The sequence below is a fragment of the Lepisosteus oculatus genome, chromosome 4 (genome assembly GCF_040954835.1).
Source record: "Lepisosteus oculatus isolate fLepOcu1 chromosome 4, fLepOcu1.hap2, whole genome shotgun sequence".
Classification (NCBI taxonomy): Eukaryota; Metazoa; Chordata; class Actinopteri; order Semionotiformes; family Lepisosteidae; genus Lepisosteus; species Lepisosteus oculatus.
In genome coordinates, this window is record NC_090699.1 from 14,310,233 (window position 1) to 14,424,734 (window position 114,502).

At 53.3% G+C, this 114,502-nt stretch overlaps 8 protein-coding genes across 30 annotated transcripts; 4 read left to right on the forward strand and 4 right to left on the reverse strand.

Annotated features, from left to right (window-relative positions):
* Nucleotides 1-3,156: 3,156 nt before the first annotated feature.
* cebp1 (CCAAT/enhancer binding protein (C/EBP) 1) lies at nt 3,157-16,108 on the reverse strand. Its single transcript, XM_069188154.1, has 3 exons — nt 16,076-16,108; nt 7,426-7,954; nt 3,157-3,661 (listed from the first exon to the last, which is right to left on the reverse strand). The coding sequence occupies exons 2-3, from the start codon at nt 7,849-7,851 to the stop codon at nt 3,299-3,301; spliced, it is 789 nt and encodes a 262-aa protein (XP_069044255.1). The 5' UTR covers nt 7,852-7,954; nt 16,076-16,108; the 3' UTR covers nt 3,157-3,298.
* Nucleotides 16,109-19,056: 2,948 nt separating this feature from the next.
* zfhx2 (zinc finger homeobox 2) lies at nt 19,057-38,102 on the reverse strand. 8 transcript variants are annotated; one of them, XM_069188013.1, is made up of 5 exons: nt 38,066-38,102; nt 32,490-32,648; nt 31,431-31,488; nt 25,925-29,841; nt 19,057-22,564 (listed from the first exon to the last, which is right to left on the reverse strand). In XM_069188013.1, exons 1-5 carry the CDS (start codon nt 38,078-38,080, stop codon nt 22,193-22,195), a joined length of 4,521 nt encoding a protein of 1,506 aa, XP_069044114.1. In that variant the 5' UTR covers nt 38,081-38,102; the 3' UTR covers nt 19,057-22,192. The 8 variants fall into 8 exon arrangements, with proteins under 8 accessions (XP_069044114.1, XP_069044112.1, XP_069044110.1 ...); XM_069188011.1 differs by lacking the exon at nt 38,066-38,102 and adding an exon at nt 37,205-37,476; XM_069188009.1 differs by lacking the exon at nt 38,066-38,102 and adding an exon at nt 37,193-37,474.
* thtpa (thiamine triphosphatase) lies at nt 35,971-42,330 on the forward strand. Of its 9 annotated transcripts, none has more exons than XM_069188115.1 (4): nt 36,174-36,249; nt 40,116-40,204; nt 40,811-41,548; nt 42,065-42,330. In XM_069188115.1, exons 2-4 carry the CDS (start codon nt 40,135-40,137, stop codon nt 42,163-42,165), a joined length of 909 nt encoding a protein of 302 aa, XP_069044216.1. In that variant the 5' UTR covers nt 36,174-36,249; nt 40,116-40,134; the 3' UTR covers nt 42,166-42,330. The 9 variants fall into 9 exon arrangements, with proteins under 9 accessions (XP_069044209.1, XP_069044216.1, XP_069044214.1 ...); XM_069188113.1 differs by lacking the exon at nt 36,174-36,249 and adding an exon at nt 37,609-37,662; XM_069188111.1 differs by lacking the exon at nt 36,174-36,249 and adding an exon at nt 37,681-37,887 and having other exon boundaries at nt 40,096-40,204.
* A 176-nt stretch (nt 42,331-42,506) lies between these two features.
* Nucleotides 42,507-45,819, reverse strand: LOC138238140 (probable N-acetyltransferase CML1). Its single transcript, XM_069188161.1, has 2 exons — nt 45,559-45,819; nt 42,507-44,764 (listed from the first exon to the last, which is right to left on the reverse strand). Exons 1-2 carry the CDS (start codon nt 45,602-45,604, stop codon nt 44,097-44,099), a joined length of 714 nt encoding a protein of 237 aa, XP_069044262.1. The 5' UTR covers nt 45,605-45,819; the 3' UTR covers nt 42,507-44,096.
* A 7,536-nt stretch (nt 45,820-53,355) lies between these two features.
* On the forward strand, nt 53,356-78,078 carry dcaf11 (ddb1 and cul4 associated factor 11). Of its 6 annotated transcripts, none has more exons than XR_011189282.1 (16): nt 53,356-53,591; nt 55,498-55,718; nt 60,774-60,901; nt 62,132-62,250; nt 62,430-62,494; nt 63,520-63,620; nt 64,892-65,038; nt 66,761-66,815; nt 70,615-70,683; nt 72,463-72,550; nt 72,622-72,807; nt 73,080-73,233; nt 73,489-73,641; nt 74,956-75,062; nt 75,960-77,577; nt 77,616-78,078. XR_011189282.1 is itself a non-coding variant. In XM_069188075.1 (15 exons), exons 2-15 carry the CDS (start codon nt 55,507-55,509, stop codon nt 76,071-76,073), a joined length of 1,698 nt encoding a protein of 565 aa, XP_069044176.1. In that variant the 5' UTR covers nt 53,356-53,591; nt 55,498-55,506; the 3' UTR covers nt 76,074-78,078. The 6 variants fall into 6 exon arrangements, 2 of the variants coding, with proteins under 2 accessions (XP_069044176.1, XP_069044177.1); XR_011189281.1 differs by having other exon boundaries at nt 75,960-77,311; nt 77,388-78,078; XR_011189283.1 differs by having other exon boundaries at nt 75,960-76,741; nt 76,818-78,078.
* Nucleotides 78,079-78,508: 430 nt separating this feature from the next.
* Nucleotides 78,509-81,748, forward strand: LOC138238219 (collagen alpha-1(I) chain-like). Its single transcript, XM_069188276.1, has 2 exons — nt 78,509-80,801; nt 81,510-81,748. Exons 1-2 carry the CDS (start codon nt 78,509-78,511, stop codon nt 81,746-81,748), a joined length of 2,532 nt encoding a protein of 843 aa, XP_069044377.1.
* Nucleotides 81,749-85,983: 4,235 nt separating this feature from the next.
* On the forward strand, nt 85,984-89,971 carry fitm1 (fat storage inducing transmembrane protein 1). Its single transcript, XM_069188151.1, has 2 exons — nt 85,984-87,590; nt 88,373-89,971. Exons 1-2 carry the CDS (start codon nt 87,412-87,414, stop codon nt 89,025-89,027), a joined length of 834 nt encoding a protein of 277 aa, XP_069044252.1. The 5' UTR covers nt 85,984-87,411; the 3' UTR covers nt 89,028-89,971.
* A 1,013-nt stretch (nt 89,972-90,984) lies between these two features.
* Nucleotides 90,985-99,613, reverse strand: psme1 (proteasome activator subunit 1). 3 transcript variants are annotated; one of them, XM_069188157.1, is made up of 12 exons: nt 99,486-99,613; nt 99,319-99,396; nt 98,537-98,569; nt 96,630-96,692; nt 95,438-95,542; nt 95,209-95,281; nt 93,862-93,962; nt 93,232-93,300; nt 92,593-92,660; nt 92,135-92,189; nt 91,708-91,794; nt 90,985-91,172 (listed from the first exon to the last, which is right to left on the reverse strand). In XM_069188157.1, the coding sequence occupies exons 2-12, from the start codon at nt 99,355-99,357 to the stop codon at nt 91,092-91,094; spliced, it is 774 nt and encodes a 257-aa protein (XP_069044258.1). In that variant the 5' UTR covers nt 99,358-99,396; nt 99,486-99,613; the 3' UTR covers nt 90,985-91,091. The 3 variants fall into 3 exon arrangements, with proteins under 3 accessions (XP_069044258.1, XP_069044260.1, XP_069044259.1); XM_069188159.1 differs by having other exon boundaries at nt 99,319-99,399; nt 99,486-99,602; XM_069188158.1 differs by having other exon boundaries at nt 93,862-93,959; nt 99,319-99,612.
* Nucleotides 99,614-114,502: the final 14,889 nt, after the last annotated feature.

Below are 114,502 nucleotides of genomic sequence, written 5' to 3' on the forward strand. Positions count from 1 at the left end.
GATTCCCTGTACAGCACAGTGACCCACAGATGCACTGACAAAGCACTGTGACACACTGATGCACTGACACACTGACTCAACACAGTGACCCACTGACACACTGACCCAGAATGGTGACACACTGACACACTAACACACTGACCCAGCACACTGACGCACTGATACATTGACCCAACACAGTTACACACCCATGCACTGACACACTGACCCAGCACAGGACCCACTGACACACTGACGCACTGATACATTGACCCAGCACAGTTACACACCCATGCACTGACACACTGACCCAGCACAGGACCCACTGACACACTGACCCAGCACAGTGACACACTGATACACTGTCCCACTGACACACTCATCCAGAACTGTGGCACACTGATGCACTGATTCAATACAGTGACCTACTGATGCACTGACACTGCATTGTGACACTGACCCACTGATGCAGAATAGTAACACAGTGATACACGGACACTCATTAACACACTGATTCATACACTTCGGCACTGACACTCACAATACACGATTCTCACACGTCTGTGCTGACACGATTCTCACACGTCTGTGCTGACACTCACAATACACGATTCTCACACGTCTGTGCTGACACTCACTAATACACTGATTCTCACACTTCTGCGCTGACACTCACTAATACACGATTCTCACACGTCTGTGCTGACATTCACTAATACACTGATTCTCACACTTCTGTGCTGACATTCACTAATACACTGATTCTCACACTTCTGTGCTGACATTCACTAATACACTGATTTTCACACGTCTGTGCTGACACTCACTAATACACGATTCTCACACGTCTGTGCTGACACTCACTAATACACTGATTCTCACACATCAGCACTAACTCAAATACTTCTACACTAAACAGAGTCTCACGAAATTTTTAATACAGAAATTTTAATAAAACGATTTAAAACAAACTTCATATGACTGCATGTGTGACACCAACGAAATATTAACAAGTCAAACTTTACAAAATCAATTAATATTTTTACTTCCCATTCCTCAAAGAATGAGCCTTATTTCATCAGGTTGCCAGCATACATATTATACTGCAACTCACACCTCTCAGCACCTGAAGCTCAGCAGGTGTGAGTCTGGTCAGTACCTGGAGGGGAGAAACCTGGGAAAATCTGAGGTTGCTCCTGGAAGAGGTGTTAGTGGGGCCAGTAGGGGGCGCTCACCCTGCAGTCTGTGGGGGTCCTAATGCCCCAGTATACTGATTGGACACTCTACTGTAAAAAGGCATCTTCCTTTGACTGAGACATAAAACCGTGGTCCTGACTCATTAAAAACCCCAGGGTGTTTCTCGAAGAGAGTAGGGGTATTACCCCTGTGTCCTGGCCAAATTTCCTCCTTGCCTTTACCAGTCATGGCCTCCTGATAACCCCCCTCTCTGAACTGGCTTCATCACTCTGTTCTCCTCCCCACTGAGTTACAATAGGAGCTACAGTCCCAGTACAGGAGAACTGTCCCATTACAATAGGGGCTACAGTCCATGTACAGTAGAACAGTCTTGTTACAATAGGAGCTACAGTCCAGTCCAGTAGAACAGTCCTGTTACAATAGGAGCTACAGTCCCAGTACAGTAGAACAGTCTGTTACAATAGGAGCTACAGTCCAGTACAGTAGAACAGTCTGTTACAATAGGAGCTACAGTCCCAGTACAGGAGAATAGTCTGTAACAATAGGAGCTACAGTCCAGTACAGGAGAACAGTCCCGTTACAATAGGAGCTACAGTCCAGTACAGTAGAACAGTCCTGTTACAATAGGAGCTACAGTCCAGTACAGGAGAACAGTCTGTTACAATAGGAGCTACAGTCCAGTACAGTAGAACAGTCCTGTTACAATAGGAGCTACAGTCCAGTACAGTAGACCAGTCCTTTTACAATAGGGGCTACAGTCCAGTACAGTAGAACAGTCTGTTACAATAGGAGCTACAGTCCCAGTACAGGAGAACAGTCCTTTTACAATAGGGGCTACAGTCCAGTACAGTAGAACAGTCTGTTACAATAGGAGCTACAGTCCCAGTACAGGAGAACAGTCCAGTTACAATAGGGGCTACAGTCCAGTACAGGAGAACAGTCTGTTACAATAGGGGCTACAGTCCCAGTACAGGAGAACAGTCTGTTACAATAGGAGCTACAGTCCAGTACAGGAGAACAGTCTGTTACAATAGGGGCTACAGTCCCAGTACAGGAGAACAGTCTGTTACAATAGGAGCTACAGTCCAGTACAGGAGAACAGTCCTGTTACAATAGGAGCCACAGTCCAGTACAGTAGAACAGTCTGTTACAATAGGAGCTACAGTCCAGTACAGGAGAACAGTCCTGTTACAATAGGAGCTACAGTCCAGTACAGGAGAACAGTCCTGTTACAATAGGAGCTACAGTCCAGTACAGGAGAACAGTCCTGTTACAATAGGAGCTACAGTCCAGTACAGGAGAACAGTCCTGTTACAATAGGAGCTACAGTCCAGTACAGGAGAACAGTCCTGTTACAATAGGAGCTACAGTCCAGTACAGGAGAACAGTCCTGTTACAATAGGAGCTACAGTCCAGTACAGGAGAACAGTCTGTTACAATAGGAGCTACAGTCCAGTACAGGAGAACAGTCTGTTACAATAGGAGCTACAGTCCAGTACAGGAGAACAGTCTGTTACAATAGGAGCCACAGTCCAGTACAGGAGAACAGTCCTGTTACAATAGGAGCTACAGTCCAGTACAGGAGAACAGTCCTGTTACAATAGGAGCTACAGTCCAGTACAGGAGAACAGTCTGTTACAATAGGAGCTACAGTCCAGTACAGGAGAACAGTCCTGTTACAATAGGAGCTACAGTCCAGTACAGGAGAACAGTCCTGTTACAATAGGAGCTACAGTCCAGTACAGGAGAACAGTCTGTTACAATAGGAGCTACAGTCCAGTACAGGAGAACAGTCCTGTTACAATAGGAGCTACAGTCCAGTACAGGAGAACAGTCCTGTTACAATAGGAGCTACAGTCCAGTACAGGAGAACAGTCCTGTTACAATAGGAGCTACAGTCCAGTACAGGAGAACAGTCTGTTACAATAGGAGCTACAGTCCAGTACAGGAGAACAGTCTGTTACAATAGGAGCCACAGTCCAGTACAGGAGAACAGTCCTGTTACAATAGGAGCTACAGTCCAGTACAGGAGAACAGTCCTGTTACAATAGGAGCTACAGTCCAGTACAGGAGAACACTCTGTTACAATAGGAGCTACAGTCCAGTTTCAATAGGAGCCTCTCTAGCTATGGTCCTCAGAGTCCAGCTTGTGCGCAGTTCTGTCTCCATGCTGCGGGGGGCGCTGCAGGAGCAGCTGCCTCAAAGTTTCCAGCTCGCGGGACAGCCTCTCGATCAGGTCCTGCAGCCGCTGGTTGTCCACCTGCAACTCCAGCGCCCTCTGCTGGGTGAGCAGAATCCTGCGCTTGGCCTTGTCTCGGCTCTTCCTGACGGCTGCATTGTTCCGCTCGCGGCGCAGGCGGTACTCGGGGCTGTCCTTCGCCACGCCCCTCCGCGACCGCAGGACAGAGGGGTGAGCAGGAGGAGCAGGTGGAGGAGGAGGGAGGAGGGAGGTGTAAGGGCTGGAGAAGTCAACTCTGATGGAACTCTGAGAAGACAGAGAGATAATACAGAGAGAGAGGGGTCAATACAGACACACTGACTGGACACTCCAGTACATTAACACTGCACTGAGAGAGAGGGGTTCATACAGACACACTGACTGACTGGACACTCCAGTACATTAACACTGCACTGAGAGAGAGGGGTTCATACAGACACACTGACTGACTGGACACTCCAGTACATTAACACTGCACTGAGAGAGAGGGGTTCATACAGACACACTGACTAACTGGACACTACAGTACATTAACACTGCACTGAGAGAGAGGGGTTCATACAGACACACTGACTGGACACTCCAGTACATTAACACTGCACTGAGAGAGAGGGGTTCATACAGACACACTGACTGACTGGACACTCCAGTACATTAACACTGCACTGAGAGAGAGGGGTTCATATAGACACACTGACTGACTGGACACTCCAGTACATTAACACTGCACTGAGAGAGAGGGGTTCATACAGACACACTGACTGACTGGACACTACAGTACATTAACACTGCACTGAGAGAGAGGGGTTAATAAAGACACACTGACTGGACACTCCAGTACATTAACACTGCACTGAGAGAGAGGGGTTCATACAGACACACTGACTGGACACTCCAGTACATTAACACTGCACTGAGAGAGAGGGGTTCATACAGACACACTGACTGACTGGACACTCCAGTACATTAACACTGCACTGAGAGAGAGGGGTTAATACAGACACACTGACTGGACACTCCAGTACATTAACACTGCACTGCGAGAGAGGGGTCAATACAGACACACTGACTGGACACTCCAGTACATTAACACTGCACTGAGAGAGAGGGGTTAATACAGACACACTGACTGGACACTCCAGTACATTAACACTGCACTGAGAGAGAGGGGTTCATACAGACACACTGACTGGACACTCCAGTACATTAACACTGCACTGAGAGAGAGGGGTTCATACAGACACACTGACTGACTGGACACTCCAGTACATTAACACTGCACTGAGAGAGAGGGGTTCATACAGACACACTGACTGACTGGACACTCCAGTACATTAACACTGCACTGAGAGAGAGGGGTTCATACAGACACACCGACTGGACACTCCAGTACATTAACACTGCACTGAGAGAGAGGGGTTCATACAGACACACTGACTGACTGGACACTCCAGTCCATTAACACTGCACTGAGAGAGAGGGGTTCATACAGACACACTGACTGGACACTCCAGTCCATTAACACTGCACTGAGAGAGAGGGGTTCATACAGACACACTGACTGACTGGACACTCCAGTCCATTAACACTGCACTGAGAGAGAGGGGTTCATACAGACACACTGACTGGACACTCCAGTCCATTAACACTGCACTGAGAGAGAGGGGTTCATACAGACACACTGACTGACTGGACACTCCAGTACATTTACACTGCACTGAGAGAGAGGGGTTCATACAGACACACAGACTGACTGGACACTCCAGTACATTAACACTGCACTGAGAGAGGGGTTCATACAGACACACTGACTGGACACTCCAGTACATTAACACTGCACGGAGAGAGAGGGGTTCATACAGACACACTGACTGGACACTCCAGTACATTAACACTGCACTGAGAGAGAGGGGTTAATACAGACACACTGACTGACTGGACACTCCAGTACATTAACACTGCACTGAGAGAGAGGGGTTAATACAGACACACTGACTGACTGGACACTCCAGTACATTAACACTGCACTGAGAGAGAGGGGTTCACACAGACACACTGACTGGACACTACAGTCCATTAACACTGCACTGAGAGAGAGGGGTTCATACAGACACACTGACTGACTGGACACTCCAGTACATTAACACTGCACTGAGAGAGAGGGGTTCATACAGACACACTGACTGACTGGACACTACAGTCCATTACCACTGCACTGAGAGAGAGGGATTCATACAGACACACTGACTGACTGGACACTCCAGTACATTAACACTGCACTGAGAGAGAGGGGTTCATACAGACACACTGACTGACTGGACACTCCAGTACATTAACACTGCACTGAGAGAGAGGGGTTCATACAGACACACTGACTGGACACTCCAGTACATTAACACTGCACTGAGAGAGAGGGGTTAATACAGACACACTGACTGACTGGACACTCCAGTACATTAACACTGCACTGAGAGAGAGGGGTTCATACAGACACACTGACTGGACACTCCAGTACATTAACACTGCACTGAGAGAGAGGGGTTCATACAGACACACTGACTGACTGGACACTCCAGTACATTAACACTGCACTGAGAGAGAGGGGTTCATACAGACACACTGACTGGACACTCCAGTACATTAACACTGCACTGAGAGAGAGGGGTTCATACAGACACACTGACTGACTGGACACTCCAGTACATTAACACTGCACTGAGAGAGAGGGGTTCATACAGACACACTGACTGGACACTCCAGTACATTAACACTGCACTGAGAGAGAGGGGTTCATACAGACACACTGACTGGACACTCCAGTACATTAACACTGCACTGAGAGAGAGGGGTTCATACAGACACACTGACTGGACACTCCAGTACATTAACACTGCACTGAGAGAGAGGGGTTCATACAGACACACTGACTGGACACTCCAGTACATTAACACTGCACTGAGAGAGAGGGGTTCATACAGACACACTGACTGGACACTCCAGTACATTAACACTGCACTGAGAGAGAGGGGTTAATACAGACACACTGACTGACTGGACACTCCAGTACATTAACACTGCACTGAGAGAGAGGGGTTCATACAGACACACTGACTGGACACTCCAGTACATTAACACTGCACTGAGAGAGAGGGGTTCATACAGACACACTGACTGGACACTCCAGTACATTAACACTGCACTGAGAGAGAGGGGTTAATACAGACACACTGACTGACTGGACACTCCAGTACATTAACACTGCACTGAGAGAGAGGGGTTCATACAGACACACTGACTGGACACTCCAGTACATTAACACTGCACTGAGAGAGAGGGGTTCATACAGACACACTGACTGACTGGACAGTCCAGTACATTAACACTGCACTGAGAGAGAGGGGTTCATACAGACACACTGACTGGACACTCCAGTACATTAACACTGCACTGAGAGAGAGGGGTTCATACAGACACACTGACTGACTGGACACTCCAGTACATTAACACTGCACTGAGAGAGAGGGGTTCATACAGACACACTGACTGACTGGACACTCCAGTACATTAACACTGCACTGAGAGAGAGGGGTTCATACAGACACACTGACTGGACACTCCAGTACATTAACACTGCACTGAGAGAGAGGGGTTCATACAGACACACTGACTGGACACTCCAGTACATTAACACTGCACTGAGAGAGAGGGGTTCATACAGACACACTGACTGACTGGACACTCCAGTACATTAACACTGCACTGAGAGAGAGGGGTTCATACAGACACACTGACTGGACACTCCAGTACATTAACACTGCACTGAGAGAGAGGGGTTCATACAGACACACTGACTGACTGGACACTCCAGTACATTAACACTGCACTGAGAGAGAGGTTCATACAGACACACTGACTGACTGGACACTCCAGTACATTAACACTGCACTGAGAGAGAGGGGTTCATACAGACACACTGACTGGACACTCCAGTACATTAACACTGCACTGAGGGTGTAGTAAGTTAGACTGACCTGCTGCAACACTTGTCTTAGCTGCCCAGCTCTGTCTTTAGTGTTGGGAGTGATAAAGGGTGGGGAGCCCAGTGAGTAGGGCAGGGAGGTGTACCCCAGAACCCTGCCCCCCATCACGGCCCCTTCAGATACCCTCTCCCTCTCCCACCCACAGTTCCCACTGGAGACAGCAGGGGGAGACAGAGTCACGCCGCTTGCTGAGACCTGGGTGCGAGGCATCCTGTCCATCCGGAAGGGCTGAGCGGCTGCGGAGGAGAAGGGGGGCTCGGCGAGGGTGCAGGGTTCGAGGGCCGGAGCCATGTGGTCCCCGAAAGCGGAGGCGTCCGGCGCCAGGGGCCGCGCCGGCATCCTGGAGGCGCTGAAGGCGGGCAGAGGCCCGGAGGAGACAAACATGGCGGCAGGGGAGGAGCTCGGCCCGCTGGACATGCGGAGTGAGGGGCGTAGAGAGTCCGAGCACGACGAGCGCCCGGCCGTGTCGTCCTTGTGAAATGGGTTGTGAAAAGCGATCCTTCTCCAGAGAGTCCTGGTCCTGCAAAACAAAAAAAAGTTCAGGGCAGCGCTGAGCTATACTGCAAGTCTGAGCACAGAGACTGCAGGAGCAGCACAGGGCAGCGGTGAGCTATACTGCAAGTCTGAGCACAGAGACTGCAGGAGCAGCGCAGGACAGCGGTGAGCTATACTGCAAGTCTGAGCACAGAGACTGCAGGAGCAGCGCAGGGCAGCGGTGAGCTATACTGCAAGTCTGAGCACAGAGACTGCAGGAGCAGCACAGGACAGCGGTGAGCTATACTGCAAGTCTGAGCACAGAGACTGCAGGAGCAGCGCAGGGCAGCGGTGAGCTATACTGCAAGTCTGAGCACAGAGACTCTGCAGGAGCAGCGCAGGACAGCGGTGAGCTATACTGCAAGTCTGAGCACAGAGACTCTGACTACAGCAGCGCAGGGCAGCGGTGAGCTATACTGCAAGTCTGAGCACAGAGACTCTGACTACAGCAGCGCAGGGCAGCGGTGAGCTATACTGCAAGTCTGAGCACAGAGACTCTGACTACAGCAGCGCAGGGCAGCGGTGAGCTATACTGCAAGTCTGAGCACAGAGACTCTGCAGGAGCAGCGCAGGACAGCGGTGAGCTATACTGCAAGTCTGAGCACAGAGACTCTGACTACAGCAGCGCAGGGCAGCGGTGAGCTATACTGCAAGTCTGAGCACAGAGACTGCAGGAGCAGCGCAGGGCAGCGGTGAGCTATACTGCAAGTCTGAGCACAGAGACTCTGACTACAGCAGCGCAGGACAGCGGTGAGCTATACTGCAAGTCTGAGCACAGAGACTCTGACTACAGCACCGCAGGGCAGCGGTGAGCTATACTGCAAGTCTGAGCACAGAGACTCTGCAGGAGCAGCGCAGGGCAGCGGTGAGCTATACTGCAAGTCTGAGCACAGAGACTCTGCAGGAGCAGCGCAGGGCAGCGGTGAGCTATACTGCAAGTCTGAGCACAGAGACTCTGACTACATTACCGCAGGGCAGCGGTGAGCTATACTGCAAGTCTGAGCACAGAGACTCTGCAGGAGCAGCGCAGGGCAGCGGTGAGCTATACTGCAAGTCTGAGCACAAAGACTCTGACTACAGCAGCGCAGGACAGCGGTGAGCTATACTGCAAGTCTGAGCACAGAGACTCTGACTACAGCACCGCAGGGCAGCGGTGAGCTATACTGCAAGTCTGAGCACAGAGACTGCAGGAGCAGCGCAGGGCAGCGGTGAGCTATACTGCAAGTCTGAGCACAGAGACTGCAGGAGCAGCGCAGGGCAGCGGTGAGCTATACTGCAAGTCTGAGCACAGAGACTCTGACTACAGCAGCGCAGGGCAGCGGTGAGCTATACTGCAAGTCTGAGCACAGAGACTGCAGGAGCAGCGCAGGGCAGCGGTGAGCTATACTGCAAGTCTGAGCACAGAGACTCTGACTACAGCAGCGCAGGGCAGCGCTGAGCTATACTGCAAGTCTGAGCACAGAGACTCTGCAGGAGCAGCGCAGGACAGCGGTGAGCTATACTGCAAGTCTGAGCACAGAGACTCTGACTACAGCAGCGCAGGGCAGCGCTGAGCTATACTGCAAGTCTGAGCACAGAGACTGCAGGAGCAGCGCAGGGCAGCGGTGAGCTATACTGCAAGTCTGAGCACAGAGACTCTGCAGGAGCAGCGCAGGACAGCGGTGAGCTATACTGCAAGTCTGAGCACAGAGACTGCAGGAGCAGCGCAGGGCAGCCGTGAGCTATACTGCAAGTCTGAGCACAGAGACTCTGACTATAGCAGCGCAGGGCAGCGGTGAGCTATACTGCAAGTCTGAGCACAGAGACTCTGCAGGAGCAGCGCAGGGCAGCGGTGAGCTATACTGCAAGTCTGAGCACAGAGACTCTGCAGGAGCACCGCAGGACAGCGGTGAGCTATACTGCAAGTCTGAGCACAGAGACTCTGACTACAGCAGCGCAGGGCAGCGGTGAGCTATACTGCAAGTCTGAGCACAGAGACTGCAGGAGCAGCGCAGGGCAGCGGTGAGCTATACTGCAAGTCTGAGCACAGAGACTCTGCAGGAGCAGCGCAGGACAGCGGTGAGCTATACTGCAAGTCTGAGCACAGAGACTGCAGGAGCAGCGCAGGGCAGCGGTGAGCTATACTGCAAGTCTGAGCACAGAGACTCTGACTACAGCAGCGCAGGACAGCGGTGAGCTATACTGCAAGTCTGAGCACAGAGACTCTGACTACAGCAGCGCAGGACAGCGGTGAGCTATACTGCAAGTCTGAACACAGAGACTGCAGCAGCAGCGCAGGGCGGCGGTGAGCTATACTGCAAGTCTGAGCACAGAGACTCTGACTACAGCAGCGCAGGGCAGCGGTGAGCTATACTGCAAGTCTGAGCACAGAGACTCTGACTACAGCAGCGCAGGACAGCGGTGAGCTATACTGCAAGTCTGAGCACAGAGACTCTGCAGGAGCAGCGCAGGGCAGCGGTGAGCTATACTGCAAGTCTGAGCACAGAGACTCTGACTACAGCAGCGCAGGGCAGCGGTGAGCTATACTGCAAGTCTGAGCACAGAGACTCTGACTATAGCAGCGCAGGGCAGCGGTGAGCTATACTGCAAGTCTGAGCACAGAGACTGCAGGAGCAGCGCAGGGCAGCGGTGAGCTATACTGCAAGTCTGAGCACAGAGACTGCAGGAGCAGCGCAGGGCAGCGGTGAGCTATACTGCAAGTCTGAGCACAGAGACTGCAGGAGCAGCGCAGGGCAGCGGTGAGCTATACTGCAAGTCTGAGCACAGAGACTCTGCAGGAGCAGCGCAGGGCAGCGGTGAGCTATACTGCAAGTCTGAGCACAGAGACTCTGCAGGAGCAGCGCAGGGCAGCGGTGAGCTATACTGCAAGTCTGAGCACAGAGACTCTGCAGGAGCAGCGCAGGGCAGCGGTGAGCTATACTGCAAGTCTGAGCACAGAGACTCTGACTACAGCAGCGCAGGGCAGCGGTGAGCTATACTGCAAGTCTGAGCACAGAGACTCTGCAGGAGCAGCGCAGGGCAGTGGTGAGCTATACTGCAAGTCTGAGCACAGAGACTCTGACTACAGCAGCGCAGGGCAGCGGTGAGCTATACTGCAAGTCTGAGCACAGAGACTCTGCAGGAGCAGCGCAGGGCAGCAGTGAGCTATACTGCAAGTCTGAACACAGAGACTGCAGCAGCAGCGCAGGGCAGCGGTGAGCTATACTGCAAGTCTGAGCACAGAGACTCTGACTACAGCAGCGCAGGGCAGCAGTGAGCTATACTGCAAGTCTGAACACAGAGACTGCAGCAGCAGCGCAGGGCAGCGGTGAGCTATACTGCAAGTCTGAGCACAGAGACTCTGCAGGAGCAGCGCAGGGCAGCGGTGAGCTATACTGCAAGTCTGAGCACAGAGACTCTGACTACAGCAGCGCAGGGCAGCGGTGAGCTATACTGCAAGTCTGAGCACAGAGACTCTGCAGGAGCAGCGCAGGGCAGTGGTGAGCTATACTGCAAGTCTGAGCACAGAGACTCTGACTACAGCAGCGCAGGGCAGCGGTGAGCTATACTGCAAGTCTGAGCACAGAGACTCTGCAGGAGCAGCGCAGGGCAGCGGTGAGCTATACTGCAAGTCTGAGCACAGAGACTCTGACTACAGCAGCGCAGGGCAGCGGTGAGCTATACTGCAAGTCTGAGCACAGAGACTCTGACTACAGCAGCGCAGGGCAGCGGTGAGCTATACTGCAAGTCTGAGCACAGAGACTCTGACTACAGCAGCGCAGGGCAGCGGTGAGCTATACTGCAAGTCTGAGCACAGAGACTCTGCAGGAGCAGCGCAGGACAGCGGTGAGCTATACTGCAAGTCTGAGCACAGAGACTCTGACTACAGCAGCGCAGGGCAGCGGTGAGCTATACTGCAAGTCTGAGCACAGAGACTGCAGGAGCAGCGCAGGGCAGCGGTGAGCTATACTGCAAGTCTGAGCACAGAGACTCTGACTACAGCAGCGCAGGACAGCGGTGAGCTATACTGCAAGTCTGAGCACAGAGACTCTGACTACAGCACCGCAGGGCAGCGGTGAGCTATACTGCAAGTCTGAGCACAGAGACTCTGCAGGAGCAGCGCAGGGCAGCGGTGAGCTATACTGCAAGTCTGAGCACAGAGACTCTGCAGGAGCAGCGCAGGGCAGCGGTGAGCTATACTGCAAGTCTGAGCACAGAGACTCTGACTACATTACCGCAGGGCAGCGGTGAGCTATACTGCAAGTCTGAGCACAGAGACTCTGCAGGAGCAGCGCAGGGCAGCGGTGAGCTATACTGCAAGTCTGAGCACAAAGACTCTGACTACAGCAGCGCAGGACAGCGGTGAGCTATACTGCAAGTCTGAGCACAGAGACTCTGACTACAGCACCGCAGGGCAGCGGTGAGCTATACTGCAAGTCTGAGCACAGAGACTGCAGGAGCAGCGCAGGGCAGCGGTGAGCTATACTGCAAGTCTGAGCACAGAGACTTCAGGAGCAGCGCAGGGCAGCGGTGAGCTATACTGCAAGTCTGAGCACAGAGACTCTGACTACAGCAGCGCAGGGCAGCGGTGAGCTATACTGCAAGTCTGAGCACAGAGACTGCAGGAGCAGCGCAGGGCAGCGGTGAGCTATACTGCAAGTCTGAGCACAGAGACTCTGACTACAGCAGCGCAGGGCAGCGCTGAGCTATACTGCAAGTCTGAGCACAGAGACTCTGCAGGAGCAGCGCAGGACAGCGGTGAGCTATACTGCAAGTCTGAGCACAGAGACTCTGACTACAGCAGCGCAGGGCAGCGCTGAGCTATACTGCAAGTCTGAGCACAGAGACTGCAGGAGCAGCGCAGGGCAGCGGTGAGCTATACTGCAAGTCTGAGCACAGAGACTCTGCAGGAGCAGCGCAGGACAGCGGTGAGCTATACTGCAAGTCTGAGCACAGAGACTGCAGGAGCAGCGCAGGGCAGCCGTGAGCTATACTGCAAGTCTGAGCACAGAGACTCTGACTATAGCAGCGCAGGGCAGCGGTGAGCTATACTGCAAGTCTGAGCACAGAGACTCTGCAGGAGCAGCGCAGGGCAGCGGTGAGCTATACTGCAAGTCTGAGCACAGAGACTCTGCAGGAGCACCGCAGGACAGCGGTGAGCTATACTGCAAGTCTGAGCACAGAGACTCTGACTACAGCAGCGCAGGGCAGCGGTGAGCTATACTGCAAGTCTGAGCACAGAGACTGCAGGAGCAGCGCAGGGCAGCGGTGAGCTATACTGCAAGTCTGAGCACAGAGACTCTGCAGGAGCAGCGCAGGACAGCGGTGAGCTATACTGCAAGTCTGAGCACAGAGACTGCAGGAGCAGCGCAGGGCAGCGGTGAGCTATACTGCAAGTCTGAGCACAGAGACTCTGACTACAGCAGCGCAGGACAGCGGTGAGCTATACTGCAAGTCTGAGCACAGAGACTCTGACTACAGCAGCGCAGGACAGCGGTGAGCTATACTGCAAGTCTGAACACAGAGACTGCAGCAGCAGCGCAGGGCAGCGGTGAGCTATACTGCAAGTCTGAGCACAGAGACTCTGACTACAGCAGCGCAGGGCAGCGGTGAGCTATACTGCAAGTCTGAGCACAGAGACTCTGACTACAGCAGCGCAGGACAGCGGTGAGCTATACTGCAAGTCTGAGCACAGAGACTCTGCAGGAGCAGCGCAGGGCAGCGGTGAGCTATACTGCAAGTCTGAGCACAGAGACTCTGACTACAGCAGCGCAGGGCAGCGGTGAGCTATACTGCAAGTCTGAGCACAGAGACTCTGCAGGAGCAGCGCAGGGCAGTGGTGAGCTATACTGCAAGTCTGAGCACAGAGACTCTGACTACAGCAGCGCAGGGCAGCGGTGAGCTATACTGCAAGTCTGAGCACAGAGACTCTGACTATAGCAGCGCAGGGCAGCGGTGAGCTATACTGCAAGTCTGAGCACAGAGACTGCAGGAGCAGCGCAGGGCAGCGGTGAGCTATACTGCAAGTCTGAGCACAGAGACTGCAGGAGCAGCGCAGGGCAGCGGTGAGCTATACTGCAAGTCTGAGCACAGAGACTGCAGGAGCAGCGCAGGGCAGCGGTGAGCTATACTGCAAGTCTGAGCACAGAGACTCTGCAGGAGCAGCGCAGGGCAGCGGTGAGCTATACTGCAAGTCTGAGCACAGAGACTCTGCAGGAGCAGCGCAGGGCAGCGGTGAGCTATACTGCAAGTCTGAGCACAGAGACTCTGCAGGAGCAGCGCAGGGCAGCGGTGAGCTATACTGCAAGTCTGAGCACAGAGACTCTGACTACAGCAGCGCAGGGCAGCGGTGAGCTATACTGCAAGTCTGAGCACAGAGACTCTGCAGGAGCAGCGCAGGGCAGTGGTGAGCTATACTGCAAGTCTGAGCACAGAGACTCTGACTACAGCAGCGCAGGGCAGCGGTGAGCTATACTGCAAGTCTGAGCACAGAGACTCTGCAGGAGCAGCGCAGGGCAGCAGTGAGCTATACTGCAAGTCTGAACACAGAGACTGCAGCAGCAGCGCAGGGCAGCGGTGAGCTATACTGCAAGTCTGAGCACAGAGACTCTGACTACAGCAGCGCAGGGCAGCAGTGAGCTATACTGCAAGTCTGAACACAGAGACTGCAGCAGCAGCGCAGGGCAGCGGTGAGCTATACTGCAAGTCTGAGCACAGAGACTCTGCAGGAGCAGCGCAGGGCAGCGGTGAGCTATACTGCAAGTCTGAGCACAGAGACTCTGACTACAGCAGCGCAGGGCAGCGGTGAGCTATACTGCAAGTCTGAGCACAGAGACTCTGCAGGAGCAGCGCAGGGCAGTGGTGAGCTATACTGCAAGTCTGAGCACAGAGACTCTGACTACAGCAGCGCAGGGCAGCGGTGAGCTATACTGCAAGTCTGAGCACAGAGACTCTGCAGGAGCAGCGCAGGGCAGCAGTGAGCTATACTGCAAGTCTGAGCACAGAGACTCTGACTACAGCAGCGCAGGGCAGCGGTGAGCTATACTGCAAGTCTGAGCACAGAGACTCTGACTACAGCAGCGCAGGGCAGCGGTGAGCTATACTGCAAGTCTGAGCACAGAGACTCTGCAGGAGCAGCGCAGGACAGCGGTGAGTTATACTGCAAGTCTGAGCACAGAGACTCTGACTACAGCAGCGCAGGGCAGCGCTGAGCTATACTGCAAGTCTGAGCACAGAGACTCTGACTACAGCAGCGCAGGGCAGCGCTGAGCTATACTGCAAGTCTGAGCACAGAGACTGCAGGAGCAGCGCAGGGCAGCGGTGAGCTATACTGCAAGTCTGAGCACAGAGACTCTGCAGGAGCAGCGCAGGGCAGCGGTGAGCTATACTGCAAGTCTGAGCACAGAGACTGCAGGAGCAGCGCAGGACAGCGGTGAGCTATACTGCAAGTCTGAGCACAGAGACTCTGCAGGAGCAGCGCAGGGCAGCGGTGAGCTATACTGCAAGTCTGAGCACAGAGACTCTGACTACAGCAGCGCAGGAGAGCGGTGAGCTATACTGCAAGTCTGAGCACAGAGACTCTGACTACAGCAGCGCAGGACAGCGGTGAGCTATACTGCAAGTCTGAGCACAGAGACTCTGACTACAGCAGCGCAGGGCAGCGGTGAGCTATACTGCAAGTCTGAGCACAGAGACTGCAGGAGCAGCGCAGGGCAGCGGTGAGCTATACTGCAAGTCTGAGCACAGAGACTCTGACTACAGCAGCGCAGGACAGCGGTGAGCTATACTGCAAGTCTGAGCACAGAGACTCTGACTACAGCAGCGCAGGGCAGCGGTGAGCTATACTGCAAGTCTGAGCACAGAGACTGCAGGAGCAGCGCAGGGCAGCGGTGAGCTATACTGCAAGTCTGAGCACAGAGACTCTGCAGCAGAAGCACTCTGAGCTCTTTGACTATTTGTTACTGTTACTGTTACTAAGGACTTTCTCCCGCTGCTGGAAGTGAAGACAGCAGCAGTCCTGCTGTTGTGCCCCCCGTACCCCCGAGGGACCCTGAATCACCTGGTGGTGTGGGAGCAGTGGGGGGGTGTCACCCCTCCGTGTGAGGCGGCGGCGGCGGCGGTGGCTCACCTAGTGCGTCTGCTCCCAGCGTCTCTGCGCCCGTCCCAGCGTCTCTCTGTGTCCCGCAGGGGCGGCACACCGCTCTATAAGAGCAGCAGTGCTCGATCAGGCCAGCCCCCCCTTACCCAACCTCCCCACGGGACTTCCTCAAACGCCCCCGGCTGTCCCCGGGCCTGCCTCCCTCCCACTTCCCTCTTTCAAACTGTCTCTCTCTCTCCATCGCCGCGCTGGTTCACAGCACAGGGGATGGGGGATCATCGGGATCGCCGGGACGAGCCGGAGGACTGGGTGGAGAGTAGGGCTCCCGTGAGGACGAGAGTGGCTGTGGGCTCTGGGAGCACGCCGTGATCTTGACCTGACGAGGGCCGCAGGGGGGTGACGATAATAATAAACTGTATTTTATATAGCGCCTTTAAAGGTGGCTTCTCAAAGCGCTTTACAGGATGACAACAACAATAAATAAAAATAATACACAAGATTAAACACAATTACAATATACAGAGGAGACCGTGGAAGGTGGTACTAAGAAGAGCAGAGGGGTGAAGAATGGAACCAGTTCAGTAAAGGCTCTTCTGAAGAAGAGGGTTTTGAGTCTGGATTTGAAGGAGTTTAGAGAAGGTGACTCTCTGATATCCTTGGGAGAGAGTTCCAGAGCTTGGGGGCATCACAGGAGAAGGCCCTGTCGCCCATACAATGGGACAATACGATGTAGGGTGACAGAGCCCCATGTTGCACCAGCCCGTCCGGAGATCAGCTTGCTCCTGGTCCTGCCCCAGAAGGCCACACTGACCCTGTCCAGTGTCGCTCTGAGGCGGGCAGGAGCAGGGCGGGGCTGCGCTTTCTGAGCGCTCCTCTGAGCGTCAAGCTGTCTTTGTAGCTTTTGGATTGTGGAGGTGCAAGAGGCCGGATTCTGTTTTGTGGGGCTCGTGTTTCCATACTGTTCAAGTTCTGATATGTCCTCATTTAGGACCTGGTCTCTTCAGGTGTTGAGACTGAGGGCTTGTGTTGCCGGACAGATGTCACCAGTGTATATCAGGTCAGAGCCAACTCTATTTTCTTAGGAGACTCAGGTCCTTTGGTGTGTGTGGAACACTGCTACACATTTTTTATGAATCAGTGGTGGCGCCGGCCATCTTCTATGCTGTTGTGTGCTGGGGCAGCAGCATCATGACAAGAGATGCAAATAGGCTCAATAAACTCATTAAGAAGGCTGGCTCTGTGTTGGGGATGAGCCTTGACCCCATGGAGGTGGTGACTGACAGGAGAATGCTGACCAAGCTCTCAGCCATCATGAACAACACCTCTCATCCGCTTCATGGGACTGTTACTGGGCAGCGGAGCACTTTTAGCAACAGACTGCTCCAGCTCCGGTGTTCAAGGGAACGTTTCCACAGGTCTTTCCTCCCGGCGGCTGTCAGGGTGTGTAACACTGCCCTTGGCTAGGAATGTTAGCCCTTCGTCTGCTCCTCTATGGACAGCATGTTCCTCCATTGTACTTTTTGGACAATCAGTCTGTATAAACCTATGCACACTTTGCACATATTTTATTGTTTTTACAGTGACTATGATCAGCACATTTCGCACACACCTATGTATTTATTTATTTGTATTTATTTTGTTGTCTTTTCTTTTTATAACTATTCTGATGTCTGTTTTGCTTGTCTTGGGCTGGACTGCTGTAACACATCGATTTCCCTACGGGATTAATAAAGTATTATCTATCTATATAAACTTACAGTCACAGACACCCAGGAGGACTCAAGCTGTGCTTTACTGCCACCTGCTGGCCACTCTGGAGGAGTGCAGTCATGAAAATAAATGACTGTTTCTTCAGGACCCCTGTGTCCTCCAGCTGAGCAAGCTTATTGATCTCCATAATTAAACTGCTTTCTTGATTAGGCCTTTTGCTAACTGCTTCCAATGCTCAGTCCCTGGTTACAGAAACACACTACTGTAAACATATAGTTATTAAACCTTACAAGGCTGCTGACTTACTGTAACAGGTCCTGATCCTGGGGAACCAACCAACCCCCAGTCTGACAGGTGCTGCAGACACACTGACCAGCCCTTCAGGACCAGGACTGGACAGCCCTGCTGCAGACACACTGACCCCAGAGTGAGCCCTGATTGGAGGAGCAGTGCGTCTCTCAATGACAGAGTGAGCCCTGATTGGAGGAGCAGTGTGTCTCTCACTAACAGAGTGAGCCCTGATTGGAGGAGCAGTGTCTCTCACTGACAGAGTGGGCTCTGATTGGAGGAGCAGTGTCTCTCACCGACAGAGTGAGCTCTGATTGGAGGAGCAGTGTGTCTCTCAGTAACAGTGAGCCCTGATTGGAGGAGCAGTGTCTCTCACTGACAGAGTGAGCCCCAGTTGGAGGAGCAGTGTGTCTCACTAACAGAGTGAGCCCTGATTGGAGGAGCAGTGTGTCTCACTGACAGAGTGAGCCCTGATTGGAGGAGCAGTGTGTCTCACTGACAGAGTGAGCCCTGATTGGAGGAGCAGGGTGTCACACTGATAGAGTGAGCCCTGATTGGAGGAGCAGGGTGTCACACTGACAGAGTAAGCCCTGATTGGAGGAGCAGTATGTCTCCCAGTAACAGTGAGCCCTGATTGGAGGAGCAGTGTGTCAAACTGATAGAGTGAGCCCTGATTGGAGGAGCAGGGTGTCTCACTGACAGAGTGAGCCCTGATTGGAGGAGCAGGGTGTCTCACTGACAGAGTGAGCCCTGATTGGAGGGGCAGTGTGTCTCTCACGGACAAAGTGAGATCTTAGTGGAGGGGCAGTGTCTCCGGGGGAACAAGCAGACAGACAATAGCCTTGTACAAACACAGCTGCAACAGCCAACACAAGGGTTTCAGACAAACAGGTGACCTACCCGAGGCCGGAGCAGGCCAGACAGACAGAGCACTGTCCCTGCAGAGAGCAGACCAGCTGCCACACAGACAAAACACGCTGCAGCACTACTGCTTTTCTCCAAAAAAAAAAGAGTCAGAACAGTTTTTTTATTTTTCATTTCTTCGAAAACCAAAAGCAAAACAGATCGAACACAAAAAAGTTACAAGTGGAGGAAAAGAAAGACGAATTATTCTGAGGTCCCAGGCTGCAATGCCAGTCCGATCGTCCACAGTCGCAGTCATTAGAATAGTGTGGCTAACGATGGAAAACAGTTCGATTAGAGTATAAAGTTGATGCACAGGCCGGGCGGACCACAGACCGCCATCACGGCGCATAAGACATCTTCCTCACCATCATCATCGATTGGTTTTTTTTGGTTTTCTCAACAACAGAAAACAGCAGAAGAACATAACAACTTTGGAATAACAGGCTTTTATAGTTTTAAAAAAATGAAAACATGGTTTGTCTGTTTTATTACTAACAGCAATATTATTAATAACAATAATATACAACTTAAAACCAAAAATTATCTTTAGTATTTTTTATTGATGTGTCCTTCAAAGAATCTCTCCTCCACCCGTGTCTCTCTCAGCCCAGCTGTGACATACTGTAGTGTGAGAATCAAGTGTTAAAGGATTTTCATTAGTGTCGATCTCCCTTACGGCCTGTCCTGTTGCATGTTTATTACTAAGGAATTCCCTGCGATCTCCTCTCTCACTGTCTCCTGTCCTGTTGTGTTTATTACTAAGGGATTCTCCTCTCTCTCTCACTGTGTCTCCTGTCCTGTTGCAGGTTTATTACAGAGGGCCCCTCTGTGATCTCCTCTCTCTCACTGTGTCTCCTGTCCTGTTGTGTGTGTCTATTACAGAGGGCCCCTCTGTGATCTCCTCTCTCTCACTGGGTCTCCTGTCCTGTTGTGTGTGTCTATTACTGAGGGCCTCTCGGTGATCTCTCTCTCACTGTGTCTCCTGTCCTGTTGTGTGTGTCTATTACAGAGGGCCCCTCTGTGATCTCCTCTCTCTCACTGTGTCTCCTGTCCTGTTGTGTGTGTCTATTACAGAGGGCCCCTCTGTGATCTCCTCTCTCACTGTGTCTCCTGTCCTGTTGTGTGTGTCTATTACTGAGGGCCTCTCGGTGATCTCTCTCTCACTGTGTCTCCTGTCCTGTAGTGCGTGGACTCTGCGGGGGACCACGCTGAGCAGATGGGGCTGTGTGCGTCAGTGAAGGGAGCCTTCCTGTAATGAAAGTGGTGAACGAGCAGCGGCGCGCTCGTGCTGCAGGAGCTGGGAAATGGTACAAGTGCACGTGGGGCACAGGCTCTGCTCCTGGGAGACAGGCCGTGTGCGCGGAGACGCGTTCCTAACGGGCAGCAGGCAAGATCTGGAGCCTCCCGCGCGAGCAGACCCAGGTTCGAGCCTGGCTCATGTGACCAGCCCCCACTGTTTAATTGACTTAATCGCATCGCACCGGGGGCAGGCCGGGCCTGTGTCATGTGACCAGCTAGGTCACAGGTGTCCCAAGAGTGGGTGACCCCCTTTTTTATGACAGGGCGGGTCATAAAAAAGGTCCCCTTCTGAATGCCGGACAGCAGAGAGGAGTCTTTTAAATAAACAGTGTGGACATGCCCGTGTGTGGACAGGCCAGCACGCGAGTGTGGACATGTCAGTCAGTGGACATGCCCGTGTGAGGACAGGCCTGCCAGACCAGGCATCTCCCTGCCCTGCAGATCCACAGGAGACACAAGACCCAGCTGATGGGGACACATGCGAAACCGCAGCCCGTGAGTGGCTGAGCTGTGTCACATGACCACGTGCCTATACTAGCCCGTGACACCACCTTGTCCTCCTGAGAGAACCACCCCAAAAAAAACGAGACACAGAGAGAGTGGGGGTGCCTGTGAACCCCATCATCCCGAGCCTGACGGAGACAGAGAGAGAGTAAGGGTGGATTTGTGAACCCCATTAATCTGAGCCAGATCGAGACAGAGTAGGGGTGCATCTGTGAACCCCATTATTTTGAGACAGACAGAGAGAGTAGGGGTGCATCTGTGAACCCCGTTAATCTTAGCCAGATGGAGACAGAGTGGGGGTGCATCTGTGAACCCCATTAATCTGAGGCAGACGGAGACAGAGTGGGGGTGTATCTGTGAACCCCATTAATCTGAGGCAGAAAAAGACAGAGTGGGGGTGCATCTGTGAACCCCATTAATCTGAGGCAGACGGAGACAGAGTGGGGGTGCATCTGTGAACCCCATTAATCTGAGGCAGACGGAGACAGAGTGGGGGTGCTTGCTCATTCGGTTACCTCACTTTCCTTCGTTCTCATCTGGGTTTGGTTTCGGAGCAGGTAGGTGCAGGTAGTTCTTTAGTTTGTTTTTGGGGTACAATGGGTCGACCCGTTTTTTTCTTTTAAAAAAAGAGTTCCCTCCAGCGCACCAGAGGGGGGCTCAGAGGGGTCAGAGGTCGGGCATAGAGGAGAGGGGGCGCAGGGGGTTGGGGGTGACAAGTTGACCCAGTTTTTTTTCAAAAAGTTCTGTCTGAACCCCCGTTTAGAATCAATATTTAAACATACATACACATTTTATATATATACTTTCTTATAAAAGACAAGATTGTCCACATCCAGTCCCATCTGGGTCAGTTCTGCACGGGGCGAGTCGTGGTGCCCGCTGGGGGCCCGGTCCAGTTCTGCTGGGGCCCGGTAGTGTGTACAGACGAGACCCATCTGAAGAACTGGTTTTAAAAACAAGAGAAAAGAATCGAGTCCAGGTCCAGGAAGCGGGCGTGGAAACGTGAAGGAAACTCGTAAAAATATTAATCCCGTTAGTCTTCGCTAAAACGCAGGGGGGTGGTGGTGGGGGGGAGGGCGTGAGGATGTCGGCTCAGGCGGTCTCGCGTTCCGGAAGGGGCTGCTCGAACCCATCACAGGCCGGTCCGGTAACACCAAGAGGGACCCCAGAACAAACCCAGGTGTCACGTGATCACCCCCACAGTCGGCCGATAGTTAATAAATACAAAAATCAAGGGGAGTCGGGGGGGTGGGGGTTTGGGGTGTTCAAAGGCAGGGGTCGAAGGTCAGCTGGAGCCAGTTCACGACGTGATTAAAAACAGATCCGCGCGGGTACCTCTTAAACCTCCGGGCGTCGCCACTGCCTGTGAGCCGCCGCGCGGCGCCGGGGCTCGGACCAGTACCAGAGTCAGTACCGCTTGTGAGGGCCGCGCCGCGGGCCCTAGCTGGCGCTGGTGGCCGGGGAGGAGGAGGCGGAGGACGAGAGGGCGCCAGCGCCGGCGCCGGCGGGCAGCAGGGCGGGCGGCTGGCCGAAGTTGGTCTTGCGCAGCGTGGCCAGGTGCTCGGGCGAGAAGACGTGGGCCCGGCCGGCCGCCCGCGACTCGAAGCTCACGCCGCAGGCCTCGCAGCGCCCCCGCAGCGTCTCGCGGCCCGGGGGCTGGCCCAGCGCCGGCGGCTGCGCCGGCTCCACCACCGTCAGCTGCACGGGCTTGGGCAGGATGGGCCGGTTGGCGCGCAGGGCGTTGTAGAGCAGGAAGCCGCCCGAGCTGGTGTCCACCTTGCGGCCCGCCTCGCCCGGGCTGGAGCCCGAGCCCTGCGCGAGGGAGAGATACAGGTCAGAGGTCACTTTCTACATCACAAGCACCGGCCAGCGTCTGAACTACGGCACTGTAAGACCCGGAGCGGATCAGAGCAGAGAGGAGCTGCACACTGGAGTCTGAGCTACAGCACTGTAAGACCCAGAGCAGAGAGGAGCTGCACACTGGAGTCTGAGCTACAGCACTGTAAGACCTGGAGCAGAGCTGCACACTGGAGTCTGAGCTACAGCACTGCAAGACCTGGAGCAGAGCTGCACACTGGAGTCTGAGCTACAGCACTGCAAGACCTGAAGCAGAGCTGCACACTGGAGTCTGAGCTACAGCACTGTAAGACCTGGAGCAGAGCTGCACACTGGAGTCTGAGCTACAGCACTGTAAGACCTGGAGCAGAGCTGCACACTGGAGTCTGAGCTACAGCACTGCAAGACCTGGAGCAGAGCTGCACACTGGAGTCTGAGCTACAGCACTGCAAGACCTGGAGCAGAGCTGCACACTGGAGTCTGACCTACAGCACTGTAAGACCTGGAGCAGAGCTGCACACTGGAGTCTGACCTACAGCACTGTAAGACCTGAAGCAGAGCTGCACACTGCAGTCTGAGCTACAGCACTGTAAGACCTGAAGCAGAGCTGCACACTGGAGTCTGACCTACAGCACTGTAAGACCTGAAGCAGAGCTGCACACTGCAGTCTGACCTACAGCACTGTAAGACCTGAAGCAGAGCTGCACACTGGAGTCTGAGCTACAGCACTACAAGACCTGGAGCAGAGCTGCACACTGGAGTCTGAGCTACAGCACTGTAAGACCTGGAGCAGAGCTGCACACTGGAGTCTGAGCTACAGCACTACAAGACCTGGAGCAGAGCTGCACACTGGAGTCTGAGCTACAGCACTGCAAGACCTGGAGCAGAGCTACACACTGGAGTCTGAGCTACAGCACTGCAAGACCTGGAGCAGAGCTGCACACTGGAGTCTGACCTACAGCACTGTAAGACCTGGAGCAGAGCTGCACACTGGAGTCTGACCTACAGCACTGTAAGACCTGGAGCAGAGCTGCACACTGGAGTCTGAGCTACAGCACTGCAAGACCTGCAGCGGATCAGAGCGGAGAGGAGCTGCACACTGCAGTCTGACCTACAGCACTGTAAGACCCAGAGCGGATCAGAGCAGAGAGGAGCTGCACACTGCAGTCTGAGCTACAGCACTGTAAGACCCGCAGCGGATCAGAGCGGAGAGGAGCTGCACACTGCAGTCTGAGCTACAGCACTGTAAGACCCGCAGCGGATCAGAGCGGAGAGGAGCTGCACACTGGAGTCTGAGCTACAGCACTGTAAGACCCGGAGCGGATCAGAGCGGAGAGGAGCTGCACACTGGAGTCTGAGCTACAGCACTGTAAGACCCGGAGCGGATCAGAGTGGAGAGGAGCTGCACACTGCAGTCTGAGCTACAGCACTGTAAGACCCGGAGCAGAGCTGCACACTGGAGTCTGAGCTACAGCACTGCAAGACCTGGAGCAGAACTGCACACTGGACTCTGAGCTACAGCACTGTAAGACCTGGAGCAGAGCTACACACTGGAGTCTGAGCTACAGCACTGCAAGACCTGGAGCAGAGCTGCACACTGGAGTCTGAGCTACAGCACTGTAAGACCCAGAGCAGAGAGGAGCCGCACACTGGAGTCTGAGCTACAGCACTGTAAGACCTGGAGCAGAGCTGCACACTGGAGTCTGAGCTACAGCACTGCAAGACCTGGAGCAGAGCTGCACACTGGAGTCTGAGCTACAGCACTGTAAGACCCAGAGCAGAGAGGAGCCACACACTGGAGTCTGAGCTACAGCACTGTAAGACCTGGAGCAGAGCTGCACACTGGAGTCTGAGCTACAGCACTGCAAGACCTGGAGCAGAGCTGCACACTGGAGTCTGAGCTACAGCACTGCAAAACCTGGAGCAGAGCTGCACACTGGAGTCTGAGCTACAGCACTGCAAGACCTGGAGCAGAGCTGCACACTGGAGTCTGAGCTACAGCACTGCAAGACCTGGAGCAGAGCTGCACACTGGAGTCTGAGCTACAGCACTGCAAGACCTGGAGCAGAGCTGCACACTGGAGTCTGAGCTACAGCACTGCAAGACCCAGAGCAGAGAGGAGCCGCACACTGGAGTCTGAGCTACAGCACTGTAAGACCCGGAGCAGAGAGGAGCTGCACACTGCAGTCTGAGCTACAGCACTGTAAGACCTGGAGCAGAGCTGCACACTGGAGTCTGAGCTACAGCACTGCAAGACCTGGAGCAGAGCTGCACACTGGAGTCTGAGCTACAGCACTGCAAGACCTGGAGCAGAGCTGCACACTGGAGTCTGAGCTACAGCACTGCAAGACCCAGAGCAGAGAGGAGCCGCACACTGGAGTCTGAGCTACAGCACTGTAAGACCCGGAGCAGAGAGGAGCCGCACACTGGAGTCTGAGCTACAGCACTGTAAGACCCGGAGCAGAGCTGCACACTGGAGTCTGAGCTACAGCACTGCAAGACCTGGAGCAGAGCTGCACACTGGAGTCTGAGCTACAGCACTGCAAGACCTGGAGCAGAGCTGCACACTGGAGTCTGAGCTACAGCACTGCAAGACCTGGAGCAGAGCTGCACACTGGAGTCTGAGCTACAGCACTGCAAGACCTGGAGCAGAGCTGCACACTGGAGTCTGAGCTACAGCACTGCAAGACCTGGAGCAGAGCTGCACACTGGAGTCTGACCTACAGCACTGTAAGACCTGGAGCAGAGCTGCACACTGGAGTCTGAGCTACAGCACTGCAAGACCTGGAGCAGAGCTGCACACTGGAGTCTGAGCTACAGCACTGCAAGACCTGGAGCAGAGCTGCACACTGGAGTCTGAGCTACAGCACTGTAAGACCTGAAGCAGAGCTGCACACTGGAGTCTGAGCTACAGCACTGCAAGACCTGGAGCAGAGCTGCACACTGGAGTCTGAGCTACAGCACTGCAAGACCTGGAGAAGAGCTGCACACTGGAGTCTGAGCTACAGCACTGTAAGACCTGGAGCAGAGCTGCACACTGGAGTCTGAGCTACAGCACTGCAAGACCTGGAGCAGAGCTGCACACTGGAGTCTGAGCTACAGCACTGCAAGACCTGGAGCAGAGCTGCACACTGGAGTCTGAGCTACAGCACTGTAAGACCTGAAGCAGAGCTGCACACTGGAGTCTGAGCTACAGCACTGCAAGACCTGGAGCAGAGCTGCACACTGGAGTCTGAGCTACAGCACTGTAAGACCCGGAGCAGAGCTGCACACTGGAGTCTGAGCTACAGCACTGTAAGACCCGGAGCGGGTCGCGGCGCGCCGGAGCGGACTCACCTGCTTCTGCTGCTGCAGCCGCCAGCGCTTCTCCTTGGCGCGCGTGTTCTGGAACCAGATCTGCACGACCTTCAGCGGCAGGCCCAGCTCGCCGCCCACCGTCTCGCACTCCAGCGCGTTGGGGTTGGGGCAGGTCTCGTAGCAGGACTGCAGGATGGAGAGCTGCAGCGAGGTGAGGTGGGTGCGGGGCCGGCGCGGCGCGGCCTGCTGCACGAGCAGCCCCCCCCCCTGCGGGCCGGCCGCGGCGCGGGCCGGCGGCTGGGGCTTGGCGGGGGCGGGGCTGGGCGCGGGGGCGGCGGCCCGGGCGGCCGACAGGCCCAGCTGCTCGCGGGACAGCGTGTTGATCTTGAAGCTGGAGGTCCGGCCCCAGTCGCCGCCGCCGCCGCCGCCTCCGCTCGCCGGCCAGCCGTTCCTCCTGGGCCACGCCGAGCGGTGCTCAGCGGCGGGGGGCACCCTCGCCGGCGCCCGGCCGCTCCCCCCTCCTCGTCTCTCGGTGGCGCCTTCCTCCTCCTCCTCCTCCTCCTCCTCGCTCTTCTCGTCGTCCTCCTCCTCCGCCCCCCCCCGCCCCCCGCCGGCGCCCCTCTTCCGCTTGGGCGCGGGGCAGGGGGGCGCGGCGGGGCGGGCCAGCGGCTTGGGCGCCACCACCAGCACGGAGGAGCCGTCCGGCAGGGGCTTGGGCGCCAGGGCGACGGGGCCGGGGCTGGCGCCCTCGGGCTTGGCGGCCCTGGCGCCGGCGCGCGCGCAGCTGCCCGAGGCCTCGTCCCCCTCGGCGCCCCCGGGCTCGGGCCGGCGGGCGGGCGGGCCCAGCGCGGCGGTGGCGCCGGGGCTGCTGGTGAAGATGGGCAGCGTGAGCGGCCAGGTGAACTTGATGAGCGGCTTGCCCACGGCCGCCAGCGTGCCGTCGCTGATGAAGCGGACCTCGCCCTTGCGCTCGCGGGCCCGCATGTTCTGGAACCAGATCTGGACCACCTTCTTGGGCAGCTGCACCCACTCGGAGATGCGCTCGAACTCGTGCTTGCCCGGGTTCGGGTCCTTGAAGTAGCAGCCGTACAGCACGTCCAGCTGCTCGCTCTGGATGATGGTCCGCGAGCGCCGCATGTCCCGGTACCGCCGGGCCCGCGGGTGCCTCTGGCTGGGCTCCCGCTCCCGCTCCTTGTCCCGCTCGTCCCGCAGCAGGAGCGCGCCGGCCCTCCCGCCGCCTCCCGCGCCGTTGCTGCTCCCGCCAACCGGCTCCGGCTTCAGCCGCGCGGCCGCGGTGCTCAGCGGCGGGCCGTCTGCCGCCCCCGTCCCCCTGCGGGGCGGAGCCGCTGTCGCCGTCGTCGTCGTCCTCGCCACCGCCGCCGTCGTCGTCGCGGCCGCCCGCTCGCCGGCAGAGCCCGAGGAGGAAGAGGAGGAAGAGGAGGAGGAAGAGGAAGAGGAGGAGCCGTGGCTCTTGCCCAGGCTGAGGTCCAGCGCCGTCTCGCAGGCCGCGCCGTTGGGCAGCGGCGGGAGCGGCGGCGGCGTGGCGGGGCCCGGCGGGGCGGGCGGGGGCGCGTTCAGGGGGTCGGGGAAGGGCGCCGAGCAGCGGGTGATGGCCGGGGGGGTGGGGAAGGCGGGGGGCCCCCCGGGCCTCCTGCGGCCGCGCCCCCCGTCCCGCTTGGCGTCGGCCAGCCCCCCCAGCGCCACGGCCCCCGGCGGCACGGAGATGATGTAGGGGCTGAGGAAGGGCAGCCGCAGGGGCAGGGGCTGCAGCACCCCGCGCTGCGGGACGAAGACCACGGCCCCCGGCGGGGGGGGCGGCGGCGGCGGCGGCGCGGGGGGGTCGGCCACGGCGTCCAGCTCCAGGTCCACGTCCGAGTCCATCCGCTCCCTCTTCAGGGCCGCCTCCTCCTCATCCTCCTCCTTCCTCTTCCTCCTCGCCCGCCGGGGGGCTGCCGCCCTCTCGCCCCCGCCCCCGCCCTCCCCCTCTTCCTCCTCCTCCTCCTCCTCGGCGTCCGAGAGGAAGACGGTGGAGGAGCGCAGCACCATGCCCCGGCCCCGCCCCTTGTCCTCCGCCTCGGCCCCGGGGCTGGGGGGCCCCTCCCTCAGCGAGCCGTCCGAGCTGCCCTCATCGTCCGTGACGATGACCGAGGTGTACACGCCGTCCAGCTCCGAGTCCGAGGTCAGGCAGGACTCTGGCGGGCTCTCCCGGCCCCGCTCCCGGCCGCGCGACAGGTCCATGGCCAGCTGGTCCCCCGTCCCCTCCTCCCTGGCCCCGCCCCCGCAGACGGGGCTCTCCTCCCTGGCCCCGCCCCCGCAGGCGGGGCTCTCCTCCCTGGCCCCGCCCCCGCAGGCGGGGCTCTCCTCCCTGGCCCCGCCCCAGCTCCGGGCGGCCTCCAGCCACTGCCTCACCTCGCCCTGCCTCATGCCGGCCACCCGGGCCAGTGCCTCGCAGTCCTCGTCGCGCAGGGGGCTGGCGGCCCCGCGCCGCGACTCCAGGAAGGCCCACAGCACCTGCGACTGGAACTCCGACAGCTCGGGCCGGGTCCCGGGACGGCCCTCTCCCGCCTCCCGGCACGCCGCCGCCGCCGCGCTCTTGCTCTCTCCCTCGCCGCTGGCGTCAGGATCGCGATCTTCCTCTCCCTCCAACCTCTCCTCTTCCTCCTGCTGCTGCTGCTGCTGCTCCTCTTCCTCCTCCTCCTGCTGCTGCTGCTGCTGCTGCTGCTCCTCTTCCTCCTCCCTCTCCTTCCCGCCGGGCTCCGGGCTCCTTTGCTCTCCCGCGGGGGTCGCCTCGCCCTCTTCTCTCTCCTCCTCGGCTCCCGCTCCTTCCTCTCCTCCCTCCCCTCCCTCCGCCTCGCCCCCGAGCTCGGGACTCCGCCCCTCCGGCGGCCCCTCCCCTTCAGGCTCTGTGGACCCTGCCCCTTCGGCCCCGCCCCTCTCCTCCGGCGTGTGGGGCGGTGCTGCGGTTCCCGCCGCCGCCGCCGCGCAGGCCTGCCTCTGGTTCAGCAGGGCTTGCTGGGCCGGGCCGAGCCCCAGCAGGGGCAGGGACTGGGCCAGGACCGCGGGGGAGTCCTGGCCGGCGCCGGCCGCCAGCCCGTTCAGGAAGAGGGGCAGCAGCAGCTGCTGCGGGGGGGCGGCGGCGGCGGGGGCGGAGGGGGAGGGCGAGGGCGAGGGCGAGGAGGAGGAGGAGGAGGTGAGGAGGGTGAGGAAGGCGGACACGGCCTGGGCGGAGGCCACGGGGGAGGAGAGGAGCGAGAGGGCCGGGGAGGAAGACAGCAGGGGCGCAGGGAGCGCAGCGGAGCGCCGCCTGTCCCCCTCTTTGGTCGTCACAGGCGCCGTCGCCGCCTGCTGCTGGTCCCCGGCGGCGCCCTTGGCGCTCCCAGAATTCCCGGCGTCGCGGCAGCGCGTCTGGTGCAGCACGGAGCGCAGGTGGCTCTCCAGCGTGAAGGCGTGGTTGTAGGAGACGCGGCAGAGCGCGCACTGGTAGGGCTTGCTGGACAGGAAGGGGCGGGGCGGCGCCGCGGCGCCCTCCTCGCCCGCGTGCATGCGCTGCAGGTGGCCGGGGGAGCTGTAGTGGACCCCCAGGGCGCTCTTGGAGGGGAAGGACTCCAGGCAGGCGTTGCACTTGAAGGGGCGCGCGGCGTCCGGCGGGGGCGCCCCGGTCCTCGCGGGGTTCGGGGGCTCGCCCTCGGGGGCGCCGGGGGACGCCGCGGGCTCGCTCTGGGACCCGTCCACTCCCGCGGGGGCCACGGCGCCGTCCTCCACCTTCTCCTCTTCCTCGGCGGGGCTGTCTGGGCGGGCGGCTACTGTGACCCGCGTTCCCTCCCCGTCCGGGCTGGTGGGACCCCCGTCCCCGGGGTCCGGGGACCTCTGCAGCGGCTCAGGGGGCGAGGGGGAGCAGGGCCGAGCCGCTGTGACTGAGGGCGGAGGATCGGAGACGGTCTGGGAAGGGGGAGCACCTGAGAGGCAGAGGGGGAGACGTCACAACACCGTGAGGGGTAACGCCTGGCCTGTGTCACCATCTCCAGCTTCACGCACGAGAGATGCTACCTGCCCCAGCCCCACCCAACACAGCACTCCTTGATTCACTCGCCTCCGGGTAACAAGAGACAGAGACAGAGACAGAGACAGAGACAGAGACAGAGACAGAGACAGAGACAGAGACAGAGACAGAGACAGAGACAGAGACAGAGACAGAGACAGAGACAGAGACAGAGACAGAGACAGAGACAGAGACAGAGACAGAGACAGAGACAGAGACAGAGACAGAGACAGAGACAGAGACAGAGACAGAGACAGAGACAGAGACAGAGACAGAGACAGAGACAGAGACAGAGACAGAGACAGAGACAGAGACAGAGACCACCTGGCAAGACCAGGCTGGAGCCAAGAACTTTGAACCCTGTGAACAGAGCTTGCTATTCTGGGGATTTTAGGAAAGTCTGATTTCCTGTATGAAGAATCCCTCAGTTAAAAATGGCCTCTCCCGGCCTGCGAGTGTATTTTTAGGAAAGGGAGATGGGTTCCATGTCACTGGGGGGCGTCTGGGTCGACAGAGAAAGATTTAACCACAGGTTTGGTTTAGAAGGCAGCTTATCTTGGCCTTTATTGGCATTCCTAAAAGGAGATGGATATTTGGTAGCAGACACACTGACTGGACACTCCAGTACATTAGCACTGCACTGGGAGAGAGGGGTTCATACAGACACACTGACTGACTGGACACTCCAGTACATTAACACTGCACTGAGAGAGAGGGGTTCATACAGACACACTGACTGACTGGACACTCCAGTACATTAACACTGCACTGAGAGAGAGGGGTTCATACAGACACACTGACTGACTGGACACTCCTGTACATTAACACTGCACTGAGAGAGAGGGGTTCATACAGACACACTGACTGACTGGACACTCCTGTACATTAACACTGCACTGAGAGAGAGGGGTTCATACAGACACACTGACTGACTGGACACTCCTGTACATTAACACTGCACTGAGAGAGAGGGGTTCATACAGACACACTGACTGACTGGACACTCCAGTACATTAACACTGCACTGAGAGAGAGGGGTTCATACAGACACACTGACTGACTGGACACTCCAGTACATTAACACTGCACTGAGAGAGAGGGGTTCATACAGACACACTGACTGGACACTCCAGTACATTAACACTGCACTGAGAGAGAGGGGTTCATACAGACACACTGACTGACTGGACACTCCAGTACATTAACACTGCACTGAGAGAGAGGGGTTCATACAGACACACTGACTGACTGGACACTCCAGTACATTAACACTGCACTGAGAGAGAGGGGTTCATACAGACACACTGACTGACTGGACACTCCAGTACATTAACACTGCACTGAGAGAGAGAGAGGGCAGACTGACCCACATACTGACCGAGATGAGAAGAGAATTGGACACGAACAGAGAAACAGCTGATGGACAGGGACAGTTGGAAGACATGCAGCAGAATCAAGCATAGGTAGCCGTCTCTTCATAACACCTGACCCCAAGAAGTCCCTCACCTCCGCTGCTGGCTGCCCCGGTCTCTTCCTCTCCAGTGGCCCGGGACACTGGGGCTGCCTGCAGAGGGAGAAAGACTGTAAGATCACCACACAACACTGACTGCCACTGAGACACGCTGCCCCACCACTGAGACACGCTGCCCCACCACTGAGACACGCTGCCCCACCACTGAGACAACACTGAGACACGCTGCCCCACCACTGAGACACCACTGAGACACCACTGAGACACCACTGAGACACCACTGACACACCACTGAGACACGCTGCCCCACCACTGAGACAACACTGAGACACGCTGCCCCACCACTGACACACCACTGAGACACCACTGACACACGCTGTCCCACCACTGACACACGCTGTCCCACCACTGAGACACCACTGACACACGCTGTCCCACCACTGAGACACCACTGACACGCTGTCCCACCACTGAGACACCACTGACACGCTGTCCCACCACTGAGACACCACTGACACGCTGTCCCACCACTGAGACACCACTGACTCGCTGTCCCGCCACTGACTCGCTGTCCCACCACTGACATACCACTGAGACACCCTGTCCCACCACTGAGACACCACTGACTCGCTGTCCCACCACTGACTCGCTGTCCCACCACTGACATACCACTGAGACACCCTGTCCCACCACTGAGACACCACTGACTCGCTGTCCCACCACTGACACCCTGTCCCACCACTGAGACACCCTGTCCCACCACTGAGACACCACTGACACGCTGTCCCACCACTGAGACATGTTGTCCCATCACTAAGACATGTTGTCCCATCACTAAGACACCACTGACACCCTGTCCCACCACTGAGACACCACTGACTCGCTGTCCCACCACTGAGATACCACTGAGACACCCTGTCCCACCACTGACACACCAGTGACTCACTGTCCCACCACTGAGATTAGACAGACAGACAGACAGACAGACAGACAGACAGACAGACAGACAGACAGACAGACAGACAGACAGACAGACAGACAGACAGACAGACAGACAGACAGACAGACAGACAGACAGACAGACAGAGCCTCACAGTTTCCAGCAGTCTGTTCAGACAGGAAGGCAGCACGCTGTGTCCCACAGTCAGGTGGTCAGAGAGGGCTTGCCTGTCCCCAAGGCTGCGCTGACACAGGGGGCAGATCCACACAGTCGCCCTATCGCCACGGCCGTCCACACTCGCACCCGAGACCTCCTGAGAGAGAGAGGGGACGTTAATACAGACACCCCGACTGACCACACTTTGCTGAAAGCGGATACTGGTTTCTTTCAGATCTAATCGCAGAATCTGTCCTCCAGACAGCTCTGTCTGTCCACCCCTCACAAAATCTCAAAACACCCCTACACTTACAGTGTCCTGGGATCTGTACTGACCAGTCAGGACACCCCTACTCTTACTGACAGTGTCCTGGGATCTGTACTGACCAGTCAGGACACCCCTACTCTTACTGACAGTGTCCTGGGATCTGGACTGACCAGCGGTCAGGACACCCCTACTCTTACTGACAGTGTCCTGGGATCTGGACTGACCAGCAGTCAGGACACCCCTACTCTTACTGATAGTGTCCTGGGATCTGGACTGACCAGCAGTCAGGACACCCCTACTCTTACTGACAGTGTCCTGGGATCTGGACTGACCAGTCAGGACACCCCTACTCTTACTGACAGTGTCCTGGGATCTGGACTGACCAGCAGTCAGGACACCCCTACTCTTACTGACAGTGTCCTGGGATCTGGACTGACCAGCCAGGACACCCCTACTCTTACTGACAGTGTCCTGGGATCTGGACTGACCAGCAGTCAGGACACCCCTACTCTTACTGACAGTGTACTGGGATCTGGACTGACCAGCAGTCAGGACACCCCTACTCTTACTGACAGTGTCCTGGGATCTGGACTGACCAGTCAGGACACCCCTACTCTTACTGACAGTGTCCTGGGATCTGGACTGACCAGCAGTCAGGACACCCCTACTCTTACTGACAGTGTACTGGTATCTGGACTGACCAGCAGTCAGGACACCCCTACTCTTACTGACAGTGTCCTGGGATCTGGACTGACCAGCAGTCAGGACACCCCTACTCTTACTGACAGTGTCCTGGGATCTGGACTGACCAGCAGTCAGGACACCCCTACTCTTACTGACAGTGTCCTGGGATCTGGACTGACCAGCAGTCAGGACACCCCTACTCTTACTGACAGTGTCCTGGCATCTGTACTGACCAGTCAGGACACCCCTACTCTTACTGACAGTGTCCTGGCATCTGGACTGACCAGCAGTCAGGACACCCCTACTCTTACTGACAGTGTCCTGGGATCTGGACTGACCAGCAGTCAGGACACCCCTACTCTTACTGACAGTGTCCTGGGATCTGGACTGACCAGCAGTCAGGACACCCCTACTCTTACTGACAGTGTCCTGGGATCTGGACTGACCAGCAGTCAGGACACCCCTACTCTTACTGACAGTGTCCTGGCATCTGTACTGACCAGTCAGGACACCCCTACTCTTACTGACAGTGTCCTGGGATCTGGACTGACCAGCAGTCAGGACACCCCTACTCTTACTGACAGTGTCCTGGGATCTGGACTGACCAGCAGTCAGGACACCCCTACTCTTACTGACAGTGTCCTGGGATCTGGACTGACCAGCAGTCAGGACACCCCTACTCTTACTGACAGTGTCCTGGCATCTGTACTGACCAGTCAGGACACCCCTACTCTTACTGACAGTGTCCTGGCATCTGTACTGACCAGTCAGGACACCCCTACTCTTACTGACAGTGTCCTGGGGTCTGTACTGACCAGTCAGGACACCCCTACTCTTACTGACAGTGTCCTGGGATCTGTACTGACCAGCAGTCAGGACACCCCTACTCTTACTGACAGTGTCCTGGCATCTGTACTGACCAGTCAGGACACAGAAGTCTAAATCTCTATTCTTGTCCTTAAAACTGCTGAAAAAACAGCACTGCTGTAATTCTTTATTTTACTGAATACTAAAAGAATAACGTTAGGGAATGCATTAAAACTTTTTTTTAAAAAAAAGCTCTCTTTCAGGGCTCAAATTCCGCGGAAAACGGTTATCAGATTATCCCTTTTAAAAAACACCAGAACCCGGCACAGAAGCCCACAGAGGAAGACGAGCTGAAAAGCCAAGAGTAGAGGAGAGATCCGGAGATCTCAGTTATACTTCATCACCGCGCCAGACCGGACAGGTGCGTCTCTCCCGCTTCTCCTGAACCGGCACATCTCTCTCCCTCTCACCCACACACACAGAGAGAGAGAGAAACACGGACACAGCCGAAACAGATCCAATTGCGCCCGTAATTGAACCCATTAAGTCATTAAGCCGGCGGGAGGGGCGGGCCCAGCCGACCCCCGCAACTCTGATCCCCAAAGCCGGACGCTCGAGTCGAACTCCCTCCCAGGCGACGTCGTCTTCCTCAAATCCCGAGTTTTCACACCGACACAAGAGTTGGGAAAGTTTGGGAATCGAGCCCCCCCCCCACCGCACCCACGGACTCTCCAGCAGCCTCCCCGGCGCGGCGCGTGCATTCATGACCTCTCTACACCCGCACCCTGCCCACCGCGCGCGCGCGACAGGCGGGGTGGGTGGGACAGGTGATGAGCGGCCCGTGACGGGAGCCCAGCCCCGGGGGAGGAAGGGTCTCCTTACAGTAACCGCGTCATCGGCCGCCCCCCCTCTCCAGCCCGGCCGGCCCGGGGAGATCAAAGCCCGGCGCGGGACCGGATCGGCTGGGAACGCGCCGGGCCGCGTGAACAGAACTGCCCTTCGCCTCCGATTTCAAACACCGCAACTGCAACCGCCGCCACCAACAACAAACACAAACACAAACAAACACAATCCGAGAGAGAGAGAGCGGCCCAGGAGCCCGCAGACACCACAGAGCGCCCCGACCGCACAGATCAACAACTAGAAAGAAGAAAAAGAAAATGTAAAAAAAAATAAAATAAACCGATCCCGAACTCGCATTTTCACCCCAGACGAAGTCGCGTCGGGGGCGACATTGAAGTGTCACGATTCCGGCGCGCACACACACACAAAAAAAGACAAATCTGTCCCTGATTATCCAACCCCCCCCAGTCTCTCGACTTTACAAGTTAAGAATTGGAGTGGGGCATTATAACTCAATGTGGGAAGTGTTACATAAAAACTCGCCGCCGGTGTGCTCCAGTAAATTAAAACAGGCTCATAAACGCGTGGCTGTCTCTCTCTCTCGCTGTTATTTTTTACTGAACAGCAGGGAAATTTCGCAATGTGATAACGTCCCGCTGAAAGAGAAATTATCATATAATCGCCATCGCACCGCAATCTGCCAGTTGAGGACACTTAACCCCTTCAAAATACGGCACCGACTCCCAAGCACAACAGCCTGCGAACGACAGGCGCCCCACTGCCAATTAAACCAGGGCTTAATTAATTCATCCCACCTTGCCTAATTGCCTAATGTTTCCTCGGCTTTATTTTCGTGCGAGGGCGCCTACGACCGTTTTCTTTTCTCACTACAAAAAAAAAAAGGTCACAAGAATGCTTTTTAAAAAGCTTGACGGGTGGTCTTGCCATCAAAGCGACAAGGATACCGGTTTTTCTCGCCCGTATCTTCAACCCAACCGGTTCACCGCGGTTTCCACATACCAGGTAGGGACCGAGGAGACGCGGGGACCCGGCCGGGTCAGAGTCTCTCCCGAGTCCCGCCCGGCAGCCGTCTCGGTCGGGGACGGAACACCCGGATTACCGTACCATCAGCGGGGAGACCGCAGCCTCGGTTTGCGTAAGGAATACCGATCTTTTTTTAACTTAACAGTGACCACATCGCGTTAATGAGAAATCGGGGGAAAATGTTTTTTTTTTTAAAAAACAACAACCCCAATTCACACTTACAACTCAACAACAACAACAACTCCGTCCAATGTCATCAAAACCAGCCCAGATTAAACACACATATTGAAAACATAACCACAGAAAAAGGCACCAAACCACAAGCAGGGTTATATAACACGGACGACTTCCAAAATTAAAAACAACACAACGTCCCCCCCCCGCCTCCTCCTTGACCAGCAAGGGGACCCTCTCCCATCCTGGGCCTCGAGTAGTGCCCTCACCCCGCGGCTGAGCGCTGTCAGCCGGCGAGCGGCGCCTCACCGACCGCCGGCCGGGCGCCGACACCAGCGGAGGCCTACCGTCGGCTCGCCTCCTGCTGTAATTAATAAATTTGGCTCCGTGCAGATGTGCCGCGAAAAAAACACTCTCGATCCCCCCTCACCGCTCCTCCACAAATACACACACATATATATCCACGCACCCCCACCCTACGACCACCTCCAAAAACATAAAAATATATTTTTATTAACACACCCCCCCCTCCTCAACTGTCTCCCTCCCCCCGAATACCCTCCGCTCCCGGTACTACCACCTCTCTCGGAGCGGAAAAAAAAGCGACCGTGCGGGTCTGTTCATTTACTTTTGACGGCTTCCCAACCCCACGGAGCCCCCCCCCCACCCCACGTCCCAGCAACCGTGTCGGGGAAGAGGGGAGAAACACGCACCGCCAGGTCGAGCCCGATCTCGCCCGGACACGGCGCGACCCGGGGGAGGGAAGAGAGAGGAGGAGGAGGAGGGGGGGAGCTCCGCTCGGAGAGACGGAAAAGAGGAGAAAAAGTTTGGGAATTTCTGGCAGGCAGGCACACGATTGCACAAAACGCACACACACGCACCGAAATACACACGTCCAAATTTACGTTTTCGGGTCCGGCGCTCATGGTCTCCCGGCGGCTGCACGGCGCAAGCAGGATCCGTCGGACTCCCCCGGTTTTAGGAGCGGCGCTATTCTGGTTTAATTAGCGGCAGCGCAACGGGAGCCCAGTTACCTGCATGGTCGGCGGTTCAGCCCGCACGCTTCCTCTTGCTCTTTAAAACCTACTGAAAACTTTTTTCTCTCTCTCTCTTTCTCCCGTCTTTCCCCTCTCTGTCGTAGTAAACAGACGACAGCTCCCCAGTGCGGCCGCCTCCCCACCTCACACCTCACGCCCCCCTCGCCCCCTCCCGACACCTCCCATTAAAGTGCCCCAGCTCCCGAGGCGCAGGCAAGAAAAAAAAAAACGCCGGAATAAAAAAAAAAAAGAAAAAGACCCCGCTTGGGCTCAAGTCTGGGCGACTCTGGAAAGCTGCCGCCGGAGAGACCGAGGTACGTCCCCCCAGCTCTGCGCGATACCGGCGGGGAGCTGTCGGAAAAGGCGAACGCGGATCTGCTCTGGCTATGGAGGGGAGGGGAAATTAAATCGTGGGCACAAGTGGTTGGTTTTTTTTTTTCCCCCAGCTTCTCTGTTTGGAGACGCACGAGAAAACGTTTTATTTAAACGAAGCCTGCGGTGGTAAAGCGAGTCTCCGTGTGCCGCTGGAGTCATACAGAGTATGTACGTTCCTATGATAACATCCCATGTATATATATAATATTTTTCCTTTCCATATCGGTGTTTCCGTTCTCCTTTCTCCCGACACCTTGCGCTTCACGTGTCAGGGGGATATGGACGGCACCGATAGCTCGAATAACTGGCCTCTATGCCTCAATGAACCCGTTCAGTTCGTACACATTTCCGTGCCATTCCTCTCCGCCGTAAAGCTCCATTAATCCCACCGGCGCAAACTACATTGACCAGAAGGCCCCGCGATGCGGAGGCTCCGTGAGACGGAAGTAGAAATGTTGGAGGCGCGATTCCTGTTGGGAACTGTAGTTTAAGGTCGGCATTAAAACGGTAAAGCCCAAATGTAATTTTTAAAAATGTTTTTTTTTCAAAGCATATTGCGAGAGCGAAACAACACGCCCCCGAGATTGTAGGCGCAACTGCGATCTGAATTCACAATTTATTTGTTTAGTCTACGATCTAAAATAAACTACAATCCCACAAGGCACATGGAAACGGCCAGTGAGGCCCCGAGCTGGGGTGCCCGATTATTGCCTGAATAGTTTCAAGGTGCACTGGTGTGTCGGTATTTGCCTGTGTATTTTGGTATGTACTGATATTACTTATGGTTTGTTAAAGAGACGAGTCCAAGTTACTGCGATGATAGACATGCAGTTATATTAAAAACAACGATTCTATTATGCAGCTACTTCAACAACAATAATAATAATAATAATAATAATCGTACTGCCGTAAAACAACAGATGAGTTCAATTTAAACTCTTCAGAAAGGTAGAAATACCTGTATACTCTTTTAATGCATTCATTCTTTTTATGAACTGATACTGATTTTACTGTGATCTTGATTAGTTAGTAGCTGAGATCATAATCACTGACACTGACAGCAATGTGAGACTCTCCAGACTGGACTGGACTGACTTTACTGTGATCTTGATTAGTTATTAACTGAGATTATAATCAGACTCCACTGACAGAGCAGTGTGAGACACTCCAGGCTGGACTGGACTGACTGGACTGTGATCTTGATCAGTTATTAACTGAGATTATAATCAGACTCCACTCACACTGACAGAGCAGTGTGAGACTCTCCAGACTGGACTGGACTGACTGTACTGTGATCTTGATTAGTTATTAACTGAGATTATAATCAGACTCCACTGACAGAGCAGTGTGAGACACTCCAGGCTGGACTGGACTGACTGGACTGTGATCTTGATTAGTGATTAACTGAGATTATAATCAGACTCCACTGACACTGACAGAGCAGTGTGAGACTCTCCAGACTGGACTGACTTTACTTTGATCTTGATTAGTTATTAATTGAGATTATAATCAGATTCCACTGACACTGACAGAGCAGTCTGAGACAATCCAGGCTGGACTGGACTGACTTTACTGTGATCTTGATTAGTTATTAACTGAGATTTATAATCATACTCCACTGACACTGACAGAGCAGTGTGAGACTCTCCAGGCTGGACTGGACTGACTGTACTGTGATCTCGATCAGTTATTAATTGAGATTAGAATCAGACTCCACTGACACTGACAGAGCAGTGTGAGACTCTCCAGGCCGGACTGGACGGATTGTACTGTGATCTTGATTAGTTATTAACTGAGATTATAATCAGACTCCACTGACACTGACAGAGCAGTGTGAGACACTCCAGGCTGGACTGACTTTACTTTGATCTTGATTAGTTATTACCTGAGATTATAATCAGACTCCACTGACACTGACAGAGCAGTGTGAGACTCTCCAGGCCTGACTGGACTGATTGTACTGTGATCTTGATTAGTTACTAACTGAGATTATAATCAGACTCCACTGACAATGACAGAGCAGTGTGAGACACTCCAGACTGGACTGGACTGACTGTACTGTGATCTTGATTAGTTACTGACTGAGATTATAATCAGACTCCATTGACACTGACAGAGCAGTGTGAGACACTCCAGGCCGGACTGGACTGACTGTACTGTGATCTCGATCAGTTATTAATTGAGATTTTAATCAGACTCCACTGACACTGACAGAGCAGTGTGAGACTCTCCAGGCTGGACTGGACTGACTGTACTGTGATCTTGATTAGTGATTCACTGAGATTATAATCAGACTCCACTGACACTGACAGAGCAGTGTGAGACTCTCCAGGCTGGACTGGACTGGTCCTTATCTTGTTCTGGGCTGTCAGATATCAATGTTGCTGTGCAGGAGAGAGCGCACTGAGAGGATGAGTGTGGAGGTGGAGAGGAAGTTTGTGTGCGGCCCGGATATCCAGACCAGACTGAACGATTTGGCAGGTGAGCTCCCGCGGGTCTAGCCAGGAAATGTAATCAAATGCGGATGAATCGGATTATCCGTGACCAGGTTAGCGCGGGCTCTCTCGGATCGTCGCGGCGGCTCTCCCTCCTCCCCGGCAGAGCCCCGAGAGTGTGGGAAGATGAGCTGGACGTCCGCTCTGCCCTATTCCCCGGTCCAAGTCAGCCCCGACACGGGGACAGGGGAGAGTGTTTCACAAAATGTAAAGGAGGAGGTTACTGCTTGCTGGCTGTCAGAGCCACAGTTAAAATGCTTGTTGTGTCCAGGCGTCATGCTCATGTAGTTAATACTCTCCCGCTCTCTCCTCTCCCTCCCTGTCACTGCTCTCGCTCTCTCCTTTCAAGTTCAAGTCTGTCACGTGTACCTGAGTACTATGAAGTGCTTACTTGCATGTTTTCCTCAGCTGACAATTGACCTAACAGGTGACATAACAGTGACATAGAAAATGACATCACAAATGACATCACAAATCCTGGAGACAGGAACAGGGTAGTAGCTGTAATTTAAATCTCTGCCCCCTCTCTGCCTTCTCTCTCCCCTCTCTCTTTCCTCGCGTTCCTATCTCGCCTCTCTCCCCTCTCTGTCAGTAGCAGTGTGTCTGGGATGTGCTCAGTTCCTGGACCAGTATTTTGACACTCCTGACTGTCGCCTCACGCTCCGGGACGTCTGGTTGCGCCGCCGCCAGGGCAGCTGGGAGCTGAAGTGTCGCGACGGAGCGACAAGGCGCCGGAGCGCCGCGGAGAGCCGCCAACAGGAGAGAGGAGGGGACGCGCTCTGCACCCGCTACCGGGAGATCACAGAGCTGGCAGAGGTCATCGCCAGGGTGAGAGAGGAGCTGCGAGAGGGAGACCATGAGCAAGCAGCGAGGGTTCGAGACGGACAGATGAGGGAAGATGGAGGGGGAGAAGGAAAAAGCCCAGCTTCAACAGAGACACAGGTGACTGGAACTGGAGCCCGCCTTGGGACAGGAAGTGACATCGGGCAAGGAAATGCAGAAATCCCACCCACGGGAAGTGACATCAAGACAAGTGATACAGAAGACCCTCCCACAGGAAGTCAGGTGTCAGGGGGAGAGGAAGAGAATAGTAGCCCCTCCTGGGTTCGGGAACTCGGCCTCTTCCCCTTTGCTCAGTTCACCACTGAGAGGTGCTCTTACATCCTGCCCATGGAGGGGGAGGAGGAAGAGGTGGAGGGAGGGGGGACGCGGATCGATCTGGACCGGACAGATTTTGGGTTCTGTGTTGGTGAGATCGAGGTGCTGGTCCAGAGCCCAGAGGAGATGGATTCTGCACTCAGGAAGATTGAGAGGACAGCCCAGAGACTGGGTAACTGACTGTCTGTGTGACTGTGAATGAGTCTGTGTGACTGGCTGTCTGGCTGACCGTGTGTCTGAGGGTCTGTATTAACTCTCTGTCTGGCTGACCGTGTGTCTGAGGGTCTGTATTAACTCTCTGTCTGGCTGACTGTGTGTCTGAGGGTCTGTATTAACTCTCTGTCTGGCTGACTGTGTCTCTGAGGGTCTGTATTAACTCTCTGTCTGGCTGACCGTGTGTCTGAGGGTCTGTATTAACTCTCTGTCTGGCTGACTGTGTGTCTGAGGGTCTGTATTAACTCTCTGTCTGGCTGACTGTGTCTCTGAGGGTCTGTATTAACTCTCTGTCTGGCTGACTGTGTCTCTGAGGGTCTGTATTAACTCTCTGTCTGGCTGACTGTGTGTCTGAGGGTCTGTATTAACTCTCTGTCTGGCTGACCGTGTGTCTGAGGGTCTGTATTAACTCTCTGTCTGGCTGACTGTGTGTCTCAGGTCTGTATTAACTCTCTGTCTGGCTGTGTGTCTGCAGGTCTGTCTGGGGATCAGAAGGTTCCAGGGAAGATGGACGCTTATTTACAGAAGTTCCGCCCAGAGCATTATGGGAAACTGCTTTCTGCCCACGTGCTCTGACAGCAGGAGTCAGAAGTAACATGGGCTCCATGCAGCGTAGATGTTAATCATTCTTATTCATAGGAAACTCCCTAGTTCTCCACTTGTCTGTTCAGACTGCTTTCCTTGGCCAAGGTCAAGCTCAGTGACATCAGAGGATGAAATAAAAGAGCATGTGGCCACGGAGTGGTGTGTCTCTCAGCCTGCGATTTCTGCTGTCGCTAGAACATGACAGATCGCGCGAACGCCAACACAGGCCCACAGGTCAGTGTCCCAGCATACACAGACTGAGAGTGTACTCCAGCACGGCGCGTCCATACTCCTGCGATGCTCCACTCTGATCACACGGCTGCAGCTCAGACTGCTCTTCAGTTGTTTTTTATTAGTGCTTTTAGACATCCAGACCCCCCAACACAGAGAGGTCTGCCTGTCATATAACAGCAGTGAGGAGTGATACAAGTATAGTTGATATAAAGGATACAGTCCAGTACAGGAGAACAGTCTGTTACAATAGGAGCTACAGTCCAGTACAGGAGAACAGTCTGTTACAATAGGAGCTACAGTCCAGTACAGGAGAACAGTCCTGTTACAATAGGAGCTACAGTCCAGTACAGTAGAACAGTCTGTTACAATAGGAGCTACAGTCCAGTACAGGAGAACAGTCTGTTACAATAGGAGCTACAGTCCAGTACAGGAGAACAGTCTGTTACAATAGGAGCTACAGTCCAGTACAGTAGAACAGCCCTGTTACAATAGGAGCTACAGTCCAGTACAGGAGAACAGTCTGTTACAATAGGAGCTACAGTCCCAGTGCAGTAGAACAGTCCTGTTACAATAGGAGCCACAGTCCAGTACAGGAGAACAGTCTGTTACAATAGGAGCTACAGTCCAGTACAGGAGAACAGACCTGTTACAATAGGAGCTACAGTCCAGTACAGTAGAACAGTCCTGTTACAATAGGAGCTACAGTCCAGTACAGTAGAACAGTCTGTTACAATAGGAGCTACAGTCCAGTACAGGAGAACAGTCCAGTTACAATAGGAGCTACAGTCCAGTACAGGAGAACAGTCCTGTTACAATAGGAGCTACAGTCCAGTACAGGAGAACAGTCCTGTTACAATAGGAGCTACAGTCCAGTACAGGAGAACAGTCCTGTTACAATAGGAGCTACAGTCCAGTACAGTAGAACAGTCTGTTACAATAGGAGCTACAGTCCAGTACAGGAGAACAGTCTGTTACAATAGGAGCTACAGTCCCAGTACAGGAGAACAGTCCCATTACAGTAGGAGCTACAGTCCCAGTGCAGTAGAACAGCCCTGTTACAATAGGAGCTACAGTCCAGTACAGTAGAACAGCCCTGTTACAATAGGAGCTACAGTCCAGTACAGGAGAACAGTCTGTTACAATAGGAGCTACAGTCCAGTACAGGAGAACAGTCTGTTACAATAGGAGCTGCAGTCCAGTACAGGAGAACAGTCTGTTACAATAGGAGCTACAGTCCCAGTACAGGAGAACAGTCCAGTTACAATAGGAGCTACAGTCCAGTACAGGAGAACAGTCCTGTTACAATAGGAGCTACAGTCCAGTACAGGAGAACAGTCTGTTACAATAGGAGCTACAGTCCAGTACAGGAGAACAGTCTGTTACAATAGGAGCTACAGTCCAGTACAGGAGAACAGTCTGTTACAATAGGAGCTGCAGTCCAGTACAGGAGAACAGTCTGTTACAATAGGAGCTACAGTCCCAGTACAGGAGAACAGTCCAGTTACAATAGGAGCTACAGTCCAGTACAGGAGAACAGTCTGTTACAATAGGAGCTACAGTCCAGTACAGGAGAACAGTCTGTTACAATAGGAGCTACAGTCCAGTACAGGAGAACAGTCTGTTACAATAGGAGCTACAGCCCAGTACAGCAGGACAGTCCTGTCCCAGGAGACGTGGCACAGGGAGTGTCACAGCAGCTTCTCCAGGCTCAGGACAGTGACACGGCTCAGTCTGGCCGCCCACTGGGGCAGGGTGGGGGTGAGCCGAGTGCGGACGTGCGTGAAGCCCAGCGCGCGGTACAGGCGGCAGGCGTCCGTCTGGATGCTGGAGGTCTCCAGGGCGACGCGCGAGAACCCCCGGGCCCGGCAGAACTCCAGGGCGACCTGGGTCAGGCGGGACCCCAGGCCTCGGTGGCGGAACGCGGGAGACACGTTCAGCCGGAACACCTCCCCGCAGTCTCCCCGCCTCGCCACGGCAACCGTCCCCGCGACCACCCTGGACCCCCCCGCCTCTTCGGCCTCCGCCACCCAGAAGCAGCGGTCGGGGCGGGACAGGAAGTGGGCCGGGATGTCGCTCATGTCCGTGCGCAGCTTCGCCCGGACGTAGCCGTGGAACGTCTCGTGGCACACGAGGAGCAGCAGGCCGGCCCACGCCGCCACGGCCGCCGCAGCCGGCCACAGGCTGCCGCGGGACACCACCACAGCCGCCACGGCCAGGCCCAGGGCCCAGCCCACGTTGTCGGGGTGGAACAGCGCCTGCCGGAACGCTGGGAGGACGTGCTCGGTGATCCCGGAGCGGAATAGAGTGACAACAGCATCGTGGTCTGAAGGCTGGTACTTCCTGATCACAAACTGCACTGAGAGAGAGAGGGGTCAATACAGACACACTGACTGACTGGACACTCCAGTACATTAACACTGCACTGAGAGAGAGGGGTTCATACAGACACACTGACTGACTGGACACTCCAGTACATTAACACTGCACTGAGAGAGAGGGGTTCATACAGACACACTGACTGACTGGACACTCCAGTACATTAACACTGCACTGAGAGAGAGGGGTTCATACAGACACACTGACTGACTGGACACTCCAGTACATTAACACTGCACTGAGAGAGAGGGGTTCATACAGACACACTGACTGACTGGACACTCCAGTACATTAACACTGCACTGAGAGAGAGGGGTTCATACAGACACACTGACTGACTGGACACTCCAGTACATTAACACTGCACTGAGAGAGAGGGGTTCATACAGACACACTGACTGACTGGACACTCCAGTACATTAACACTGCACTGAGAGAGAGGGGTTCATACAGACACACTGACTGGACACTCCAGTACATTAACACTGCACTGAGAGAGAGGGGTTCATACAGACACACTGACTGACTGGACACTCCAGTACATTAACACTGCACTGAGAGAGAGGGGTTCATACAGACACACTGACTGGACACTCCAGTACATTAACACTGCACTGGGAGAGAGGGGTTCATACAGACACACTGACTGGACACTCCAGTACATTAACACTGCACTGAGAGAGAGGGGTTCATACAGACACACTGATTGGATATTACAGTAAATTAGTGATGCGCTGAGAGATGCACAAGCAAAGAGATGTTAAAATCACTTACTGTTTTTGTGTTGTCTCTGCTTTCTGCTCTGTTTCTCTTCTTTCATGTTTCTCTCTGTCTCCTCTCGAATGTGACTTCTGCTCCCTGCCCTCCTGCACTTTGACCACTGCAGTCACTCTGCACTCGTGACACACACCTGCAACTTCACACACACCCACAGCCTCACACGCGACACTCCTACTCACAATCTCACTCGTGACACACACCTGCAACTTCACACACACCCACAGCCTCACACGCGACACTCCTACTCACAATCTCACTCGTGACACACACCTGCAACTTCACACACCCACAGCCTCACACGCGACACTCCTACTCACAATCTCACTCGTGACACACACCTGCAACTTCACACACACCCACAGCCTCACACGCGACACTCATACTCACAATCTCACTCGTGACGCACACCTGCAACTTCACACACACCCACAGCCTCACACGCGACACTCCTACTCACAATCTCACTCGTGACGCACACCTGCAACTTCACACACACCCACAGCCTCACACGCGACACTCCTACTCACAATCTCACTCGTGACGCACACCTGCAACTTCACACACACCCACAGCCTCACACGCGACACTCCTACTCACAATCTCACTCGTGACACACACCTGCAACTTCACACACACCCACAGCCTCACACGCGACACTCCTACTCACAATCTCACTCGTGACACACACCTGCAACTTCACACACACCCACAGCCTCACACGCGACACTCCTACTCACAATCTCACTCGTGACACACACCTGCAACTTCACACACACCCACAGCCTCACACGCGACACTCCTACTCACAATCTCACTCGTGACACACACCTGCAACTTCACACACACCCACAACCTCACACGCGACACTCATACTCACAATCTCACTCGTGACGCACACCTGCAACTTCACACACACCCACAACCTCACACGCGACACTCATACTCACAATCTCACTCGTGACGCACACCTGCAACTTCACACACACCCACAGCCTCACACGCGACACTCATACTCACAATCTCACTCGTGACGCACACCTGCAACTTCACACACACCCACAGCCTCACACGCGACACTCCTACTCACAATCTCACTCGTGACGCACACCTGCAACTTCACACACACCCACAGCCTCACACGCGACACTCATACTCACAATCTCACTCGTGACACACACCTGCAACTTCACACACACCCACAGCCTCACACGCGACACTCATACTCACAATCTCACTCGTGACACACACCTGCAACTTCACACACACCCACAGCCTCACACGCGACACTCATACTCACAATCTCACTCGTGACACACACCTGCAACTTCACACACACCCACAGCCTCACACGCGACACTCGTACTCACAATCTCACTCGTGACACACACCTGCAACTTCACACACACCCACAGCCTCACACGCGACACTCGTACTCACAATCTCACTCGTGACACACACCTGCAACTTCACACACACCCACAGCCTCACACGCGACACTCGTACTCACAATCTCACTCGTGACACACACCTGCAACTTCACACACACCCCCAACCTCACACGCGACACTCGTACTCACAATCTCACTCGTGACACACACCTGCAACTTCACACACACCCACAGCCTCACACGCGACACTCCTACTCACAATCTCACTCGTGACACACACCTGCAACTTCACACACACCCACAGCCTCACACGCGACACTCATACTCACAATCTCACTCGTGACACACACCTGCAACTTCACACACACCCACAGCCTCACACGCGACACTCATACTCACAATCTCACTCGTGACACACACCTGCAACTTCACACACACCCACAGCCTCACACGCGACACTCATACTCACAATCTCACTCGTGACACACACCTGCAACTTCACACACACCCACAACCTCACACGCGACACTCATACTCACAATCTCACTCGTGACACACACCTGCAACTTCACACACACCCACAGCCTCACACGCGACACTCATACTCACAATCTCACTCGTGACACACACCTGCAACTTCACACACACCCACAGCCTCACACGCGACACTCATACTCACAATCTCACTCCTGACACACACAATCACAACCTCACACATGACACACACACCTATAACCTCAAATTTACAGCCAAACAACACACACTCACAACTTCACGCACACTCATAACCTCACACACGACACACACACTCACAACCTCACCCACGACATACACAGACCCATAACCTCAAAGTCACACCCATTCAACACACACACTCACAACCTCACACCCCCCACAGCTGTGTGTGTCCGGGTGCGAGTGTCCTCCTGTGTGTGAACTGAACTCCCGTTACTGCGGCTGCCCGCTGTTACCAGTGGGAGTGGACATACCAGTTTTTACAGAGAGAAACGTGACCCGGGACAGTGGGCTGCGGTGCAAACGCCAGTAAGATGAGAGAGCACCTCAGGTGTCTTGTCTTGTGTTTCCACCGACATATCAGGTTTGAACCAAAACGGAGTGACTCAAAGGACCGGGGTGTACACATCCCCCCCAAAAAAAAAAACCAGGAGAGACAACAGCACGTGCGCGTGTGCCATGTGCCAGTATCTCGCATCTCCAGAGCACCTGCAGACAGAAAGCGAGCTAGTTAGAAGCGTAACGACTAGAAAGCCCTGTGACGGCAGATACGGCTGCGGATCTAAGACACGCCCCTTTGTCCCCGGGGCTGGCATGCCCCGCCCCCGTGTGCTCTCACCATCCAGTCAGATCGTGCCAACCGGCGTTAACCCCCGCCTCCTCGGCACACGGCCCCTCCCCCTCCACTTCACTTCATTTGTTTTTCAATTCAATTCAAACTACTTCAATCGTGCCTGGTGGCGGGGATGGGGTGACTTACACAGCAAGCAGTGCAACATGCTGTACTGTACAACACATTATAAATACAGCTGCTGAGGAACACAGTATCACAACACTTTGAAGAAAAAGAATACGTGAAAAAGACATGATACGTGAAAACACATAGTAGAAAAAATACACAGAGAGAGAAAAATAACACAAACAGCAAACAGACCATAAAATGATCAAGAAGGTAGCTGTTTGCATGGTGAGGACTCTGTCCTATACTACAAGTGAAATAATAATCAGATCATTTGATATTTAAGAAAGTATAAAAGTATGTGTACATTTGGTTGGGGGGCGCTCACCCTGCGGTCTGTGTGGGTCCTAATGCCCCAGGACAGTGACGGGGACACTAGACTGTAAACAGGCACCGTCCTTTGGATGAGACACAAAACGGAGGTCTTGACTGTCTGTGCTCATTAAAAACCCCAGGGTGTTTCTCGAAGAGAGTAGGGGTGTTACCCTAGTGTCCTGGCCAAATTTCCCCCCTGTCCTTTACCAATCATGGCCTCCTAATAACCCCCCTCTCTGAACTGGCTTCATCACTCTGCTCTCCTCCCCACTGAGAGCTGGTGTGTGAGCAGACTGGAGCATCATCCAGGTGGGGCTGCACACTGGTGGTGGAGGAGGGGATCCCCATTACCTGTGAAGAGCTTTGAGGGGAGTGTCCAGAAAAGCGCTATAGATTATTTAGGATTAAGGATTATGAAGAGTAAGGATTATTGTTAAACTTCTTTACTTACACCTGTTGATCGGTTGAGAGCCGGCTGGCCTCTGGAAACCAAGCTGAAGGTCCCGTTGCTCGTCCTGCCCTGCGGACAGAGGAAAGCTCTTCCCGAAGCCCGTTGCCCGGGAGCCTGCAGAGGGCTGTGGGATCGAGGTGGGCGCTCAGTGGTGGCGCCCTGCTGGGCTCCCAGCTGCCACAGGGGTCTGAAAGGCCCTCCAGGGCCTCGACAGCTGAGGGCCACAGCGTTCTAAGGCCGAGTTGGTCAATGGTGGCCGAGTGATGTGAACCAGCAGACGTTCGATCTGATGTGATCTGATGTGATCTAAAATACTTTTGGATGAAAGTGCTACAGAATGGTGAGAGAAGTCTTTTGCGGGCTCCGAAGGAGTTCGGGTGTCTCAGACCACACCAGCGCTGTATGCGATTACTCCACAAGAAACTTGAGTTCATCGTCCAACGCAGTGGACTACACCACCAGACCCCCCACCATGGATCGCTGTGGGAATGATGTTTTTCAAATCAACAGTCATTTCTTTTGTTTCTGACACCTTTATAAAATAAGATACGATCACTTTATTGGCCCTATACAATCGCTTGCATTAGGAATTTGTCTTTTCCCAGACCCCAGCTTGTTCTCCATGAGACACACAGACAGGGGAAGAAGCTGGGGGTCAGAGCGCAGGGTCAGCCATTTGTACAGCACCCTTAGAGGGGCTGGGGTGAAGGGCCTGGCAGTAGGATTCCTCTGCCAGCCGTGGGATTCGAACCGGCAGCCTTCCAGTCACAGGCGCAGATCCTGAGCCACAGAGCCACCACACCACCCTTCATCTCCTGGTAAGAAGTATCAGACCAGTTGCCGAATTCATCCGGACTGGGTCTGTGTGCTCATCCAGGCTCTGAGAGGAGGGACACTAGTACACTCTCACCAGCAGGCCTGGTGATGTAATGATTTTCAGAGTTGCTTCGATGGCTACCGCCATCGCTATATAAGAGGAAGAGAAGGGGGAAATAGCACCGCCTGGTGGTGATCCAGCAGAACTACAAATGGAGTCAGAGGCCAAACCATTAACAGATACATTTTGTGTTTTATTGGCCAGAAAACTAACGATGCACATGATCAGCTGATGATCCCATCTGAAACCTGTGATTAGGTTTTCAACCAAAATGTGTGGCTGCATTGTGTGAAAGGCTGATGAGGACACAGCAAACACAAGTCTGGCAGCTGATTTATTCTAAGTGCTTATACAGAATCAATCAAAGGTTCAATCAATCAGTCGGAGTTTATTTATCAAACGCACAACAATACCACGTGCAGCAGTAGTTGCTGGCAGTGAAATGTCTGTTCTACAAGCTCACGGGGGGGGAATCACAAAATTAAAGTTGCAAAATAAGGTGAAATAATGATCGATAACAGTGCACTAGAAATTGAATGAGATAAAGTCAGACAGAGCTCAGTATAGATATCAATGGAGCTGCTCTGTGTCCAGGGTGTGTGCAGTACAGTGTGTCCCAGTAGTGCAGTTATGCTGAATACGGTGAAACTGTGTGTCCCTGTAGCCAGTACAGGTGATTTGCTGAAGGAGCTGCAGCTTGGCTGTTTAGCGGTCTTATTGCCTGGAGGTAGAAGCTGTTCCCTGATCTGTCGGACTTTGACCGAATGCGTAAGAGAAAACAGTTTGTGACTGGGATGACTGGGGTCCTCGAGAATGGACCTGGACTTCTAAAAGAAAAATCTTAGCATCATGGGCTCCCCTTCCAGGACAGCAGGCCAACTGGAGGGGGCCGGGACCTGACTGTACTGCGGCCATGGTATGGGACTGGCCTGCTTCTTCAAGAGTCCTGCTCGCTCATGGAGCCAGAGCTGTTGGCCTCAAGTCAAGTCTAGTCCTCTTAGGAACGGGTACGGGTGTCTAGAGCTTCCGAACAGCCCACTGCCCACCAGACAGCACCAGTGTCTACAGCAGGGGCCCCCAGTCCTGGATTAATAATAATAATAATAATAATAATAATAATAAAATAATTCCTTACACTTATATGGGACAATGTGCAGCTGGATGATGAGACAGCAGCTAGACCAGTGTCTACAGCAGGGGCTCCCAGTCAATTATTATTATTATCATCAACAATAATAATAATCTGTTATTGCTGTAGACTAGTGTCTACAGCAGGGCTCCAAGTCCTGGTAAAAGAACAACAATAATAATAATAATAATAATAATAATAATAATAATAATGTCTCCTGCAGGGGCTCCATCACACCTGAGCTGGACTGGTGTCCTGTCCAGGGTGTGTGTGTGTGTGTGTGTGTGTCCTGTGATGGACTGGTGTCCTGTCCAGGGTGCGTGAGAGTGTGTGTCTGTGTGTGTCCTGTGATGGACTGATGTCCTGTCCAGGGTGCGTGAGAGTGTGTGTCTGTGTGTGTCCTGGGATGGACTGGCGTCCTGTCCAGTGTGTGTGAGAGTGTGTGTGTGTGTGTGTGTCCTGTGATGGACTGGTGTCCTGTCCAGGGTGTGTGAGTGTGTGTCTGTGTGTGTCCTGTGATGGACTGGTGTCCTGTCCAGGGTGTGTGAGAGTGTGTGTGTGTCCTGTGATGGACTGGTGTCCTGTCCAGGATGCGTGAGAGTGTGTCTGTGTGTGTCCTGTGATGGACTGGTATCCTGTCCAGGGTGTGTGAGAGTGTGTGTCTGTGTGTTTCCTGTGATGGACTGGTGTCCTGTCCAGGGTGCGTGAGAGTGTGTGTCTGTGTGTGTCCTGGGATGGACTGGCGTCCTGTCCAGTGTGTGTGTGAGAGTGTGTGTGTGTGTGTGTGTCCTGTGATGGACTGGTGTCCTGTCCAGGGTGTGTGAGAGTGTTTGTCTGTGTGTGTCCTGCAATGGACCCATGTCCTGTCCAGGGTGTGTGAGAGTGTTTGTCTGTGTGTGTCCTGCGATGGACCCATGTCCTGTCCAGGGTGTGTGAGAGTGTGTGTGTGTCTGTGTGTGTCCTGTGGTGGACTGGTGTCCTGTCCAGGGTGTGTGAGAGTGTGTGTCTGTGTGTGTCCTGTGATGGACTGGCGTCCTGTCCAGGGTGTGTGACAGTGTGTGTGTGTGTCCTGTGATGGACTGGCGTCCTGTCCAGGGTGTGTGAGTGTGTGTCTTTGTGTGTCCTGTGATGGACTGGCGTCCTGTCCAGGGTGTGTGACAGTGTGTGTGTGTGTGTGTGTGTGTGTGTGTGTGTCCTGTGATGGACTGGTGTCCTGTCCAGGGTGTGTGAGAGTGTGTGTCTGTGTGTGTCCTGTGGTGGACTGGTGTCCTGTCCAGGGTGTGTGAGTGTGTGTCTGTGTGTGTCGTGTGATGGACTGGTGTCCTGCCCAGGGTGTGTGAGAGTGTGTGTCTGTGTGTGTGTCCTGTGATGGACTGGTGTCCTGTCCAGGGTGTGTGAGAGAGTGTGTCTGTGTGTGTCCTGTGATGGACTGGCGTCCTGTCCAGGGTGTGTGAGAGTGTGTGTCTGTGTGTGTCCTGTGATGGACTGGTGTTCTTCCTTGTGGCCCTTGCCTGCTGCAGCTCTCCCACACGACCCTGTACCTGATAAAGTTGGATGGAACACAAGACAGGTCTCAAACGAGACGAGGCCACTCGGTTCATCCAACCTGTTTGGTAATTAGTTTTGTAATTAGTGGCTCATTAACCCCAAGATCTCATCCAGCTGTTTCTTGAGAGCAGCCAGGGTATCGGCTTCAGGAACATGGCTGGGCAGCTTGTTACACACTCCCACCACTCTTTGTGTAAAGAAGGGAAAACTCATAGGCTTCTCTATTTGTCAGTGTACGAAACTGTCAAACCCCAGAATGTATCAGGTTGCAATATCTATTGCACATTGTCTGATGAATTTAAATTAATTGCACTTATGTATCACATTTCAGTTAACTCTTGAATTTGTTACCAGAAAAGAGGAAAAATAAATTAACTGGACCGTATCCTTCCACTTACTGCGAGGTGACGTCAGGATCAGCCAATCACCGTGTGGGATGCGGTGACAGACGGATTGATGTCACTTCAGAGAGTGACAGTTCTGGAGCTCCGCTTCCACCCGTCGGACGGCCATTTTGGCTCCAGTTTCCAACTGCGCGCTGGCAATCCATGTCAACGAGGAAGCAAAATGGAGCCCTTCGGTGGCTGGGTGTCCTTGGCGATGGGCCGGTCATGTGACCGCGGCGGGGGCAAAGCTCGTCGATGTAAACAACATGGCGACTCGGAGAGAAAAGACCGGGGCCTACCTGGGGATTATTCCTTAACGTAAACTCAAGCAGTGACAATAAAAAAAAACCCAAGCAGTATCGATTCGCTAGTATTGATAAGCCTATTGATTGTTAAAGGAAGAACGTGCAAGACAACAACGCGATCCGCGAACGAAGCCCTAAATACAAATTTCACCAGGTACTGTATTTTCTATTTATCTGTTGAGTTTCTTGTTAAGTGTTCATTGAGCCTTTTTATGATTGTCATTTTCGGAAGGGGATTAATTCACTGAAATAGACGCGAGTCTTCCCGTGTCGTCGGTGTAACATAACGATACATTTAATTTGATTAGATAATTAGCTTGGTTAATTAGTCGAGGAGTATAAGGAAAGCATTTTGACACTGAACAACTGCCGTTTCGATTTTGGCGAGTGAGGAAACTAGACGAATTACTGATTAACCCCTCTCTCCCAGTGCAGTGTTAATGTACTGGAGTGTCCAGTCAGTCAGTGTGTCTGTATGAACCCCTCTCTCTCAGTGCAGTGTTAATGTACTGGAGTGTCCAGTCAGTGTGTCTGTATGAACCCCTCTCTCTCAGTGCAGTGTTAATGTACTGGAGTGTCCAGTCAGTCAGTGTGTCTGTATGAACCCCTCTCTCTCAGTGCAGTGTTAATGTACTGGAGTGTCCAGTCAGTCAATGTGTCTGTATGAACCCCTCTCTCTCAGTGCAGTGTTAATGTACTGGAGTGTCCAGTCAGTGTGTCTGTATGAACCCCTCTCTCTCAGTGCAGTGTTAATGTACTGGAGTGTCCAGTCAGTCAGTGTGTCTGTATGAACCCCTCTCTCTCAGTGCAGTGTTAATGTACTGGAGTGTCCAGTCAGTGTGTCTGTATGAACCCCTCTCTCTCAGTGCAGTGTTAATGTACTGGAGTGTCCAGTCAGTCAGTGTGTCTGTATGAACCCCTCTCTCTCAGTGCAGTGTTAATGTACTGGAGTGTCCAGTCAGTGTGTCTGTATGAACCCCTCTCTCTCAGTGCAGTGTTAATGTACTGGAGTGTCCAGTCAGTCAGTGTGTCTGTATGAACCCCTCTCTCTCAGTGCAGTGTTAATGTACTGGAGTGTCCAGTCAGTGTGTCTGTATGAACCCCTCTCTCTCAGTGCAGTGTTAATGTACTGGAGTGTCCAGTCAGTCAGTGTGTCTGCATGAACCCCTCTCTCTCAGTGCAGTGTTAATGTACTGGAGTGTCCAGTCAGTCAATGTGTCTGTATGAACCCCTCTCTCTCAGTGCAGTGTTAATGTACTGGAGTGTCCAGTCAGTCAGTGTGTCTGTATTAACCCCTCTCTCTCAGTGCAGTGTTAATGTACTGGAGTGTCCAGTCAGTCAGTGTGTCTGTATGAACCCCTCTCTCTCAGTGCAGTGTTAATGTACTGGAGTGTCCAGTCAGTCAGTGTGTCTGTATGAACCCCTCTCTCTCAGTGCAGTGTTAATGTACTGGAGTGTCCAGTCAGTGTGTCTGTATGAACCCCTCTCTCTCAGTGCAGTGTTAATGTACTGGAGTGTCCAGTCAGTGTGTCTGTATGAACCCCTCTCTCTCAGTGCAGTGTTAATGTACTGGAGTGTCCAGTCAGTGTGTCTGTATTAACCCCTCTCTCTCAATGCAGTGTTAATGTACTGGAGTGTCCAGTCAGTGTGTCTGTATTAACCCCTCTCTCTCGGTGCAGTGTTAATGTACTGGAGTGTCCAGTCAGTGTGTCTGTATGAACCCCTCTCTCTCAGTGCAGTGTTAATGTACTGGAGTGTCCAGTTAGTGTGTCTGTATGAACCCCTCTCTCTCAGTACAGTGTTAATGTACTGGAGTGTCCAGTCAGTCAGTGTGTCTGTATGAACCCCTCTCTCTCAGTGCAGTGTTAATGTACTGGAGTGTCCAGTCAGTCAGTGTGTCTGTATGAACCCCTCTCTCTCAGTGCAGTGTTAATGTACTGGAGTGTCCAGTCAGTCAGTGTGTCTGTATGAACCCCTCTCTCTCAGTGCAGTGTTAATGTACTGGAGTGTCCAGTCAGTCAGTGTGTCTGTGTTAATTCCTGTCTTTACCTTTCTCAAAGTGTCGGTCTATGGGCTCTCAGTCCAGTTCTGGGATGTCCGGTCGGGCCTCCAGTGGTGACCCAGACGAGACAGAGCCAGAACGCAGCCAGAACCGGGGCCAGCAAAGCCGCAGACAGGCGAGGAGACAGTTGGACAGAGGGGCAGAGGAGCAGAGCGACAGAGGGTCCGCAGCAGAGGAGGACGTCGACTTAGCGCAAGTGCTGGCGTACCTACTGAGGAGGTAAGAGTGCAGCACTGTGTCTCTCACGGGCTTCCTGCAGGGACACTGAGTCTAGGAGAACAAACTGACACACTGTCCAGACATCCTGACACACTGTCCAGACACTGAGTCTAAGAGAACACACTGACACACTGTACAGACACACTGACACACTGTCCAGACACTGAGTCTAGGAGAACACACTGACACACTGTGTAGACACTCTGACACACTGTCCAGACACTGAGTCTAAGAGAACACACTGACACACTGTACTGACACACTGACACACTGTCCAGAAACTGAGTCTAGGAGAACACACTGACACACTGTCCAGAAACACTGACACACTGACTCACTGTACAGACACACTGACACACTGTACACAGAGTCTAGGAGAACACACTGACACACTGTACAGACACAGAGTCTAGGAGAACACACTGACACACTGTCCAGACACACTGTACACTGAGTCTAGGAAAACACACTGACACACTGTGCAGACACACTGTCCAGACATGCTGACACACTGTACTGACACTGTCAAGGAGAACACACTGACATACTGTGTGGACACACTGTCCAGACACTCTGACACACTGTACTGACACTGAGTCTAGGAGAACACACTGACACACTGTGTGGACACACTGTCCAGACACTCTGACACACTGTACTGACACTGAGTCTAGGAGAACACACTGACACACTGTCCAGACACGCTGACACACTGACACACTGTACAGAAACTGAGTCTAGGAGAAGACACTTACACACTGTCCAGACACGCTGACACACTGTACAGACACTGAGCCTAGGAGAACACACTGGCACACTGTCCAGACACACTGACACACTGTCCAGACACTGAGCCTATGAGAGCACATTGACACACTGTACAGACACTGAGTCTAGGAGAACACACTGACATACTGTACTGACACTGAGCCTAGGAGAACACACTGACACACTGTCCAGACACACTGACACACTGTCCAGACACTGAGCCTATGAGAGCACATTGACACACTGTACAGACACTGAGTCTAGGAGAACACACTGACACACTGTACTGAAACTGAGTCTAGGAGAACACACTGACACACTGTCCAGACACACTGACACACTGTCCAGACACACTGACACACTGTACAGACACTGAGTCTAGGAGAAGACACTTACACACTGTCCAGACAAGCTGACACACTGTCCAGACACTGAGCCTAGGAGAACACACTGACACACTGTACAGACACACTGACACACTGTCCAGACACTGAGTCTAAGAGAACACACTGACACACTGTACTGACACACTGACACACTGTCCAGAAACTGAGCCTAGGAGAACACACTGACACACTGTCCAGACACACTGACACACTGTCCAGACACTGAGTCTAGGAGAACACACTGACACACTGTACTGACACGCTGACACACTGTCCAGACACTGAGCCTAGGAGAACACACTGACACACTGTCCAGACACTGAGCCTAGGAGAACACACTGACACACTGTCCAGACACTGAGCCTAGGAGAACACACTTGACACACTGTCCAGACACGCTGACACACTGTCCAGACACTGAGCCTAGGAGAACACACTGACACACTGTCCAGACACTGAGTCTAGGAGAACACACTGACACACTGTCCAGACACTGAGTCCAGGAGAACACACTGACACACTGTGGAGACACTGAGTCTAGGAGAACACACTGACACACTGTGCAGACACACTGACACACTGTCCAGACACTGAGCCTAGGAGAACACACTGACACACTGTCCAGACACTGAGTCCAGGAGAACACACTGACACACTGTCCAGACACTGAGTCTAGGAGAACACACTGACACACTGTACAGACACTGAGTCTAGGAGAACACACTGGCACACTGTCCAGACACACTGACACACTGTCCAGACACTGAGCCTATGAGAGCACATTGACACACTGTACAGACACTGAGTCTAGGAGAACACACTGACACACTGTACTGACACTGAGCCTAGGAGAACACACTGACACACTGTCCAGACACACTGACACACTGTACAGACACTGAGTCTAGGAGAAGACACTTACACACTGTCCAGACAAGCTGACACACTGTACAGACACTGAGTCTAGGAGAACACACTGACACACTGTACTGACACTGAGCCTAGGAGAACACACTGACACACTGTCCAGACACACTGACACACTGTCCAGACACACTGACACACTGTACAGACACTGAGTCTAGGAGAAGACACTTACACACTGTCTAGACACGCTGACACACTGACACACTGTACAGAAACTGAGTCTAGGAGAAGACACTTACACACTGTCCAGACACGCTGACACACTGTACAGACACTGAGTCTAGGAGAACACACTGGCACACTGTCCAGACACACTGACACACTGTCCAGACACTGAGCCTAGGAGAACACACTGACACACTGTACAGACACACTGACACACTGTCCAGACACTGAGTCTAGGAGAACACACTGACACACTGTCCAGACACTGAGTCTAGGAGAACACACTGACACACTGTACTGACACACTGACACACTGTCCAGACACTGAGCCTAGGAGAACACACTGACACACTGTCCAGACACTGAGCCTAGGAGAACACACTGACACACTGTCCAGACACTGAGCCTAGGAGAACACACTGACACACTGTCCAGACACTGAGTCTAGGAGAACACACTTGACACACTGTCCAGACACGCTGACACACTGTCCAGACACTGAGCCTAGGAGAACACACTGACACACTGTCCAGACACTGAGTCTAGGAGAACACACTGACACACTGTCCAGACACTGAGTCCAGGAGAACACACTGACACACTGTGGAGACACTGAGTCTAGGAGAACACACTGACACACTGTGCAGACACACTGACACACTGTCCAGACACTGAGCCTAGGAGAACACACTGACACACTGTCCAGACACTGAGTCCAGGAGAACACACTGACACACTGTCCAGACACTGAGTCTAGGAGAACACACTGACACACTGTACAGACACTGAGTCTAGGAGAACACACTGGCACACTGTCCAGACACACTGACACACTGTCCAGACACTGAGCCTATGAGAGCACATTGACACACTGTACAGACACTGAGTCTAGGAGAACACACTGACACACTGTACTGACACTGAGCCTAGGAGAACACACTGACACACTGTCCAGACACACTGACACACTGTACAGACACTGAGTCTAGGAGAAGACACTTACACACTGTCCAGACAAGCTGACACACTGTACAGACACTGAGTCTAGGAGAACACACTGACACACTGTACTGACACTGAGCCTAGGAGAACACACTGACACACTGTCCAGACACACTGACACACTGTCCAGACACACTGACACACTGTACAGACACTGAGTCTAGGAGAAGACACTTACACACTGTCCAGACACGCTGACACACTGACACACTGTACAGAAACTGAGTCTAGGAGAAGACACTTACACACTGTCCAGACACGCTGACACACTGTACAGACACTGAGTCTAGGAGAACACACTGGCACACTGTCCAGACACACTGACACACTGTCCAGACACTGAGCCTAGGAGAACACACTGACACACTGTACAGACACACTGACACACTGTCCAGACACTGAGTCTAGGAGAACACACTGACACACTGTCCAGACACTGAGTCTAGGAGAACACACTGACACACTGTACTGACACACTGACACACTGTCCAGACACTGAGCCTAGGAGAACACACTGACACACTGTCCAGACACTGAGCCTAGGAGAACACACTGACACACTGTCCAGACACTGAGCCTAGGAGAACACACTGACACACTGTCCAGACACTGAGTCTAGGAGAACACACTTGACACACTGTCCAGACACTGAGTCTAGGAGAACACACTGACACACTGTCCAGACACTGAGCCTAGGAGAACACACTGACACACTGTCCAGACACTGAGCCTAGGAGAACACACTTGACACACTGTCCAGACACTGAGTCTAGGAGAACACACTGACACACTGTCCAGACACTGAGCCTAGGAGAACACACTTGACACACTGTCCAGACACTGAGTCCAGGAGAACACACTGACACACTGTACTGACACACTGACACACTGTCCAGACACTGAGCCTAGGAGAACACACTTGACACACTGTCCAGACACTGAGTCTAGGAGAACACACTGACACACTGTCCAGACACACTGACACACTGTCCAGACACTGAGCCCAGGAGAACACACTGACACACTACTGACACACTGTCCAGACACTGAGTCTAGGAGAACACACTGACACACTGTCCAGACACTGAGTCTAGGAGAACACACTGACACACTGTGCAGACACACTGACACACTGTCCAGACACTGAGCCTATGAGAGCACATTGACACACTGTACAGACACTGAGTCTAGGAGAACACACTGACACACTGTACTGACACTGAGCCTAGGAGAACACACTGACACACTGTCCAGACACACTGACACACTGTCCAGACACTGAGTCTAGGAGAACACACTGACACACTGTGCAGACACACTGACACACTGTCCAGAAACTGAGTCTAGGAGAACACACTGACACACTGTCCAGAAACTGAGTCTAGGAGAAGACACTTACACACTGTCCAGACACGCTGACACACTGTCCAGACACTGAGTCTAGGAGAACACACTGACACACTGTACTGACACACTGACACACTGTCCAGACACTGAGCCTAGGAGAACACACTTGACACACTGTCCAGACACTGAGCCTAGGAGAACACACTGACACACTGTCCAGACACTGAGTCTAGGAGAACACACTGACACACTGTGCAGACACACTGACACACTGTCCAGACACTGAGTCTAGGTGAACACACTGACACACTGTGCAGACACACTGACACACTGTGCAGACACACTGGCACCCTGACACACTGTGCAGACACACTGGCACCCTGACACCCGGTCGTCTCTGTGGTGTTTAGTGGGTGTCTTCCCTTGCTCCCTCTGTCTCCGCCCCTCTTCCTGATTGGAGGGGACAGGTGCGGCTGGTCCATGGGAGCGGGGCCACGGGGCTGCAGCTCGTCCAATCGTACTCCGACTCCGACGATGACAGCGAGGGGGCGTGGGAGGGCCGCCTCGGAGACCGCTACAACCCGCCCGGTAGCTCGCCGACCGCGACCTGATCTCACACCCGCGCGTGCACACAGACGCAGGACGGCAGCGTGCTCCTGTCCACAGGCCGTTCCCACCGCTGCCTCTGGTTCCTCTGTCCAGTAGAGCAGAGCGCTGTTTTCCCTCTGCCCTGCCCCCTCACGTGCTTCACGACTCGTGTGTTCAGACTGTGCTGACACTGCTGTGACCTTTCACCTCTGACCTATATCGCACAGAGCTCAGGTATTCCTTCTGTGCTGTGATTGCGCTCACACTGCTGTGTCCTTTCACCTCTGACCTTAAGTGCCTTGTAAAATGATACTGACACACACAGTGCAGTGCTCATATCCTGCGTCTGTATGAACCCCCCTCTCTCAGTGCAGTGTTAATGTACTAGAGTGTCCAGTCAGTCAGTGTGTCTGTATGAACCCCTCTCTCTCAGTGCAGTGTTAATGTACTAGAGTGTCCAGTCAGTCAGTGTGTCTGTATGAACCCCTCTCTCTCAGTGCAGTGTTAATGTACTGGAGTGTCCAGTCAGTCAGTGTGTCTGTATGAACCCCTCTCTCTCAGTGCAGTGTTAATGTACTGGAGTGTCCAGTCAGTCAGTGTGTCTGTATGAACCCCTCTCTCTCAGTGCAGTGTTAATGTACTGGAGTGTCCAGTCAGTCAGTGTGTCTGTATGAACCCCTCTCTCTCAGTGCAGTGTTAATGTACTGGAGTGTCCAGTCAGTCAGTGTGTCTGTATGAACCCCTCTCTCTCAGTGCAGTGTTAATGTACTGGAGTGTCCATTCAGTCAGTGTGTCTGTATGAACCCCTCTCTCTCAGTGCAGTGTTAATGTACTGGAGTGTCCAGTCAGTCAGTGTGTCTGTATGAACCCCTCTCTCTCAGTGCAGTGTTAATGTACTGGAGTGTCCAGTCAGTGTGTCTGTATGAACCCCTCTCTCTCAGTGCAGTGTTAATGTACTGGAGTGTCCAGTCAGTCAGTGTGTCTGTATGAACCCCTCTCTCTCAGTGCAGTGTTAATGTACTGGAGTGTCCATTCAGTCAGTGTGTCTGTATGAACCCCTCTCTCTCAGTGCAGTGTTAATGTACTGGAGTGTCCAGTCAGTCAGTGTGTCTGTATGAACCCCTCTCTCTCAGTGCAGTGTTAATGTACTGGAGTGTCCAGTCAGTCAGTGTGTCTGTATGAACCCCTCTCTCTCAGTGCAGTGTGTATTAACCCCTCTGTCTGTGTCAGTGGACGCTCACCCTGACACGCAGGAAGTGGACTGCAGTGAGATCAGGACTCGGATCCTCTTGGCCACGGCCTCCTCAGGGTCCCGGAGTCCCCGCAGCTTCACTCAGATGCTCAGAGAGGTGAGAGCTCAGGGATGGGTGGGTACTGGTGTAATTGTGTGTTTGTGTGCGCCGGCAGTTTCAGGGCAGCGTTGTGTGGTGGTTGTTTTTCTTCAGTTGTGCGGTTATTTGTTGTGCTGTGGTTCAGTGACCTCCCTGTGTGATGGTTGTGTTGTGTGACTGTTGTGTTGTTGTTCCAGAGGGAGCAGGGTCGCTGCCTGGGCTCCAGTTTCTCTCACGGAGAGTGCAGCAACATCCGCTCACAGTGAGTACACAACCTGCACAGCATACTCAACACACACTGCTACACAGTACACACAACACTGCACAGCACACACTGCTGTACAGCACACACTGCTACACAACCCTGCACTACACATGCTGCTGCACAACACTGCACAGCACACAACTCTGCACAGCACACACTGATATACAGTACAACAGACTGCTACACAGCTCTGCACAGCACACAACACTGTACAGCGCACACTGATACACAACACACACTGATACACAGCACTGATACACAAAACATACTGATGCCCAGCACACAACACTATACAGCGCACACTGATACACAACACACACTGCTACACAGCATTGACACACAACACACACTGATACACAGTTCTGCACAGCACACAACACTGTACAGCACACATTGATACACAATACACACTGATACACAGCTCTGCACAGCACACAACACGGTACAACATGCACTGATACACAACACACACTGATACACAGCTCTGCACAGCACACAACACTGCACAGCGCACACTGATACACAACACACACTGCTACACGGCACTGCTACACATCACACACTGCTACACATCTCTACACAGCACTGTACAGCGCACACTGATACACAATACACATTGATACACAGCTCTGCACAACACACAACACTGTACAACATGCACTGATACACAACACACACTGATACACAGCTCTGCACAGCACACAACACTGTACAGCGCACACTAATACACAACACACATTGATACAGAGCTCTGCACAGCACACAACACTGTACAACGCACACTGATACACAACACACACTGCTACACATCTCTGCACAGCACACAGCACTGCACAGCGCACACTGCCTGGCAAGCCTGCGCAGAAAGCTCCTGGCTGCAGGGGGCGCTGTGTGCTGTTGCCCTGGGCCGTAGAGCTCGTCCTCTAGGTGTCGCTCCTGTGACCTGCCCCTGCGCTCCCACAGTGGCCCGATCCCACAGCGAGCGGCCGGGAGTCACGTCTGCTCATCTGCTCTCCTTCCAGTTTCCTGCCCAACTATGTGACGTACAAGGACATCTATCAGCAGAAGGTGTTCTGTGGAGTTTACTCTGAGGATGGCAGACTGTTCCTCTCGGCCTGCCAGGGTCAGTGTCTCTCTCCTTCTGAATGTGTGTCTGTATGAACCCCTCTCTCAGTGCAGTGTTAATGTACTGGAGTGTCCAGTCAGTCAGTGTGTCTGTATGAACCCCTCTCTCTCAGTGCAGTGTTAATGTACTGGAGTGTCCAGTCAGTCTGTGTGTCTGTATGAACCCCTCTCTCTCAGTGCAGTGTTAATGTACTGGAGTGTCCAGTCAGTCAGTGTGTCTGTATGAACCCCTCTCTCTCAGTGCAGTGTTAATGTACTGGAGTGTCCAGTCAGTCAGTGTGTCTGTATGAACCCCTCTCTCTCAGTGCAGTGTTAATGTACTGGAGTGTCCAGTCAGTCAGTGTGTCTGTATGAACCCCTCTCTCTCAGTGCAGTGTTAATGTACTGGAGTGTCCAGTCAGTCAGTGTGTCTGTATGAACCCCTCTCTCTCAGTGCAGTGTTAATGTACTGGAGTGTCCAGTCAGTCAGTGTGTCTGTATGAACCCCTCTCTCTTAGTGCAGTGTTAATGTACTGGAGTGTCCAGTCAGTGTGTCTGTATGAACCCCTCTCTCTCAGTGCAGTGTTAATGTACTGGAGTGTCCAGTCAGTCAGTGTGTCTGTATTAACCCCTCTCTCTCAGTGCAGTGTTAATGTACTGGAGTGTCCAGTCAGTCAGTGTGTCTGTATGAACCCCTCTCTCTCAGTGCAGTGTTAATGTACTGGAGTGTCCAGTCAGTCAGTGTGTCTGTATGAACCCCTCTCTCTCAGTGCAGTGTTAATGTACTGGAGTGTCCAGTCAGTCAGTGTGTCTGTATGAACCCCTCTCTCTCAGTGCAGTGTTAATGTACTGGAGTGTCCAGTCAGTGTGTCTGTATGAACCCCTCTCTCTCTCAGTGCAGTGTTAATGTACTGGAGTGTCCAGTCAGTGTGTCTGTATGAACCCCTCTCTCTCAGTACAGTGTTAATGTACTGGAGTGTCCAGTCAGTCAGTGTGTCTGTATGAACCCCTCTCTCTCAGTGCAGTGTTAATGTACTGGAGTGTCCAGTCAGTGTGTCTGTATGAACCCCTCTCTCTCAGTGCAGTGTTAATGTACTGGAGTGTCCATTCAGTCAGTGTGTCTGTATGAACCCCTCTCTCTCAGTGCAGTGTTAATGTACTGGAGTGTCCATTCAGTCAGTGTGTCTGTATGAACCCCTCTCTCTCAGTGCAGTGTTAATGTACTGGAGTGTCCAGTCAGTCAGTGTGTCTGTATGAACCTCTCTCGTCTTACCCTCCTGTCTCTCTCAGATCAGAACGTGCGGCTGTATGACACCAGCTCCGGCCGGTTCCGAGTGATCCGTACAGTGAAGGCCCGTGATGTTGGCTGGAGTGTGCTGGATGTCGCCTTCACCCCAGACGGACACAACCTGTTGTACTCCAGCTGGTCTGACTACAGTGAGTTGCGATGGGGAGAGGGGGAGGGGGCTCCCAAAATTCCACCAGCATGTTGGGTTACCAATAGCGATCCATCAGCCTGTCCTTGTGGAATCCCCGGATATCGAGCCGGGAACGGCCCTTTTGTAAATAAGAGCCCCTTGTTCATGGTATTTATTCAAGTTTTAGTCTGCTTCGAAGGACAGTTTGAGTTGGAATCGCGGGTCCAGGTTGGGATTCTGGGTAGGTTCGTGGGTCCGGGTTGGGATTTTAGTTGGAATCGCAGGTGACGGTTGGGTTTTCCGTTGGAATCGCAGGTCCAGGTTGGGATGTCTGTGGAATCGGGGGTCCAGGTTGGGATGTCTGTGGGAATCGGGGGTCCAGGTTGGGATGTCTGTGGAATCGGGGGTCCACATTGGGATGTCTGTGGAATCGGGGGTCCACGTTGGGATGTCTGTGGGAATCGGGGGTCCAGGTTGGGATGTCTGTGGGAATCGGGGGTCCAGGTTGGGATGTCTGTGGGAATCGGGGGTCCAGGTTGGGATGTCTGTGGGAATCGGGGGTCCAGGTTGGGATGTCTGTGGGAATCGGGGGTCCAGGTTGGGATGTCTGTGGAATCGGGGGTCCAGGTTGGGATGTCTGTGGGAATCGGGGGTCCAGGTTGGGATGTCTGTGGGAATCGGGGGTCCAGGTTGGGATGTCTGTGGGAATCGGGGGTCCAGGTTGGGATGTCTGTGGAATCAGGGGTCCAGGTTGGGATGTCTGTGGGAATCGGGGGTCCAGGTTGGGATGTCTGTGGAATCGGGGGTCCAGGTTGGGATGTCTGTGGGAATCGGGGGTCCAGGTTGGGATGTCTGTGGAATCGCAGGTCCAGGTTGGGATGTCTGTGGAATCGGGGGTCCAGGTTGGGATGTCTGTGGAATCGGGGGTCCACGTTGGGATGTCTGTGGAATCGGGGGTCCAGGTTGGGATGTCTGTGGAATCGCAGGTGCAGGTTGGGATGTCTGTGGAATCGGGGGTCCACGTTGGGATGTCTGTGGAATCGGGGGTCCAGGTTGGGATGTCTGTGGGAATCGGGGGTCCAGGTTGGGATGTCTGTGGAATCGGGGGTCCAGGTTGGGATGTCTGTGGAATCGGGGGTCCAGGTTGGGATGTCTGTGGGAATCGGGGGTCCAGGTTTGGGTGTCTGTGGGAATCGGGGGTCCAGGTTTGGGTGTCTGTGGGAATCGGGGGTCCAGGTTGGGATGTCTGTGGAATCGCGGGTCCAGGTTGGGATGTCTGTGGGAATCGGGGGTCCAGGTTGGGATGTCTGTGGAATCGGGGGTCCAGGTTGGGATGTCTGTGGAATCGGGGGTCCAGGTTGGGATGTCTGTGGGAATCGGGGGTCCAGGTTGGGGTGTCTGTGGGAATCGGGGGTCCAGGTTGGGATGTCTGTGGAATCGCAGGTGCAGGTTGGGATGTCTGTGGAATCAGGGGTCCAGGTTGGGATGTCTGTGGAATCGGGGGTCCAGGTTGGGGTGTCTGTGGGAATCGGGGGTCCAGGTTGGGATGTCTGTGGAATCGCAGGTGCAGGTTGGGATGTCTGTGGAATCAGGGGTCCAGGTTGGGATGTCTGTGGAATCGGGGGTCCAGGTTGGGATGTCTGTGGGAATCGGGGGTCCAGGTTGGGATATTGGTTGGAATCGCAGGTGCAGGCTGGGAATGGAGGAAGCCCAGTGGGTGATTTTGCGTCTCTGATTGCAGTTCATGTGTGCAGCCTGGATGGCGACAATGAGACTCACACAGCGCTGGATCTCAAGTGAGTATAGTGTCATGTTGAACAACAGGAGTGTGTGTTGTGTTGTGTGTGGAAGAGTGATTTGCTTACAGCAGAATCATCCTGGGCTAATTTTGTTGTCTGAGTGATCCTGAGTCAGCTGTATTGTGTGAATGATCGATGGCCGGTTGTGTTGTTAGGTTTTGTGTGTTGTATTAATAATCCTTTACTGGGTGTGTTGTATAATCTGGAAGTCCTGTGCTGACTGTGGTATGGTGTTTTGTGTTGACACTCGGTGGTTGTGTGCATTGGTACTGAAGTAGTTACGTTGTGATCTGTTGTGTTGTGATGGTTGGTGTGCATGTTTTTACTGAAGAAGTTGTGTTCTGTTGTGATGGAGGTCATCCACGCTGGTATTGAAGTAGTTGTGTTGTGATGTGTTGTACTGAAGAAGTTGTGGTGTGTTGTTTTGTGAAGTACTTGTTTTGTACTTGTATGTTGTGATATGTTGGGTTTTGTTGTGATGTGCGCTCTGGTGCTGAAGGAGTTGTGTTGTGTGCTGATGTGTGTGCTGGTGCTTAAGAAGTTGTTGTGTGCTGATGTGTGTGCTGGTGCTGAAGGAGTTGTGTTGTGTGGTGATGTGCCCTGGTGCTGAAGGAGTTGTGGTGTGTTGTGTACTGATGTATGCAAGCTCCTGCTGAAGGAGCTGTGTTGTGTTGTATATTGATGTGCGCCGGTGCTGAGGGAGTTGTGTTGTGTGGTGTTGTACGGGCTGCTGCTGAAGGAGTTGTGTTGTATTGTGTGTGCTGATGTACGCTGCTGCTGAAGGGGTTGCGTTGTGTGGTGTTGTACGCACTGCTTTTAAAGGAGTTGTGTTGTGTGGTGTTGTGCGCGCTGCTGCTGAAGGAGTTGTGTTGTGTGGTGTTGCGCGCTGCTGCTGAAGGAGTTGTGGGGTGTTGTGTGGTGTTTTGTGCTGCTACTGAAGGAGCTGTGGGGTATTGTGTGGTGTTGTGTGCTGCTGCTGAAGGAGTTGTGTGGTGTTGTGTGCTGCTGCTGAAGGAGTTGTGTGGTGTTGTGTGGTGTTGTGCGCTGCTGCTGAAGGAGTTGTGGGGTGTTGTGTGGTGTTGTGTTCTGCTGCTGAAGGAGTTGTGTGGTGTTGTGTTCTGCTGCTGAAGGAGTTGTGTGGTGTTGTGTGCTGCTGCTGAAGGAGTTGTGGGGTGTTGTGTGGTGTTGTGCGCTGCTGCTGAAGGAGTTGTGGGGTGTTGTGTGGTGTTGTGCGCGCTGCTGCTGAAGGAGTTTTGGGGTGTTGTGTGGTGTTGTGTGCTGCTGCTGAAGGAGTTGTGGGGTGTTGTGTGGTGTTGTGTTCTGCTGCTGAAGGAGTTGTGGGGTGTTGTGTGGTGTTGTGTTCTGCTGCTGAAGGAGTTGTGGGGTGTTGTGTGGTGTTGCGCGCTGCTGCTGAAGGAGTTGTGGGGTGTTGTGTGGTGTTTTGTGCTGCTACTGAAGGAGCTGTGGGGTATTGTGTGGTGTTGTGTGCTGCTGCTGAAGGAGTTGTGTGGTGTTGTGTGCTGCTGCTGAAGGAGTTGTGTGGTGTTGTGTGGTGTTGTGCGCTGCTGCTGAAGGAGTTGTGGGGTGTTGTGTGGTGTTGTGTTCTGCTGCTGAAGGAGTTGTGTGGTGTTGTGTTCTGCTGCTGAAGGAGTTGTGTGGTGGTGTGCACGCTGCTGCTGAAGGAGTTGTGTGGTGGTGTGCACGCTGCTGCTGAAGGAGTTGTGTGGTGGTGTGCATGCTGCTGCTGAAGGAGTTGTGGGGTGTTGTGTGGTGTTGTGCGCGCTGCTGCTGAAGGAGTTTTGGGGTGTTGTGTGGTGTTGTGTGCTGCTGCTGAAGGAGTTGTGGGGTGTTGTGTGGTGTTGTGTTCTGCTGCTGAAGGAGTTGTGGGGTGTTGTGTGGTGTTGTGCGCTGCTGCTGAAGGAGTTGTGGGGTGTTGTGTGCTGCTGCTGAAGGAGTTGTGGGGTGTTGTGTGCTGCTGCTGAAGGAGTTGTGGGGTGTTGTGTGGTGTTGTGTTCTGCTGCTGAAGGAGTTGTGGGGTGTTGGTGGTGTGCATGCTGCTGCTGAAGGAGTTGTGGGGTGGTGTGTGGTGTTGTGCGCTGCTGCTGAAGGAGTTGTGGGGTGTTGTGTGGTGTTGTGTTCTGCTGCTGAAGGAGTTGTGGGGTGTTGTGTGGTGTTGTGTGCTGCTGCTGAAGGAGTTGTGGGGTGTTGTGTGCTGCTGCTGAAGGAGTTGTGGGGTGTTGTGTGCTGCTGCTGAAGGAGTTGTGGGGTTTTGTGTGGTGTTGTGCGCGCTGCTGCTGAAGGAGTTGTGTGGTGGTGTGCATGCTGCTGCTGAAGGAGTTGTGTGGTGTTGTGTGCTGCTGCTGAAGGAGTTGTGGGGTGTTGTGTGGTGTTGTGCGCTGCTGCTGAAGGAGTTGTGGGGTGTTGTGTGCTGCTGCTGAAGGAGTTGTGGGGTGTTGTGTGGTGTTGTGCGCTGCTGCTGAAGGAGTTGTGGGGTGTTGTGTGGTGGTGTGTGCTGCTGCTGAAGGAGTTTTGGGGTGTTGTGGGGTGTTGTGTGCTGCTGCTGAAGGAGTTTTGGGGTGTTGTGTGGTGTTGTGTGCTGCTGCTGAATGAGTTGTGTGGTGTTGTGTGCTGCTGCTGAAGGAGTTGTGGGGTGTTGTGTGGTGTTGTGTGCTGCTGCTGAAGGAGTTGTGGGGTTTTGTGCGCGCTGCTGCTGAAGGAGTTGTGTGGTGGTGTGCATGCTGCTGCTGAAGGAGTTGTGTGGTGTTGTGTGCTGCTGCTGAAGGAGTTGTGGGGTGTTGTGTGCTGCTGCTGAAGGAGTTGTGGGGTGTTGTGTGGTGTTGTGCGCTGCTGCTGAAGGAGTTGTGGGGTGTTGTGTGGTGGTGTGTGCTGCTGCTGAAGGAGTTTTGGGGTGTTGTGGGGTGTTGTGTGCTGCTGCTGAAGGAGTTTTGGGGTGTTGTGTGGTGTTGTGTGCTGCTGCTGAATGAGTTGTGTGGTGTTGTGTGCTGCTGCTGAAGGAGTTGTGGGGTGTTGTGTGGTGTTGTGTGCTGCTGCTGAAGGAGTTGTGGGGTTTTGTGTGGTGTTGTGCGCGCTGCTGCTGAAGGAGTTGTGTGGTGGTGTGCATGCTGCTGCTGAAGGAGTTGTGTGGTGTTGTGTGCTGCTGCTGAAGGAGTTGTGGGGTGTTGTGTGCTGCTGCTGAAGGAGTTGTGGGGTGTTGTGTGGTGTTGTGCGCGCTGCTGCTGAAGGAGTTGTGTGGTGTTGTGTGCTGCTGCTGAAGGAGTTTTGGGGTGTTGTGTGGTGTTGTGCGCTGCTGCTGAAGGAGTTTTGGGGTGTTGTGTGGTGTTGTGTGCTGCTGCTGAAGGAGTTGTGGGGTGTTGTGTGGTGTTGTGTGCTGCTGCTGAAGGAGTTTTGGGGTGTTGTGTGGTGTTGTGCGCTGCTGCTGAAGGAGTTGTGGGGTGTTGTGTGGTGTTGTGTGCTGCTGCTGAAGGAGTTTTGGGGTGTTGTGGGGTGTTGTGTGCTGCTGCTGAAGGAGTTTTGGGGTGTTGTGGGGTGTTGTGTGCTGCTGCTGAAGGAGTTTTGGGGTGTTGTGTGGTGTTGTGTGCTGCTGCTGAAGGAGTTGTGTGGTGTTGTGTGCTGCTGCTGAAGGAGTTGTGAGGTGTTGTGTGGTGTTGTGTGCTGCTGCTGAAGGAGTTGTGGGGTGTTGTGTGGTGTTGTGTGCTGCTGCTGAAGGAGTTGTGGGGTGTTGTGTGGTGTTGTGTGCTGCTGCTGAAGGAGTTGTGTTTCTCTCTCTATGTCTCAGTCCCGACGAGAGAAGATTCTGCGTTTTTTCTCTGACCGTGTCGTCGGATGGAAAAGAGATTCTGGGAGGGTAGGTCTGTGTGTTCTTGTCTCTCTGCGTCTGTTGTGTCTCTGTGAATGTCTTTCTCTTTGCCTAGCTCTTATCTAAGGGTGTGTGTTTGTGTGCTCTCCTGCCATTATGTGAATTATCTGTGTTTGTCAGTGTCTCTCTGTGTTACTGTGTCTCTGTGCTGTGTGTGTTTTGAACATCACTGACTCTGTCTTTGAGTGTCACTATCTCTGTATGTGTTTTGTGTTGTCTTGCTGTAACTGTGTGTGTCATTTTCTCAGAGCTTGTGTGTTGTGTGTGTCTTTTCACAATCTCATGAATGTGTTGTGTGTGTTCCTATCTGCGTTTGTGTTGTGCATGTGCGTGTCACTGTCTCTGTGTTGTAGGCGTTTGCGTGTCACTTTCTGTTTTTTGTGTGTGCAAGTGTCACTGTCTCTGTGTTGTGTGTGCTGGGTAGCTTTCACAATCCTTAGATCTATCCTCTATTGTCTGTCTGCCTGTCTCTCTCTCTCAGGGCACTCAGACAGCTGCCCGCCTCTCTCTCTCAGAGCAGTCAGATAATTGCCTGTCTCTCTCTCAGAGCAGTCAGACAGACGCCTGTCTCTCTCTCTCAGAGCAGTCAGACAGACGCCTGTCTCTCTCTCTCGGAGCAGTCAGACAGACGCCTGTCTCTCTCTCTCGGAGCAGTCAGACAGACGCCTGTCTCTCTCTCTCGGAGCAGTCAGACAGATTCTTGTCTCTCTCTCTTGGAGCAGTCAGATAACTGCCTGTCAATTCAATTCAATTCAATTCAAGGTGCTTTATTAGCATGACCGATGGGTACAATCAGTGTTGCCAAAGCAAATAAAAATAATAAAATTAACATAGAACAAAACAAAAAATAGAAGTAAAATAAAATCTACAGACATGTTACAGACATTTACAACAAAGACATATTATATAATATCGACATATACTGTAGGCGGCTGGAGCATTATTGGGAGACGGACTCACTGTTCCTCAGGCTGTGACAGGAGATCACATACTGGGCTGCCAGATCAACTGAGTTCCCTCCTCCCTCTCCCAGTAGGATTGGGACCTGTTGTGGTTTTGGCAGGTGTGGGAACTCTGGGATTAGATTTCTGAATTTCGGGAAGAATGTTTCTCTAATCCCAGAGTATCTGTCACAGTGCAGTAGGAAGTGCACCTCTGTCTCTATTTCTCCCTGCTGGCAGTGGGAGCACAGCCTGTCCTCTCTGGGCAGCCAGGCCTGTCTCTCTCTCTCTCAGAGGAGTCTAACATTCACCTGTCTCTCTCTCTCAGGGCACTCAGTCAGCTGCCTGTCTCTCTCTGAGCAGTCAGACGGATTCCTGTCTCTCAGAGCAGTCAGATAACTGCCTGTCTCTCTCTCTCATTCACCTGTCTCTCTCTCTCAGGGCACTCAGTCAGCTGCCTGTCTCTCTCTCTCTGAGCAGTCAGACAGCTGCCTCTCTCCCGGAGCAGTCAGACAGACGCCTGTCTCTCTCTCTCGGAGCAGTCAGACAGACGCCTGTCTCTCTCTCTCGGAGCAGTCAGACAGATTCTTGTCTCTCTCTCGGAGCAGTCGGATAACTGCCTGTCTCTCTCTCTCTCAGAGAAGTCTAACATTCACCTGTCTCTCTCTCAGGGCACTCAGTCAGCTGCCTGTCTCTCTCTCTCTGAGCAGTCAGACGGATTCCTGTCTCTCTCGCAGAGCAGTCAGATAACTGCCTGTCTCTCTCTCTCATTCACCTGTCTCTCTCTCCCGGGGCACTCAGTCAGCTGCCTGTCTCTCTCTTTCAGGGCCAACGATGGCTGCCTGTACGTCTACGACCGGGAGCAGAACAGGAGGACACTGAAGGTGCCCGTGACGTCCAGCAGTGTCCCCGGGGTCAGTGTGATCAGTGTGAGTGGTGCTGTCGGTGGGCGTGGCGCTGACCGCTCTCCCTCTCTGCGCCCCAGATCGACGCCCACGAGGACGATGTGAACGCCGTGGCGTTCGCCGACGGCTCCTCGCAGATCGTGCTGTCGGGCAGCGACGACGCGCTGTGCAAGGTCTGGGACAGGCGGACCCTCAGAGAGGACAGGCCACAGCCTGTGGGCCAGCTGGCCGGACACCGGGATGGCATCACCTTCATACACAGCAAGGTACTCTCCAGGGTGGGGTTAATATACCAATACATAAGGAGTGTCCAGTCAGTGTGTCTGTATGAACCCCTCTCTCTCAGCGCAGTGTTAATGTACTGGAGTGTCCAGTCAGTGTGTCTGTATGAACCCTTCTCTCTCAGTGCAGTGTTAATGTACTGGAGTGTCCAGTCAGTCAGTGTGTCTGTATGAACCCCTCTCTCTCAGTGCAGTGTTAATGTACTGGAGTGTCCAGTCAGTCAGTGTGTCTGTATTGACCCCTCTCTCTCTGTCAGGGTGATGGTCGCTACCTGATCAGTAACTCTAAGGATCAGTCCATCAAGCTGTGGGACGTGCGGCGCTTCTCTCCCAAGGAGGGCCTGGCTGCCTCGCGCCTGGCCGTCACGCAGCAGAACTGGGACTACCGCTGGCAGCAGGTCCCCCAGAGAGGTAGGCCGAGGCGGCGACGGGGGGCTGGGGTTCGGCAGGGCTCTGGGCCAGTCCTGCACCAGGCTGCCAGTGTGTGCTCTGTCTCTCCTCCGATTTCCACCCTCTCATAGACCGGCACCTCTGTGTCCCTCAGACTGGGGGTGATTTTGTCAGATCGCCGTGATTTGGACAGTTGTTGTGCTGCTCCGGGTCACAGAGGACCGCGCAAGCGGCAGGACCTCTCTCCTCATGCCCTGTCTCTCTCTCCCCCCTCAGCCCTGAAGAGACACAAGCTGACGGGTGACACCTCGGTCATGACCTACCGGGGTCACGGGGTCCTGCACACACTCATTCGCTGCCGATTCTCTCCGGAGTTCAGCACCGGACAGCGCTTCATCTACACAGGGTGCTCGACTGGCAGAGTCGTCAGTGAGTCCGTCTCTCCCTGTCTTTCCCCGTCTCTCTGCTGACTGCTGTCTGTCTCAGGTCCTAAAGGTGTTCTGTAGTGTCCAGTCAGTGTGTCTGTATGAACCCCTCTCTCTCAGTGCAGTGTTAATGTACTGGAGTGTCCAGTCAGTCAGTGTGTCTGTATGAACCCCTCTCTCTCAGTGCAGTGTTAATGTACTGGAGTGTCCAGTCAGTGTGTGTGTGTATGAACCCCTCTCTCTCAGTGCAGTGTTAATGTACTGGAGTGTCCAGTCAGTGTGTCTGTATGAACCCCTCTCTCTCAGTGCAGTGTTAATGTACTGGAGTGTCCAGTCAGTCAGTGTGTCTGTATGAACCCCTCTCTCTCAGTGCAGTGTTAATGTACTGGAGTGTCCAGTCAGTCAGTGTGTCTGTATGAACCCCCCTCTCTCAGTGCAGTGTTAATGTACTGGAGTGTCCAGTCAGTCAGTGTGTCTGTATGAACCCCTCTCTCTCAGTGCAGTGTTAATGTACTGGAGTGTCCAGTCAGTGTGTCTGTATGAACCCCTCTCTCTCAGTGCAGTGTTAATGTACTGGAGTGTCCAGTCAGTCAGTGTGTCTGTATGAACCCCTCTCTCTCAGTGCAGTGTTAATGTACTGGAGTGTCCAGTCAGTCAGTGTGTCTGTATGAACCCCTCTCTCTCAGTGCAGTGTTAATGTACTGGAGTGTCCAGTCAGTGTGTGTGTGTATGAACCCCTCTCTCTCAGTGCAGTGTTAATGTACTGGAGTGTCCAGTCAGTGTGTCTGTATGAACCCCTCTCTCTCAGTGCAGTGTTAATGTACTGGAGTGTCCAGTCAGTCAGTGTGTCTGTATGAACCCCTCTCTCTCAGTGCAGTGTTAATGTACTGGAGTGTCCAGTCAGTCAGTGTGTCTGTATGAACCCCCCTCTCTCAGTGCAGTGTTAATGTACTGGAGTGTCCAGTCAGTCAGTGTGTCTGTATGAACCCCTCTCTCTCAGTGCAGTGTTAATGTACTGGAGTGTCCAGTCAGTGTGTCTGTATGAACCCCTCTCTCTCAGTGCAGTGTTAATGTACTGGAGTGTCCAGTCAGTCAGTGTGTCTGTATGAACCCCTCTCTCTCAGTGCAGTGTTAATGTACTGGAGTGTCCAGTCAGTCAGTGTGTCTGTATGAACCCCTCTCTCTCAGTGCAGTGTTAATGTACTGGAGTGTCCAGTCAGTCAGTGTGTCTGTATGAACCCCTCTCTCTCAGTGCAGTGTTAATGTACTGGAGTGTCCAGTCAGTGTGTCTGTATTAACCCCTCTCTCTCAATCTCAGTCTACGATGTGCTGACTGGCTGCGTAGTATCCCGGCTCTCTGACCATGATGCCTGTGTTCGAGATGTCAGCTGGCACCCCTATGAGGCAAACATCATAAGCAGTTCTGTGAGTTCTGTGTGTGGCTGATCATGTGTTTGACTGTTCATATCTTCTCTCTCCTCATGCCCTCGTGCCTTTCCGCCTGTGTGTGTCTGACTCTGTGCATTTCTGACTGTAAATCTGTCCGTGTGCATGCCCAATAGTGTGTCTGCTTGTGTGTGTATCTAAATGCATGCATGTCTGGTTGTGCATGTCTAACTGTAGGTGTGCGTGATTGTGCAAGTGTCTGACTGTATGCATGCCTGATTGTGTGGCTGTGCGCTTCTGACTTTATGGCTGCTCGATTGTGTGTCTGACTGTATGCTTGTCCGATTGTGCATTTGACTATATGCATGTCTGGCTGTATGAGTGCCTGATTGTGTGTCTGGCTGTATGCATGTCCGAATTTGTGCGTGCCTGATTGCATTTCTGACTGTATGCGTGCGTGTCTGACTGTATGCTTGCCCGATTGTACATCTGACTGAATGCACGCCTAATTGTGTGTGTCTGACTGTAAGCATTTCTGACTGTATGCATGTCTGACTGTATGGATGCCTGATTGTGTGTCTGGCTGTATGCATGTCTGACTGTATGGATGCCTGATTGTGTTTCTGGCTGTATGCGTGCCTGATTGTGTGTCTGGCTGTATGCATGTCTGACTGTATGGATGCCTGATTGTGTTTCTGGCTGTATGCGTGCCTGATTGTGTGTCTGGCTGTATGCATGTCTGACTGTATGGATGCCTGATTGTGTTTCTGGCTGTATGCGTGCCTGATTGTGTGTCTGGCTGTATGCATGTCGGGCTGTATGCATGTCTGATCGTGTGGCCGACTGTATGTGTGCCCTGTTGGTGTCCGTGTGTTCCGGTGTTGCGGTCTGTTTTCGCGCCTGACCTCTCTGCCTCCCTGTCTGTCTCTCCCTCAGTGGGACGGAGGGGTGCGTCTCTGGGAGCACAGGCAGAGCCACCTGTTTGACGAGGAGCGGGAGAGGGAGAGGGCGCCTGACATGGAGGAGGAGGAGGAGGGGGAGACGGAGTGAGAGTGGGGTGTGCAGGACCGCTACCCCCGAACACAGAACTGCAGGACGGAGAACGGAGGGGGAGTTAACGAGGAGCTGGAGAGATGCTCTTCTGATCTTTTATGTAGGGTTTCATGTTCAGTGTTTTATTATAAAGAAAATACTTGCAGGGCTGAACACAATATTTTGTAAACTATTGTAAAATTCTCCTGCCTATAGATGGCAGCAAACGTGGGCAATAGTGTGTGTGGGTCAGTGTGTTTGAGCTCAGGTCTGTGTGTAGGTGTGGGTCAGTGTGTTTGAGCGCAGGTCTGTGTGTAGGTGTGGGTCAGTGTGTTTGAGTGCAGGTCTGTGTGTAGGTGTGGGTCAGTGTGTTTGAGCTCAGGTCTGTGTGTAGGTGTGGGTCAGTGTGTTTGAGCGCAGGTCTGTGTGTAGGTGTGGGTCAGTGTGTTTGAGCGCAGGTCTGTGTGTAGGTGTGGGTCAGTGTGTTTGAGCGCAGGTCTGTGTGTAGGTGTGGGTCAGTGTGTTTGAGCTCAGGTCTGTGTGTAGGTGTGGGTCAGTGTGTTTGAGCGCAGGTCTGTGTGTAGGTGTGGGTCAGTGTGTTTGAGCGCAGGTCTGTGTGTAGGTGTGGGTCAGTGTGTTTGAGCGCAGGTCTGTGTGTAGGTGTGGGTCAGTGTGTTTGAGCTCAGGTCTGTGTGTAGGTGTGGGTCAGTGTGTTTGAGCGCAGGTCTGTGTGTAGGTGTGGGTCAGTGTGTTTGAGCGCAGGTCTGTGTGTAGGTGTGGGTCAGTGTGTTTGAGCACAGGTCTGTGTGTAGGTGTGGGTCAGTGTGTTTGAGTGCAGGTCTGTGTGTAGGTGTGGGTCAGTGTGTTTGAGCGCAGGTCTGTGTGTAGGTGTGGGTCAGTGTGTTTGAGCGCAGGTCTGTGTGTAGGTGTGGGTCAGTGTGTTTGAGCGCAGGTCTGTGTGTAGGTGTGGGTCAGTGTGTTTGAGCGCAGGTCTGTGTGTAGGTGTGGGTCAGTGTGTTTGAGCGCAGGTCTGTGTGTAGGTGTGGGTCAGTGTGTTTGAGCGCAGGTCTGTGTGTAGGTGTGGGTCAGTGTGTTTGAGCGCAGGTCTGTGTGTAGGTGTGGGTCAGTGTGTTTGAGCGCAGGTCTGTGTGTAGGTGTGGGTCAGTGTGTTTGAGCGCAGGTCTGTGTGTAGGTGTGGGTCAGTGTGTTTGAGCGCAGGTCTGTGTGTAGGTGTGGGTCAGTGTGTTTGAGCGCAGGTCTGTGTGTAGGTGTGGGTCAGTGTGTTTGAGTGCAGGTCTGTGTGTAGGTGTGGGTCAGTGTGTTTGAGTGCAGGTCTGTGTGTAGGTGTGGGTCAGTGTGTTTGAGCTCGGGTCTGTGTGTAGGTGTGGGTCAGTGTGTTTGAGTGCAGGTCTGTGTGTAGGTGTGGGTCAGTGTGTTTGAGTGCAGGTCTGTGTGTAGGTGTGGGTCAGTGTGTTTGAGTGCAGGTCTGTGTGTAGGTGTGGGTCAGTGTGTTTGAGCGCAGGTCTGTGTGTTGGTGTGGGTCAGTGTGTTTGAGCACAGGTCTGTGTGTAGGTGTGGGTCAGTGTGTTTGAGCACAGGTCTGTGTGTTGGTGTGGGTCAGTGTGTTTGAGCGCAGGTCTGTGTGTAGGTGTGGGTCAGTGTGTTTGAGCACAGGTCTGTGTGAGTGAGTGCGTGTGTTTGAGCACATTGATCAGTGTGCGTTTGACCGTGCCAGTGTGTTTGACCTTGTGTTGGTGTGCGCGAGTGTGCAGGTGTGTATGCGATCAATCATTGTGAGTGTGTAGAGAGCGCATCTGAGTGTTTCTATCAGGTTGTGTGTAGTGTTAGAGTACACCCGCGTTTGTGTTTGTGCGAGTGAATGTGGGTCTATTTGTGTGGATCAGTGTGTGTGTATGTCAGCGTGTCAGTGTATATTCACTGCAAGAGGTACCAGGTTTCAGTGTGTGTGGGTCTCACCTTTAAAATGTACATTAATAATAAAATTCACAAGATATTTCCCGTATCCCCTGTTGTCTGTGTGGTGAGAGAGACGCGGCAGGCGCTGGAGGTGTGTGGATCAGTGGAGCGTCCTGCACTGTGGGTCCCCAGGCCTGTCCCTTGAGGCACGCCTCTGCTGTCTGGTTCGGCCCCAGACTCCCAGGTGTCCGCGCTGCTCTGTGGCGGGTCTGGTCTAGAAACATTCGCTCTACTCTTCCAAGGCCAAGGGGGGGTGTACGAGCAGGCGGTGGCGTGGAGCCCGTGCCCCGGTCTGCCCTGGCGCTGGGAGAGGGGGGTGTGCGAGGGGTCAGTGGCGTGGAGCCTGTGCCCATGTCTGCCCTGGCGCTGGGAGAGGGGGTGTGCGAGGGGTCAGTGGCGTGGAGCCCGTGCCCCGGTCTGCCCTGGCGCTGGGAGAGGGGTGTGTGCGAGGGGTCAGTGGCGTGGAGCCCGTGCCCATGTCTGCCCTGGCGCTGGGAGAGGGGTGTGTGCGAGGGGTCAGTGGCGTGGAGCCCGTGCCCATGTCTGCCCTGGCGCTGGGAGAGGGGGGTGTGCGAGGGGTCAGTGGCGTGGAGCCCGTGCCCCGGTCTGCCCTGGCGCTGGGAGAGGGGGGTGTGCGAGGGGTCAGTGGTGTGGAGCCTGTGCCCCGGTCTGCCCTGGCGCTGGGAGAGCGGTGTGTGCGAGGGGTCAGTGGCGTGGAGCCCGTGCCCATGTCTGCCCTGGCGCTGGGAGAGGGGTGTGTGCGAGGGGTCAGTGGTGTGGAGCCCGTGCCCCGGTCTGCCCTGGCGCTGGGAGAGGGGGGTGTGCGAGGGGTCAGTGGCGTGGAGCCCGTGCCCATGTCTGCCCTGGCGCTGGGAGAGGGGGGTGTGCGAGGGGTCAGTGGCGTGGAGCCCGTGCCCATGTCTGCCCTGGCGCTGGGAGAGGGGTGTGTGCGAGGGGTCAGTGGCGTGGAGCCCGTGCCCCGGTCTGCCCTGGCGCTGGGAGAGGGGGGTGTGCGAGGGGTCAGTGGCGTGGAGCCCGTGGCCATGTCTGCCCTGGCGCTGGGAGAGGGGGGTGTGCGAGGGGTCAGTGGCGTGGAGCCCGTGCCCATGTCTGCCCTGGCGCTGGGAGAGGGGGGTGTGCGAGGGGTCAGTGGTGTGGAGCCTGTGCCCATGTCTGCCCTGGCGCTGGGAGAGGGGGGTGTGCGAGGGGTCAGTGGCGTGGAGCCCGTGCCCATGTCTGCCCTGGCGCTGGGAGAGGGGGGTGTGCGAGGGGTCAGTGGCGTGGAGCCCGTGCCCCGGTCTGCCCTGGCGCTGGGAGAGGGGGGTGTGCGAGGGGTCAGTGGTGTGGAGCCCGTGCCCCGGTCTGCCCTGGCGCTGGGAGAGGGGGGTGTGCGAGGGGTCAGTGGTGTGGAGCCCGTGCCCATGTCTGCCCTGGCGCTGGGAGAGGGGTGTGTGCGAGGGGTCAGTGGCGTGGAGCCCGTGCCCCGGTCTGCCCTGGCGCTGGGAGAGGGGTGTGTGCGAGGGGTCAGTGGTGTGGAGCCCGTGCCCATGTCTGCCCTGGCGCTGGGAGAGGGGTGTGTGCGAGGGGTCAGTGGCGTGGAGCCCGTGCCCCGGTCTGCCCTGGCGCTGGGAGAGCGGTGTGTGCGAGGGGTCAGTGGCGTGGAGCCCGTGGCCATGTCTGCCCTGGCGCTGGGAGAGGGGGGTGTGCGAGGGGTCAGTGGCGTGGAGCCCGTGCCCATGTCTGCCCCGGCGCTGGGAGAGGGGTGTGTGCGAGGGGTCAGTGGTGTGGAGCCTGTGCCCATGTCTGCCCCGGCGCTGGGAGAGGGGGGTGTGCGAGGGGTCAGTGGTGTGGAGCCCGTGCCCATGTCTGCCCTGGCGCTGGGAGAGGGGGGTGTGCGAGGGGTCAGTGGCGTGGAGCCCGTGCCCATGTCTGCCCTGGCGCTGGGAGAGGGGGGTGTGCGAGGGGTCAGTGGTGTGGAGCCCGTGCCCCGGTCTGCCCTGGCGCTGGGAGAGGGGGGTGTGCGAGGGGTCAGTGGCGTGGAGCCCGTGCCCATGTCTGCCCTGGCGCTGGGAGAGGGGTGTGTGCGAGGGGTCAGTGGCGTGGAGCCCGTGCCCATGTCTGCCCTGGCGCTGGGAGAGGGGGGTGTGCGAGGGGTCAGTGGCGTGGAGCCCGTGCCCCGGTCTGCCCTGGCGCTGGGAGAGGGGGGTGTGCGAGGGGTCAGTGGTGTGGAGCCCGTGCCCATGTCTGCCCTGGCGCTGGGAGAGGGGGGTGTGCGAGGGGTCAGTGGCGTGGAGCCCGTGCCCCGGTCTGCCCTGGCGCTGGGAGAGGGGGGTGTGCGAGGGGTCAGTGGTGTGGAGCCCGTGCCCCGGTCTGCCCTGGCGCTGGGAGAGGGGGGTGTGCGAGGGGTCAGTGGCGTGGAGCCCGTGCCCATGTCTGCCCTGGCGCTGGGAGAGGGGTGTGTGCGAGGGGTCAGTGGTGTGGAGCCCGTGCCCCGGTCTGCCCTGGCGCTGGGAGAGGGGGGTGTGCGAGGGGTCAGTGGCGTGGAGCCCGTGCCCATGTCTGCCCCGGCGCTGGGAGAGGGGGGTGTGCGAGGGGTCAGTGGCGTGGAGCCCGTGCCCCGGTCTGCCCTGGCGCTGGGAGAGGGGGTGTGCGAGGGGTCAGTGGTGTGGAGCCCGTGCCCCGGTCTGCCCTGGCGCTGGGAGAGGGGGGTGTGCGAGGGGTTAGTGGTGTGGAGCCCGTGCCCCGGTCTGCCCTGGCGCTGGGAGAGGGGTGTGTGCGAGGGGTCAGTGGTGTGGAGCCTGTGCCCATGTCTGCCCTGGCGCTGGGAGAGGGGGGTGTGCGAGGGGTCAGTGGCGTGGAGCCCGTGCCCCGGTCTGCCCTGGCGCTGGGAGAGGGGGGTGTGCGAGTGATCTGTGGCGTGGAGCGTACTAATGTACTAACACACTACACTGCACACGACGTGAACATCCAGCGCACACACGCTACACTATTTACAGCGTGAACATACTAGCAGGGCGTCCCAGAGGCCCACATCCTCACCAGCCAGGAAACCCAGAGGTGAGGAAGAAGGACAGAACCAGAAGCCACAGGAAGAGTGTTGGTAGCTTAAACGAGGCAGCGCTGTGTGATTGTCAGAAACCAGATTGGAGAGGATATTTGCAATAAAATGAATGTTCAATTGAATTGCAACAGCACGTTATAAAATGTTTGTAAAAAAAAAAAGGGCACATTAGATATAGGACGAGAATTGTGGAGGTTGTCCAGAGCCGTGTTTGTTAACTCGTGTTTGTAACTGAAGCCATTTTTAAGGCCTTTTGTACCATAGCAGTGCTTAAGGACGCAGTGATCATGCCCAGTGCGAGAGGGCAGAGAGCAGGAAAACAGGACTGAAACCAGACAGTAGGAACACGATCTCGCAGGCGGCTGGCGGATGTTCATACGTGACAGCGGTTTCCTGAGGCACGCGGTGTCGAGCAGAGAGACGCTGGAAGGAAGGCAGAGACCCCGTGGAGACGGACAACAGGAGGAGGCGTGAGAGTGACGCGCGTGGTGGAGAGAGCGTGACCTTGCACGAGGGCGATCCGGCCTGTGAAACCCTGCAAGAAAGCCGGGGTGAGCCAGGTGCTGAAATGCGGGTGGGGCCAGTCAGTCTGGTGATGGTGGAGGAGACCTGTCTGGGGTCGTTCAGGTCGTCCTCCATGATGTGGGAGAAGTAGCAGGATCTAGCAGACTCTGCTGCCTCTCTTGTATTCAGTCCAGAGCTCCTGGCAGGATTGTAGATGTGCGTTCCAGCCTGAAGTTCTGGTGTGCGACAGACTGCGCACGGCTGGTCAGTGTACCTGGAGCAGGACAAGCGCAGCCGAGAGAGAGAGAGAGAGTCTTGATCATCCCTGGGGGGGGAGTTGTTTTACAGCAGCAGTGTTGGTGGACAGACGGACAGAAGAAGACAAACGACAGGAACGTCAAATACACACATCAGGCGGGGAGCTGCGTCAGCAGGCGCAGGCTGCAAAGGGACAAGGAAAGGTTTATTCCAGGCTGAAAAAAAGAAGAAAGAAAACACAACGTTTCGGCCGTGGAGCCTGCTCACACCTGACGAAGGCTCAGCGGCCGAAACGTTGTGTTTTCTTTCTGCCTTTTTTGAGTTATGGAATAAACCTTTACTTGTTCCTTTGCGATAGACACACGTATGTCCACAGAAGCTCAAGTGTCAAGTAAGGATATGGATGCAGGTGCGAATGAGGACTTGAGTCTGCTGGTTTGGGAGCTGGGGAGTCGGTATCTGTGTTCTGATGGGTTTAACTGGAAATGATTAAACAAGGGGGGTGAAGGATCGTCCCAGATGGATTTTGCTTTTCGCAAAACACGTGAATGAGAGACTGAGAGGAGAGAGGCTGGAAGATCAGCCCCAGGGACCTTCTGACATCAGAAGAGATGGCTTGAGATTTCAGAGCAGCCAGAGTATCGAGCATCTCTGTAGTTAACAGAGAGACGTCAGATCTGATCTTTTCCACAGAGCTTGTTTAATGGCTCATAATCATTCATCTCAGAGCTCCTCCGTGTCAAACCTCCCTTCCACCCTCCCTTTGCAGGGCGGAGCGGTGGCTGTGTGGCTCAGGATCTGTGCCTGTGTGCAAGAAGGTTGCCGGTTCAAATCCCTCAGCCGGCAGAGGAATCCTACTCCATTAGGCCCCTGAGCGAGGCCCTTCACCCCAGCTGCTCCAGGGGTGCTGTATAAATGGTTGAACCTGCCCTCTGACCCCCAGCTTCTCTCTCCCTGTCTGTGTGTCTCATGGAGAGCAAGCTGGGGTCTGGGAAAAGACACATTCCTGATGCAGGAAATTGCATATAGCCAATAAAGTGATCTGATCTTATCTGTAGGCTCCGCTCAGCAGGGGCGGGTGCTCTGCTTGCTGTCCCCAGGACCAGCTCTGAGACTTTCAGAGACCGAGCCTTTTTCCCTCGCCGCTGCAGTGTGCAGTGGAATGACCTTCCTCGGACCCCACAGGAGTCTTGGACTCTCTTCAAATCCAAACTCGAAACGCACCTTTTAACCAGGGTCTGTGTCTGACCCTCCGTTCTATCTGTATAAACCTGGATACACTTCTTTTGTTTTTGTTTTTTTTTTACTTTTTATTATATACAGTATCCTTGGGCTTGGAAAGACACTTTGTAAATAAAAGATGATGATGATGATGATGATTATGAACAGCTGATTCCCAGCTGCGACAATGTGAGGCTGAAGAGCCTGAGGCAGGAAATCCTACATCAAAGAGAACAGCCAAGAGCTCAGGAGTCACGGATTCAGGAGAAGAGAAGTGGGAAACGAAGGAGTTGTCGACCATGACTAAGTCCAAGGCCTGTCCTTTTTTTTCGGTGAGCTGGATTGAGAACAAGCGCCGTTAATGTCCTTCGCTGAGCTGGGAGGCTGTGAGTCGGCGCGGATGTTACCATCTCCCAAAAGAAGGAGCTGGTGAAATCTGAAACGTAGCAGAGACACAGAAGCACAACAGTGAACTCCCACACGGAGAGAGTGTTGGAATGGGAGGACTGCAGGTTCTAGACTAAAAATACAGCGACAGTTTGGGGTTGTGGGACGTGGGAGTGAGGGAATGAAGTGTTTGGGGGGTGGCAGACATCTCCAGCTGCTCGTGTCAGGGAGGGAGTGGTGATTGACGGAGACAGACGTCCAGGACACACAGAGAGCTCTGTGCCCGGGAATGGAGATGGGGGCAGGTGGGGTACCGCGCTGGCATTGCAATGCAGCAGTGTTGAGTGTTTTACAAAACACACACTGAGCTGCAGCACAGCGCGACGCAGGGCCGTGTGAAGGGCAGCAAACTGCTTTCAAGCGCAAGAAAGCTAGCACCAATTACAGCAGAGTGTAGTACATCACAGTGCACTACAGCACACACAGCATCATCAGTGACAGTGTACTATAGTCTAGTACAGTTCACTACAGCACACAGCATCATCAGTGACAGTGTACTATAGTCTAGTACAGTTCACTACAGCACACACAGCATCATCAGTGACAGTGTACTATAGTATAGTACAGTGCACTACAGCACACACAGCATCATCAGTGACAGTGTACTATAGTCTAGTACAGTTCACTACAGCACACACAGCATCATCAGTGACAGTGTACTATAGTCTAGTACAGTGCACTACAGCACACACAGCATCATCAGTGACAGTGTACTATAGTCTAGTACAGTTCACTACAGCACACACAGCATCATCAGTGACAGTGTACTATAGTCTAGTACAGTGCACTACAGCACACACAGCATCATCAGTGACAGTGTACTATAGTCTAGTACAGTTCACTACAGCACACAGCATCATCAGTGACAGTGTACTATAGTATAGTACAGTGCACTACAGCACACACAGCATCATCAGTGACAGTGTACTATAGTCTAGTACAGTGCACTACAGCACACACAGCATCATCAGTGACAGTGTACTATAGTCTAGTACAGTTCACTACAGCACACAGCATCATCAGTGACAGTGTACTATAGTCTACTACAGTTCACTACAGCACACAGCATCATCAGTGACAGTGTACTATAGTCTAGTACAGTTCAATACAGCACAGCATCATCAGTGACAGTGTACTATAGTATAGTACAGTGCACTACAGCACACACAGCATCATCAGTGACAGTGTACTATAGTCTAGTACAGTTCACTACAGCACACAGCATCATCAGTGACAGTGTACTATAGTATAGTACAGTTCAATACAGCACACAGCATCATCAGTGACAGTGTACTATAGTATAGTACAGTGCACTACAGCACACACAGCATCATCAGTGACAGTGTACTATAGTCTAGTACAGTGCACTACAGCACACAGCATCATCAGTGACAGTGTACTATAGTATAGTACAGTTCAATACAGCACACAGCATCATCAGTGACAGTGTACTATAGTATAGTACAGTGCACTACAGCACACACAGCATCATCAGTGACAGTGTACTATAGTCTAGTACAGTGCACTACAGCACACACAGCATCATCAGTGACAGTGTGCTATAGTATAGTACAGTTCAATACAGCACACAGCATCATCAGTGACAGTGTACTATAGTATAGTACAGTGCACTACAGCACACACAGCATCATCAGTGACAGTGTACTATAGTCTAGTACAGTGCACTACAGCACACAGCATCATCAGTGACAGTGTGCTATAGTCTAGTACAGTGCACTACAGCACACAGCATCATCAGTGACAGTGTGCTATAGTATAGTACAGTGCACTACAGCACACACAGCATCATCAGTGACAGTGTACTATAGTCTAGTAAAGTTCAATACAGCACACACAGCATCATCAGTGACAGTGTACTATAGTCTAGTACAGTTCACTACAGCACACAGCATCATCAGTGACAATGTGCTACAGTACAGTGCACTACAGCATCATCAGTGACAGTGTACTATAGTCTAGTACAGTGCACTACAGCACACAGCATCATCAGTGACAGTGTACTATAGTCTAGGACAGTGCACTACAGCACACAGCATCATCAGTGACAGTGTACTTTTGTCTAGTATAGTTCACTACAGCACACAGCATCATCAGTGACAGTGTACTATAGTCTAGTACAGTTCACTACAGCATCATCAGTGACAGTGTACTATTGTCTAGTATAGTTCACTACAGCACACAGCATCATCAGTGACAGTGTACTACAGTACAGTGCACTACAGCATCATCAGTTACAGTGTACTATAGTATAGTACAGTGCACTACAGCACACACAGCATCATCAGTGACAGTGTACTATAGTCTAGTACAGTTCAATACAGCACACAGCATCATTAGTGACAGTGCACTACAGCATCATCAGTTATCAATACAATACAGTATTATCTCAGTGTCTCTCAGTATCATTACAGTACTATACAGTGTACATGCTGAATGCAGTAAAACACAGTATTGTGGCACTCTGTACAGGCACTGTGGAGTGCTACAGTGCAGTACAGTCTCCCTCGTCTGAGACTGTGGTCTCACACACACACAGCAGTCAGCTGTGACCTTTGCGCTGAAAGACAGATGGGTGGAGAGAGAGGAGAGGGCATGTGTCTTTTTTTGTACTTCCCCTGAGAGAGAGAGGCAGAGAAGGGAGAGAGAGGGACAGGGGGCGGACAGAGAGTCCTCTTTCTAACTTCCACAGAGACGGAGAAGACAGAGCAGAAGAGGAGGAGGGAGACAGACTGCAAAGGACTATCTTCATCGTCGCCAGAGACGCTGTTTCAGAACTATGTCGGCAAGAGACACAAGTTAGATTAACAGATCACTGCTCCAGGCTCACACAGACACTGTCCTTGGACTACTTAGAGCAGATCACTGAGACTGGATCCCTGAGACTCCACTTCATCACAGAGGTACTGAGTCTGGACCTCTGAGACTGGATAACCAACACTCACTGGATTACTGTCCCTGGACTACTTAGAGCAGATCACTGAGACTGGATCCCTGAGACTCCACCTCATCACGGAGGCACTGAGTCTGGACCTCTGAGACTGGATCACCAACACTCACTGGATTACTGTCCCTGGACTACATAGGGCAGATCACTGAGACTGGATCCCTGAGGCCCCACCTCATCACAGAGGCACTGAGTCTGGACCTCTGAGACTGGATCACCAACACTCACTGGATTACTGTCCCTGGACTACTTAGAGCAGATCACTGAGACTCCACCTCATCACGGAGGCACTGAGTCTGGACCTCTGAGACTGGATCACCAACACTCACTGGATTACTGTCCCTGGACTACTTAGAGCAGATCACTGAGACTCCACCTCATCACGGAGGCACTGAGTCTGGACCTCTGAGACTGGATCACCAACACTCACTGGATTACTGCCCCTGGACTACATAGGGCGGATCCCTGAGACTCCACTTCATCATGGAGGCACTGAGTCTGGACCTCTGAGACTGGATCACCAACACTCACCGGATCACTGGGAATAGCTCGGTGACACTGACTGGATCACATTTACCGGATCACAGAATCTGGACCACTGTGACCCACAAGATCACTGTAACTGAATCTCAAAGACAAATCCACATTCCATCTTGTTCCATCTTGATCTCACTGTGTGTTCCTGCCTCACAGGGTTTCTCCGGGATCACAGAGACTGCCGCAGGATTACTGAGGCTCACTGGATCACTGCGCCTTGACTGCCGAGACTCCTGGATTACCATCACTGGATTACTGCCCACCTTCACAGAGGTCCGTTCGGGTCCGGAACACCACGCAGTCCGGTAGCACTCCAATTCAGAACCGCACCGAACAGGGCCACTAGAGAAGACTACACCGAGGCCCGGTGCTGTGGAGGTCCAGTCATGTTCCTGTACACGCTGCTGGTGCTGGTGACGAACTGCGCGGCCCGGATCCTCAGCAACGCCTCATTCCGGCGCCACTTCCACCTGCTCCTGTCAGGACTGGTTCTGTTTGGCCCGGCACTCAGTCTCTGGGTCTCACAATACAGCATCTTTGCCAACAGGGGGCAGTACCTCTATCGGTGAGAACACTCACTCTAGCTCTTTCTCATTGCTAAAGTTGACTTATTTAACTGATGTATTATAGCATTAATCCCTGCTATTGGCACTTTCAGTGTCAATGTACTGGAGTGTCCAGTCAGTCAGTGTGTCTGTATGAACCCCTCTCTCTCAGTGCAGTGTTAATGTACTGGAGTGTCCAGTCAGTCAGTGTGTCTGTATGAACCCCTCTCTCTCAGTGCAGTGTTAATGTACTGGAGTGTCCAGTCAGTGTGTCTGTATGAACCCCTCTCTCTCAGTGCAGTGTTAATGTACTGGAGTGTCCAGTCAGTCAGTGTGTCTGTATGAACCCCTCTCTCTCAGTGCAGTGTTAATGTACTGGAGTGTCCAGTCAGTGTGTCTGTATGAACCCCTCTCTCTCAGTGCAGTGTTAATGTACTGGAGTGTCCAGTCAGTCAGTGTGTCTGTATGAACCCCTCTCTCTCAGTGCAGTGTTAATGTACTGGAGTGTCCAGTCAGTGTGTCTGTATGAACCCCTCTCTCTCAGTGCAGTGTTAATGTACTGGAGTGTCCAGTCAGTCAGTGTGTCTGTATGAACCCCTCTCTCTCAGTGCAGTGTTAATGTACTGGAGTGTCCAGTCAGTGTGTCTGTATGAACCCCTCTCTCAGTGCAGTGTTAATGTACTGGAGTGTCCAGTCAGTCAGTGTGTCTGTATGAACCCCTCTCTCTCAGTGCAGTGTTAATGTACTGGAGTGTCCAGTCAGTGTGTCTGTATGAACCCCTCTCTCTCTCTCCCTGTCTCAGTGCGTTCCTGCAATCAGGGTGGGGGTGGACCTGTGTTTTCTGCGGCTCCTTCGTGTTCCTGCTGTCCTACTGCAGTCGGGGCAGCCTGTCGGTCACTCTGCGCCACCTGTCCCGCCTGGCGGTGGCCGCGGCCATGTGGGCCGGTTTCCGGCGGGGGATGGCGGCGTTGGAGAACGCCACGGGCAGTTGCTACGAGCCCCTGTCCGCCGACGCCACCCTGGGGCTCGGCTCGGGCGGCGCCCCTGGCGACCCGGATCTGCCCCTGCTGCTGCTCCGGGAGGGGGAGGACAAGGCCAGCTGCCAGGTGGCGGGGCTGGTGTGGCGCGGGTACGAGGTCTCCGAGGACGCCTTCCTGCTCTGCCTGTGCGCGCTGCTGATCGCGGAGGAGACCGCCGTGTTCGGGCCCTACCTGGCCCTGGGCGGCTCCGGAGGGGCCCCCCTGCGCCTGCTCTTCCTCTTCTGCGTGGCTCTGCTCGGCCTCTGGCTCTTCCTCCTCCTCTGCCTCCTGGCCCACTTCCCACGCTTCCCCACCCAGCTACTAGGGGGCGCTCTAGGCTGCCTGGGCTGGAGGGTGCTGTACCAGGGCTGGTACCGTTGGCCGCCAGGCTGGCTGTGCCCGGGCCGGCCCGGCGTGGGGCTCTTCACTGCGGACTGAGCGTGGAGGGGCAGGAGGGGCAGGAGGGGTGGGGGGACAGGGCAAACACAGGTTCACAGCAGACCTCCCCCTCCCCTCCCACAACTGCCCCCCCCCCCAGCACTTCTGATCCTAACGGGTCACGCTGGACTCAGGAGAAAGGGACTCAAGGTGACGCGGACAAACAGACTCCGGTGCCCTTTCCTGGGAGCTGAGCCTCCAGACTGCAGCTGTCCGGAACTGGGCCACTGCACTGCCCTCCCACTAGATCGAGAGAGAGAGCAGGGAGGCTCATCCTCCTGATCGGCGCTACTGACAACTGTATAATTCCTTGACACTGCGTGAAAACTAACATCAATTCAGAGTGAATCAGTGCAGAACTGGGGATCAGACAGTGCTGAGTTCAGTTCAGGGTTGAGAGACAAGTGAATCAGTGCAGAACTGGAGATCAGACAGTGCTGAGTTCAGTTCAGGGTTGAGAGACAAGTGAATCAGTGCAGAACTGGAGATCAGACAGTGCAGAGTTCAGTTCAGGGCTGTGAGGAGTGACTCAGTGCAGAACTGGGGATCAGACAGTGCTGAGTTCAGTTCAGGGCTGAGAGAGGAGTGAATCTGCTGAATTGGGGGATCAGATTGTGATGAGTTCAGTTCAGGGGTGTGAGGAGTGAATTAGCGCAGAACTAGGGATCGGACAGTGCTGAGTACAATACAGGGCTGAGAGAGGAGTGAATCTGTGCTGAATTGGGACTGTCAGTGTACAGTAGGACTCAGACAGAGCTCACTTCAGAAAGGAGTGAATATGGTCCAATCAGGGCTCAGACAACACTGTGAGAGTGGCAGACCCACTCGGAGGGCATTACTGACTGTCCCGTGTCTTGTATGACTGTTATGGAAAATGAGGTCCCCCAATACCAAACAGAATAATGTGCAACAATGATTGAATTAAAGAGGATCTAATACAGCAATGCTGTCTGTGAGCTTTATTTTTCCACAGTGTGATCAGTCAGAACGAGAGATCAGACTGATCAATATTATCGGCCGTGCTGACCCAAGCTTCATCTGAGGAAGAGAAATGACCATTGAGCAATGAGAGGATTAACCCCCTCAAAATAAGACAAGAAACATCCTCCTCAGACTCAGGAGATGATAAGCTCTTCCTGAAGTGAGGACAGACGGAGGTCCACAGGCACTTATAGACACTATGTGTGGAGGCTCATCCACACACTGGGAAAGCAGACACAAGATGTGGAGGCTCATCCACACACTGGGAAAGCAGACACAAAGTGTGGAGGCTCATCCGCACACTCGGAAAGACACAAAGTGTGGAGGCTCATCCGCACACTGGGAAAGCTGATCCCTCAAGATCCACACGTGGGGCCGAGATTCCCCATGAGGCACCTCATGAGTGTGACAGACTAATCAGCTTCCTGAGAGCCTGACGCTTACAGACAGTGCGTGACCCGCACACTGCACACTAACACACACACGTGTATATGTGCATGGAGAGAAATACATACACACAGATACACAAACACACACACACGGTTACACACAGTCACACACACACATACACACAGACAAACAGAAGGTCACACACACACGGTTACACACAGTCACACACACATACACACAGACAGACAGAAGGTCACACACACACACACGGTTACACACAGACAGACAGAAGGTCACACACACACACATGGTTACACAGTCACACACACATATACACAGACAGACAGAAGGTCACACACACACATGGTTACACACAGTCACACACACATACACACAGACAAAAGGTCACACACAAACATATACACAGACAGAAGGTCACACATACAGACAGACAGAAGGTCACACACACACACGGTTACACACAGTCACACACACATACACACAGACGGTCACAAACACACACATGGTTACACACAGTCACACACGCATACACACAGACGGTTACAAACACAGACACAGGCAGGGGTTTAATCAAAGGTTTCTGCTTTATTCTTGAACTGCATGGACAGTGGGCTCCTTCTCCAGCGTCAGTGTGAGTTGGCGAGAGTGGGGTTGTGTGTTTCGGCGTGGGTCTCAGTATATGAGGGCCTTTCCGTCTCCTCTGGGCTTCTTGATCTTGTCGAAGTTCTTGCTGATGATGTCATAGAGCACTGCCTGCAGGGAGCGAGCCAAGAGGGACATCACTATTACATCACCACAGCCGCCACATCACCGAAATACGACGCCATTCTTCATGAGATCTGTTCATTCTTCTCAGACCGTGTGCAGTCCCTGGTTTCAGTAGGTGTGGGTGTGTAGTTACCGGGCGCTGTATCAGAGCTGTGTTCAGTAGCCTGTGTATGTCCGTAAACCGTGTGATCAGTCCTCAGTAGAACAGCAGGAATACTTACAGACGCTGTAATGGATATTTTCCAGCGTTCATGTTTTGTTTTTACCATTTCCCCCGTTATAGGACTGCTGATGTTAATGGCAACCAAGTACTGCACTAGATACAGACAGGACCCAGGGTCAGGGCCGACAGTCCTGGCACTAAGCGTCATTACAGTGAGTCACTGAGGCACAGCGCCCCACAGTGGCTCAGCGGGAGAAATGCAGCTCCCAGGAAAAGAAGTCAAACTGCAGATCTCCAAGAGGCTGATGAATTCATCTAGAGATCAGACAAGAACTTCTGAATGAGAGTCACACTCACATAGGTGTTCCGAACCTCCAGGACCATGATCCGGATCTCACAGTACTGGTTCTGATCCAGCTCGTGTACCAGCTGTCTGTAATCCCCCTGTAACACAAACACAGAGTTAACAACAAAGAGCCCAGCACACAACACAGAGTTAACGCAACACAGAGCCAGCTGCACACAACAAAGAGTTAACACAACACTGAGCACTGCGCACAACAAAGAGTTAATACGACACTGAGCACAGCACACAACACAATTAACACTGCACTGAGCGCAGCACACAGCACAGAGTTAAAAACACTGAGCACAGTACAAAAACAACATGGGACTGTAGCCACAATCCAAACTCAACACAACACTAAGCAAAACACAACAACAAAGACTTAACAGAAAAATGAGAGTGGCACGTAGCAGGTTAACAAGACGACACACAACTTACCACATGCGGCTGTTTGGAGGCCTTAGCTACAGCATCTCCCCTCTCACTGAAATACCTGGAACACACAACACACACTCCACACTGAAAATATCATAATAATCACCTGACACACCTGGAACACACAGCACACAGCACACACTCCACACTGAGCACCTGTACTGACACAGCAGCACACTGGGAATATCATAATAATCACCTGACAGACCTGGAACACACAACACACAGCACACAGCACACACTGAGCACCTGTACTGACACACCAGCACACTGGGAATATCATAATAATCACCTGACACACCTGGAACACACAACACACAACACACAGCACACACTCCACACTGAGAATATCATAATAATCACCTGACACACCTGGAACACACAACACACAGCACACACTCCACACTGAGCACCTGTACTGACACACCAGCACACTGGGAATATAATCAATTAAATTGTACTTTGAGATCTGGGTCTGGAATCCCTCTATTTTAGTGCGCGTGTTGGTCATCAGTTCAAACACCTTCTCCTGCAACACAACAACACAGTGTCAGCACACCAAAAGTATCAGCAGACCAAACCTGTACTGTACATAGGTCTAGAAACATGATATATCCATTCCCACTTTCCTGATACATCTTCCAGTACAGGCTAGCGGGGGGGCCAGAGCCAATCCCAGCAAGCACTGGGCACAAGGCAGGACACACACTGGACAGGACACCAGTCCATCGCACGACACAGACACACAAACACGAATGCAGACACTCACACCAGGGGCAATCTTCCCAGAAGCCAACTCACCTACCAACAGGTCTTAGGACTGTGGGGACGAAACTGAAGCACCCAGGAGGAATCCCACACGAACACAGGGAGAACATGCAGACTCCACACAGACAGCACCCCAGGAATTGAACCCAGGGCCCCAGCGCTGTGAGGCAGCAGTGCTCACCACTGTGCCGCCATGCTGCACATTTATACCCACAACCCAAAATCATTACATACACATACAGCCCACACTCTCCAGTGACAATCCAATAAAACACTTTGTGGATCCCACTGTCTCCATCCAAACACACTGCTGAGACCGGTTCTGTGCTGACCTGCACTGCCACTCCAAAATTGTTCCCATCCTCTATCTTCGGAACCTGAAGCTGAACCCACATGGATACCTGGATAGAGAGAGGGGTTAATACAGACACACTGACTGGACACTCCAGTACATTAACACTGCACTGAGAGAGAGGGGTTCATACAGACACACTGACTGACTGGACACTCCAGTACATTAACACTGCACTGAGAGAGAGGGGTTCATACAGACACACTGACTGGACACTCCAGTACATTAACACTACACTGAGAGAGAGGGGTTCATACAGACACACTGACTGACTGGACACTCCAGTACATTAACACTGCACTGAGAAAGAGGGGTTCATACAGACACACTGACTGACTGGACACTCCAGTACATTAACACTGCACTGAGAAAGAGGGGTTCATACAGACACATTGACTGACTGGACACTCCAGTACATTAACACTGCACTGAGAGAGAGGGGTTCATACAGACACACTGACTGACTGGACACTCCAGTACATTAACACTGCACTGAGAGAGAGGGGTTCATACAGACACACTGACTGACTGGACACTCCAGTACATTAACACTGCACTGAGAGAGAGGGTTAGTAACAGGTATGCTGTAAAAGATGTAGATTAGACAGACCACATTCAGTTTCTCCTTCAGTGTCTGGATCTCAGGTTTGACTCGTTTCAGCAGAGACTCCACTTTCTCGTTAGAGCTGACAGGACCACAAGGGGGCGCTGCCGAGAGAACAATACAACTTCAGTACAGTGTACTGTATCACCATGCACTGCAAAGGCCAGAGGGCTATACTACAGCACAGGGCAGTGGGCTATACTACAGCACAGGGCAGTGGACTATACTACAGCACAGGCCAGAGGGCTATACTACAGCATGGGCCAGAGGGCTATACTACAGAACGGGGCAGTGGGCTATACTACAGCACAGGCCAGTGGGCTATGCTACAGCACACGGCAGTGGGCTATACTAAAGAACAGGACACTGGGCTATACTAAAGAACAGGACACTGGGCTATACTACAGCACAGGGCAGTGGGCTATACTGAAGAACAGGGCAGTGGGCTATACTGAAGAACAGGGCAGTGGGCTATACTAAAGAACAGGGCAGTGGGCTATACTACAGCACAGGACAGTGGGCTATACTACAGCACAGGGCACTGGGCTATACTACAGCACAGGGCACTGGGCTATACTACAGCACAGGGCACTGGGCTATACTACAGCACAGGGCACTGGGCTATACTACAGCACAGGGCAGTGGGCTATACTACAGCACAGGGCAGTGGGCTATACTACAGCATAGGGCACTGGGCTATACTACAGCACAGGGCACTGGGCTATGCTACAGCACAGGGCAGTGGGCTATGCTACAGCACAGGGCAGTGGGCTATGCTACAGCACAGGGCAGTGGGCTATGCTACAGCACAGGGCAGTGGGCTATACTAAAGAACAGGGCAGTGGGCTATACTACAGCACTGGGCAGTGGGCTATACTACAGCACAGGGCAGTGGGCTATGCTACAGCACAGGGCAGTGGGCTATGCTACAGCACAGGGCAGTGGGCTATGCTACAGCACAGGGCAGTGGGCTATGCTACAGCACAGGGCACTGGGCTATACTACAGCACAGGGCAGTGGGATATGCTACAGCACAGGGCAGTGGGCTATACTACAGCACTGGGCAGTGGGCTATACTACAGCACAGGGCAGTGGGCTATGCTACAGCACAGGGCAGTGGGCTATGCTACAGCACAGGGCAGTGGGCTATGCTACAGCACAGGGCAGTGGGCTATACTAAAGAACAGGGCAGTGCAGTAAGAGCACAGCACCACCTCACAGCTAGTTCAGTGCAGTGCACTCCAGTCCAGTATCTCCAGTATTGTACAGGAAAGGCGGGTGGAGTTTGTTACAGTACAGTAACACTGCAGACACGCCCCAGTGTAAAAGCCACTGCACAGCTTCATCCCTCACCTTCATCTTCCTCATCCTTGTCCTTGTCCTTATCTTTGTCCTTCTTGCCGTCCTTCCCCTCCTTCTCTGCTTTCTGTGAGGAAGCAGAGCAGGACATCACAGGGAGGACAGAGAGAGAGGAGAGAGAAGACAGAGAGGAGAGAGAAAGGGGGGAGAGGAGAGAGGGGAGAGGGGAGAGGGGAGAGAGGGATAGGAAAGAGGGACAGGAGAAACAGGCTGGCTGCCCCACCTCCTCCTCCTTCTTCTTCTTCAGCTCCTCCTTGGCCGGGTCAGGGATGGGGATGTCCAGCTCAGCCCTCAGGGTGGACAGGTCTCCTACATTGAGCGTCGCCTCCTGGTGCACAGAGCACAGAGCCCAGCTGATCGGGGCGGTATAACACACTGCACACCTCACTGTACTGTACACTGTACTGCAATACACTGCACACCTCACTGTACTGTACACTGTACTGCAATACACTGCACACCTCACTGTACTGTACACTGTACTGCAATACACTTCACACCTCACTGTACTGTACACTGTACTGCAGTACACTACACTGCACACCTCACTGTACTGTACACTGTACTGCAGTACACTACACTGCACACCTCACTGTACTGTACACTGTACTGCAGTTCACTACACTGCACACCTCACTGTACTGTACACACTGTACTGCAGTACACTACACTGCACACCTCACTGTACTGTACACTGTACTGCAAAATACTACACTGCACGCCTCACTGTACTGTACACTGTACTGCAAAATACTACACTGCACACCTCACTGTACTGTACACTGTACTGCAATACACTACACTGCACACCTCACTGTACTGTACACTGTACTGCAATACACTACACTGCACACCTCACTGTACTGTACACACTGTACTGTACACTACACTGCACACCTCACTGTACTGTACACTGTACTGCAATACACTACACTGCACACCTCACTGTACTGTACACTGTACTGCAAAATACTACACTGCACACCTCACTGTACTGTACACTGTACTGCAATACACTACACTGCACACCTCACTGTACTGTACACTGTACTGCAAAATACTACACTGCACACCTCACTGTACTGTACACTGTACTGCAATACACTACACTGCACACCTCACTGTACTGTACACACTGTACTGTACACTACACTGCACACCTCACTGTACTGTACACTGTACTGCAATATACTACAGCAGCATAACACACTACACTGTACTACAGTATTCTACACTACACTGCACTACACTGTAGTATACTACACTACACTGCACTGTACTACACTGTACTGTACTGCAGTATAACACACTATACTGTGCAGTCGCACAGAGCACAGCAGTGGGCAGGGAACTCCACTGCGCTGTACCACACACTGAACTGCACCAGGACACACACACAGTCACACAGTCCGTACCAGCAGCAGGGCCTCCATCTCCGCGATCTTCTGGGGGAAGAAGGAGGCGACCAGATTCTCGGCCTGCGAGGAGAGACACGTCAGGGCAGCCCGTGAGCACGCTCCTGCAGGCAGATCCCCCACAGCAGCGCGCCACCCGACCGGCCGGGCGCGGAGGGGCCTGCTCGGACCCCAAACCGCTCACATGGGCTCCAGCTCCAGCTCCAGGGCGCCCCCAAGCCCTGGCTCTCCCTCCCCCAGGACACCCTTTCAGGAGTAACCTGACTGCACCGCAGCCTGGCTTCCCTTCCCAAACAGCTTGACCACACCACCAGAGAGTCTGACCACACCACCAGAGAGCCTGACCACACCACCAGAGAGCCTGACCACACCACCAGAGAGTCTGACCACACCACCAGAGAGCCTGATCACACCACCAGAGAGCCTAACCACACCACCAGAGAGCCTGATCACACCACCAGAGAGCCTGATCACACCACCAGAGAGCCTAACCACACCACCAGAGAGCCTAACCACACCACCAGAGAGCCTGACCACACCACCAGAGAGCCTAACCACACCACCAGAGAGCCTGATCACACCACCAGAGAGCCTGACCACACCACCAGAGAGCCTGACCACACCACTAGAGAGTCTGACCACACCACTGGAGAGCCTGACCACACTACCGGAGAGATAGACCACACCACCACACAATTTTTGTTCTGTCTCTTCGGAGGCCTTCTGGGGCGCCTTGCTCAGCTGTAGCACGTTTACACCCCAATTTCCAACTACTCTGCCCTCACCAGCGCCCACCCCAGGACTTCACACAACTAGGCAACGGAGCCATCCCCCAGTCTGGGTGCACCTCCCTCTGAGAGCGACAGTTCCCTGAACAAAACACTTCGCCAGCCTCTCCTGTCTGCTGGAGGGGTGCAGGAGTCCGGCTCGCTGGGGCCCACGCTGCCCCTCTCTGAACCGCAGGAGCTCGACCACACGACAGCCCCACGCTGCCCCTCTCTGAACCGCAGGAGCTCGACCACACGACAGCCCCACGCTGCCCCTCTCTGAACTGCAGGAGCTCGACCACACGACAGCCCCACGCTGCCCCTCTCTGAACTGCAGGAGCTTGACCACACGACAGCCCCACGCTGCCCCTCTCTGAACCGCAGGAGCTTGACCACACGACAGCCCCACGCTGCCCCTCTCTGAACCGCAGGAGCTCGACCACACGACAGCCCCACGCTGCCCCTCTCTGAACCGCAGGAGCTCGACCACACGACAGCCCCACGCTGCCCCTCTCTGAACTGCAGGAGCTTGACCACACGACAGCCCCACGCTGCCCCTCTCTGAACTGCAGGAGCTTGACCACACGACAGCCCCATGCTGCCCCTCTCTGAACCGCAGGGGCTCGACCACACGACAGCCCCACGCTGCCCCTCTCTGAACTGCAGGAGCTTGACCACACGACAGCCCCACGCTGCCCCTCTCTGAACCGCAGGAGCTCGACCACACGACAGCCCCACGCTGCCCCTCTCTGAACCGCAGGAGCTCGGCCACACGACAGCCCCACGCTGCCCCTCTCTGAACCGCAGGAGCTCGACCACACGACAGCCCCACGCTGCCCCTCTCTGAACTGCAGGAGCTTGACCACAGGACAGCCCCCGACACCTGGCGACAGCTAATGCACAAGTCTACAAGTGACACACAGTTAACACAACACAGAGACAACACACAACACACAATTAACACACAACTATAACACCCCACGAACACTGCACACAGCTAATGCACAAGTCCACGTGACCCACAGTTAACACAACACAGCAAAAATGCACACAGCACAGACGCGACACACAGCTGATACACAGCAGCCGAGCAGACAGCGGGGACTCCTGTGACCTGCCATGCGCTCTGAGTGGGCTCACCTCTTTGGACAGCTGTGCACAGAATCCATCGACCTGCAAAACACAGCGAGACACATCATCGTCCAACTCCTCACAGTTCACTCTCTCCCCTCTCCAGTCCCTCTCTCCTCTCCAATCCCTCTCTCCTCTCTCCTCTCCAATCCCTCTCCTCTCTCCTCAGTCTCTCCCCTCTCCAATCCCTCCCCTCTCTCCTCAGTCTCTCCCCTCTCTCCTCTCTAATCCCTCTCCAGAGGGTCTCCAGACCCCTCACAAACCCTCTCCCTCCTTCTCTCCACTCTCCCTCCTCCTCTCCTCTCCAGACCCCTCACAACCCCCCTCTCTCCTCCTCTCCACCCCTCTCTCCTCTCCAGACCCCTCACAACCCCTCTCTCCTCCTCTCCAGACCCCTCACAACCCCCCTCTCTCCTCCTCTCCACCCCTCTCTCCTCTCCAGACCCCTCACATCCCCTCTCTCATCTCTCTCTCCTCCTCCCCACCCCTCTCTCCTCTCCAGACCCCTCACAACCCCTCTCTCCTCTCCACCCCTCTCTCCTCTCCAGACCCCTCACAACCCCCTCCTCCTCTCTCCCAGTCTAGGAGTCAGTGTTTTGACAGGTGTAGCTCAGGAGGTGCAGACACAGAGAGTCGGATTACACTCGCACACTCCGAGATCTGTCTGTCTCTCTCTTTCCTAGACTACTGCCCCCTCATCTCTCAATAATAATAATAATAATAATAATAATAATAATAATAATAATAATAATAATAATAATAATAATAATAACAACAACAACAACAATAACCTGTTTCTTCGTCTCTGGCTTCATTTCCAGCGGATTCATCGCGGTGCGGTACTTGAGTAAGGTCTCGTCCGGGCTTTGCTGCTGGAAACACCGATTACTGTCACGACTATCGCTATTATCACGACAGCAAGTTCACCTGCGTTACAATTGGCTATCGTGCAATTTACCGTGCGATTATACCCCCTTCGAAGGTGAATGTTATCTGAAGATGTGCGCTGCTGCAGGCCTCGACAGACACGGTTAGTCAGCACTGTCGAAGTGAAACCGAAAGTTATGGAGAAACCCGAACATACGAACTAACAGAACAAAAAACTCAACTTCACTCATGGGGATTTCCTTGTAGTCTTCTAGCCCCGGCCGTCCCGGTTGACTGAAGCGTCGAAAGCGGCGCAAAGGAACTACAACTCCCATGCCTAGCTTCGTCCGTATCTTTAACTTTCTAAATCATGTGCATATTATACAGGTATTTATTTCTTCAGTAATAGTCTTTTGTGATCTTATGCCAACCCGCATTGATTTAGGAGCAATATTTATTTATAAGAGGCTGAATAATCACTTTTCGTGTTACGTGCGGGGGGAGAGTCTCTGAACTCGCTCCGGTACCCGAGAGCGTCTCGGCGGCTCGCTGCTGTCGTGACGTCACGGCGACCGAGGCACCCTGTGACGTCCCTGTCCCCACAAGCTCCGACGCTTATTGTACTGTTGAATAGAAAATTTGGAAAAAGAGCATTTATTTAAAGAAAATGTATAAGTCATTCATGGTAAATGTCACATTCATAAATCAAAATGGTCTAATAGTACTCCCCTTTTTAGTGCTTTTGAAGTGGAGCTGAAACACTTTTTAATTTCTATAATAAATTTGAGAAATAATGAAGCAAGGAAAACACATGATATATATAAAAATACAATTTGATCACATCATTTACTTCACTACCTCTGGCGGTTAAATGTTTTTTTTTTCTGTTTGTGTTTTTTTCTCTCGTACCTGTCTGTTTCGGATCCTATGGTTGTAGTTGTATTTGTAAATTCTTTATATGTTTAATAAAAAACAAATAAAAAAGGCTCCGATGCTACTCCCCGCTTCTAACGCTTGCACGCTGGAGATGAGCTATTGCTTAAGCCATACACTATAAAGACGCTGAGAACATCGTAAACTCGAGCTTAAGATCGATCGTTAATTGACGAGTGTTTCCCCAAATCCGTCGTTACTGAAGTAGCACGTTAAACCCTTCGCACTCGACGTGCTCCCCGACCCGCTCGTTCATCACTAAGGGCTTCTTAAACTGGCCTCCTCCTGCCCACCCTGAGCGCCAGAGATCCCAGACAGAGCACCGTCACTTCACGGCAGGGGCATCCTCTGGGAATACAGGACACTAAGAGTTTATATGAAGGAGTTTGATATTTTGCTGTACCATGTAAGAGGAAATTTGGAAAACGAACATTTATTTATACAGTAATGAATTTATTAGTCAAATGGGCCAATAATACTCCCTCCTTTAGTACCTTTGAGGTGGAGTTTAAACTGGATTTAAATTCCATAAAGAACGTGCAAAAATGCTAAAGCAAGGAAAACATTTGATATTTGTAAACATGTAGCTTGGTTACATAAATATTCACCTCATTCCCGCTGGCAGTTAATTGTGTTTTTGTTCTGTTTATGTTGTCTGTCTTTCATCTGTATTTCCCCTCTACCTGTTTGTACGGGAGCGGCGAGGGCGCATGCCCAGAGAACCCCAATCCGTTACAATACACTTCATTCAAAAATAAAAACGGCTAAGTCTTATACTTGACTAGATGATATGATTGCCGCGATGAAATGCAGTAATGCCTTATTTAAGTGAAATCATTGGGTCTCACATGTATTTATACTGTTGCGCCACGCAGGGCGCGTAAGCAGGCGCACGCCAGGGCGGACTGAGAACAGCGCCCGGGGGCGGGACTGCGGGGCTGTGTAGAGCCGGGCGGAGGCTGGGAGACACTCTCTTCCCTTCGTGTGTGTGTGTGAGAGAGTGTTAGAGTTCCTCTCTCTCCCCCCTCAGCCCCGGGCTCACTCTGGACCCAGCCCCTGTGTGTGTGTTTGTGTTTGTGTTTGTGTGTGTGTGTGAGAGAGTGTTAGAGTTCCTCTCTCTCCCCCCTCAGCCCCGGGCTCACTCTGGACCCAGCCCCTGTGTGTGTGTGTGCAGGGCTGTAACCCCTGTCCCTGTCCCTGTGTGTGTGTGTGTGTGTGTGTGTGTGTGAGAGTGTTAGAGTTCCTCTCTCTCCCCTCAGCCCCTGTGTGTGTGTGTGTTAGAGTGTGAGAGTGTTAGAGTTCCTCTCTTTCCCCCCTCAGCCCCGGGCTCACTCTGGACCCAGCCCCTGTGTGTGTGTGTGTGTGTGTGTGTGTGTGTGTGAGTGAGAGTGAGAGTGAGAGAGTGTTAGAGTTCCTCTCTCTCCCCCCTCAGCCCCGGGCTCACTCTGGACCCAGCCCCTGTGTGTGTGTTTGTGTTTGTGTTTGTGTGTGTGTGTGAGAGAGTGTTAGAGTTCCTCTCTCTCCCCCCTCAGCCCCGGGCTCACTCTGGACCCAGCCCCTGTGTGTGTGTGTGCAGGGCTGTAACCCCTGTCCCTGTGTGTGTGTGTGTGTGTGTGTGTGAGAGAGTGTTAGAGTTCCTCTCTCTCCCCCCTCAGCCCCGGGCTCACTCTGGACCCAGCCCCTGTGTGTGTGTGCAGGGCTGTAACCCCTGTCCCTGTCCCTGTGTGTGTGTGTGTGTGTGTGTGTGTGAGAGTGTTAGAGTTCCTCTCTCTCCCCTCAGCCCCTGTGTGTGTGTGTGTTAGAGTGTGAGAGTGTTAGAGTTCCTCTCTTTCCCCCCTCAGCCCCGGGCTCACTCTGGACCCAGCCCCTGTGTGTGTGTGTGTGTGTGTGTGTGTGAGTGAGAGTGAGAGTGAGAGAGTGTTAGAGTTCCTCTCTCTCCCCCCTCAGCCCCGGGCTCACTCTGGACCCAGCCCCTGTGTGTGTGTGTGCAGCGCTGTAACCCCTGTCCCTGTGTATGCACCTTTCCTCGTTTCTCGTTATTAAATGTGTTGTTCAACCCCATTCCTCGAGCCCCACGCCCGCTCCGTTCCCTACCGAAACCCGCGGTCGATGCCATATTTAAAAGTCCAATACCGTTTTATGTTCTGTCGTGATTGATGACGGTAAAGCTTAGACCTGCTTCTTTTCAAACTTGATTATTGGTCCTGTATTTGTCGAGTTGAGTGCCAAGCTTGGTTAGTTCATTGTTACAGATGTCGTGTTAATAAGACCGATTAAAATGGAGTTCCAATAAACCCAATAACTATTAATAACAGCAGTATTTTCTCATGAAACACTGATTCTTAACAGTGGCAGCGCGCTAAAAAATATTGCTTTAAATCGAAGACGCCGTGCAGGATGCATACACTCTCCACACAGTCAGTCTTGGTTTTCTTTTACGGCACGTCAGTCATTTATTTTCTTTTCTCTTAGAAACAATAAGTGTCCCATTTTGTGCCTATCGATACGCTTTCGCTTGAATGGCTGTTAAATTATGATGTCGTGTTTACTTCATATTCCTTTTCACAACTTAATTTCAACCCACTGAAGGACCAAAACCGACACCATATAATGAACGTATCGTCGATCGATTGTTTTATCAGCAATTTTGCTAAGCGACTTCAGGGGCGGGGTGAGCAAAGAAGTACTTTATACTCGCTCTAAAATGACCGATTAAGGGGGGGTTTGGGGAAACGCGCGAAAAAGTAGTACGTACATCGTAATGCTGCTCGTTAGTCTCTATGATTCAGCGTTTTCGGGGAAACTCACCCCAGATTTGTAATTATCTCCCCAGGACCAGGACTGGAACCCCTGACCTACAAGACTGGGGACTGGGGCTCCCCAAGACCAGGACTGGAACCCCTGACCTTGTGAGTGACCCTGTTTCGGACCCTAGCACCTGCGGCGGTGCCTGCGACGCCGTGTCTCACCTGCAGAGCGGCAGGGCGCGCGTCGTGCCGCGTGTCACGTCTTCACAAGCTGCAGCGCGCTCCGGGACCGAGCTGTAGTTTGCCGGGTTGTCCACCAGGTGGCAGAGGCGTCACCCGGCCACGTCGTTCCGGGACACCGAGCGACCGGACGTGGCTGAAGGGGAGTGATCTGGAGATAACACGTTGCCACTGATGAATTAGGTCAAGACTGCAGAATCAGATAATTCTCTTTCACAAAATAAAGAATTTCTGCTTCTGTTATTTGAATTTATTATTCAGATTTTGGCTTTGCGCAGTTAATCACCTGAAATGATCAACTAAAATATTCATGTTAAATGACCTCGCTTAACAGACTCTCCACTCTTTGGTACCAACACACCTTTTCCATGTCAGCTACTTCATGGAAGATTATCTACACTCTCTAGAGAATTCACTTCAGTCCCTTTAGTGAGCAGGATTCACTACATTCCCTCTAGTAAAGAGGATTCTCTACATCCCTCTAGTGAGAGAATTCACTACATTCCCTCTAGTGAGAGAATTCACTACAGTCCCACTAGTGAACAGGATTCTCTACAGTTCCTCTAGTAAAGAGGATTCACTACAGTCCCTCTAGTGAACAGGATTCTCTACAGTTCCTCTAGTAAAGAGGATTCTCTTCAGTTCCTCTAGTGAAGAAGATTCACTACAGTCTCTCTAGTGAACAGGATTCTCTTCAGTTCCTCTAGTGAAGAAGATTCACTACAGTCTCTCTAGTGAACAGGACTCACTACAGTTCCTCTAGTGAACAGGATTCACTACAGTTCCTCTAGTAAAGAGGATTCACTACAGTTCCTCTAGTAAAGAGGATTCACTGCAGTCCCTCTAGTGAACAGGATTCTCTACAGTTCCTCTAGTAAAGAGGATTCTCTACAGTTCCTCTAGTAAAGAGGATTCTCTTCAGTTCCTCTAGTGAAGAAGATTCACTACAGTCTCTCTGGTTAACAGGACTCACTACAGTTCCTCTAGTGAACAGGATTCACTACAGTCTCTCTAGTGGAGAGATTCCTGCTGCAGACACACTGATTGTCTCTGTCTCTCCCAGACTGGAGCTGGACAGCCCTGCCTCAAGGCAGATTCTGCAAGCCCCTCTCTGTCATGACTCTGCAAGCAGAATGTAACCTTATCTGCTCAGTCTCTGGGCTGACGCAGTCCCGGGCTCCACTCACTCACAGCTGTTGCTCAATAGCTCAGGGATCTCATTGTCCTCTCACCGAACTGGGGGTTTTATCAAACACGGCTTTACAATCGCTCGGTATGGAACGGCTCCAAGGGTTGAGGAGATCATTCACTCCTCTCTTTTTATTGATCAATAGTAAATAATTGATCAGGAATCTTGGGCAAATGATCTGGAGATCCCGAATCCAGTTAGTACAGGGGACCCCAGCCCCAGTCAGAGAGAGCCCCAGTCCAGTTAGTACAGGAGCCCCCAGCCCCGGTCAGAGAGAGCCCCAGTCCAGTTAGTACAGGAGACCCCAGCCCCGGTCAGAGAGAGCCCCAGTCCAGTTAGTACAGGGGACCCCAGCCCCAGTCAGAGAGAGCCCCAGTCCAGTAAGTACAGGAGACCCCAGCCCCAGTCAGAGAGAGCCCCAGTCCAGTAAGTACAGGAGACCCCAACCCCAGTGAGAGAGAGCCCCAGTCCAGTTAGTACAGGAGACCCCAGCCCCAGTCAGAGAGAGCCCCAGTCCAGTTAGTACAGAGGACCCAAGCCCTGCGCAGAGAGACCCCCAACCCCAGTCAGAGAGAGCCCCAGTGCAGTCGGTGCAGGGGTCTCTAGTCTCAGCCTTGGGGACCCATGTGCAAACTGGATTGGGGGTCCTAGGAGACCCCTGTTCTAAATGCAGTATAAGACCATGTGTGTGTGTGTGGTGTACAGCCCTGCAGAGTCCATAGTGCACTGTGGGAGATTAGAGTGTGATAGTACAGCAACAATAGAGTGTGTTTGCACTGGTACATTCACACTGACACACACATACTGACACATACACACTGATAAACAGTGCCTGAAAGTATTGGGACAAAAAACCTGATCTGCTGGTATGTCCCTGGACTCGTCCGGTATACCGCGGTACGGGGACTCTCACAGCCGCAGGCGGGATCTGTCGGTATGTCCCTGGACTCGTCCCGTATACCGCGGTACGGGGACTCTTCCAGCCGCAGGCGGGATCTGTCGGTATGTCCCTGGACTCGTCCCGTATACCGCGGTACGGGGACTCTTCCAGCCGCAGGCGGGATCTGTCGGTATGTCCCTGGACTCGTCCCGTATACCGCGGTACGGGGACTAGCGGACGTCGGCGAGCGGCAGGGCCTGGAGGGATTCTTTAAGCGCGAGTCCGTCCCCGTGGTCCACCTGCACGGGTTGATAACGGACCATCACCCCCCGCTCGGACAGTCGTCAGGGCTTGTGAAGCTCGCACCTCGTCAGACCGTTCACCAGGTGGGTGAGAAGGTTTCCTTTGTGAGACAGTGCTTTGGAAATACAGTATCTTACGATTTTGTTTTTTTAAACCGCTGAACTCCTCCTGCTGCTGCCGCCATCTCCAGTTAAGTCGTCTACAGAGAGCAGTGAGCCTGTTCCAGGAGCAGGGATACAAACCCACGCCACGACTCTTCGCTTTCGGGGACAGGCGGAGTGGTGGCTCTGTGGCTCAGGAGCTGTGCCTGTGTGCTGGAAGGTTGCCAGTTCAAATCCCACGGCCGGCAGAGGAATACTACTTCATCGGGCCCCTGAGCGAGGCCCTTAACCCCAGCTGCTCCAGGGGTGCTGTATAAATGGCTGACCCTGCGCTCTGACCCCCAGCTTCTCTCCCTGACTGTGTGTCTCATGGAGAACAAGCTGGGGTCTGAGAAAAGACACATTCCTGATACAAGAGATTGTATAGGGCCAATGTTACGACCCCAAGTGTCTAGGGGTAAAGGGGTGTAACATTTAGGATAATTCTTTTGGAAGCAGGGGGGTTTTGGTGAGGGACTAGGAAGCGTGATAACAAGGGTAAGGAACTAGAGTGGTGCCAAAGAAAAGAAAACAAACAAAATGGAGCTGGCTAGGACAGTGAGGGAAAGCTAACCTGACTACAAAAGAAAACCCGAAACACACGGTCTTCTGCGTCTTCGACACCCTAGCTAACCTGCACTGACTACCCAAAACCCTACAAGACAAACGGCACTCACCCGTACTAACTAGTGTACTAATACAAAATCAACTAAGTGTGTAAAGTGTACCCAACAACCTTAACTAACCTTATATACAAAAGTTCACACAAAAACACAAGTGAACCAGGAAGACAAATAAGGGAAAACAAGAGTAATAAACAGGAGCAGGGTACAAAAGAACACAAAAGCTGAACATGTAACACTGGGGCAAGGAAATGGCAAAACAAGGATGAACACACAAACAAACGAAAGTACAAAGAAACTAACAAAAAAACAACAAAACAACGAAGCCAAAGCTATACACACACAGCACAACACAGCACAACACAGCACAACACAGCACAACACAGCACAACACAGCACAACACAGCACAACACAGCACAACACAGCACAACACAAACCAACAAACGAAGCCGAAGCAATAACCAGAAGCAACACGATAACCAAAACCCAAACAGGACCGAAGTCAAACGAAAGGCCTCTCCTTGCTGAAAACCGCCATGTTATATAATGAATAAAATGTGTTCTGATTGGCTGAGAGCTAATTGATGATGACATCATACTGAAAGTGTGGTGTAATGGTGGGCCAATGGGGAAGGGAGAACAATCAAGGGTCAGCAGTGTGGACATAACAGAAAAAACACACACAGAACACACACTGGGACGTAACACCCCCACCCATAAAAACAAACATCTAATGTTTGGACAAAGCGAAAACCACAAAACCAATCAAACAATAGGCTAGACTTTACCCCCAGCCAGGTCATTTCCCAGTATAAATCTTACCCCTTTAACGGGTAGCGAAGGATGTACCCCAACTCTAACAAATCCAGTAACTAAACCACATTGTAGATGTACATGGTGTAAAGGCACTTTCATAAAACCCATTTGGATGCCTTGAACTAATACATTTGAACCACAAAAAGACTGATCAGACAAGGGCAGTGCATCCGCAACAATAAATGACTGGGCTGCACCTGTATCTCTTAATATCTGAATTGTTTTCTGGTCTTCTGGTTTACCTGTTTGTTAGCGAAACCAATCCTTCCATAATAAATGGTTGATAACTAGGGTCAGGGAGACTGTTTTCACTAGACAAAGGAATAGCAGGACGGGAAACAGTCTTAACAACTCCAGCACTCTTTGCTTGCTGTTGCAACCAGAAGCGAAGCGATAACCAAAACCAAACGGGACCGAAGTCAAACGAAAGGCCTCTCCTTGCTGAAAACCTCCATGTTATATAGTGAATAAAATGTGTTCTGATTGGCTGAGGGCTGATTGATGATGACATCATACTGAAACAGTGGTGTAATGGTGGGCCAATGGGGAAGGGAGAACAATCAAGGGTCAGCAATGTGGACATAACAGAAAAAACACACACAGAACACACACTGGGACGTAACAGCCAATAAGGTGACCTCTCTCTCTCTCTTCTCATGTCTCCGTCCTGGTTTTTGCAGACTAGTGCAAGGGAAAGACTTCAGGAGCAGGTCCATGCCTCCACCTTCCCAGCTCTTCCAAGGGTGTGAAATGTAGGCGATGTGGAACCCCAGGTCAATCAGAAACACCTGTGGACTCGTTTTTCCCAGTACTTGCGGTCGAACCAGAAAAGTGCTGTTGTTGTATTATGGTAAAACATTTATGCATAACAATACCCACAGGTGAAAGAGGATACTTTCTGTTTGTGTCTCATGTTCATCTTGTGATTTGAAATCCAGATTTCCTGAGCCTACAGCTACAAAGGGCTAATTGGATCTCTTGTCCCAGGACATGTTTTCTAGGGCACTGTGTACATACTGACACACATTGACACACACATACACACTGATACACACTAATGCACACATACCTGCACATACACACTGATAAACACTGACACACACTAATGCACACATACTGACATACACACCGATACACACATACTGACACGTACTCACTAATACACACTGACACATACAAACTGACACACACTAAGGCACACATACTGACATACAAACTGACACGCACACTAATGCACACATACTGACATACACACTGACACACATACTGACATACAAACTGACACGCACACTAATGCACACATACTCGCATACACACTGACACACACACTAAGGCACACATACTGACATACAAACTGACACACACACTAATGCACACATACTGACATACACACTGACACACATACTGACATACAAACTGACACGCACACTAATGCACACATACTGACATACAAACTGACACACACACTAATGCACACATACTGACATACACACTGACACACATACTGACATTCAAACTGACACGCACACTAATGCACACATACTCGCATACACACTGACACACATACTGACATTCAAACTGACACACACACTAATGCACACATACTGACATACACACAGACACACACACTAATGCACACATACTAACACACACACTGATACACACATACTGGCACATACATATGATGCACACACTGATACACACATAGTGACATAATCACACTGATACACTCACACTGACACACAAACTCTCTCTTCCAGTGAGAGTGAGTGGCCACACTGAGCTGGTCCAACTCCTGTAAGTTTCACAAGAGGTAAACAGGCTGATAGCTCCAGTTAGACTTCAGCCCTGAGATTGCTACAGAGCTTAGATCAGCACAAACGACACACACTGAATCACTAAAACACACATCTACAACAACACAGACTGAATCACTAAAACACACATATCCACAACAACACACACTGTATCACTAAAACATACAACAACACACAATGTAACACACATATCCCAAACACGCACAACAACACATACGGTAGCACTATAACACACATATCCAAATACACAAAAAAACACATACTGTGTCACTACAACATACATATCCACAACAACACATACTGTATCACTACAACACACATATCGACAACACAGACGACCCCAGGACACCATGTCACTGATAGGTCATGTCTTCAAAATGTTCACGGACACAGACTGAACCCCGAGAGAGAGAGACACCCCAATCCCCCCATCACCCTTCATACACACAGACTGAACCCCGAGAGAGAGAGACACCCCAATCCCCCCATCACCCTTCATACACACAGACTGAACCCCGAGAGAGAGAGACACCCCAATCCCCCCATCACCCTTCATACACACAGACCGAACCCCGAGAGAGAGAGACACCCCAATCCCCCCATCACCCTTCATACACACAGACTGAACCCCGAGAGAGAGAGACACCCCAATCCCCCCGTCACCCTTCACACACACAGACCGAACCCCGAGAGAGAGAGACCCCAGGACTAGAGAGGAAGAGCTGGGGCCGGTCACGCACGCGCAGGTCGGTGCCAGGCTGCGTGCATGCGTGTGTGTGTGTGTGTGTGCGCGTGGGGCTGTTTATCTGAACTCTGATCCCCGCTCTGATCTGAAGTTCAGGTCCGAGGAGCGCTGGAGACCACAGAGCGCTGATCAACACTGATTAACGCTCGGGTGAACGAGTCAGCAACGAGCGGGTGACGGCCTTGGGCCCAGGGATGACCTTTGAACTCCTGTCAGCGCGTCCCTGGTGGGAAACGGCAGGCTGACGCTAGCACCGCAAACACAACGCGACCGCAAAACAGCAGCTGGGCTTCACCGTGGCCTGTGAAGCGAAGCGAGACGTGTTTGTGTAATTGGAACGGTGGGGAGCATTGCTCTGTGCTCAATTCCTGGGGTGCTGTTTGTGTGGAGTTTGCATGTTCTCCTTGGGTTTGTGTGGGTTTCCTCTGGGTGATCCAGTGTCCTCCCACAGTCTGAAGACATGCTGGTGGGCTGATTGGCTTCTGGGACAGCTGGCCCTGGTGCGAGAGTGTGTGTCGGTGTCTGTGTGTGTCCTGTGAATTTCTCTGCAGAAATTCTGTCACAGGGAAACTCTGCTGATTGGATCAGCGAATACTGTTGTTGCTGCACACAAGGTTTCGTTTATCATTGATAAGAGACAGAGTGGTCGCTGGGGATGGTAGAATTGTTCTGATATCACACGGTTTCACACAGCGTAACCCGAGTTAAACTCATTAAAATAATAGCAGTGGAGAGACGTGCTTCAGTCCTGCAATCTTATCTTCGTCCGTCTGCTCAGTTTTAAATGCTCTTCCACGTAGTCTCTGCTTTTGCACTCTGGCTGCTCAAGTTGTTTTCAGTTTTCAAGACTATAGAGACTCAGTTCCTCCAGCCTGTCAGTGTGGGACACCCCCTTCAGACTAAAGAGACTCAGGTGACCTGTCAGCAGGGAGATGTCCCCTCATGATGAGCGCCCCCTGGTGGTGGATACTTTGTGAGAGTTGGGGAATAGCCAGTTGCCCACATTGGGTTCAGCCGTGTCGAACCCCAGGCCACTGCTGTCTGGCCTCCGTAGAGTCTGCGAACTCCAAATGCTTCTTCCGATTCTCACCCGTAGGCGCAGTGCCGTCAGTGTAGTGCCCCTCCTTCTGAAGAGCAGGTGTAGGCGAGTGTGTGTTCTCCAGCGCTACTTGATCGCCCTCAGCGGAGTGAGATGATGAGGCACCGAAGTTCTCTCTGGTCTCTTGATGACACAGCACTGCAGTTTCCCAGGTGTCATGGGTACTGGGTCTGCTGAGTTGTCCAGGGTGTGTGAGAGTGTGTCTGTGTCCTCTCCAGGGTGTGTGAGTGCGTGTCTGTGTGTCCTGTGATGGACCGGTGTCCTGTCCAGGGTGTGTGAGAGTGTGTGTCCTGTGATGGACTGGTGACCTGTCCAGGGTGTGTGTGAGTGTTTCTGTGTGTGTCCAGTCCAGGGTGTGTGAGAGTGTGTGTGTCCTGTGATGGACTGGTGTCCTGTCCAGGGTGGGTGTGTGGGTGTGTGTGTGTGTGTGTGTGTGTGTGTGTGTGTGTGTGTGTGTGTGTGTGTGTGTGTGTGTCCTGTGATGGACTGGTGTCCTGTCCAGGGTGTGTGAGTGTGTGTCTGTGTGTGTCCTGTGATGGACTGGTGTCCTGTCCAGGGTGTGTGAGAGTGTGTGTCTGTGTGTGTCCTGTGATGGACTGGTGTCCTGTCCAGGATGTGTGAGAGTGTGTGTCTGTGTGTGTCCTGTGATGGACTGGTGTCCTGTCCAGGGTGTGTGAGAGTGTGTGTCTGTGTGTGTCCTGTGATGGACTGGTGTCCTGTCCAGGATGTGTGAGAGTGTGTGTCTGTGTGTGTCCTGTGATGGACTGGTGTCCTGTCCAGGATGTGTGAGAGTGTGTCTGTGTGTGTCCTGACACCCTGGGAAAACAAAGCTCTTTTACAAAACACACACACACTTCCTGCAGTTCCATGCCTGACGCTTCCTTTAATTACACGAGCAGCGTGGCTCACTAACTTGCTCCACGCCCCCACAGCCCTCTGCGTAAAGACCTGCCTCCCGCTTGCAGTTCTAGAAGCATTTCCGCTGCTTTTCCGCCTGTGCCCCTCGGGTCCTGCCCTGCGGCCAACTCTGAAGAAGTCCGCTGGGTCGGCCGGGCCCGTCTTTCAGGATTGGCGGTCGGCCCGTGCTCCGGAGTGTCCTTCCCGCCCTGGCGGTGCTGTCCGGATCGGGCCTCCCGGGCCGAACCGCTGCAGGGGCAGCTGGAGGGCAGACTGCAGGAGTGGCACTGGACACTGCAGACATGGCTGCTGCTGCAGTGCTTGGACTTGTAGTTGTAGTAGCGGTGGTAGTAGCGGTTGTAATTGCAGCAGTAGTGGCTGCAGTTGTAGTAGTGGTGGCTGTAGTAGTAGTAGTGGTGGCTGTAGTATTGGTAGTTGTAGTAGTTGTTGTAGTAGTGGCTGTAGTAGTGGTGGTTGTAGTTGTAGTAGTAGTAGTGGTGGCTGTAGTATTGGTAGTTGTAGTAGTTGTTGTAGTAGTGGTGGCTGTAGTAGTGGTGGTTGTAGTTGTGGTAGTGGTGGCTGTAGTATTGGTAGTTGTAGTAGTTGTTGTAGTAGTGGTGGCTGTAGTAGTGGTAGTTGTAGTTGTGGTAGTGGCTATAGTAGTGGTGGTTGTAGTTGTAGTTGTAGTAGTGGTGGCTGTAATAGTGGTTGTTGTAGTAGTGGTTGTAGTAGTGGTTGTAGTTGTAGTAGTGGTGGCTGTAGTATTGGTAGTTGTAGTTGTGGTAGTGGCTGTAGTAGTGGTGGTTGTAGTTGTAGTAGTAGTGGTGGCTGTAGTATTGGTAGTTGTAGTAGTTGTTGTAGTAGTGGTAGTTGTAGTTGTGGTAGTGGCTGTAGTAGTGGTGGTTGTGGTTGTAGTTGTAGTAGTGGTGGCTGTAATAGTGGTTGTTGTAGTAGTGGTCGTATTTGTAGGAGTAGCTGTAGTTGAAGTGGTCGTAGTAGAGGAGGTTGTTCTAGTGCATGTAGTTATAACAGATGAGGTAGTAGTAGTGGATGTAGTGCCAATAGTAGTTGTATTAGATGTAGGAGTGGCTTCTGCAGCTGCTGGAGCTGTAGTATTAGGAGATGCAGTAGTAGCAGCAGGAACTGCACTATGAGAAACAGCAGTGGTGATCGCTGCAGTAACAGGAACAGGAGTGTCAACAGAAGTAGCCGTGGTATTTACTCCTCTAGGAGCAGCTGTGAGAGCTGCAGCAGGAGCAGTAGTTGTAGCTCAGCGATTTGATTCCTACTGAACGCGCAGTGGGAGCCCTGTGTGTAACAGTAGAGCAGCAGTGGAGCAGCTGTATCTGAACGCGCAGTGGGAGCCCTGTGTGTAACAGTAGAGCAGTAGTGGAGCAGCTGTACCTGAACGCGCAGTGGGAGCCCTGTGTGTAACAGTAGAGCAGTAGTGGAGCAGCTGTATCTGAACGCGCAGTGGGAGCCCTGTGTGTAACAGTAGAGCAGCAGTGGAGCAGCTGTATCTGAACGCGCAGTGGGAGCCCTGTGTGTAACAGTAGAGCAGCAGTGGAGCAGCTGTATCTGAACGCGCAGTGGGAGCCCTGTGTGTAACAGTAGAGCAGTAGTGGAGCAGCTGTACCTGAACGCGCAGTGGGAGCCCTGTGTGTAACAGTAGAGCAGCAGTGGAGCAGCTGTATCTGAACGCGCAGTGGGAGCCCTGTGTGTAACAGTAGAGCAGTAGTGGAGCAGCTGTATCTGAACGCGCAGTGGGAGCCCTGTGTGTAACAGTAGAGCAGTAGTGGAGCAGCTGTATCTGAACGCGCAGTGGGAGCCCTGTGTGTAACAGTAGAGCAGCAGTGGAGCAGCTGTATCTGAACGCGCAGTGGGAGCCCTGTGTGTAACAGTAGAGCAGTAGTGGAGCAGCTGTACCTGAACGCGCAGTGGGAGCCCTGTGTGTAACAGTAGAGCAGTAGTGGAGCAGCTGTATCTGAACGCGCAGTGGGAGCCCTGTGTGTAACAGTAGAGCAGTAGTGGAGCAGCTGGAGCAGCTGTATCTGAACGCACAGTGGGAGCCCTGTGTGTAACAGTAGAGCAGCAGTGGAGCAGCTGTATCTGAACGCGCAGTGGGAGCCCTGTGTGTAACAGTAGAGCAGCAGTGGAGCAGCTGTATCTGAACGCGCAGTGGGAGCCCTGTGTGTAACAGTAGAGCAGTAGTGGAGCAGCTGTATCTGAACGCGCAGTGGGAGCCCTGTGTGTAACAGTAGAGCAGTAGTGGAGCAGCTGTATCTGAACGCGCAGTGGGAGCCCTGTGTGTAACAGTAGAGCAGTAGTGGAGCAGCTGTATCTGAACGCGCAGTGGGAGCCCTGTGTGTAACAGTAGAGTTACAGCGCGCGGACGAAGCCCTCCCTTCCCTGCGCTCTCCCTCCGGCACGTGGACGGCTCGAGGACGAGGAGACCCAAAGTCCACTCCCACGCCGGGGTCTCAGACACGTCACTCCCGGAATGGGAGGCGAATATACCTTTTCCAGCGCAGCCAGTCGGGTAACCTTCGGCGACAGCGTCGGCGTCCTCCCAGTCATTATGTTGTTATGGGCTAAATATAAACCCATCAACCCCCGATCTGCCCACGTCCTTCCCGCCCGGTATTCAAATGAAGAAAGAAGGCCCGGCAGCGGCCCGG

What these genes read in the sequence shown, in the direction of transcription:
- cebp1 (XM_069188154.1), bottom strand. Translation starts at nt 7,851, where the DNA reads ATGTCCAGCGGGCCGAGCTCCTCCCCTGCCGCCATGTTTGTCTCCTCC. An exon ending in TAAGACAAGTGTTGCAGCAG is followed by an intron (nt 3,662 to 7,425) that starts GTCAGTCTAACT and finishes CTGTCTTCTCAG; the next exon opens with AGTTCCATCAGAGTTGACTT.
- zfhx2 (XM_069188006.1), bottom strand. Translation starts at nt 34,793, where the DNA reads ATGGGTTCAATTACGGGCGCAATTGGATCTGTTTCGGCTGTGTCCGTG. An exon ending in CGGGGCAGCCAGCAGCGGAG is followed by an intron (nt 29,842 to 31,430) that starts GTGAGGGACTTC and finishes TCTGCCTCTCAG; the next exon opens with GTGCTCCCCCTTCCCAGACC. An exon ending in GGCTGCAGCAGCAGAAGCAG is followed by an intron (nt 22,565 to 25,924) that starts GTGAGTCCGCTC and finishes TCCCTCGCGCAG; the next exon opens with GGCTCGGGCTCCAGCCCGGG.
- thtpa (XM_069188108.1), top strand. Translation starts at nt 36,006, where the DNA reads ATGCTTTTTAAAAAGCTTGACGGGTGGTCTTGCCATCAAAGCGACAAG. An exon ending in AGACCGCAGCCTCGGTTTGC is followed by an intron (nt 36,250 to 40,813) that starts GTAAGGAATACC and finishes CTCTGTCAGTAG; the next exon opens with CAGTGTGTCTGGGATGTGCT. An exon ending in GAGGACAGCCCAGAGACTGG is followed by an intron (nt 41,549 to 42,064) that starts GTAACTGACTGT and finishes GTGTGTCTGCAG; the next exon opens with GTCTGTCTGGGGATCAGAAG.
- LOC138238140 (XM_069188161.1), bottom strand. Translation starts at nt 45,604, where the DNA reads ATGAAAGAAGAGAAACAGAGCAGAAAGCAGAGACAACACAAAAACA. An exon ending in GCAGAGACAACACAAAAACA is followed by an intron (nt 44,765 to 45,558) that starts GTAAGTGATTTT and finishes TCTCTCTCTCAG; the next exon opens with TGCAGTTTGTGATCAGGAAG.
- dcaf11 (XM_069188075.1), top strand. Translation starts at nt 55,507, where the DNA reads ATGGGCTCTCAGTCCAGTTCTGGGATGTCCGGTCGGGCCTCCAGTGGT. An exon ending in AGACCGCTACAACCCGCCCG is followed by an intron (nt 60,902 to 62,131) that starts GTAGCTCGCCGA and finishes TGTCTGTGTCAG; the next exon opens with TGGACGCTCACCCTGACACG. An exon ending in GCAGCAGGTCCCCCAGAGAG is followed by an intron (nt 73,234 to 73,488) that starts GTAGGCCGAGGC and finishes CTCCCCCCTCAG; the next exon opens with CCCTGAAGAGACACAAGCTG.
- LOC138238219 (XM_069188276.1), top strand. Translation starts at nt 78,509, where the DNA reads ATGTCTGCCCTGGCGCTGGGAGAGGGGTGTGTGCGAGGGGTCAGTGGC. An exon ending in GCCCTGGCGCTGGGAGAGGG is followed by an intron (nt 80,802 to 81,509) that starts GTGTGTGCGAGG and finishes GGTGTCGAGCAG; the next exon opens with AGAGACGCTGGAAGGAAGGC.
- fitm1 (XM_069188151.1), top strand. Translation starts at nt 87,412, where the DNA reads ATGTTCCTGTACACGCTGCTGGTGCTGGTGACGAACTGCGCGGCCCGG. An exon ending in AGGGGGCAGTACCTCTATCG is followed by an intron (nt 87,591 to 88,372) that starts GTGAGAACACTC and finishes TCCCTGTCTCAG; the next exon opens with TGCGTTCCTGCAATCAGGGT.
- psme1 (XM_069188157.1), bottom strand. Translation starts at nt 99,357, where the DNA reads ATGAATCCGCTGGAAATGAAGCCAGAGACGAAGAAACAG. An exon ending in CAAGGATGAGGAAGATGAAG is followed by an intron (nt 93,963 to 95,208) that starts GTGAGGGATGAA and finishes TTGTTCTCTCGG; the next exon opens with CAGCGCCCCCTTGTGGTCCT. An exon ending in TGAAGGAGAAACTGAATGTG is followed by an intron (nt 93,301 to 93,861) that starts GTCTGTCTAATC and finishes CTCTCTATCCAG; the next exon opens with GTATCCATGTGGGTTCAGCT.